This window comes from Arvicola amphibius, chromosome 12 (assembly GCF_903992535.2).
Source record: "Arvicola amphibius chromosome 12, mArvAmp1.2, whole genome shotgun sequence".
Taxonomy (NCBI): Eukaryota; Metazoa; Chordata; class Mammalia; order Rodentia; family Cricetidae; genus Arvicola; species Arvicola amphibius.
In genome coordinates this window covers 154,651,060-154,793,188 of record NC_052058.2, presented here as the reverse complement: position 1 = coordinate 154,793,188, position 142,129 = coordinate 154,651,060, and the positions used below count along the sequence as shown (strand labels likewise).

Here is a 142,129-nt window from a genome sequence, read left to right as displayed (position 1 = left end):
GCTCCCTTCCTCCTTTGGGAAAGATGTGGACAGAAATTTACATCATCTGTCAGAACCTAAAACAGGTAGCACGGAGGGAAAAGGGATATAATGCAAGGGTTAAGGGAAAGAAAAGGAAAAAGGATTGCTCACCAAGTAAAGCACACAGATTCGCCATAAGACTCCTTCAGAACATGGACTCCAGGAACTGGATCCAAAGCTGTATACGAGGGTTCAGTCTGAATATCACACTGTTGAAGATAAGAAGGGGGCTGTAAACCATTCGGGCCATTGTAGCATCAGGCTTCTTGATTTGAAAGATGTAGCTTGACTGCTAAACCTCACATTTTAAAAAATTTTGCATCTCATCATTTGCAGAGTGAATCTCTCTCCCTCTCTCCTTCCCTCTATCCCTCTCTGCAGTCAGTATCTTCCTGGTGATATAAATAGACCCTCCCAGAGTGTTCGTGAAACTCATTCACAAAAAGCAGAGTGTAGCAGAGCTGGATCTGCTAAGAAAATGACAGTGACTTGTGGGGAGATGGGTGACTTCTTGTTTGTCCCAGCCTATGTTTCAGGTTCCAATATGAAAAAAAAGTCTTCATAATAGATCACATTGAGTCTCCACAGAAGCTGTTTTCAGTAGACTTAAGGTTGGCTTCATGCTCCCAAGATAGTTGAATCCAGCTGGGCCTGAAACTGAGCAGGTGCCAATTGGAATTACAGTCTGGGTTCTGGATCACTCATCTCTTTTTGATTGAGACATAATAATTATACTTCTTGACAGAGTATGTTTCTCTATGTGTATATGCTGAGATTAGCCAATGTTACAGAGAGACAGGAGGAATAAACCCTGCCATCACACAGCAGGGAGAATGTAGCTGACAATCAAGTATTTAGAATTCTAAAGTATCTAGAAGGAGGTGTCTTGAACATTCTCTTCACAAAGAAATGGGTTTTGATCCCCACCCCCCAGCCTGGGAGACTCAGCCTCTCCCACTTCATCCCACACAGAGAGTAGTTGATGATGAAAGAAACTACAGAAGCAAACAGTCCCTTGGCAGCTATGCTGAGGATCTGTGGTAGGGTACATGTGCACATCCCACCACTGCCCCAGGCCGTCTCTGCTCCCTGAGTGCCCACGCTCCTAAAGTGTGGACTATGGTCTGGTTGGCTTTCTATCCTGCCTCTGTATACCTGCCATGGCCCATGCCCCTGGCATTTGTTCTGCTTTCAGTGGTGAACTGGACCCTCCCTCTATTGCCTTCCACCACTTGAGCGTTCTATGGGGTGGGTTGGTTGCTGAGCCACCTCAACGACTGCTATTTCTCGAGGGATGCCTCTGCCCCTCCATTCCCCATCGCCCAGTCTCTTGCTTTCACTGCTGTGTCGTTCATTCAAGTGCCATGGATGGGCTCCATCTCTCTGGGCCACCATAGTACATTTGACCCACTTTAGGTCCGTAGCCCTCAAACTGTTCTGTAGGACCCCGCCATAAACGCTGAAGTTTCTTGGGTGTTTTGGAGGAAAAAAGGACCAGCTGGCCTCCTCCCCTAGTTCAAGCAGAGCAGGTCTCCTCTTGGCCTGTTTAGTCTTGAGATGTTGTGAGGTCTTACTGGAATGAGGTCTTGCATCTCAGGATCTGCTCTGCACGGGGATGTGTCTAGAAGGCCAGCACTATGGTGAGGAGAGAATCTTCAAGGGCCAGCTTAACACCCCAAAAGAGTACTGGGATTTTACAGGGAAAATAAAGAGGCTGGTAGACTATTTCCTTCCAGCAGGTTCTCCAAAGACCACTGTGCATAAATGTCCCCTCAGAAACTGCCAGGCTCTTGCTTTTCTCTAAGAGCCTCTTGTGAACTGATGTGTGTGTGTGTGTGCACGCGTGTGTGTGTGTATCTGTGTGTTTGTGTGTCTGTGTGTGTATCTGTGTGTAGCCAATGGGGAACCAGACCTGAGCCAGAGATCCTGGCCATACCTAGCCCAGCGTTCACATTCTTGGGGGGGATCTGGGACAACCCTACCTAGAGTACTCTCTACCTCCCTCACCCCTCTGTGGTCCAAGTTTTCTGGTTTGGGCTGACAGCCCGTCCCCTTCACATCCACCAGTAAGCTTTCTTTGTCCAGCATCCCGTGGTCAATTGCTCAACGTTCTGTAATTCGATTTCTGTCATCTCTGACTGTTGAACCAAGTTCAGCTTGCTGCAGTAATTACCACCGTCAGTATAAAGCCCCAGCTGAAAACGCAATCACTGCTCCTGCCATGGCCCGCCGGCAGGTCATCCTTATCCGTTAGGTGTCAGCTTAAGAACAGCGGGGAAGAGGTGTGGGGCATCTCTTAGCCTGGGGTGTCCTGCTGGTTGGGGAACTCCAGTTCCTCTCACCTGACTGTTCTGTCACAGCTGAGACTGGGACTGCAGATGCTGGGGCCCCTCCCTCCTCCAGGGGAGCCTGGGTGAGAAGCAGGCCCCAGGAACTGCCTTTACTGCGTGGCTTATACAATTGTACATGTTCAAGCCACCTTCCATGTGGCTTGGAAAGTCACTCAGAAGCAGTTACAATGCAGGGGACTTACATACTGCTAGGTTTGAGAAGCAGAGTCTGGGCGATAATGGTCCAATCTCCAACATGGACGATCTGGCGGGTGTGGCAAAAAAAGATTGGTGGCCTTGGGGACCTGATGGGGTCGGGGAGACAACAGCAATGGCCTGCTAGTGCCATCCAAGATAACTGTGAACTCAGACATAGCAGTCGGTCACCACAGCATTTCTGGGTTACTGATCTCTCCGGGAGGGTAGAGGAGTCAGCAGGATGCAAGGACGTGATGAGCTTTGGGAGGGGCAGCTGGGCTTGAGCTAAAGCAGGCCACTTTCAGAATCAGGCAGCAGCAGGAAAGATGGCCTGTGTCTAGGAGTCCCATGCGGAGACAGTGAATGACGGACACCTTCTAACAACCCCATACCTTCAGGTTCGAGAACCAGGGCTGGAGCTGTGGGCTCCCAGCTCTCTGCTTCTTTAACCTGGCCTCTTTTCTTACAGATGCCCACATGGTGGGCATCAGAAAGTTGTAGGCTGCGAATGCCAGTGTCCTTAAGCTGACCACAAGTCACAGCTTGCCACTGCTCTTCTCAGAGGGGCCTGGATGGAACCGCTGTCCCTATGGCTCCCTCAAGGTCAACAGTGGCACCTTCCTTTCCTCTGACCTTCCCGAGGCTGGTGTCTGTCTATGTACTAAAGCCCCGAGAAAGGTAGCTTTAGAAGCGCGTGACTGAGCAACTGAGAGAAAGGGGACCAGGCATTTCCTGGCTGTCATTCTGTTGTAAGCCTCACCTGCTCAGTCCTACAGGTCAAGAATGTGTTTTTCGGAGAGATCGCATGCCTCACATACACCGCCACAGAGCCCTTCCTAGGCGGCCTGCTTTGATTTAAAAAATCTGGCTGGAAGCGTCTGCCCTTTCCACATTTAGCATGCTTCCACGGGTGCGAGCTGGTATTATTAGAGCCACGGTTGCAAGTTGTGCATTCTTTGATCTGTGTTGTTTTCAGGTTACTGTGTTGGACGCTGCTCTAAACTGATGTAGCTTTGAGTTCAAGTCAAGTGTGTGTGGGTGTGCGCTTGCATACGTGTGTGCAAGAGATAGATCAGAGGCAGAAAGACCGAGACAGAAGAGAGACAGAGAATTCCAAGTTGGAGGGGGGAGCTTATGCAAGGCATTTCCAGTTCTGCTTAGTGGATTGCTTTGGTCCAAAAGTTGGTAGAGACGGCCTTCATGTGAGGTCTCAAGCAATCACATGTTGTTAGATTAAAGTCAGAATGAGCTGGGGGAGGGCATGGTGCAGGTTCATGGAGAACTTGGTGTCTGTGAGAGTTTTAAAATTCTGCAAAGTTCCCGCGAAACCCTAGGTACTCCACGTGTCGATGGCTGCCCAGCTTGTCCTCAAGCTCTGAGTTGCAAAAGCAGCATTATTTTTCTTGTCTCGCAAACCTAGGATGTGGGCAGCTAGCAGGGTCAGCTGCTCCTGTCATGTTCTACTTCAGTTGAAAAGCTGGAGCTAGAACCATCTGAGGCTGGCTCACGTGGCTGGCAGCAGAAGCTGTCTCCCCACGGAGACCTCCCCTAGGATACAACGGCTTCTCCATGTGGCTGTCTGGCTTTTGCACAGTATGAGGTGGGGGCCGGTGAGGAGAAAGATTAAGAAAAGAGAAAGGAGAAGAGGAAGGAGAAAAGAAAAGAGCCCCCCACACCCAGAGCTCTCACCCTTTCTCAGAAACAGCAAAGCATCGCTTCCCTTCACTGGGTTGCTGGAAGTGAGTCTCTAGCAAGGGTAATGTCACACACCTGCCATCTCAGCACCTGGGAGGCCAAGGCAGGAGAATCGCCACGAGTTCCAGGACAGCTTGGGCTAGAGAGTAGTGAGATCATGTGGAAAAACAGTCGCTCCCAAATGGAGTCGCAGACCTGGCCCGAGGGCAAAACATGGGAGCCTCTGGGTGGTGTCAGAGCCAACAGGCCTGCTCCTGACTTCCCTTGGAAAGTCAGGTGACCGGATGTGATGGGGTCTGAGCAAGAGCTGCCTGATCGCAGGGCCTGTGAACTCTGGTTTGTCCGAGTTCAGTTTTATCCAACTGAGTTTTTTTTTTGTTTGTTTGTTTATTCCTCTGGAAACAATGGCCCTTATTACCCATCCATCTCCAGGGTGTCAGATACATGGATGGGAGGGAAGAGAAGGGCAGAAGGCTGTGCTACATGACCCTAGCTTGTGTCAAGTTAACAAAAAAAAGTAGTTAGCATGTCTGACCCAAGATAGCAATAGTAGGAAGACTGAGAAACCCTAGTTTAAAATAATATAAAAAAAATAAAAATAAGCAATGTGTAGTAGAAAGTGGGCAAAGACTTGAGTAGAATTTCACGGACGAGAGAATCCTAAGTCTTGTGGAGAGCTCCCTGGTTTACAGGGAGATGCACATTCTGACCACACTGAGCCCACACAGTACAGTCAAAAGACTAATACTGAATGTCAGTAAAGACTCAGGAACAACTAGGGCTCTCCTCTCCACCAGTAGGAAGTGCAAAAAAAAAGGTTTCGGTACTTGGGCCATAGCATCCGTGACAGCTTCAAGTGGGACCAACCTAATGCTCCCCATCTATTGATGGGGTATGTAAATGGTACTCGGATAAGCAATGGCAAATAATTCATCTTCACGTTTTCTTTCTTCGGGATTGTTTCCATGGTTCTGAGAAGAGAACCGGGGTCAAGTTCTCTCCACTGAGCTACGTTTCAAAATTCATACAGACACATGCAGGTTGCCATGACAGGTGTCGCATGTGATTGTCTAGGCGGACAAGAAGAGGGACCAGAGTCAGGGGCTGGGCAGGAGATATCAGCAGACTCTGTTAGCAGAGCCAAGGCATGAAGAACAATCGTGAACCCCTAAGCGGAGAAGTGGGAGGGGTTCTCCTCCGTCACTTCCCAGGCCTGCACAAGTGCATAGAAGCTCCACCAGCATTCACTCATGGGTCGCGTCTGTTATGTCCCGGGTCACACTGGCTCTGAGTGGTATAGAGCCAGCCCCCTGGGGACAGTCCCTCTGTGCTCTCGAGTCCACAGAGGAGACTGACTTGATAGAAGTGTGTGGAATCTAGCCGGCCGTCTTTCACAGTCTGACGTGGCTCATGTCCTTTTTACACTTTTATGGATTGGCGTTGTCGTGGAAGACCTCTGGAAACACCTCTGCGTTTTCCAGACTTTGTGAGAACCTGACAGTTAGTTCTACAGGTTTCCTCTTCCTGAGGGACTGTGGGGAGGATGCTTCTGTGACACCTACCGTCTCACTTCCCCACCACCTGTCCCTCTACCACACTGGTGTCCACGGGTGGGACAGATTGGGGCCCATGCCTCAGCTGGAACCACGTCTTCTCTTTTTCAGTAATACCAGTAACATTTAGGTGCAAATGGAAAGATCCACGCTTTTATTTTTGAGTGGCCTTTTTCAAATGCTAAGTGCTTTGTTGGGAAACATCAAAATAGGTTGTGTGTAACTTGGTCTGCTCATAAAAAGAGCCTCATGCTTGGTATATTTAGACAGGGGAAGTAGCTTATTATTTATTTATTTTTTTTTGGGTAACGTTTGGCTTTTTTTTTTTTTCCTTTTAAACCCAAAAGTGCCTGGAAAATTCCTCCACCCTCTCCACTTGCTGGTGGTTTTCCTGGCCTCAGAATCCTGGTACAGGCTCCTGTTTCTCTGACTGAGGAGGGAGATACAATGAGTTTTGTGGGACCTGGGCTCTGCTTCCCAGAAGGTGTCCTGATGGGGCTGGGACTGGTAACGGCCAGAGTGGCAGAGTTCTAAGGCTGAAGGGGCCCCTTTTGTAAGTAGATGAGGTGGTAATTTAAAGATTATTTGGACCACTCTCTGGCTGTCCTTGTACCTTATGTTGAGGTTTTGTCCATTTGCACTAAAATACAAGGCACATCAAATAAACTTTATAGAGGGCCTCAAAATAAAGAGGGTTTTATGACACATGCTCCATTAAAAAATGGCTTGAGCATCTGGGGAGCTAGCTCAGTCAGTCATCCCAGAAAGACAGGAGGATCTGAGTTCAAGCCCTACCACCCACTACAAAAGCTGGATATGGTGATGCAGGCTTAGAACCCCAGTGCTGGGGGATGGACAGGTCCAGGGAGCTCAGTACCCAGCCAGTTTAGTCAAATCAGTGGTCCTAGGTCACAGGGAGAGAAGCTGTCTCAAAAGACAAGGTGGATGGCAGCTGAAGTTGACCTCTGACCTCCATGCATTATAAACACACTTGCGCATGCATGCACGCTCACACATGAAAACCCAACTAAAACCCAGCTTGAAACCCCTCTTAAAACACATGTATCTTCTCCTTCTTCCAGAATCTAATCTCTCCAGCTCCTTCCTTTTCCTTTTTCCTCAAGCTAGTCCTCAACCCTTGCTCAAACCAAAGACGTTCCACCCATGCCCTGCAAAATCTGATCTAGCTTTGGCTTCCATGCCCAGACCTCAAGAGTCCAACCAACAAGGGTGTTCAGCAAACGATGTTCCCTAAAGACCTCAGCTGCAGATGGCATAGCAATGTTTTATAGCAAGCCTGAACAGTAGGCAGTAATGTGAGGACCAAACCTGAAAACTCCTAAAGGCTTTCTGAGTACTCAGATGCATAGGGCCCTGGTCTAAAAAAATTATCCCTCACCTCTCTCCAGCCTTTGTTTGCCCCTCCCATCCAGGGCAAGACCCTTCCTTGAGGATACCTTCATCAGTTCCTGCCTTTCTAGTTATCATAAGAGCATGGTCCAGGAGGTGTGTTTTCCTGCAGCCAGACCCCCAAGGCTGAGGAGCAGCTGAAGTAGCTGGAGCAGCTGGAGCTCCTCACAGTAGTCCTGAGCCTTCCTCACCAATCTGTGGCGGCCTGAAACCGTGCAGAAAACAGAATGTCAGGCAGGCACCCCGGGATGCACAGATCAGGCAGCTTGTTGCCGTGCAGATCCTGTGATTGGCAGATAGACAAATGAGTGTGTAAATGGCAGGGACTAATATGTTGAAGGGGTGCAAAGGATGAGGGGGACAGCTTAGAATCACATTAAGCAGAGAGAGCTCCCAAGGATTTCCTGGAAGAGCTGTTTAATGTGGCAAGACCAAAGAGAACGAATGCCATGATTTCTCCATGCCAGGCTGGTATGGAACACTTTGTAGGCCATCAACTAGTGTCTGTCCTCAAAACATTCCTGAGAGGTTGCTGGAAGGGAGAAAGACAGACCAGAGTTGTCTCGATTGAAAGCCGCCGAGTCCAGTGAACCTCCAAGCCTTGCTGTGCCAAGGAGCTGTGCTGGCTTGCTAGGACTCCTACGCTAAATGCTCTCGTATGTTTTCTTCAGCCTCATCTGCCTTCCATCAAGAGAAAGTGCCCGGATATTGCGGAGCATCTGAATCAAACATTCTTTGATTTGTTTAGGGACACTACTAGTGCATATTTCTTGTTATTCAAGATGGTCACTTGTGGGAGCGGTTGTCCCAGATGAACGGAGCTCGTGGTATAGCCAGGATGGTGGCTGATGTAATCTGCCCTACAAGGAGGTTTTGCCTATGCCCACAAACCCTCCCCACAGGTTGTGGTTTTTCTCATGGAACTTCTCTGCTTTCTGTCTAAGCAAGACGCTTTTGTCCATTCTGTCCCCTCTAGCTACCCCAGGTCTCTGCAGATTTTTCCTGGTACTTGCTTCTGACTCTGCTTGTCCAAATCCTAGCCGTTGTGCAAGCTCAGGAGCAATATTCCGTCTCTGTGTTGCTTGGCAGCAGCTGATTGAACTACACTCCTTGGTAATGGCATGGGAAGCCCCAGAGTTTTCTCTCTTCTGTGTTTGTCTGGGGTTCGCATCCACCATGCTTATGGAGAGAGGCCCTGAGCACATCTTTGATGTCCAGGTGATCCCGAGAGCCGGTTTCACAGTGCTCACATGGCACCTCAGATCCACAGGGAACTTCAGCTTGGTCTCTATGGCCACCTGAGAAAGAAAGTCACATGTAGTCATGGGCTCTGCAAGCTTCACGATAGCCTCCCACCGTCCTCTGCTCCTGCAAGAGTACCAGCGCCTTCAGCTGCTACCTTGTGGGCCAGACTTCCCAGTGTCCCCTGCCCTACCTGTAGGGTGAGCATTCAGCAACCCTGTGCAGAAAATGCTGTGGTTCAACTCACCATTACCTGCGGTATCTCTGCGGGCTTTAGAAATCAGCTGGGCTCAGGACTGGGCCAGGTGACTGAACTAGCACTGCCTAAACCTGAAGGGGAAAGGGCCCTGGGTGGCTCTGTCCTGGAAACTGTCATCTGCCTACTTCCTTGGGTACCAGGCAGCATCAGGCACCAAGGGGGCTGTGTGGTGGCTCTCCCATTCAAGTGCTGATTCCTTCTGGCTTTCTGTGTCAAGTATTTCTGAAGCTTGACCTGTGTTTACCACACTCCCCTCTCCCGTTAGCATCATCTCATGTCTTCTCCGTGGCTGTTGTGAACCCCGTACAGCTGTGGAAAGAGAACTGTAGGGGTGGGGAACTGACTCATGTTTGGGGTCCCCCAAACATGAAAGGGAGAGAAAACCTCCAAGCTCCCAATTCTAGTGGCAGGTGGGCAGCAGAAGAGGGACCATGCACAGAGGGAATTGTGGGAAGACCGAAGAGGGTCAGTGTTTGCAAGGGTCCGTAAGGGTTCCTCGGAGCTAAAAATATGGTAGAGGAATGGGAACTCCAGGCTGGTACAAGCAGAGGTTCCTGTCTGCTGTGTCCTGCTCTGGGAGAGGAGGGCTGGGCTCTCCACAGCTGCCTAGCCCAGTCCTGCAGGCCACGGTAGCCTGTGGGCACCCTCCCACCTCTCCGGGCCCTTGCTGGCTTGTCAGCGCAACCCTTCTTCTTGGCTCAGCCGCTAGAGCCATGGCAAGGTTGCTGTTATGAAATATGTGCTTGGATTCTCTGGAAACTTCTTGAAGTCGGAAAGAAAAGTTTGCCTGCTGGTTCTGAAATGGCTTCCTTGCCATCATGCCTCCCTGAGGAAGTAAACAGACCTGAGCTCCAGGGAGCGGCTTGGGACACACTGCTCAAATTGTAGGGTGCCACCAGCCTGAAGTGTGGGCAGCCAGCCTGGCCTGCAGTGCCAAAGTGTTTGCCCAGGTGGCCTGGGCAGACCAGCCAGGGGAACATGGGGGTGGGGGACACTGTGGCCTGAGGAAGAGCCCTAGGGGGTCTAGGTCAGGAAGCCAGATGTATTTGGTGTTGCATTGAAAAATCCCAGAAGTCCTCCTGGAGGTCCTGAGACCAATGGTCAAGACATAGAAAGCTTAGAAGCTGCCTGGCTCCCCACTGTGGGGCCACCATGCCTTAGCTTCATTAGGGGACAAAGCCACTCTCTGTCCTCATTAGCTACAGGCCAAGGAAGGCACAGCCTCTCTCCCAGCACCTGGGGCCTTGGCCAAGGATGGCCTGAGGGTGCCTTCCCTCTGCACCTCCTAGTGGAGGAGCTGTGCCTGACTGAAGCAGCCTCCGTGGCCCATTCCAGCTGTCGGCTGCTGGAGCCGCAGGTTTTCCAGCTCAGCTAGAAACCCAGCAATGTGTGTGAAATTTCTCAGTTGTCACAAATTCTCCCAAACACCGTGTAGGCTGAACCAACCACATCTGCCAGCCAGACTCGGTCCCTGGGCCGCGAGTGAGCAAATACTGCTTTCGGCTTGCAGATGCCAGGGGTCCCACCTCAACACAGTCTCCGTGCCAATTCCGGGAAAGGGAGGGCAGCAGAAGAATGATTGAGGGAGGACCCCCAAAGTCCCAAGACACAGCAGAGTGTCCTCCCACTGTCTACAAAGGGAGAAGATCACTTCATGTGTCTTGGTTCTGGATGTCACCTTGGCGTAAGAACAGAGGGAGGCACTGGTGGTATGTTCTCTGTCTCTCTCTCCCTCTCCCTGCCTCCTCTCCTGCATTTCTAGTCTCAGTCTATATCACTGTTGGGTTGACTCACAAGCACTGCCTACAGGAGGTCCTCCTCCCTCTGTTATCCCCTCCTCTGCTCGCAGTTTCCTCTCTCACAGGTCCTTGAGAGACACCAGTGCCCAACCCCCTAAAAGGTGTTGGCTGACGCTGGCCAGTCAGTGCAGTTGGCCCTATCAGTAGGGATCAATGGCAGCATCTGATGGGGAGTGGGGAAGGCATAAGGTTTGTGATCAGGCGGAGTCAGATTCGGTCAACAGCTCTCCCTAACCGGCCACATATACCTTGAGACCATTTCCAAACTTCTTGGCCCCCTCATCTGTAAAACAGGGCATCAATTCCTTGCTGGTGATAATCAGGTACAGAGATAAATGGCAAGTGCCTAGCACAGTGCCTGGACCAGATTCTGAGCTATATCGGCTGTCTTAGTTAAGGTTACTATTGCTGTGATGACACACTATGACCAAAGTAACTTGGGATGGAAAGGGTCCATTTGGCTGATACTTCCATAGCACTGTTCATCATCAAAGGAAGTCAGGACAGGACCTCAAGCAGGGCAGGAACCTAAAGGCAGGAACTGTTGCAGAGGTTGCAGAGCAATGTTATTTACTGACTCACTCTCCAAGGCTTGCTCAGTCTGAGTTCCTATAGAACCCAGGACCACCTGACCAGGGACAGCACCGACCACAATAGACTGGGTCCTCCCCTATCAATCACCAGTTCGGAAAATGCTCTACAGGCTTACCTACAAACCTGATCTGTGGAGGCATTTTCTTAATTGAGATTAATTGAGATTCCCCCTCTTGGATAACTTTAGCTTGTGTCAAGCGGACATAAAACTATCCAGTACACTGGTGTTGCAAATGGTCTTGGGATCTTTTTGTTTGTTTTGAAACAGGGTTTCTCTGTAGCTTTGGAGCCTGTCCTGGAACTAGCCCTTGTAGACCAGGCTGGCCCCGAACTCACAGAGATCTGCCTGCCTCTGCCTCCCGAGTGCTAGGATTAAAGGCGTGCACCACCACGACCCAGTGTTCTGGGAATCTTAAGCTGAACCTCTTCCTGAAGACACAATACTAGGTGTTCAACAGTCCATGTGGACACTCATTTTACTAAGTGTCCTTTACGTAGTCGTGTGTGTGTGTTTGTATCCGTGTGTGTCCGTGTTTATGGATGTATGTGAGTACGTAGGTCAAACGACAACCTTAGCTGTCATTCCTTAGGTGTCATCCGCCTTGTTTTTTGAGGCAATGTCTTTAATTGACCTTGACTCACCAAGTAGGTTAGACTGGCTGGCTAGTGAGTCCCAGGCATCCACCTGACCGTCTCCTCTGTGCTGAGCTCTCAACTGTATCCACACCTGGATTTTTTTTTTTTTTTTTTATGTAGAGTGTTAGGGATTGAACTTGGATTCCCACACTTGTAAGGTGAGCGTGCTACCATCCTGGTCTTACGAAGCCTCTTAAACAGGCCTGCTTAGTTAACAGGCATCAGCTGGGCTACAAGCAGTTTCTCTTCCCTGCCACTTTTCCTCCCATGGTTGACCTTCCCCGTCCCGTCCACTTGATATGCCAGTCAGTAACTCTCCACAAAGCCTTGCACTGCTGGATGGTGAGAGGCAAATAGGCAGGTGATGGTTGGGGAGGTTGAGGACAAAGGAAAGGCATGGTTGTGGCTGGGTGTGGACAGGGTTGCCATCCTGGAGATACTGGTGTGAGACTTGAGAGAAGATCCGATCAGGAAAACAGGAAACAGGGGGGGATGAATTTCAGAGACCTGTGGAGGATGCTGCCATCCAGGAGGTAGCAGGGATGTGGGTGAGGGGAAAGAGCCGGGAAGGATCACAGGTTAGTGATTGGACCACCCTCTAAAAGGGAAAACTGTGGAGAGAGAGAGAGAGAGTTTGGCTAGCGGGAGGGGATGCCCTGGACTGGACAAGATGGCCTTAGGGCTGTGAGACACGCAGGAGGAACTACCCGGTAACTGGGACAAGTCTAGCCAGAATAGCGCTGCATGCCGTGTCTCAGGCAACGCTGTGACCTGCCAGGGAAACTACTGTGCTTCTCCCCTCTGTGTTAGGGACTACACTGACGGTCAGAACGTGGAGAATGAGGGAGCTGATTGGTCTCAGGGCCTGAAAGCAGTAGGCAGAGCTAGGCTGACTTTCTCGTCCCTCTAGCCTTGCCTGTATCCAGACCATACGCACTGCGCTCCCGTGTGAGGCTAGATCTGCTTGTATGCTTTTCCGTTCACAAGTCAAAGGTGTCTGCCCACAAGAAGTCTCTCTCACTCCTATTCCCAATGCCTCTGCCTGTGGCAGCTGAGGACATGGAATGTGGGTGGTAGCCACCAGCAGGTATGTGTTTTGAGATCTGGAAAGTGTTTTCTCCCGGGGTCCTTGTCAGTGCCTAGCTAGCAGTCCAGCCTGGCCTCAGGAGGAAGGCCTATTCCACACTGACAAGAGCTAGGGCTCAGTTATTTGAAGGGATCCTTAGCATTCTCATTGCATTGGCTTGGTGCTTGGCACAGAGGGGGGGGGAAGAGGAGAGAGAGAGAGAGAGAGAGAGAGAGAGAGAGAGAGAGAGAGAGAGAGAGAGAGAGAGAGAGCACCTTACAGATGGCAAGGCAGAACAGAACAGGAATTGCCTCAGGCCTCCATCGAATATGAAATATGGCCAAGTGAGGATGGAAGGCAACTTTTGGGAAGTTAGCCAGGCATGTATCTCCAGAAGGCATGCCACCAAGACCTTTGCCCTACACCCACGCTAATGGGTCCTCATTTCACCCACTCCAGCCTTGAGAGCAGCTGGTCAGTGGGCATGGACTGCTGTTCCTGTGACCCCCGCTTTCCCCTTTGCAAGATAAATTGAAGTTGCCCTGGGCTTCTATGCCCGACTCCTCCGCCCACCAGCCGGTGTCCTCTGGCAGCGCATGCCCTAGGATCCTTAGTGCATCTGGGAGGAAGAAGCCCAGGCCAGAAAAAAAAAAAGGCCATTAAAATACGCAGGATGCCAGGATGGAGGGGGTGGGAACAGCTGCAGTCTCCCTTCCTATGTTTAGGCAGGTTACAACTCTGCCTGTTCCTTCCTCTCTGGGCTTTTTGGATGACCACGGCCTCCATGGTATGAGAATGCTACTGAAAGCCACCCCCAGGGTGACTCACAGGCTGTGGCAGCCTAGAGAGGAATTTCTACTCAGTTCAGCTGAAGCTTTCTAAAGCCGGTTGAACCCGACCAGCTGCTGTACAGGACTACCCTTCTTTCCTGTGTCCCTACCCTACTTCAAGGCCTGCCACCACAGAGCGACAGAGGTCGCAGTGGAATGATGAGGCGGCTCTCAGGCATCAGAGATGTTCAGAGAGGCTAGGACTTCTCTCCCATCCTAGAATCCAGCGAGGCAGGCACACGGAGCACAGACGAGGGCAGCCTCTGGTTAGATGAGCAGGACCCTGCACTAGACACGTTCAGTTATCAGAATTAGAGACGTCTTCTCAATCAGCTGGTCTAGAAGCATGAGTGTGAAGCTCAGGAAGCGACTTTAAACTGGTATAAAGGTGGCATGAGATCATGGCACAGAGTCTCGTCAGTAGTCCCTGAGTACCCAAGGTGCTGACAGTCGCCTCCCTCCAGGTTCTGGTTCTGATGATCAATACCCTCCCGCCGTGGGTTTTGTCTAGGGAGGACAAGGATCCTTCTGAAAACCTTTTCCTGGACTGATGTTAGCTTAGCGGAGTCTGGGACGCCGTACGTTCCAGACTTGAACATTCTATGTTGACTTTGGCCGCGACTGTGAGGCAGACGGCCCAGGGCTGAGGTGGAAAGGCAGCATTCCCAGGCGGGGCCGTGTGAAGCCAGAGGAAATAGGAGAAAACTGAGCCTCGGAGTCTTGTGCAGAGATACACCTGATAATTTATGACGTAAGCAGACCTGCTCTCCGGCATCCTCTCTCCAGAGCTGGGAGAATTCCGTGGTCCACCCTTCTACCCACCCCCGCTGCACCTCGGTCTGACCCTGTCCTGGGCGGGCACACCCTGTTACGCCCACCTGATTCAGGGGGCAGGGCTTCCTTTACCGACCCACATGGATCCAAGTTCCCATATAAATTGCTTAATTTTCTTTAGGCCAGGCCAGGTGGGAGAGGGAAGGAAAAGCCAGGGAAAGCTGACCAGAACATGGGCCTTTTCCTAATCCCTTTGCAGCATCAGGCCCAGAGGCGTTCTGCTGTGGAGCTGGATGCTTCTCCTCACCAGCATGAACTCCCCAGGGGTTCAGAGTGTGACATACACCTTCATGTCAGTCACACAGCTGACCTGGACGCTTTGCCCCTCCTTCACAGTCTTCTGTACCCGGTTCCTCACCAGTAGAAATCTGCTTCTGTCTTACGCTCCTCTCTGTGGCATTCTCCTTGTGACAATAACTCGCAGTGTCACTTGTAATTATCCAAGTGATAATTGGCGATCGATGGATGATTGATGTTATTATCCACCCCCAGTAGATTGTAAAGCCCAAGAAAACCAAAAAAAAAATATGGCTGCTTTGTTAGCTACTGACTCCCTACAGCCAAATCTACGGCAGGCATTTAGTAGGTATCCCATCAATGCTTCCCAAATGAGGGGTGGGGGAAAGGGCAGGGAGAGAGAGAGTGGGGCATATGGGAATCACTTTGGATTGAGACCAAGTGAAACTTAATCCTGACTCAGCTACTTTCTTCCTGGCCGTTGGACATCCAGCATCCTCAGCGTCTCTCATGTGGGCCAAGCAAGTCACTCACCCTAGCTGCCTAGAGGGTATGTCACCGCATAGGGACTACGTCGACAGAGCCTGGGTTCTGTGATGGCGGTAGCTAGGATGCTCTCCAGTGGTCCTCACATGCTACACCACCACACCAGTCCAGTCCTCATGGTGTCCTCATCCTCATGTAACAGACAAGAACACAGGCTAACAGAGGCCCAGCTCCTTGTCGGAGGGAGACTGAGAAGGGGCCTAGATTTTTTTTTTTTCCTGACAGCTTTACTGAAGCGTAATTTTGCACCTGTAATGCCTTCTTTTAAAGCGTGTGATTAAGTAGTTCTTGTAGAGGGTCTTTCAACTGGCACCATTATAATCCACTTTAGGTCCTTTTTATGGGCACCCCCCCCAACACTTAGCAGCCATTGGCTGTTGTCATTTTCCACTTGCCCTGCTCCCAGTCCTTGACAACCACTCAGCTGACTTCCATGCCTGGAAATGTGTCAACTGTGGACATTTCTGGTGAATGTATCAGAATCGGACAAGATGGGGGTCTTTCTGCTATCTTTGGTTGAGAATATTTTCAGGGCTCATCCATCCATGTTGCAGGGTGTGTCAGACTTCATCCTTTGGTCTGGCTGGCCAGCATTCTATTGTGTGGAGAGACCATACCTATTTATCCACGCGTCAGTTGATGGGTGTTTGTGTTGCTTCCATTCCTGGCTGTTAGGGACAGTGATATTGTGTGCATAAAACTTTACACGTAGATGTTTACGCCCAAGGGCAGAGAGTTTGATTTCTTTTGGATTTATATGTAAGAATGGACATTCGAGTCCTGCGGGTAACTGAGTGAGCGAAAGCCTGACCAGCTTCTGAGGTCGCCACACTGTTTTCCGTGTCTGCCGGCAGCAGATGGAACAAGGCTGGATTTGAACCCTGCCTGAATGTCCGTGGTGGGTGGACGTGGCCCGCCTCACAGGAGCTGGAGGTACAGGTCAGGTCTTGGGGGCAGACTATTCATGTGCTTCAGACCTGGGCCTATGTTTGGGACCCTCTCTCCTGCTCTAGACCCTTCACAGGGTTGATTTTTCCCTGGGAGGTGGAGATTGACCCAGATCTCTGGTTTAGGATGTATCATCTAGGGGTTTTTTTTTTTTTTTTTATTTTCAGTGAGGATCAGTCTAGGGAGGGTGAACCCAGTGCACCCTAGCCCGTTAGGGCAGAGCCTGTCGCCTGTCAGGGCAGAGCTGTCGGCAGCTTGTGGATGGCAGGAAAGGTGGCCCTCACTGAGCAGGTGGTGCGGCTGGCTGGCAGCCAGATGTGGCAGGTGGACAGCCAGCCCCACAAGTGCCAGACAGCAACTTCAAACACTCTGATAGCATTGCTGGCCTAAAGGTGTGGGCTTGCCCTTAGATAGGAAGGGACTCTTGGGGAGAAGGAGGGGTGTGGGAATCTGTACCCCTAAACAGTTGACTTTGGTGCTGTAACCCCAAAAGTAAGACCATGGTGCAGCCCCCAAGACAAACCCAAGGCTGATTGTTTCTGTGACCTCAGACTTCAGTCTTGAAAGTCGGTTTTTCCCTTGATCTGTGACACCTACAGATGGCTTCGGGGACTTCTCTTGTTGTTTGTTTCTGTGTTTGTTTGAGATGTGGTCTCACTGTATAGCTCTGGCTAGTCAGGAACTTGTTATTTAGATCAGGCTGGCCTTGAACTAGGACTCCTTAAGTTACCTCTAAAACTCACACCTCCCTCCTGACCCCCACACCCTGCTGGCTAAAAAACATCTGTGCACAACTGGCTGTCCCGTGGTTCTCACGTAAGGAGGTACTTCTAGAAGCTCATTGCTGTTTGTCCTTCTCTCAGCAAGGGCCCCGTCCTCTGTTCCAGCCACAAACCCTCACTTGACCTGCTCCCTCTCTTTTCCTCAACCCTGCCCGTGACAAGGGCAGTCACCTGCCCTGCTAGTGATCACAGAGCTCTTAGGCCAATAATTCCCCAGCTCTAGCTGGGTAACAGGAGCTGATGTGAGGGACAGGGAAATCAGGGACACATGGGCTTCTCTTGGTGTGAAAGTTGTGTGTGGCTAAGAGCAGCACGCAGAAGGGACCGCTTGGAGAAAGAATGGGCGCCAGGAAGTGAGTTGTCTCTTGGTGTTATCAGTGAACTCACAAAAATGCAGCTCAGTTAAAATAAGGCAAAGGAGTCAGGGTTGGGGTGGCATACACCCTTTAATCCCAGCACTCCAGAGGCAGAAGTTGAGGCAGTCATGTCTCTGAGTCCAGCCTGCTCTACAAAGCAAGTTCCAGGACAACAGGGTTGTACAGAGAAACCCTGTCTCAAATAGATAGATAGATAGATAGATAGATAGATAGATAGATAGATAGATAGATAGATAGACTGATAGATATTCAAGGAAGAAAGATAATAAATGCATGACTTGGTGTCAAGAGCTACCAGGCAAGGGAAGCTGAGTGAGTCAGGTAAGATGTAGAAATCCTCAAGGGAGGCCGATTCTGTTTACCTCATGCTGAGAAATGATTGCTCAGATGTGGCAGCCAGATGAAGGCCACCCTTTTCTGAGCCATAGTATCTGGGAAGGGTCAGCACCAGGGCTTTTGAGCAAGAGTTGGATTGTGTACTGGAGAGATTCAGTTGGCAAGATTGGCGGCTGGGATGCTGGGATTGCCCAACAAGGGCCAGGCCTATGTGAACCAGTCCAGTCAGAGGGAGGGCTAGGCAATGCTGGGTATTTATGGCAGGAGCTTGGCGGGGATGGTGATTCCTAATCAGGATCCATGGTATGTTTGGAGAGTGTAAGGCAGCATCCTCAAGCAGTGATCTCCTGGGGCCAGCCAATCAGCTAGATCTACCCAGGGGTGAAATCCCAGCAAGGTGTGGGGCCTAGAAAGGGGAAGTGACAGGCAGCCTTGAGTCTACCACCAGTCCCTCCACAGCAGGACTAGAAGCAAGAGAGGGAAAAGAAGCAGGGAGGTGGGTCAGTGGCTCCTGGCTATCTTCATCACTCCCCAGGTGAGATCTCCTGTCTTTGTTCTGGTGTGGATTGCAGCACACTCTTCCAGATGACTGAGTACCTGTGGGCATCACCCTGTGGTCCATACCCTCTGCCTCCTCATCGTGAATCCTCCCGGGTCACACAGGTGACCCTGGGGTTCTGCCCTGGGATAGAGAGTGAATCAGGAGAATCACTTCCTGTTTTGACAACATGTTGGACATGAAAGGCAATGAGGACAATACACAGAAACCAGGATGTCCTTAATGGCTGAGGAAGTTGGGCTCTTCTGGTTGCTAGCACCAGAATCAATGTCAGCTGTCTTCAGCCAGCACAGAGGTTAGAGTTATGAGAAGACAGGTCTTATCCTGGAATCAAAAGCAGGTCGTAGGAAGGATTGGGGTCAGGATAGAAATGACCACTCGTGTTCAGTCAGTAAAAGTTCTGTTCCAGTCATCTTAGTGTAGGGAGTGAAAGAGTCCTCAGGGTAAAGCTGACTGCAGGAGGCCCATCCTACAAACACCTGTCACTGCAGCTCCGAACAGAGTGTAGATTTTGCTCAGGGCGTAGCTTGTGGTGCCCCAGAAGCCCTAAGAAAGAGCCTGGGTCTGTTTCAAAGACAGAGATCTCAGAGCAAAAGGTGGTGCAGCCCGGGAAAGAGATACAAGCAGGGAGATTAGATAGTGAAGACCAACAACCACTCTGAAGGCAGCTCTGTTCCTCGAACCCTGTGTCCCCACATCACCTCCCAGGCTTAGACACAATAGTGTCTATGTGTAATCAGGGGCTGCGTGATGAACAGGTTGAATTTTATGGGCCCCACATTCATTTCTTGTTGCTCAATCTGATATGCAAATACGTGATAGCTGGAATTGAGATCTCATCTCATTTCACTTTGAAGTTTTCTTTGTGGGAGACCCCTGAACAAACAAAAGGGTCTGTGGGGCCCCCACTTTTAAGTTTTGTGTTTGATTAATATTGGCAAATGGCAGTATATTTACATGGTACAAAGCAATGTTTCTTTTTTGTCTTATTTTGAGGCAGAATCTTGCAGAGTCCAAGCTGGTCTCCAACTTGTTAAGTAGCCAAGGAAGGCCTTGAACTTCTGAACCTCCTGGCTCCACCTCCCACACGCTGGGATCACAGGCACGTGTCACCACTCTGGTTTATCTGGTGCTAGAGATTGTGTGCAGGGCTTCACGTGTGTTAGGCAAGCAGTCTGCCAACTGAGTTATACCTCCAGACCACAGAGGTGTATTTTGATGCACTCCCACCTGTCGGAGTGATGGTAGCACAGGAATCAGCAGGTCTAGCTTCCCAGTTGCGACAAGGGGAACCTGAGGAGCAGTCACGATGCCTCAGGCAGGCAGGAGGAGTACTTTAGGCATGGCAAGGTGACTGCTGATTAAACACATATGTCAAAATAATTGGAGGGGATTTGAAATGTTCTTGGTGATTTTTAGGGTCTGACTTGGATTGAAATTCTGGCAACAACAGTTCAGAGGTTGAATTGCCTGTGGCAAACAGAATTAGGAAAAGGCTAGAGCCAGGTGAGTCTGAGTTTACCCATTCTCTGGGCCTCTGCAGGCTATAGGTAAACCAGTGGGAATAGCCCTAAATCATCCCCCCCCCTCTCTTTCTGTGAGGAATAACTTTTTTTCCAGAAGCCTCTGGAAGATTTTAGGCAGTGCACTCATGTACGGGTACTTTCCTAAGATGACCCTTCTCCACCTCTTTTTTTTTTTTTTTTTTTTTTTTTTGAACCAGATCTCACTATGCAGTCTGGGCTGATTTGGAACTTGCAATCCTCCTACCTCAGCCTCCTAAATGCTGAGAGTTTAGGTGTGAACCACCATACCCTAAGTGTTATCTGAAGTTCTCTCCAGCGCTCCCTTAGGCAGAAGATACAAGCCTATTTATTGCAGCCTTACCTGTTAGAGTGGAGCCTCATCCTGAAATCATGAAGGGAGGTAGTGGGGAGAGTAGGGAACGGGAGAGGAAAAATAAACCCACAAGATAATATCATAAAACAGCATGAATGCTCCTGTTTAAAAGGAGCCCATGGAAATTTCCCAGGCACACAGAGCTGCTGTGTGGCACACGCTGGGTGCAAGCCCCTGTTAGCAGGCAAAGTTCCTCCTCCCCAGTCTATTGAACCTTTGCCACGTGCTAGCCTGGATGCTTCCCAGTCCTTTGAGGGTGGTTCTGCAGCTACCGGCACCTCTCGGCTTGAAGAAGCTGGAGAACAGAGAGGCACAGAAGCCAGCCTGACCCGCCTCCAAGCTTCTAACGCACGTGGTTTTGTTTTCCGTGGGCTTCAGGCTCCCGCAGTCAACTCAACCGTGGTCCCAAAATATCAGGTAGAAAATTTAGGAAATACGTAATTCGTATGTTTACAATTGAACAACACCGCCAGGGGTCATGTGATGATATCTTAGGACATCCCATTCTTTGTTGCCAAGAATGGCTTTTAATTCAATGTAGCCACATTGTGTTTGCTACACACCTCTTAGCCTCTTGGCAGCCATATGGGTCTCTTGTCACGGAATTCGAGTGCGTATGCCCAAATGACCCTTCATGTATTTCTAATGGCCCCCAAACTCCCTTTAGTGTAATGTGTGGAGTGACGAGGGCTGCTTGTTGGTTCCCGGCTGCTCAGCCCAGAAATAATCACACAGAAACTATATTATTTAAATCGCTGCTTGGCCCATTAGCGCTAGCTTCTTATTGGCTAACTCTTACATCTTCATTTAACCCATCTCCATTAATCTGTGCATCACCATGAGGTCGTGGCCTACCAGCAAAGTTTCAGCACGTCTGTCTCCAGGGGCAGTTCTGTGGTTTCTTCTTGACTCTACCTCCTTTCTCCCAACATTCAGTTCAGTTCCCCCCCCACCCCCACTTAGCTAAGTTCTGCCCTGCTATAGGTCCAAAGCAGTTTCTTTATTCATTAATGGTAATCACAGCACACAGAGGGAAACCCACATCAAATGTGTACGCAGACTTTGGAGCTGTCTGTGGTCTCTGGCATCCACCGGGAGACTTGATCTGTATCTCCCACAGATATGGGGAGCTCCAGCTCCGGGGCCTGCCCAGTCTTGCTCAGTGAGTAAGTTGTACAGTGGATCTGAACCAAGGATGCCTGCTTTTCACAGCATCTGGATCGTCTGTTGGGGTTTTCAGAGCAAAGCTACCCTCTTTTTTAGTCCCCAGTATTGCTTTATGGGGACTGCCTAGACTAGCATAGCCAAAGCTACGATGTGGCATGGCATATGTGTTCACAACTGGCTAAGACTTACCGCGAGCTCCTCATGACATGTGCAGCAACAAAGATGCAGCTCTAAGGGGCTCTGAACGCAAGAAGCCTTACACAAAGGGTCACGCCCTGCACCATTCTTTGCTGCGAAGTTCTAGAAGAGACAAAATGGGTGCTCTTCTTTGATACTTTCAACTGGAGAAGCGGCTGCCTTCCGTGGGTAAACCACGGACTTGAACCAGGACTTGAAGGAGCTCGGCGGAGCAACAGCCTTGTTCTGTACCTGCCTAGGCCTTCAGTTACATGGGCACGATGTATTTGTCCAGACTCAACACACACATCCGTCAGTTCTGTGTGTGTCTCATTCATGTGGGTGAGTTTTGAAGTCTAGTGTACAACGGTGTGTGTCAAACACGTTAGAAACGCAAGTTTCTTCACTCTGTCTGGAAGGGCCTCCAAAAATTAAGGTTGGTTTTCGACTAGGTAGAAACATGGACAGTTAGCTACATGGAAGGCCAAATACAGCATGGTGTTGCGGGTAGTGGCAAGTTGTGGTCAGTAAGGGTTCACTGTGAAGTGCTTGGCTGTATATTTGAGCGTTTTCACAGTGGAGTGTTGTATTGATGAAGGAAGCGGTTGTTCGGAGGCCTGGGGTCCCTCCTGGTAGCCAGGAGCAGGCGATCCCGGAGCAGGGGACAGAGAGGGAGCTTCTGCAGGCAGGCAACTATGTCTTGTGTTTTCCAGTCACAACCTCGTGGTCTTAAGCAAGTGTTAAAATACTAAAGTACACACTTCCCCCAGGAAGATAAGACGGAGGCCCAGAGCCTTGCCATTTCTAGCCATGCCTTGCCAAAAGTCATTTTCTTCCCGAGAACGTGGGTGTCTGTTGCATAGCCCAGAGCTGCAGGTCACGCCTGCGAGATGGGATGCAGGTAACACAATTAATGCCAGGCTCTGAGGGAAGCCATGGCTTCTGTTCTAGAGCTCTGCTGGCCAGCTTCCTCTCCATGTATTTGGCGTGGTAGAAAACCGCGGCAGTTACTACAAATAAATAGTGCAGGGAAGACAAACCTCTCAGATCAAAGGAGTACTCTGGGTTGAGCTTGTGCCCAAAGCAGGCGTGTCCTTTGGCACCCACCGCGGCCGGCAGAGGGAGGCGCAGAGAGGCCTATCTGCTGTGCAAACATTCCCCGTCTAGGCCCTTCCTGGGTTTGTGAGAGCCTGAGAACAGTAGCCTGGAGGGAGGCTGGCTCTCTGAACTGCTGCCAGGCCTGTTAGGGCTGCCTCATGACCTTCCAGCCTGCCTGCCCAACCCAACAGGAGCCAGCAGGGGCCTCTGGTTCTGTCCCAACTGGAAGGGCTCCCCTCATGGGTGCATGCCTGCCTCGGAACTCTCAGAGGACCCCTCTCTCGTCACCACCTTGGGAGGCTGCTCTGACTAACCTCCTTTGCCACATGTGCGGTATGATGATAGAAATGATGCTATCAGGAGAAGGGCGGGGGACCGCAGAGTTGGCCTGACAGCAGCTCAGACTCCTCCAGCGGGACAAGAGGAGCAAGAAAGGTGTCTCTGGGGCCAGCAAGTTGAAGTTCAAACACTTCAGTGCACACAGCCACGCCTAGGGATTGCCACTCAGTGACCTGGGGGCCTCTCGTTACTGGGAAGCTTGCCGGTGATGTGAAGGCCACTGATGGCAGAACCACGTTCTGAGTAGCTTTGCAGTTGGCCCAGTTCCTCCCCATCATCAGCTTCACACAACCCTCATCTGATCCATGAATGTAAAGAAAGCAACCGAGGTACTCGAGGGGTCCTGAGGGCAAGGTGGGAAGAGGGTGTCCGCGAATGCTCTGTAAGAACAGGGAGTGTGCTCTGAGCACCCAGGCTGGGGTGGGGGTGGGGGAGTGGGAAGGATATTAGGTAATGGGAAAAACACTGAAAAGATCCCAGGGAAGCACAAGGAAAAGTCCAATAGGTCAGAATAGCAGGAGCAGACGCTGGTGTGTGAGGAAGACCAGACGATCTTAAGTAAAACTCTTTTAAGATCCACCCTGGAGGTCTGTGGAAGTTGTAATGAGGTGCGGGATGGGGGTAGGATGTAAATGATTCTTGCAGAAAAATTATTTTCTTGCTTTTCTTTTCACGTCTTTTCTTCCATGGTGTTGAGAGTTAAAGTCAGCCTTCTCCGCTGAGCTATGGCCCCTGCCCCCAACCTTTTAAATTTCAATTTTATCTGAGGGCAAGGCCTCTAAGTTCTCTGGCTGGCCTCAGACTTACAGGCCTGCGGGTCAGTCCCACCGAGCCCGGCAATAGCGCTGGTTTATTGCTTTCTGAGGTGGCCCACATTTCTTGGGGGACAGGCATGCTGCATTTTGGGAGAGGAAGCCTTTTGTGCCCTTTTTTATGAGATCAAAGAGACCTGAGAGAACTTTCATCTTGTTTTCCCTCTGGCTCCCTGCTAGTCAGGACCGTTCCCATAGCGAATGTCAGAAACGCAATTCGCGTTGGCTTACATGAAGTAGTAGGAACATGATTAGCTCATGTAACCGAAAACTCCAGGGATAATATTAGCTTCAGGAATAGTTGGATCTGGGTGTCCCAGGGTTGTCCCTTTTCGTCTCTATGCTCCCCTCATAACGGACTGTGTGGTGACCCTGATAGAACTTTGCTTTCATGGCGTTGAAGCAGGCACTTGCCAGCTACATTGGGATGAGAACCAGTATTTTCAATAACTCCAGCCCACGGCCTCTTCCTCTACCGGGGCATGCAGCTATCTCTCAATGAGCCCAGCCAATAGATCCACTCACGGATTACCTGTGGAGCCCGAGCAGGTGGCCTCGCCCCATGCACACACATCAGAAGATCAAGGAACAGAGGGCAGAAAGGAGAGCAGACAGGCACGCCAAGGCCCCAGCATGCTCTGGGACTTAGCCTGTGGCCTGGTGCTGTCCTTTCCGAACTCTCTTAGTCCCGCCCCTTCCTGCCCAGCTCCTTTACTTCCTTCACACAGTATGCCCTTCCACCAACCTCTGAGGCTTCAAATTAAACACCTTCATTCCAAATTGCATCTGGACCTTCGTCTGTTGACATCCCTGTGCCGTACGCGCATGCTCACCCATCTCCTGAGTGTGTGTATGTGGCTGCTGTCCAATCTGCTCCCAGCAGCATTCTGCTTAATTTGCTTGTTGACTGTTTGGTTTGTTTATATTTTTGGAGACGGGTTCTGGATAGGGATCCCTGGTTGGCCCCAAACTTGTAGCAATCCTGCTTCAGGCTCCTGGATGCTGAAATTGCAGGTGTTGAGCCTGTCCTGACTAGCAGCTCCTTAGTGTGAAGGAAGCCCGGTTCTCAGTATGGTTGTCTAAATGCCATCGTGAGCCCTTTCTGTGTTTAAAGAGGTTTCAGCCCCGTGGGTGCTAAATACACGTGACCTGGAGGCCTGTTTGCTGTGAAGCCCCTGGTGTATCAGTAGTCAGTAGTATTGGTGGTTAAGGGAAAACTCTTTTCCTTTGTTTGGGTAGAGAAAAAAAAAAAAAAAACCCTCTTCCTTTTTTCACTGTGCCTGAGAGGGAGTCTGCCTGCATCAGTATTCAAGGGTAGGAGACTGGGCCTGTCCAGGAACTAGATCTCTGGGGAATGAAGGAGGAAATGCATACTGTCAGCTCTTCATAGAGACAGCTCTCTCTCAGGCATGCTCTCTCTCTCTCTCTCTCTCTCTCTCTCTCTCTCTCTCTCTCTCTCTCTCTCTCTCTCTCACACACACACACACACACACACACACACACGAGATGAAGAACATGTCTCTCCAGCCTGATGGGAGTTGACGGGGAGGGGTGCTTGGCAGAAATCTTCCTTGAGCCTCAGAAACAAGCGGGCACGCACAGGGCACTCTCAAGCCAGGAGGAACCCTGGCTCAATGGCCGATGCTAGGATTTTCACTTAGAACTACAGCTGATGAAGTGTTTACCGCCGCCGTCTCTTTCGGAGCCAGCGAAGACACGAGGCCAGCGTCTCTCTCCGGCCCACAGGAACTCTCTGCGTTCCGTGATCCAGCCAGCTGCTCATGGCCTTATGTGTCCTGGCCGCAGTCAGTTTCCCCAGCGTGCCAGAAACATAAGCCTGCAGATGAAAGCTCAGGAAGCTGCAGCTTGAGGTCTAGGGCAACTGGCCTTTGAGGCCAGTGACAGTGCCTGTCTCCAAATTTCTGCTGGATTCGACAGACTTGTAAGGAGGCGGAGGAACCTGGGCTGGGTAGTTTGACTTCAACCCTTTCCAGATTGAGTCACTTTTCATTTGATGGGATGAGAAGACTAGAAAGATGCTCCCATGCAGCGAAGGACAAAAGGTCCTTGAGAGAGGCATGTCACAGTGGAAAAAGATGTCGCATGCAGTACAGACAAAAGGTCAGATTGGAGGGACTGTGGAGAGGGCCTTAGGGTAGAGGGAGCTCAGGTACCCTTGCAGTTTCTATTACACAGACCTCTGTGGACTGAGCGCAGTATTCTAGGGGCTTTCCAATGCCTTGGTGGGACGAAAACCCAGCTCAGGCTCCACCTCCATCCCAGTGAGATGCAGCAACTTTCACTATGAGATAGGAGGAAGCCGCTACCCCTTCTCCCCGCCCCCTCGGGGATGAATGTCCCAGCACCCTGAATGGAGCTAGTGGTAATGGAACCAGAAACTGAAAAGGCAGAGCTCTGGGAAGCCCTGGGTTGCCAGCACGCTGTGAAGTCCCCCGGGGCATTTGCAGCTGGAGCTGGAAACTGGGTGCGTGCAGGCAACCAGCAAGGTAGCTCAGCCATACCCCAAAGGGAAAAGACAACACTACCTACATGAGCAAGTGAGTCTCAGGGGTGTGTCAGGCATCAAATATTGGGGGAATAAGAGGGAGGCATTGAGATACTCCATTAACTTTTATAGCATGAAGTGGTCTCTGTAGAGAATATTGGAACTGCTGGCTGAGAGAGGCCAAGAGCCTTCCCTGCAGCAACCTCAAGTTACCCCTAGCTGTTCTACAAGCTGACCTTGGACTTGGCAACTGTATCAACCAAGAACTTCCTCTCTTGCTTCATGATGTGTGTGTGTGGGGGGGGGGGTGTCAAATCCAACTTGAATAGGGAAGACATTATTTTCCACAGGTAGAAAGGAAGGCTTAAATGACAGAAGGAGAGCTGAAGGAGAAGAAATAATATTTTTATTTAAATAGATCCAGTCTCAACCTCAAAAATTACACCCACCTGTTTTATTGAGAGCCCTGAACAGAGTCCAAAGTTACAGAGGGACTAGGTGATTCAGTGAAGGGTTGGCAAATGCATTGCTCGTTCGGTGTTGGCTGGGCTGCCATTGTCTGCCCAGCCTGGAGCTGCTGCCTTCCATGAAAGAACTGAGTTTTTGGAGTCCCGACACTCAGGCAACCGTGCCCCAAAGTGGAAGGCACAACAACCTCACAGATGAATGAAATCCTCAAAAAGGAAGCTATAATCAGGGGCCAGGGTGCTAGGGCAGTCAATAAAGTGCTTGCCACACGAACTGGAGGACCTGAATTCAATCCCAGCGTCCACATCGAAAGCCAGGGTAGCCGTGAGTGCTTATAATCTCAGCAGTGGAGAAGCAGACCAGGGTTCCCTGGACCTTGCTGTCTAGCCAGCTTCCCCTAATTAGTGAGACCACTCAGGTCTCTGGCCTCTTCACACAAGCAAACATGTACACCCACATATGGGTGTACACACACACACACACACACACACACACACACAGTCCATTCAGTCACCTGTAGATGCAAAGTAAGAAGCAGAGATGGGGACTCTAGACTCAAGGAGAACTCAGAGGTAGACACGGAATATTCAACTCCAAATTACAAAATGTGCGGAGTGGCAGCTGGGGTGACAGGTGAACTGGAGGAACATTTAGATTAAAGACGCCAATCACAGACTCCGAGGCTCGCGGGAGGTAGGCTGGGGCCTAACGGATCTGCTCTCTGGGTGCCCTGTGTGTCTTCTCACTGATCCTGTGGTACTGAGTCGGGTGGGCAGGGTCGTCTTCTTCCTTGATTCTCATCTCTCTCCCTTTCTTTTGGGAGTTGGGGTTTTCCTGACTGCAGGGGGCAGCAAACCAAGCCCCCAGGATTCGATATAGTCTGAGAAAGCTAAAAATGTAATTTTTAGAATGTAAATGACCAGAGAAGTGGCCCTCTCTGACACCCTACCCCAGTCTCTGAGGTGGAAGGCCAGCTCCTACCTTTTCCTGTACTCTCTCCTATAAATAGGCTGGGTACATCAGGAGTTAAGACCCCGAGTGGTATGTTTGCCACACTACATTAATCAGGCAGAACCTTTGCCTGGAGCCCAGTGTGGGGATCCCATTAGGTCCTTTTATATTTCCTCCTCATTCCATAAGCATACTGCCCCAAGTTGCCCGTTCCTGCTTGTGGTCCTGGGGACAAGCTTGGAGGAAGCATTTCTTACTTAGAAGTACCTCACAGATCCTCAGTTGGTACCACCAGCCCACTACTGAGAGAGGGACCAGCCTACCAGCCCTGTTTAGCAATCCAGGTTGGCGGGTGAAACAAGCCAGACCTGGGTGATGGTGACATACCAACGTCGGAGGGGGTCACCACGGTGCCATACACCGTAGGGGGGGATTATCTCACCACACCCGACAGCTCTGTAGCTCCCCATATTGAAGCTGACAGAACTGAAGCTCAGGTTGCTACAGGACTAAGTTCCCACTCAAGTGGCCCATCAGAGGCCTCTCTTTGAACTTATCTTGTAAAGCACAGGGGAATGTCAGCACTTAGCCAACACCATGCCAAACATTCACCAAGCTGACACCTAACGAATGGTTGACAAGTGTCTCTTTTTAACTAAATCAATACCCTGCACACATCATAGTCACCTAGAGGACTTGTCAGAGAAGGTTAGGGGACCCTACCAGCACAGTTTCTGATTGGATAGGTCTATAGACTTGGAAGTAAGTGCTAGCACCCACACTGACCCACATCGTACTGCGAGTCCATTGCTCTAAAGAGACTTGTTGCTTCAGTATACATTGTCTGAATCACTAAGCCCCAAGGCTGTAAACCCGAGCTGAGCATCAGTAAATTGTTCAGGTCTGATGCTCACTGTGGCTGCCCCACCACACACAGCTGTAGGGTGTTTCACTTGCTTCCTGTTGCTAAGAAACTAAAGTCGGAGCTTGGGAAATAGCTCAGTCAGTAAAGCAGTTTTCACGTAAGCATGAAGACTGAAGTTCAGTTCCCAGAACTGGTGTAAAATGTTGGAAATAGTAGCACGTAGCTGTAAGTCTAACACTGGGAAGGCAAAGGCAGAGAGATCCCTGTGACTCAATGGCCAGACAGTGTAGCCCAGTCTCGGCCAGTGAGAGACCTCGCCTCAGAAGGTAAAGTGGGTAGTGCTTGAGGAATGGTACGGGAGGTTGTGCTCTTGCCTTAACATTCTTGCATGCATTTACACACACACACACACACACACAGAGAGAGAGAGAGAGAGAGAGAGAGAGAGAGACTAAATTTTTTATTTCCCTTTTATTAAGTTGACAGGGCCATGCATGATGAGTAGATACTGAATTGGATGGAAAGCTCTAAACAGAAAAGAAAAGAGAGCTGTCTCTTGCAGAGTAAAGGGTTAGCCTCAGGAGCAACTAAGTTGCATTAAGAAGCTGCTCTTACTGCAAAGTATCTGCTTTGCCGGAGGGTTGTGTCCATCCTTTCAATGTCAGGGCTTTCTGCTTAGTCTGCTGGGATTGGAGGGATCCCTGAAGACAAGAGGTCTGGCTTACTTCTCCTCCGCACCTGCACAGCACTCATGAGCACCAAGGCCAGGAGCGCTTGCCGAAGGTCAGGTAGAGGGGAGCAGGGTCCTAGAGCTGCCTTTCCCAGCCGTGCCAGTAAAGGCTGGGAAGCCTCAACCATGGCTGGTGATGGGGTGGTGGGATGTGAGGAGCTGATGCTGCAGAGGACCACGCAGGGGTCCTGATGCTGTGCTTAGGTGTGGGAGAGTCCATGGTGAGGATTCCAGCCATTGTACATGTACCACAGCACCCAGGCATGGCTTCTGCAGGTGGCTCCAGTGGGAATTTCCCAGATCAAAGGAGGTTCCTCCGGGGGAGGGAGCAAAGATGACATACGACTATCTGAGCTACTGCAAGGCACCCCGGACTTGTGTTTACAATCCAAACTGTGGCTTGAGGGAAAACATAAGGGAAAGGCACACACCCAGTTTTCTTGGCGCCTCCTCCCTCCCAAGCAAAGAAGAAGGTGGCTTGTGTCTCGTCACGTCCATCCAAACATTCTCCACTAGATACTGGGTCAGGCTTTCCTTTATCTGATTCTGCTCAATGCAAGTAACCGCCTCCTACTCTGTGGGGTCTCAGTTCGTCCTGTAGAACGGAGAGCATGTGATTAAGCTAGATCCTTGCTACTTAGAACACATTCCACTGCCCAGCCCTGCTGTCCTCACTTGGAAGCTTATTAGCAAGGCTCAGTGAGAACCAGATATAGGCACGTGTGCCATCCCAGCACATGAAAGGACACATCATGACTTTGAGACTGGCTTGAGCTATATAGACCCCCGTCCCCCTCCCCCCGCAAATAAATGCTGAGTGATAGCACACATTTGTTCTAGCATTTGGGAGGTAGAGGCAAACAGACATTATGGTCAAGATCATCCTCTGATACACAGTGAATTTGAGGCCAGCCTGCTATACACCAGACCCTAGTTTAAAAAAAAGAGAAAAAAGAAAGAAAAGAAATGCAAACCCAACCTCCTTCGATCTGCCAGGTGAGCATCTGCTCATGGAGGAGTTGCCCTGGTAACAGGTATGCCGAGGGAAGTGCAGCTGGGAGAGGTGTCCCAGTCCCTTAGTCTTCTGTGGACGGGAGATGAAGGCGCAGAGTGTTTCATCTTAGGAAGCCAGTTTCAGGGGGGGAGCGGGGGAGCTTGGCTTGGCAGAGCCACAGGGGTTCTGGTCTTTGTGACAATGAAGCAGGTCTTAGAAGGAACATGCCCGAGAGGCCAGCATCATGGAGCAGCCTGCGGGATGCCCAGCGTCGGAGGCAAAGGGACAGGCACCTCTCTGAGGGGCAGGCTGGACTGCTGGACCCCAGGCTCCTTTGCATTGATGTCTCCCACATTTCATCAAAGTAGATTATAGCAATGAAGCACTCTGAGAAGGGCGCAGGGGAGCTCCAGACTAAGGGACTTCCCGGGGTCTCAACTTCCTGTTTCCCTGTGATTCAGATCAGGACTCTTATCTGTTAACTCTCCCGTCTCCTTCTTTCTTAGGGTGCTGCTTCCAGACCAGGTGGCCAGGGAGATACATGGTTCTGTCAGGAGAAACCTAGGCCTGGGTATAGATCGGGTACAACCAAGGAGCGGGGGCTTATTCCCCGACTCAGGTCTCAGGGTGACTCCCTTGGGACGAGTTGGAGAAGGGATCTGCTTTGTCATCTGTCTGAAGGGCTGTCTGCCCAATGCATGAGATCTCTTGGGTTCTGCTTTTCAGTTTCGCCATGATTTTTGGTGGCTACTGCGACAGCCCGTGGATGTCCGTGCTGACCTCGGGTCAAACCCAGCGCTCTGTGGTCTTCAAGGGGTGCATCTATTCTGATGCTTGTAATGGCCCCGCAGTTTGATGCTATACCGTTTCATTTCTCTCAACTCAAAGAATAAGAAGAGCCCTCTGGCTGGGTCCTAAGGAAGGCTCTGACGACCCCATTCTAAACCACCATGCCGTCTTGCCCATCTGGTAACTCAGTCTTGTCTAGGGTTTGGCTGAGTAACAAGGTGCTATAGTCCTCGCTGCCCCCCCCCCCACATCGAGATGTGCCCTGCTCACTCTGGGTGCCTCAGCTTCAGCGGCCCCTTATCCCTGCTTATCCTTATTTCCTCATGGAATCTATGTAGAAAGTCCTGTCTCCTGCATCAGGAACTCCCATCCCTAGGAGCTGGGAAACCACAGGACACAAGTGTGTTCGTGAATACTGTCACTCTGGGCACCACAGGTTCTCTTTTTTTTTTTAATTATTTTTATTTATTTATTTTTATTTCATGGATATTGGTGTTTTTGCCTGAATATATATCTGTATGAGGGTGTTGGAGCCCCTGGAACTGGAGTTTCAGACGGTGTTGAGTTGCCATGTTGGTGCTAGGAATTGAATCTGGGTCCTCTGGAAGAGCAGCCTGTGCTCTTACCTGCTAAGACATCTCCCCACTCCAGCACTGGATCTTTTTAACGTACTGCTTTCTCTACAGATGACAAGCTGGGACTCCAGGACAGCCGTGGAAGGACGAGCGAAGCCTCTGTACCTGGGAGTCATGGATGCTCTTGCTCCTCTGTCGATCCCTAAATCTCCAGGGCTGGCATGGTATCTGGACTTGGGAACACCGCACATCTGGAAGCTTGTCCTGTTACTGTGAAGACATACAACGGCCCAGGGTGCAGGTCTCCTAAGGAAGGATGTGATTCTTCTTACAAGTCGATGGGGTTCCCACACCCTTGAGAGGACAAGCCAGCTGAGCCCATTATGACCAATGTCCCAGCAACCCTTTAGCCTGACCAGTGCAGTGTTGTCTGGTCTGCAGCTGCTGGCTATCCCCAGAAGTCCCAAGCATCGTTCCCCGTGAGCCGTTCTAATGCCTTCCACAGCCAAAACCTGCTTCAAGCGTGTCTTATCAACCAAGAAGCCGAATTCCCACCCTGCTGCCAAAAGTTTCAGATGAACACACTGTTCTTCTAGGTGAACAGTTCCCAAGAATGACTTAGGCGTCTGTAGGATCTACTGCAGCTGGACTGTATCCAGGTCCCGAGACCCTCCCTGTACAGAAAAGCTTGAAGGCTGTGCACTCTGCCGTGGGGGGGGGGGGGGCAGCTCTGGCACAGGGACCTCTCTCTACTTCCTGTGGCTCAAACACTGGCGAGGACACATCTGAAGGTCTAATGTCAGGGCGCTGGGCATCCCTCCCTTCTGTTGGAAGTGTCCTCACATTCATCCACGAAACAAAACAACCTCTGCCACTTGACCTCAGAGGGACTTGGGTTCTGTGCAGAAGTCTGAGATCCTCACAAGTTCAGCTGGGGGAGTAGTTCTCCCCCCGCTGCCCCCGCCTGGTGCCGTTGCCCCAGATTCCATCACAGTGTAAGGGTACCAGTGTCCAGGTTCAACTTCCCTGGAAGAGGTGTCACAGTGAGCATATGAGGCTCTCCGGCAGCCGATGGCAAGCTACCTTTGACCTTTGCTTTTTTTCTAAGTTAGCTGAGACCTGAGAAGAGGGCTGTGTCTCCCTGCCCCCACCCCACCCCAGCCCAAGGCCTGGATGTACCACCTACTGCCATCCCTCTTCATCTTCTGCAGCAGTCCTCCCTGGGAGCCATGGGAACCGTGGCCTCCCAGATACCAGAGACAGGTGCCTCTGTTGTTTTGGCAGAGCCAGCCTGGGTCAGGCCGGGTGCTGGAAGAGAGACACACGGGCTTTGATTCTGAGTGACTCCTTCCTCCCCAACCCTCCTCCCAGCCCACCTGTGCTGAAGATCCGCCCCCCTCCCTCCACCTGCCTCGGTTCGCTGAGCTGGCACAAAGAGCCTCCCTGGGCCTCAGGTCAGGAGCATCAGATTAGCTAGGGAGTGAGCCTGAGAGGCAGGGCTCTGGGAGCCCCTTTCTCAGGATAAAGTCGGCTTGTTCAAGGCACAGTCACGGGTCTATTGGGAAGGACAAGGGGAGATGGTTCAGAAACTAGGGTTACCCCCTCCCAAAGCCCAGGTGTGGGAGCACAAAGACAAAAACCAATCTCTATAGTGTTGCTAAAATCCCCTTCCTGATGTTTATCCAGAGTCCTACAGTCACCTGCTGTGTGAGCAAACAGTAAAATCACAGCGGATCTCTTAAAAACACAAGCTTAATAAAACAGAAATTAAATTGTCTCCTTAGCAGAAGACATAATAATAAGTCTGTTATCTGGAGTTACTTCTGGGCCTTAGAGTTCTTTGCTATTCACATCACCATTCTCAGTGCTTGGTTCCTACTACATGGGTGCAAGAGAATTACTGGGGGGTCCAGCCATCTTATCTGCATGCCGGCCAGCAGAAAGGCGGAAGGGAGGGAGGGAGGGAGGAAGGACGGACGGACGGACGGAAGGCAGGAAGGAAGGAAGGAAGGAAGGAAGCAAGCAAGCAAGCAAGCCCTTTTTCCTTTCCCTTAAGGGCATTGGCTGAAAGTCTGCTTTATTGGTTGAACTTAATCCCAAGACCTCAAGGAAACTGAAGAGTGTGCTGCTATTCTAGGTGACCAGGCACCCAGATAAAAACTGGGGTTCTCTTACTGTATAAAGAGAAGACAGATGAGTAGTGTACACTGACAATATCAAGTTCAAAATCAGCTCATCTACTACATCCCTGATGAGGCAACCAGGTCCAGAGAAGGCCACACACCAGCCGAGATCACACAGCCAGCCTTTGGCATTGGATTGCCAATTTAGGTTTAGTCTCTCATGCTTCTCAGCTACATAGAAAGGCTCCAATTCCAAAGGGAGGGAGCTCGAGAAACACTTAGCTCAGAGCTGCAGGACAGGGGCAGAATGGTGACTGAGTTGGCGTGTCCAGATATGCCTGGCCCTGAGTCATGGTAGGTGAGGAACTACTCACAAGGTCTCCGCTCTGGGCCGGTGGTGTGTGCCTCTCCTGCCGTCCTGCCATGTGCCTGTCTCCAGCTTCTGTGTGGGTGACTCTCTGTCTCTTGTTGGTGCTTACTGCGGGGATGCAATTCTGACCCTGTGCTTACATTTTCAGGGAGCATGCTGTCGGACGGAAGGCTGCTGGGAGGCACCATGTCTCCCTTAAGGTCGTGCTGGCCATGAACTGGCTCCTCCTAGTCGACTTCTCTGGGGCCACAATGGCAGGTGAGATTCCACAAAACCCAGACCTCAGTTACAGTCAGGCTGCTGGGGGTGGGGGAGAAATCATGGGGAATCTCTGGGATAGGGTCCTCGTCGAACACCTTGGTTGCTGGCAAGCCTCATCCTGCCCCAGGTTTTTTTTAGGAAATGCCAGACTAGCCTAGAATCATCCCAGGTTGCAAGCTCAGCGTCTGCCCGAGCTCCACTGCAAGTGAACCTGGTTGGGAGGGTCTCCACTGGAGCTGAGACTCACCTGACGGAGTACCTATCTCTCCAGTGCTGGGCAATTGGGAAAGGGAGACATTGTTGTAATATATTTTGAATTTTTAAAAGAGAACAGAAATTTGGAGTTTTATAGAAAAAAAATCTTCCTTTTAAATGTGACCTGATAACATAAAATTTAAAAACTGTTCAGGAGAGTAAGGGGAGGGGCAAGGGAGCATTCAACTGATATTCAGCTTTCTATCTCTGTCTGGGCTACTCGGTTGTAGGGCTCAGAATCCCTGCTCACTTCTTGTCATCAGCTCAGGATCATTATCCTTTCCTTGGTGATGCTGGTGAGTTTGACTGGTGGCATGTCATTGTCTTGGGCAGGGGCAGCTGAATGTCCTGACCAGAACCCTGACCTGCAGCCTTGGAGCCCTGGCCATGACCGAGACCATCACGTACTCATCAGTCAGGGCAGGAGTCTACTGCTCACCTCCTCTGCTACCGTCCACTCCATCACCATCTCACAGGGAGGTAAGCTGTCCTGTCCGCCCCGCTACCCGGAGCCCCGCACATGGCTCTACCTGGCCAGGAGCTGAGACAGACAGGACAAATGTTCCACGTGTCAGGTTCAGGTCAGAGCACCTGGAGATCTGAGACAGCCATCGACTCAGAACACTGAGAAATGGCCTTATCAAAGGTTTAATCTTGGGGGGGAGCAGGAAAGAGTGTTTAAAATGACAGCTCTCGTAGGTGCTCTGAAGGCACCTGTTATTCTCACCCTGACGTGCCTGATAATTGAACTCAGCTTGCGGAACAATGGCAATGAACCAGATGACCACTGGGTATATCTTGCAAAGCAGATGATGGAGAAAAGTAACTTCCGCAAGACAAGTGGGCATAGGCGTGCAGAGAAAATGGACCCCTTGGCCTGCCTAGAGAAATCGGGTGCAGGGAACCTTCTCTGGGTTCTGCTCTAACAGTACCCAAGGTTCTTGTCTTCACAGACCTCCCCGTTCTCTCTCTTCAGGCAAGCTTGTCATTAAAGACCACCATGAGCACATCGAGCTGCGTGCCCGGCACATTCTGATCGAGGATGGCGGAGAGCTGCATGCTGGGAGTGCCCTCTGCCCTTTCGAGGGCAATTTCAGTATTGTGCTGTATGGAAGGTGGGATGACCTCACTCGGGGTTCAAGCGCTGCTCTTGGGGCTGATGGGAAAGAGGTTTTCCCGTGGAGAGGGAGGCGAGAAGGCTAGGATTCTCTAGCAGACAGGAACCACCCTTGTGTCCCACTAGACTGTAACCGTGAACAAGATAGACGTGAAGTGGGTGTGCATCGTGGTGTGGATGAAGCAGCTGCACCACAGAAGCTGCTGCCAGCAGCTTTCCAGTCATTCCATGACCCTGAAAGAGGTTGCTTAGTGCTGGAAAGGACAGTGTGCCAATGCTTTGTAGTGAGGTGTGAGCAAATACCGTTCACCAAGGACAGACCAGAGAAATTATTCTACCCAAGCCTAGCTTGGGGAACCTCTAGGTTTATTGGGGTTACCTATAAGAGCACAGGTGACTCAGAGTAACTGCATCTCCTAAAAGCCACAACAGCATGGGTGCTGACTCATGAAAACTGCAGCCATGGAACTTCCAACCCAACAGACAGACAATTCCACGAGAGAGTGCCATTCACCTCAGCAATTGTTTACGGCTTGTGTCTAACCATTGTGAGGACCCTTCTGGCTTCCCGTAGGTTTCTGGGTCTTAGGAGCACTGCTCACTCTCCTGGAGGGGATGCTTCCATTTGGAAAAACCAAGCACAACAAGACATAGGAATTTTCCCCGTGGCTTTCCCTTCTGGCTGTGACCCCTTTTTAAGCTATTCTAAGTTCTAAGACATGGTAGCCAAGCATGTTTGAGTGTAGGCAGGCACACGGTGAAAGTACCTGTGATTCTACAACCAATAAGGGCCAAGACAGAAACAGCACGGAAGAATGTGGCCGTGACCAGTGTCTGCTAAGCACTGCTACCCTGGGTGCTCACTGTAACTCTGTTTTGGGAAGATCAGCTTGCTAATGCTTTTCTGCATACCTAATGTCATCACCAAAAATGCAGCTGGCTCTCTGAGGTCATAGTGGGGATCAGGGAACAGTGACAGTCCCTTCAGGGCTCAGCCTCTTGCAGAGATGTGCTGGCTAACCGCTTTTCTCTTGCAGAGCTGATGAAGGCATCGAACCAGACCCTTACTATGGGCTGAAGTACATTGGAGTGGGCAGAGGAGGCACCCTTGAGTTGCACGGACAGAAAAAACTCTCCTGGACGTTTCTCAACAAGACCCTTCGTCCTGGAGGCATGCAAGAGGGAGGATATTTTTTTGAAAGGAGCTGGGGTCACCGTGGAGTCATTGTTCATGTCATTGACCCCAAATCAGGCACGGTCGTCCATTCTGACCGGTAAGGTTGACTTTTCCCTATGTATGCACTCACTTGGTCAGGATCTCTCCCAGCTGGGGGGCTTCCCTGGGGACTGGCATGCAGCAGTGAGTGCCAAGGACGGGGGTCCTGCTCTGGAGAGGTGCCTTCCTTCCCAGGTATTTGCACAGAAAAGCTGAATTTAACACGAATGCATGCAAGTACACAAACACACACACAACCTGTAGTTAGAGATGATCAATTTTATAACATCATTCTTTTAATAAACCAACCATGTTGTTTAAGTGGATGTTAAAACTCTTGTTTAAAAGGATGAGCTTCTTGATTAAAATTCTTACTATAGTAAAGCAAAAAATGTTTTTAAAAGGAGAAAGGATGAGGAAAAGGCAGAAAAAGGCAGCATGCAGTGTTCACATGGCTAAGAGTCTATCACCAGTACAGTATGAATCAGAGGTCACAGTTTAGTGAAGCTGACATACACACAAGCTGCTCCAGGGAGGGAGACACTGCATGAGGCAGTCACGCTGTCATTCCTGAGGACTTTGGAAGAGTTGCTTTGGTCTGGATTGGAGATAGAAATCCCTGCTACTCTAAGTGTCTGGGTCTTCTCCTGGTGCCAGTCCTTTCCAAGAGACACAAGCTACCACCCCCAGGAGGAAAGGGAACATTAAAAGCCTGAGCCCCAACATGTGACTTATTCTACACCCCAGAGCCCAAGCTCTCCAACACGGTGGTTATTTCTGAGGCATTTTACCCGGTGAATGAACACTTTGGCCAAATCAGATCCCTCCTTCTTGGGTATCTATACAGCAAGCCAAACACCCATACTGGCTTGCTCTGTGAAGACGGCTTCTTTGTTACAGACTTGGGTCCTCAAGGTCTTTGGAAGGCATCACAGTTGCTAAGACAGATGTGTACTTAGGTCTCTATCCATTAGACTGCCACCAGGACTAGCCACATCCTTACTGTATCTACCCTTTGCAGGTTCGACACCTACAGATCCAAGAAGGAGAGTGAACGTCTGGTCCAGTATTTGAATGCGGTGCCCGATGGCAGGATCCTTTCTGTCGCAGTGAATGATGAAGGCTCAAGGAACCTGGATGACACAGCCAGAAAGGCAATGACCAAACTGGGTAGCAAGCACTTCCTACATCTTGGATTTAGGTACAGTCCATCACTTGTGGTCTCTACCGAACTGACCAGGGTGTTTGTCTCCAGCTCCACATGACTCTGAATGCCAGCACAGAGGCACGCAGGCACACCGCTCCTCCACCCTGGGTGAAGTTCAACGAGCTTGTGTCCAAAGGAAGCTTTTGTTATTGTACCCTATTGTAATGCATGGGTTCCTATATGGACTGACGTCTGTCAGTCACTGACAAGCACTCAGTGCCCTAAGTGAGAAAGGGCAGTAAGAGCCCTGATGGGCAGGCAGTTAAGAGCTGCCTACCCTTTCAGGGTTCCTATTGTTCCTCAGGAACTGGCAGATGGTGGTTTAGAGATTATGCAAAGTATCTCTACCCAGCTAAATACCTGAGGGAAGGGAGCCCTTCTGACAAGTTCCGGTGTGTGTCCTACTTGTTTTGGATTGTAAGATCACGCCTAATATTGGCATGAGCACACATGGACAACTGCAAGAAGCCACTTGGCACACAAAGACCACATCTTCTGATCCCGTAAGCTGGTTCTAAGTTGAGATGCTCTGCCCCAAAGCTGTTAGAGAGTGTGACTCCCAGTCTCCAGATACAGACAAGCTCAGAGACGATCCGAGCCTTCTCTAGCTTGCAAAGTAATATTACTGGCTGGACAGAGATCTCCTGGGCTGGAAGGGACACCCCAGGTCCTAGGCCATGTTCTCTGGATGCAGCTTCTGGAAGGGGAACTGGGGCAGGAAACACAAGCAGCCAAATATGACAGTGATATCTTGGGATGGCAGGGCTCCTTTGTCAGCCAATGCCAAACACGCTTTCATTTCACCAACACCATAAACCCAAAAGTCAAGTTATTCATTTACGTGGAGAGAGAGGGTACTCTGAAAGGAGTGGCTACTGAAGGGCCTCATCAGAAGAAGGTTGTGGTGGCTCTTAGCCCAAGGCCTGGCTCCTGATGACTGGCTTTGAGTCTGTCCTGCATTGCCACTGAGGTGTGACCACAGGCAACTGACTCATCCTCTTTGCTTAATTCTTGCATCTGTAGAATCGGGTATCTCCGGATCTATCTTCAAAGGACGCTGGGAGAGGTTTCATGGGATAATATGAATAATATAGTTGTCACCCGGCCTGGCACAGTTTGTGACTGTTCTGTCCTTACAAAGGAGAGCCGCTGGAACAGTGGGAAACTTCACGTTTCCTCCCGGCCACAGCAAGCAGGAATTACATAGACCGTCCCTCCCCCTTCCTTTATATGTTTGAGTGATAGTGCTGGGCATCTAAACATTGGCAGATGTGCTGGGAATGGTCCCCTTCATTTGTTTGTTCGGGAAATAGTGAGGAGGTATTGGTGGGACTCACTTGGCTGGGCCTGCTGAGCTTGCATGAGCAGATGGAGATGAGTGGTACCCATGACAGAGAACAAGGTAGCAGGCAAGGGGTGGCTGAGCGCAGGATCACAGCTGGGAGGAGGCCAGTGGCTCTAGCGAGTGAGCATGCGGCTCCCATGAGGAGCGAGGGAAGACAGAGCAGGGATATGCATGAGAAGGGGGCAGGAGAGACAAGGCTGCAGGGTTGGCATGGGGGAGGAATCAATGGCTCTGTGCTGATGCCAAGGGCAACGGGGAGCCAGTTAAAGACGTCAGTAAGAGCGCGACATGCCTGAATCCTCCACCTGAGCATGGGTCAGGAATGACTCCCCAAGACAGGAGGTCCACGCAAAATCAGAAGCTTCTCACACCAAGATCTTTTTTTTGCTTTGTCCTGCAAAGGTAGCTGCTGCCTTCTCAGGGGATGGGGGTCTTCAGCAAGAGCCTGGTTCTCAGAAGAAAGGCTGACTGATGTCACTGCCGCAGGGTCTCCCTAGGGAAACGGAAGCCGTAAGAATCCAAATAGTTCAACCTGAGTTGTTTTATGCTAGGTTTCATGAAGTGGAGAGAATAAATGAGAAAATCTGATGAGCCTTTCTTGAATAAGCTAACTGGGGTGAACCGAGTTGGAATTCTTCCCAGAATAACTCCTCATTCAGCCCTAGAGAGGGTACCTCTCTCATTGGGGTAAAGGCTTCAGATCCGCTTCAGGGAGAAAACTTGGAGGGTCATTTTGCCGTTTCTTAGTTCCCTTCAGTATAGACGTTCAACATGCTAGGGTGATGTATTTAAGGTGGAGCCCTTACCCCAGCCACTGCATGTGGCATGCTGGAAAGGCAAAAACCACTAAGAAACGTGCCTGTGAACGGTTCACACTTCCAAAGAGAAAGGGCCACGTGACCTCCCAAATCATAAACCTTTTTTCTCCTTCCCTCCCCAGCACTAGGCCAATGTATTTCATTCCTTTCTAAGGTCTAAGGCAGGTGGCTAAGTGGCCGGTCACCGTATCCAGTGCCATTTTTCTTGAGCTCATCTCTTGGAGGCAGTGGGCACTAATGGAATCGCCTCTGTCGAACACAGATCCTATATTTGCTGCAGGATCTAACTGGGCTTGGTGGGTGATACCGCTAGGTTGTTGGCATGTTTGTTTGATTGTGATTCATACCCATTCATGCCAGCATTGAGTCAAGCTGTCTCCAGGGTGCAGAGGCCCAGGTGAGCTGGCTGGTGAGGAAGCAGGCACACTTGTGTTCGCCAAAAAAAAGGTTCTTGGGGCTGGAGAGATGGCTCAGAGGTTAAGAGCATTGCCTGAGTTCAATTCCCAGCAACCACATGGTGGCTCACAACCATCTGTAATGAGGTCTGGTGCCCTCTTCTAGCCTGTAGGCATACACACAGACAGAATGTTGTATACATAAAAAATAAATAAAATATTTTAATAAAAAAAGCTCTTGTTCTATGGGGAAAGGAAGCCCATGGAGTGGATGATAAATTCTTCTAGCAGCTAGGGAGACTCAGCTATGGAACCCTGTCTTCAAGTGTAGGCTCCAGTGTGTGAAAAATCTGACTTTCTGTTGTTTTTTTGTTTTTTTTTTCCCCAGACACCCTTGGAGCTTCATCACTGTGAAGGGCAAACCCTCCTCTTCAGTGGAAGACCACATTGAATACCAAGGTAATGAACGGATGGTGGGAGGCCTGGGCCCCTCCGCTGTCTCCCTGACCAGGGGCTGTGTGGGTTGTGAGTGACCACTCTTAGAACACAGCTGCCCATCTGCCAGGGCCCAGTCAAGACTCTGGGCACTTTAGTTCCTACATTCTGAGGCAGGGACAAAGTAGATTTCTCCCTAGAATTTGAACATCTCCAAAGAATTGTTAATAACTTCTCAAAAAATTATTCCCTGACAAAGAAAAGCTAAGCGCAGGGAGGAGGCCCCCAGAGGAACAGTAAGGATTAGAAGCCATAGAAAGATTTGGTTGGTTGGTTGGTTGTTTAAGACAGGGTCTCGTGTGGCCTAAGATGGTCTCAATTTCTTTTTTTTCCCTTTTTTTAAAATTAAAACGATCTTTTTTATTTTGCATACCTATTCTAGTTCCCAATCCCTCCCCTCCTCCCGCTTCCCCCACCTCTCCCACCCGACTCCCCATCCATTCCTCAGAGAGGGTGAGGTCTCCCATGGGGAGTCCACAAAATCTGTCACATCACTTGAGACAGGACCAAGGCCCTCTTCCCTGGTAGCAGAGGATGACCTTGAACTTCTGGTCCTCCTGCCTCCACCTCCTGAGTACTGAGATTACAGGCCTACATCCCCATCACTAGCTTACGTGGCTCAGGGCGTCTGCATGCTAGGCAAGCTCTCTATCATCTAGGCTACATCCGCAGCCCTGTAGAGGTCTTTATCATATAGCGTGGCCTCCGCCACATGCAGTTATGGGGTGAGAGCTGCCGGTTCTAATCCCAAGGCAGAACTCGGATCATGAGAAATACCTGGTTCTCTCAACTCTCTATTTGACAGAAAGTTGCAACTGAGCTTTCAAAACTGACACGCAGAAGAAGAAAAATATGAATGTAACCATTTTCCAAATGACAAGAATAATTTGGTTAGGGGGCTAAAATTCCTTAAGGAAATGGTTCAAGAGAACCATGAGTAAAATACAAAAATCCACTGTGAACTGGACTTGGTGATGCACACTGGATGAAGTCCCTACAATTGGGAGGTGGAGGCAAGAAGATAAACTCAAGATTATCCTTGACTACGTAATTCAAGGCTAGCCTTGGCTACCTGAGATCCAATCTCAAAACAGAACAAAACAAAATTAAAGCCAATCCAAATCAAATCAAAGATCTACAGATGTGAGGGCTTCCTCATGGAATCTCTGCTTCCTCAAGTGTCTGGTGTCTCTGACAGGTCACAAAGGCTCGGCTGCTGCCCGGGTTTTCAAACTCTTCCAGACAGAGCATGGCGAACATTTCAATGTTTCTTCAACCAGCGAATGGGTTCAAGGTGAGGTGTTTGTTAGAGGCGGGCTGGTAAAACCGGCTAGCAGCAGCCCAGGCTGGGAATAGCAAGGATGTCTCTTACACCAGCAGGGACACATTACTAGGCATCAACGAAGAAATTGCAACGGAGTTTGTCTTTGATTAACCAAGCCACATGGGAGAACTGTCAACAAGCTTTCCCCAGTGGTTAAGATTTGCGTGGCTCCTCCACGGGGGCGGGGGGGGGGGGCTTGTGGCATTTAGTTTTTTATGTGCTAGATTGTGGTATTGTTCATAGAAGCTTGCCGGAAGCAGCCATGGTAGTGATGGGCTTTGGGAGCGGGTTTTTGGGTGGGTTTTTATTTCTCTACATCTTGCTCATTGCTTTTTTAGTAACGGGAAACTGACGCTGCCTTTGCAAAGGGGAAGTGTCAATAGGAGAGGCTTCCTGTCTGACCTTGTCTCTGCTTTCCGCCTAGACGTGGAATGGACGGAGTGGTTCAACCATGATAAGGTACCTCAGAGCAAAGGTGGGGAGAAAATTTCAGACCTCCGAGCGGCTTACCCAGGAAAAATCTGCAATCGACCCATTGACATACAGGTACCGACCTCCCAACAACAACCAGGGAATCCCCAAGACTCTGCTTTGAAGAAAGCTCTGTGGGCCACAGCTTTCTCTTGTCACTCGGGTGGTAATTATTCTACTCCCAACCCAGAGACAGAAGCAAAGGTTCCTAGCTGTTGAAAGCTAAGACTCCAGCACCTGCCTCTGAGTTCCTGATCCTCGTTATCACTCTGTTTCCTCAGCTGTGTCGGAGAGCGCGCCAGCTTGGCTTGGCCCACACATCTCTCATCTGCACCGATGCCCTTTGGGCTCTTGAGTACACGGTGGGCAGATAGGATTTGAAGGGTAGCCCATGCCCAGCAACCCAGAGGAAGAGCATGCCCTCAGCCCTGCTGCCCACTAAGGTGTCTAGAAGTCACCATTCAGAGTCCTCCACTCGGACTCTATTCTACCTGAAGGCAGGGATGACTCCCACATGGCGCACACACTGAAACAAAAGATACTCCCATATGCCTCTTTTCTTTGCCCGCCGCCTGCCACTTCCTTGGGCTTCCACTAAGCCCTCGTCATGGCTGTGTCTTTCCCACTGCCTGGGACTGTGTCTGACACAAGCTCTGGGACACCTGTTCCACATGGACATAATCAGGTCCTCTGGGAACAAGGTGGCCTCCACAGGACTGGAGGAAGCAGTGGGGGAAGCGAGAAGCAGCAATGGGATTGTCATTGTAACCCCCCCCCCCCGCCACCCCCACATCCCCCCACAGTAGCTGGCCTAGAGGTTGTGGCCAGGAAACTGCTTCTGGAAGCCAGAGAGGTCTGAGTTAGCTGAGAAGGCATCCCTGTGCAGCAGTGCAAGGTTTTGAGTGGCACGTCTCCTCAGGGGGGTCTCTGTATTTGTACCACCCTCAGAGTGAGGGTCGGTTTAAACCCCATGCCCTAGTTCTGTGTTCACGGTCTGTTCACAGCCTACAGATGGCTGTAGAGGTCCATCAGATTATTTGACTTCACAGCTCAGTGCAAAATTAGGGGTCATAAACGTTCCCTCACAACTTGGTTCCACGAGCTTACTGACTCCATACATGGGCATCTGAATGCTCTCTACAAATTTCATTCAAAACCTTGGAGGAAGGGTTTGAGATACAGTCCACCAGCCTGGCTGGCCTTGAACTCACTATGTAGACCAAGCCAGCACAGGGACCCGCCTGCCGCTGTTTCCTGAGTGCAGAGATTAAAAGCATGTGACACCCTGCCCTGTTCAAAATTATTTTAATTTACAGCTAACCATGATAATATTAAGTATTTTATTATCTGCAAGCAAGGCTAATAATAATGTTTCTTTAGAGATTCTTGTCATTTAGCAGTGATAGATCTTTTTTTTTCTCTCTTTCTCTTCTTATCCAAGACTGAGGTCATTAAAAGAGAAAGCACTGTAATTAAGCAGTTCCTTGAAATCATTTCTGGAGTTTGTCCCATGACGAATATCCAGTCCTAATGGGTAATGAATGAGCCAGGGCCCATTACTGTTGTCAGTACGACAGGATGGAGCTGGCTCTGTGGGGTTCTGAGGTCAGAGGACCAGGGCTTCTTTAACAGTTGATGACCTTGAACTTGGTGATGAATTCTTTGGGCCTTAGTGGGGTCCCCTTAGGGACAAGGTTACAACCTGGTTTCAGCTGCTGCAGAGACCATGGAAATCGTGGCCATGTGACTTGGGGAGAGCTGGAATTTAATTGACTTTTAGCATGCATATCTGGGAGACCTCCTTTCAAGCCAAAGCCAAAGTTGTGGCTCCATTAAGTACAAATAATCTTTCCTAAAATTTCTCTCTCTCTCTCTCTCTCTCTCTCTCTCTCTCTCATTGGTGATACTTTCCTTCCTTATCCAAGTCTGTCTCCCCGTCTCCATGGTTTCTGTGCCAAAGATGGCCACAGTGCTTTTCTAAATTGCACGTCTTTGAATGACAGTCACAGTCTGCGGATGGACACACCCTGGCTTTGGGATGAGCCCCAGCTGGCAGGAACCACCCTCCTTTGAGCCTGTTCCTAAACTGTGTCCTGCCCTTGTCGCTTCTTGCTTGGCATCCCCGGTCAACTTCAAGGATACAATGGGGGGCGAGCGGAGGGTGGTGGAATGAGGAACAGGATGTTTGAACAAAGGCCTTTAGGCTGGGCACAGTTAGAAATGGGAGCAGCATTGACGCTAATTTATAAACTCGAGCTTCACTTTTGTCTCTGCCACCCACTGACTTGTGGTGCTCATCTTCTTTGCTCATTGTTTTCCTTATTGCCAGAACCAAACACCTCTCTTCCTAGTTTGTCTGTGAGGATGCCATGGATACCCGCGAGCATTTAGCTCTTTAGCTGAGGTAGTGGATCCCAAACTTTCCGACCTGTTAGCATCACCTGGGCAGCTTTTACAGTCCTGCTGCCCAGGCTGCAGCCTCAACCCACCAAATCTCAGCCCTTGAGGGGAGAACCTGGGCACAGAGCCTCGAGGTTCCCGGTAGCATGTAAAAACCCTTCTGAGCACCTGTGGGTCGAACGGGGTGAGTCCTCGATAAATATCCAGTTCCTTCCATGGACTCACGGTGGTAGGGTGTTCATCAGGTAGTAGGGGCACATGAGGAACCTAAGAGAGCCCGTGTGTGCTGGATGTTCTTTACATGTGCACACAGTGATAGCAGGAAGTCCTGTAGGACACAGGCAAGGTGTTCCTCCTGCCAGATCCCAAACCTAGCTGACTCTCTCCCCGAAATCAGGCCACTCTGCCTCCATTCCGAGACCTAATACTGTCTTTCTTATAACAAAACTCTAGTAGACAGTCGGGATAATAGTCCTGGGCTGCTGTAAATAGTTTTGCAGTGAGGACGATTTTAGCCTTGTAAATAGAAAATGTGGACATTAATCAATGCTTCCCCTCGTCATAAAAAAGTACCCTTACTCTGTAATTTCCATTCCATCCTCAGGCCACAACAATGGATGGAGTTGCCCTCAACACTGAAGTTGTCTACAAAAATGGCCAAGATTACAGGTTTGCTTGCTACACCCGGGGCCGAGCCTGCCGCAACTACCGAGTACGATTCCTATGTGGAAAACCTGGTAAGCAGGCAGATTCTGGCTCCTTGTAGGGTTAGAAATGCAACTGTGCTCTGGTCTCTGACCTGGCTGCTAGCCACTGTGAAATGGGATGGCTGGGTCAGCGTGTGGAGTATCAAAGAGTCATAGTTACCCCCACTGAGTGGTCTAGGCACAAAGGCAGGAGCAGCCAGACGTCGTCCCTGGAGTTGAAAGCAGACAGCAACGCTCCGCCCTGTCATACACGGTTCTAGAAGGGGTGGGTATGGTTCAAGAAGGCAGTGTGCTGGTGGACAGGGCTGACACAGACTTTCTGCCTCTTCTGTTATTCATTTCAAAGCCAGTTCCCCAGGCAGTACTCCTTAGAAAGGACTGGAAATGGCTGGTTTGTTCTGGAATCAGCATCTCCAGAAAGCAGTCATTAGGGATGGACTGGGGGTGGGGCTTACGGCTACTGTAAATAACAGTGGAGAAGGTCTATATTTGTTTTACATCTTGGGCAAAGTGGGTGTGGTGAGGCAGAGCATTGAAAACCAGCTTAGAAGTCAGTGGAAAATTCCTCTGCCCGGAGCTAATGAATGGGTCTTTTTTGGTTGGGTTTTTGTTGACTTCAAAAACCTGTAAGTACTGAGACTGTGATGGGAGAGAGCCTGATGATTTGGGTTTTGGAAGGGCACACCTGGCATTTACCGATTTCCAGAGGGGGAGGGGAAGAGGTGGGCAGCCACATGTTTGCTGAGGGCAAAGGGCTGCATCTCACTCCTTCCTGTTTTGGGTTACAGTGAGGCCCAAGCTCACGGTCAGCATTGACACCAACGTAAACAGCACCATCCTGAACCTGGTGGACAATGTGCAGTCCTGGAGGCCTGGAGACACCCTGGTCGTTGCCAGCACTGACTACTCCATGTACCAGGCTGAAGAGTTCCAGGTTCTCACCTGCAAAGCCTGTGCCTCTACACAGGTCAGAGTGGCAGGTAGGCATCCCACTTCTGCCCAGGCTGCATGATGAATCTGGACACGGGTAGACCTCAAGTGAAAGGAGATGTGTATCTGTGAGCTATTCTCAGAACGCTGTGTAACAAAGAAAACGATGAGAGTCTCGCTGCAAGCGTTTGCTCCGTTCTGATGCATCTATACATTGTCCAGGCAGGAAGCCTAAACTGATATCTGAAATAAATTCACTTAAGAAGAAATGGCTATTTTGGCTCATGGTTTTGGAAAGTTTCAGCTCATGGTTTGTTGGCCCTGCTGGTCAGCACAAGAAATAGGGGTAGGAGTTACTTGTCTCATGGCATCCAGGAAACAAAGAAAGAGGAAGATGATCTAGCTTCTTCCCACTAGGCTAGCCCTAATAGCATCACAGGCTCATGGCAAAGCTTTATTTAACTCATGGGCCTCCGGGGGACACTATCATTGCACTGCTTTAAGCTGTTCTATGCTGATTCTTGCTCCAGCATAGAAACTGGGTTCAGATCAGTTCCACACTATTCTTAGTCTTCCCCAGACACATTCTTCTTATGACAGAGGTTGAATGTTCCTATATAAATGAGAGGAAAATGAAGAAATTCTAAAGTCTGGGTTTAGAACTGGCTCACACTGGGCATACTAGCTTATGTCTAGAATTCTGGAACCTGGGAGACCAGGGAAGGAGAATTGCATGGTGAATTTGAGGCCAGGCTGGGATGTATAGTGAATTTCAAGCAAACCTGAGCTTTAAGGTAATATCTTATTTCAAAACAAAAATTTAAAAAATGAATTCAGAAAAACTAAACAAAACTGGAATACTCTGATAACACAGTCTGCTGGCCAAGACACAGGTCAATAGAGAGCACAGCCTGTGGTCAAGTTCAGCATGAATGGCCAGAAGAGCCTCTTTTTCTCACTGAGACTGAAATGATAGAATGAATATTTGTTTGAAAATAGTTTAGTCTACCTCAATATTCTAATTCCCCTCTTTCCATAGCTTTCGAGTTTCCTTTTTTCTTCTCCTGAATCTTAACTTTCACACCCTATATTTGATGTTTTGTGACATTACCAGAAACACAGATTGTTAGCTAGCCAAAGAAACTGTCTTAGTGTTCTATTTCTGTGAAGAGACACCATGACCACAACAACTCTTATAAAGGAAAGTATTAGGGGCTTGCTTACAATTCGGAGATTTAGTCCATTATCATCATGGTTGGAGCCTGGCAGCATGCAGGCAGACATGGTACTGGAAAGGTAGCTGAGAATTCTACAACCAGGTTGGCAGGCAGCGGGAAGAGAGAAAGACACCAGGTCTAGCTCAAGCATTTGAAACATCAAAGCCCACTCCCAGTGCCGCACACCTCCTATTCGTTCTCAAGTAGTGCCACTCCCTAAGGACCAAACGTCCAAATATATACGCCTCTGGGGGCCATTCCTATTACCATCACAGAAACCTTAAATATAATGTTGGTCAATTGCTCCTGGGAAATACGTATGTATATCTTTGAGTTGTAAGCAACAGAATCTAACTTGACTATCTGAAACAAGAAAGAAATTGATTAACAGGCTGTTCATGTCAGAGAAACAAATTAGATACTAAAGAATTAAGCTGCAAAGGACTCAGAGCAAGGCATCTTTGAGGGCCTGGGCAGCAGGAGGCAGTGGGCAGCATCTCTAGGTGTCTCTGTCCCTGGGGCAACATACTGCACAGCCACGGTCCAGGGAGAGGGCATCTGACTGGACTGGCGACCTCTCTGAGAGGTCAGAACCTTCACCAGCAATCCTTAGACTGCCCCAGTCAATAAAGGATTGTTTCTTAAAGGAAAACCTGAGTGACCAACCAGAAGGGAGGGGACTGTACACCGTGTGTTCAGGCTATCACATGCTGCTACCTGGGGAAGTATCTCAATCTTGATAAGAAAATTCAGCCCTGAGAAGAAATATCTAGTATATTTCAAATGTCTAGTATTTTTAAAATTATTTATTTATTTATTTATTATGTGTACAATATTCTGTCTACATGTATGCCTGCAAGCCAGAAGAGGGCACCAGACCTCATTACAGATGGTTGTGAGCCACTATGTGGTTGCTGGGAATTGAACTCAGGATGTTTGGAAGAGCAGACAATGCTCTTAACTGCTGAGCCATTTCTCCAGCCCCAATGTCTAGTATTTTAGAAATCAATCTTCAGAAACTAAAACTCTAAACAATCTTTTTTTCTTGGCTGTTTGGGAGGAGCCTGATTTTCGTGAAGAGAGAAGTCATGATGGAGTTCTGCCTCCTAACCTGTTCTTGGGGAAAGGGTACAAAGCTGGAATCCCAAGGCACCCATTACAGAGTCTGCAAAAACATTTTTAGTGAGATGCTAATTTGGGGGTACGACTGCAAAAAGAGAAGGCAGTAGCAGGGGGCGGCTCAAGTCTAGGTGAGGAGAGTTGCAAGGTAAGAGATCCCCTGTTTAAATGATAAGGCTTGAACCCCGCATTCTTCAGGAAAGGCTTTGAGGCACCTTATAATCAAGTCTACATCAATTTGATCCCCAAAAGAAAGAAACGAAGTGTACAAAATAATCTAGGTGATAAAAAGTCTAAGTACAAAGTAGAAGAAACAGGTAGGCAGAAATGGCTGACAGAAGCCATAAAAGTGACCTCGGAGCTTCCTGGCAGCTAGAGCAGAGAAATTATCTGTCTTCAAGAAAAGGAAGGCAACAGACCTATGGGGTCACCTTTCTCTTAGCCCTCAGCTTGAGGAGTTTTCTTCACAGTCATCATGCACAGGCCACGGCATGGCAACATGAACTTGACCCTATGCAAAGGTACTCTGGGTGGGGCCGTTGGCAGTTTGACTCCTAATGTTAGAAGCAGGGGAGGTGTTGACCATATTCTGTGAATATGCAAAAGGCATTTTGGGGCTTTGTCTTTTTTGGCAGAGGCAAAACAGTACAGACTCTGGAATCAGGCAACTGGTTATTAGCTGTGTCCCCATTTGTAGTGATGAGGTCTCACTAATATGGCCAGGCATGGCCCTCGACTACAATCCTGCCTCCATGTCCCAAGTGCTAGGATCAAAGGCCTGCGCCACCACACCTAACTTGCTACAATTGCTATTGACATCAGCTACAATAATTCTTTTTATTCTTCTTATGTGTATGTGTATGTGGGTTTTGTGTGCATACGTGTATGCATGTTCAAATGTGTTTGGGCACATGTGGGGGGATGTGCAGGTATATGGGTGGTGGCCCAAGGTTCATCTTGGGAGTCATCCTCTATCTTTCTCGTGCTTATTCACTGAGGTGGTCTCTCAGCTGAACCCAGAGCTTGCTGACACAGTCAGTCTGCCTAGGTAGCTTGTTCCAGGGTTCTCCAGTCTCCACCTTTGGAGCCCTGGAATTATAGGTGAGCTGTTACACCCAATCAGTATTTACATAGGTGCGGGAACTGAGCTGAGTCTCCACGCTCGTGTGGCAAGTGCTTTGACCACTGAGCCGCCTCCACAGCCCAAGTACAATAATTTAGTAGCTGATCCTCAGCGTGGGAAGGATGGAAGGAGCTTGACTGATTACAAATGGTTGGACCTGCTTCAGTTTGCCGTTTCCACCATTTGGGACCTGTAGGCACATGGCATTGTGGAGAAAACAACCTCTATCATGATTATTAAGGAAGATTCACGTCTGGGGCAGCCTGCAGTTTTCTTCTGGAGACCTCTGTGTCTCCAGGTGTGGGAGTCACATCTGTGTACCTTCCTTCCCCATGATGGGCAGGCACCTTTGTGGGGACATAAGAAGAATCTACTTACTTGCCCAGCAGCTCCTGAGCACATAACATGTGCCGGGCAGTTGTATCAGCCTTTTGGGTGCCAAGGTGAGCAAGATGAATACCATTCCCTGCCCCAAAAGGATGAAAGTAGGAATGGAGACAATGCTAGACTTGCTTCATGATGCCCCCAAGTCCCTTGCTTTAACATCGAAGGATTCTGCTTCAGCCTCACACCACCTAGTAGGAGTGGATCAGCCACTCTGCTCAGCAGCTTTGCGTCCCCATGGAAACAGCTCCTTCTGGCAAGCGGTGTCGCAGAGGCCTCAGGTGGGGATGAGTGTGTGTGCATATCTGTCTGTCCATCTGTCTCTCCTGAGCAGGCACCCACTGCTCCTCTTCCCAAAGTCCGTTCTCGGCTCTCCCTTCCCAACACAGAGGACTCCGCCTGCCCATCCCTTTCTGTACCTGCCTTCTCCCACCTGTGCCATTCTGTAGACTCGCCTCCTCAGTCTGGCTGCAGATAGGGACCCAATCTTCTTGGATCCTCCTTCCTTCAAATTCCAGAAAATAGCCTTCTTTGCATTTTAAGCGTTTGCTGATGAGAAACAGATGAGGTGACAAAGTGCTAGAAACACACGAGTCATCTAAAAAGTAAGTTTTTCGCCGGGCGGTGGTGGCGCACGCCTTTAATCCCAGCACTCGGGAGGCAGAGGCAGGCGGATCTCTGTGAGTTCGAGACCAGCCTGGTCTACAAGAGCTAGTTCCAGGACAGGCTCCAAAGCCACAGAGAAACCCTGTCTCGAAAAACCAAAAAAAAAAAAAAAAGTAAGTTTTTTTTTCAAAATTTCGCCAACTGCAGTGTGATTCCCAGCACCTCCTGATGTGGCCGCGACAGCTGAAGTCTCCCCCTTTTCTTTTGCTCCCCTTTTCCATCGTCAGCTTCCCACTCTGCCTCATAACCTCCACACTTTGAGCCACTGCCACGGCTACTTTGAATGAGTGTCATTTCCCCCGGGTAGCCCCAACACTTTCCAGGGTCATCTGTTCCTCCTTTGTGAGACCCTCAGCTTCTGGAGGTTCTTGCTTTATATGTGAAGCACAAGAGGAGACTGAGGTTGTAGAAATCAAACATCTAAGTCCACAGTTTCCAATGTGGCAGCCACCAGCCCTAGGTGGCTGCTTCAATTAAATTGAAGTCAAATTAAATTCAGAGTAGACAGGTTTTAAATGTGAAGGCCGCATGGGCTTAGTGGCTACCGTGTTAAACAACATGGAATCGGTTGCCACAGGATGTCCTTGTGGATGGTTGGGTAGTGCTACTGTAGACTAAGCAAGCCAGTATCTTTCAAGCTCCCGGCTGGCATATGAGAAGGACAGTCCACTTCCTCTGACTCCCTGGGTTCGATTGGGTCTAACCTACCAGTACCTGTGTGTCTGTCTCCCAGAGAAGGTGTTGATGGTTTATTCTTCTCTTGTTCTTGCGGTGTCTGATTCTGTGCTTGTCTGGTGGAGGTTTGCAGAGTATGGTATTGGGGTGCGTGTGGATAAACTCAGAAAAATACCAAGTTTAGAGTCCCTCTATGTTCCAGGTCCTCTCCGCTCCTTTCCTTGGCCCAAGGCTCTCTTAAATTATTTAGGACGATGCTGACCTGGCCAGACTGTGAGTGTTGTGAGAAGGAGGGGGGTGGAGAGGGGTGGGAGATCCCCTCATCAGGAAGGGATGGAAAGAGGTAGAGAGGGGTGGGAGAGCCCCTCATCAGGAAGGGACGAAAAGAACATCGCTTCCACAGGGTTGGTTGTGGCTGGGAGTGGCCTGCTAAAGGAACAAGGAGAGAGATAAGTAGCCTTGCTGTGGACAGCAGCAATGTTGTTAAAGGTTCTGATAAGGAGCCTTGCCCTAGGGGAGTTGGCTGTGACTGTGAAATCCGGCAGTTCTCAGCAGGACCTGCACTTCCTTAGCCCGTGAGAGTCTGATAAATATAAGCCTTCTATCCACCTGAAGTTCTTCAAGCCCCCTTACCCCCACTGAACAAAGAAAACCCTGAAACCAGCTGTTCATCAGTTCCTGTCACTGGTGGAGCTCTGGAGACAGCCCTGGACAGCTGCAAGTGTCATTTCTGTCACCCTGGCCTCCAACCATGTGCCCAGGGCTGTTTAAACACGTTCTGTGGATTAACTAACTTAATGATCTAGCTACCTTTTGGGATGCGAGCTATTTTTTTTTTTAAATCTGCTTCATAGATGAAGGGCCCAAGGTTCAGGGAACTTAAACCATAGGCTCCAGGTGCCTCTGTAAACGGGAGTCACACAGCCTGGCTCAGGGTCATGTGGAGAATGACAGTCATGGATAAAGGCAACCAGGCGGGTGAAAACTCTGAGGCTCAGACGGCAAAGGGCCTCAGGAGGCAAGACCAGCCAGCATCGTGGCAACAAAAGAAGATGTGTGGGGCCGGGCGGTGGTGGCGCACGCCTTTAATCCCAGCACTCGGGAGGCAGAGGCAGGCGGATCTCTGTGAGTTCGAGACCAGCCTGGTCTACAAGAGCTAGCTCCAGGACAGGCTCCAAAGCCACAGAGAAACCCTGTCTCGAAAAACCAAAAAAAAAAAAAAAAAAAAAAAAAAAAAAAAAAAAAGATGTGTGGGGATGAAAGCGATGAACCAGGGACCAGGGTGTCTGCCCCCCCCTCCACCTTGGACTAGTAGAAGGAGCGGGGCTACTGTGACTGAGACAGTAGCTCATTGTATCTCCTGGGAAGTAGCTGTACCCCTCAGGACCCAGTGGAATGCCCATCACTTCCCTTGACCCTTTTTATCGGTAGTGGAGGTCAGTTCTTCCACCATACCCCTCACGCAACCCCAAACTGTCTTGCTTGGTTGAAAAATCCTTTGCCAGTTTCCCTGGGCATTGTCAGTAACTCCGTCCTTTGGGGGGGGGGGGTGTCCACGAAGGAAGATTTGTTCTGAATCTGGGAGCCTGGGACTTAGAAGACCGGGATCACAGATGCTCTTGGGGACAGATACCCATCTTTGTAAGAGGGTCCAGTTCTCTGCATGTTGAGCGGGGGTAGCTTGGGAGAGCAGAAGAGCAGAGGTTCTCTGCTGATAGGGAAAAGATAGACGGAAGATGTATCCAGACAGAAGCCGACATGTAAGTGGGCCCCCGGCAAGACGCATGCGGGGACGCTGCAAAGTCTGCAGACTACCATGCATGTCTGACACATGATGGGACAGAAGGAAGGACCGAGATCACTCGGACAGACCTCTTCCCTCTGGGAAACTCCAGCCCAGCTAGAGTGGACCAATAAGACGCTCTGGGCGGGGCTTAACGGCCCTGTGACCTAGGACAGCAGGAGTTGGAATAGAAAGACAGGAGTGGGACGGGGGCTGTTCAGTCCTTCTTGAAGAGATGTCACAGGAGTGTGCATCATAAAAGGACACAGAGGTACAGTGACCTGCACAGCCCTCGAAGTCAGGGTCAAGGGTGTGTGGGAAATAAATAGGTTCTAGGAAGAGGGACCACTCACCCTCTGTGGAGATCACCCTCAAGTCACAGGAGGAAGGTGTTACACAGAAGTGGCCGCGCTGGAGAAAGCCCCGGCTCACAGCTCTCCCTCAGCCCCAAGAACCACTGCTCAATGGTGAAGAGAAACAGCCTCCCTATTGTACCCCATGACAGCTGTGTCCCCCCCGGCTCTTTTCTTTTCAGCCACCAGGCAGGCTCTGTGTTTCCTCTGTCTGGCTTTCTGAAGCGCATGTCCCTCAGAAGCCATGCGCGCCACTTTCAGAGACAGTCCTTGCCCCCTGCCCTGTGACCAGCTCGCTTGTGAAGGCCACAGACCCAACAGGCAGGGAGATGAACCAGGGATAGAAGCAGAGGCTTCTACATACATGTCTGGAAGACCTTAAGCAGTAGAGACACATGACCGTGACCCAAACCAAAAACCATAGTGGGTCCAGGGAGGAAGAAGACCAGCGGTCTGCAGTTAATTTGCTTCCGATTATCTCCTCTAGCGCTGTCAGACTCCGCATGGAGCCGTTGGAAGGTGGTGAGGTCTAATGGAAGGCTTAAGTTCGCTAGGGATATGTTCTAGAAGAAGACTTCGGGATCCTGGTCTCCTCCTTTTTCTGTTTTATTGCTGGCTGCAAAGTATATGGACTTCCTCTGGCATATGCAACCACCATGAGATCCTGTGCCATCACGGGCCCAAACGACATAGCCAGCAGGCCCTGACTTGAAACCTATGAAACCGTGCACTGAGACAAACCTTTCTTCTTCTAAACTGATTCATCCCGGGTATTAGTTAGAGTACCAGAAAACTGACTGTCGCTATGCCTGGGACTCTTAAGGACTCTGTGGAAGGCTGAATCTATGTTGGTTAAGCTATTCTTCGTTCCTATGAATATTGTCTCCCATGGCAAAAAGGACTTCGAATTCTGACTGCAGTTCTGGAAATGGAAGAGTGTCCTGGGTTATGTGGGCGGGTCCAATATAATTACAAAGGTTATCAGATAAGAGGGATTGAGGACGATTAGGGAGGAGAAAGCCGTGGTAAGACTGAAGCAGATGGAGCCATGGAAGGTGGGAGATGGGGTCACAAACCCAGTAGTAGTACAGGTGGCCGCTGGAATCTGAAAAAGCCCAGGAACAGTTTTGATGGGGCACCTTCTCAAGCAAGCAGCCCTGCCAACACCTTGACTTGCCCCAGGAAATTAACTTCGGACATCTAACCTCCAGGACCATAAAAAATAAAGCTGTGGTAATTTGTCACAGATGCGACGGAAAACACACGCCGTTCTCTCAGCTTCAGCGTGGAGCAATGTCATCTTGCTTCAAAGAAACCACTGTCTCACTGAGTCTGCAGAATTCTAAAACCATTTTGCATTGCTTCCTTAACAATTCTGCCAGCTCCCAGGATGTGTGCCAGTGAAGGGGAGGGCAGGGGTCAACTCTTCCTGTGGGTGAGAAAGCGGAGGAAGGCCACTGTGGTGGGTATTGCTAATTTTAACCGTGGCCTGCACACACGGGCACTCGTGGTATCTCAAGGCCATGGCAAGGGCCTCCTCGATCAAGTCAAGGTCAGAGTGAGAACCGAGTAGCGTAGGTGGTGTGGTTTGGGCTGGAAGTCCACGCGGGAGAGGCATGCTCTTTGTAATTGCATCCTCAAGGGAAACAGAAATAGCCACAAGCCCTGTCAGCCATCTTAGTAATGAGCCTGTCTTAAGCCGTGCTTTCTGCACAGATGGAGGAAGAGAAGATGGGAGGGGTGAGACTAAGGGAATTTGGCTGGAAAGGGGGTGAGGTAGTGGGAGGAAGAGAAAAAATGGACAGAACACAGGGTCAAGGATTCAGACCACATAGGACAGGGTTCTGGAGGGAGTGCGGGAGGGTGTTTGGTTTGTTAGATTTTTCTCAAGGTTAGCAGGGTCTGGGAAAGCTCCAGGGTTGAGAGCATCCACAACACAGATGAGGGATGGGGTGGCCGGCCTGGAAAGGACTGCCAGCTGGAGGCAATGCCTTCTGAATGTGCCACAGGACAGGGCTAGGACCCATGGGCCTGGAGAGCATTTCCTCTGTGGGATGAAGTCAGCACAGAGCAGGATGCAAGTTCCTCCCCATTGCTCCCTGTGGTGCCACAGCGGCATGTGTACAAGCCCATGGCTCTGGGCGCAGGAACACCAGCCTGCTCTTCCTCAAGTACCAAGCTGTGAATGTATTTTCCACAAGGCTGCTGAGAGTAGCACATGGGTTTGCCCTGCTCTGAAGTGGGGGTCTGCAAGGGAGAAGGTTTGTTTTGTCCGAAGAAATTATAGCTGGAAGGCAGCTACAGTGGAAGCTCTGAGGAGACTAGCACTCTCTCTCTGTATCTCTGTCTCTGTCTCTCTGTCTCTCTCTGTCTCTCTCTGTCTCTCTCTCTCTCTCTCTCTCTCTCCCTCCCTCCTCTGCTCTGCCATCCCGCCATCTCTAGGCCGTGGCTATCCTCTGATTGAGGGGTGAGGCTGGCCCACCATACCGAAAGCATGAGAGGCTACTTAAGGCTACCCCTGACACTTCTACCTAGATAAAGGGAGGTGGGGGGAAGCCCAGTGCCACTGGGAAGCCCCGGGGTCAGATGGATCACAGGAGAGTCTAGCTCCGAAAATCAGAAGAGGAATGAATATTACCAGACAAGCAGCCACATCTGTGATGGTCTTAAGACCTAAGCGTGGGTAGCTATGAATGACAGCTCCACTCCTAGGCATGTAACCATACGAACGTGAGCATTGTTCTGTGTCATGGGAACAAGGACTGTGGGGCCCAGCCTGAGGGCCTGGTGAAGAGCGAGTTACGGCTGTGGGAGTACAGGATAGGAAGACAGTGGGCACGCTACACTTGCCAATCTGCTCCCTCACCCTCTTGTGCCCTAGGGAAGCCACAGTACCTACACATTGGGGAGGAGATTGACGGTGTGGACATGCGGGCTGAGGTCGGACTCCTGACTCGGAACATCGTGGTGATGGGAGAGATGGAGGACCAATGTTACCCCTACAGCAGCCACATCTGTGACTTCTTTGACTTCGATACCTTCGGGGGTCACATCAAGGTAGGAATCTGCATGGCTGAGGCTCTTAGCCCTACAGGAGGGATTAAAGGTGTGCACCACCACCACCTGGCGGGCAATTCTTTTTAATAATGTCAACAAAGAGGTTGACCAAAGGAAACAAAGTTCACAGTGAGCACTCTGCTGGCCTTTGAAGTGGGGAGAGTCTTGTGGTTCAGACCTATGTTTTTAGGGGTTCTAGAGTCTCCAGTCCCTAGTCCATGGGTACTTTCTAGCTATTGTCACCACATACCCAAGACCACAGTGAGACCTAGAGGAGACAGTAGTTCTCCGTCACACAATCTACTGCCGCGCCTCCCATGCTTGAGAATGGTCTTGAGTCCCCACGACCCTGTCTCCCATGGAGCCCAAACTCCTCTCAGACTCATTCTCAACACAGCTCTCCAGGCATTGGCTGCTGGACTAGTGTCCCAGTTGGTACCCGAATCTAGGGAAATGGTCTGCATATCAAACCCCAGCTCTGCTGGTAGAAGTTGGCCGAGCCTGCTTCTGACTCACATCGTTCCAGACTGTGCTTTCTGTGGAGCTCCTGGTATGCACACATTGCCTGGCCGAGCAGTTTCCCTGAGCACATCCGGGAGCAGCCCTGTGCTGTGACCACCCGCCACTCATAGGCACGCCCCCAGAGCAGAGACTCAGGGTATCTCCAGAGTCAGCACCCCCTTCCTTCCTGGAAGAAGGCTTCACACAGTAAACAATGGTACCCTGAAGTCTTCCAGTCCCCAGCGCTCCTGCAGCAGGTTTTCTGTCACCCCCACCCCCCAAGCATTTTAGGATTATCCCTTCCTCATTGGTGGCTGTGGAGATGGTAAAGGAAGATCAAAGCAAGTCTAGCTATTGTCCTGGGCACTTCCAATCCAGAGTCATTATCCTGCAGCATCTTATAAAACCTTGCTGGACTTCCTTAGTGTAAGAGGGCCAGGTATCCTCATCCATGTGCACAGAGCCTCTTTGATCTGTACTCCGTGACAAAGCACTGGAAAGGTGATACCTCTGTCCTCTGAGGATGCAGGTATCAGCTTGCGGGGGGGGGGGGTGGTCAGGGGCGGCCTTGGGGCTCTTCTAACTTTCACTCTCCTGTTGCAGTTTGCCCTGGGGTTTAAAGCCGCCCACTTGGAGGGCGTGGAGCTAAAGTACATGGGGCAGCAGCTGGTGGGCCAGTACCCAATTCACTTCCACCTGGCTGGCGACCTGGATGAGCGGGGAGGCTATGACCCACCTACGTACATCAGGGACCTCTCCATCCACCACACGTTCTCCCGCTGCGTCACTGTCCACGGCTCCAATGGCCTGTTGGTAAGGACAGCCTATCTAGGGACTTAGGCTATTCGGGGAAGGGAGATCTTGGGCTGTGCCTTCTCGCCAGCTTCTGGTGTGAACTTGGACAGACTACGGAGTCAGCCAGGTCTCTGGTTTCCTCCTGGTAGCCCTGCAAAACAGGGCTACCTTTCAGTTTGCTTGGGTAGAGGATGTGTGTGAAACATTCCTGGCTGTATTATCCTAGCAACCCATCTACAGAGCAGGGAGTCCAGGTATGGCCAAAGAACCGGCTGGCTTTGGGGAACTGAGCAGGCATGCGGGACACTAGCCAGGACAGCATGGGGAGCCAGCCCCTCAGTGAGTTACGGGCTTCTAGAGCTGGCAGGGGGCCACCCCCAAGAATCTGTGTTAATTTAGATGGGGAAATCAAGAGACTTATGGTAGGAAAAGGAAAACAGTGAGTTAGGGCACCCCTCCATCCCCCAGCTCTAGCCTGGGACAATGAGTCAATGGTACCCACAGTAGAGTCAGAGCCTTAGAGCAGAACCCTGGACAGCTTTGCCCAACCAGCAGAGCCGTGCAACACTGTAAGCTAAGACTTCCTCCTGCCCAGTTCCCAGGAATGTCAGCTGCCAATTTAGAAAGGAGCATCTCTGGGCTGCCTTGTTATCCAGCTACCACATGGCTGGGGTGCCAGCTACAAATATCTAGTGGCCCTTCAGCGATCTCCCAGCACGCAGTTCTGAGCTGAGCTGTGCTTGCCAGATCTGGAGGCTCAGCCTCACTGCAGCCTTTCCAAGACGGAACCAAATTGCACTGTTTGCCATCTAGACAGCGTCCGGGTCTCTGGTTCTCTGAGCCAAGCAGACAGCAGCGGGGCCATATCCCAGGCAGGCCTGAAGTTTCGCAGATTGGCTTTGCACGCTCTTGGAATGCGCATTTGTACGCCATCCTGAATGCAGCTGCTCTGGGAGCTGGCCTTTCACGCTGGCGTGTGTTCCTTTGCTGCCTGGATTGCAGGGTTTACCAGAGGTGACTATGTTTCAGGGAGAGGGTTCCTTTGACAGAGCCAGAAGAGGCCATATAGAGTCAAAGATGCTGTTGTGGTTTAGACTGCAGAGGCCCTGGGCTGGGGGGCAGGGGATGGGTCCTCTAGTATCATCCCTGGCCAGATGTGGGTGGATCCCAGACAAGCAGATACCAGCTGTATGAAGTGCCCCAAAATGTGTGGAGCCGAGCTGTATGGAGCCGAGAGGTGTCTCAGCAACTTGCCCCACCCCAGCAGGTCCTGAAGTATCCCAGGAGGCTAGCTAGCTCATAGTTCTTCCCCTCTGCCTGTGTACCCCCATCCTTGGGATCAGCTTCCTTCATCCTCAGCCTGCTACAGAAGCCCCCCTTCCTCTCATTTATTCTTTTATCTTTTTTGTAAAAAAAAAAAAGAGATCGCTTTATTTTATGTGTATCAATCTTTATATGGAACGCAGGCATGTATGTAAGTACTTATGTATACCATGTGCTTGCCTGGTACCCACAAACATCTGAAGAAGGCATGAGATCCCTGGAACCTGGTACTAGGAAATGAAGCTGAGTCTTCTGCAAAACCAACAAGTGCTCCTAATCACTGAGCCACTCTTCTAGCCCCTTCTAGTTCAACATCTAAACCAGTTCCCTCTTCTGACACAAACACAAGCCCTTCGGCTTCTGCTTTTCTGCGTTTTGGAGACAGCTTTCAGCAGTGTGGCTCTAAAATGTCGCTTCGTTTAGCAAACCACTGCTCTTCTCTCAGCCCGTACATCTCTTGGCTCCGATCAAAAGTCAAGAGCATAGAGTCTCAGGAAGCAATGGAAACTCCCTGGGCCTCAGTTTCCTCCAGTTCATAGTGAAAATGCTGATAGAGTCAGCTTCAAAGGGCTGTTGTGAGGGTGGAACCAGATAAAACAAGTGACGTGCTTCGAGGGGGACACGAAATGGTAGTAGCACCATCTGCCTCTGCATCTCTATGTGTTCTGTGAAAACATCTCTGCTTCCGGGAGATAGCAGCCAGCATATGAAGTATACTGCACCAAAAAGTAGGGCCTGTGTAGTTAGATGTTCTTGGCAAAAACTACATGAATGTGCTCCCTCTCTGCCACTTTGAAAAGTCCCAGGTGCATGCTCACATATGAAGGGTCTCCAGGAAAAACTCACCAGACTGATTGCTCTCTTAGGTTGAGGGCGTCCTCAATATAGCATGGCCCACCATGGTGCTAGAGGGTGCACAGAGGAAGCCTGCCTTCAGAAGGAGGCTCGGGACATGCTATCCCCAGGATGTTAACAGGTGTAGGGTGGAAGAATTTCCCCAGTGAGAGGCTCTACCTACACTCTCTGCAGGGGTCACAGGGATATGGGCTCAGTTTATTGTGTGCTTCATGTGTATGTCAAGCTCTAAGGCAGGACCTTGAACATTGCCTTTCTATTACTGAGGAAGGCAATTGGTATATTCCTGGCCTGTAGCAGAAGGTACCAGACTCCAGTGTGAGATCTATTCACTTCTACCTCCTTCCTTTAAGACAGGGGGGTTGAGCAGAAGAAAGCACATCCTTCCCCACCTGGGTACTGGCTCACAGTTTAGTAAGTGACAGGGGGATGAAACCAACAGCAAGTTGCCACTGCCTCTGTGCAGGCTGGGCCACACATGGCTCTGTGGGATAACAGGTCCAGGAAGTGCCGAGGCTCTCCATCTTTGGGTCCACACCCTTCTCTTGACATTCTACTAAAGATATCTGGGGCCCAGGATGGGAAACCCAGCATCTTCTCTGCAGCTGCACAGCCCTGGGAATTATGGGAGAGGCTTCTGTTTTCCCTGGCTCACCCTTTTTCTGATGTCTTTGAATGTGTCCTCTCCCTCTCCCTCTCTCCCCCCCCCCCCCTCCTCCTCCCTCTCTCTCTCTCTCTCTCTCTCTCTCTCTCTCTCTCTCTCTCTCTCGCTCTCTCTCTCTCTCTTTTCCTTCTCCTCCTTCTCCTCCTCCTTCTTTTTTTTGTTTTTTAAGACAGGGTTTCTCTGTAGCTTTGGAGCCTGTCCTGGAACTAGCTCTTGTAGACCAGGCTGGCCTCAAACTCACCGAGATCCGCCTGCCTCTGCCTCCCGAGTGCTGGGATTAAAGGCGTGCGCCACCACCGCCTGGGTGTTGTCAGGTTGCATAGCTGCTCTCATCTCTCCTTTCCACTTGAGCCCAGATGTAGGACCCAGATTCTTATCTATCCTTTCCCACAATGCTACCTTGGTCCAGGACTCCACTAGGAGACTGAGGTACAGAAAAGGAGGGTAGAGAATATTCCAGAGCAGAGCAGAAAAGGACAGTGTGGGCGAAACAGCTGGTCCCTCAGGTCACATGCTTTTCCTCAGGCAGCACCTGACCTTAGGAGGGAGCTCTGCCTCCCCCCCCCCTTATCCTCGCCCCTCACCCCTTCCCACCTCCCCTGCACAGTCTCGGACGCATTCCTTCCCTTTTTAGGTAATGTTTTCTTCTGTTTCCTCTCCCAATTTCTATTTGCATATTCAAAAACTCATTAAGATCTGCAGAACAAATGACCCTTGCCTGTGCTCCAAGGCCAGCTTCTTCTCAGGAATTTTATTTTTAAATTTTTAAATAGCAGCAGAAGGCTTGGAAATGAATTTTTTTTTAAATGGCTGAATTCCATGTGAGGCTTCTCGCTGATGTGTGTGTGTGTGTGTAGACATAAACATATATGTATCTATATATACATAGATACATATTTATGATATCATACCCACCCTAAATTTCAGGAATAAGTAACATCCTCTTTGGTACCAGGAGTCCCCTGAGGGAGCCAAAATCCCTCATTTCAAGTCCCAGTATCAAATGGCCTGGTATTTGCATAGAACCTGTGCACATGCTCCTGCTTTAAGTCACCTCTAGGTGGCTTATGCTGCCCTGCAAAGGCCTAGTAAACAGTTGGCACCCCATATCGTTTGGGGAACGAAGCCAAGGGGAAAGAGTCAGTGTCTGTTTCTCACAGACAATTTTTTAACGAAATATTTCTGGTCTGAGCTTGACTGAAGCTATAGTGGAATCCTGCATATCCAGAGAGTCAACCTGATCACTGATTTCTGCTTGTGTCTGTTTAATTGAAGCATTGTGTTCTTTGCAGAACACACAGGTTCTGACGGAAGCCGGTTCAGACAGCGGGGACCATGTAATATCTTGACATACACAGAACAGTCTTAGGACCTAGAGCTGCCCGCTGCTGGTCTCTAGTGCTAGCCACGCCCCCCAAATGCCCTGACTCAGTGACAACTAAATCGAGGGTCACGTTAGTTGAAACAATACCTGACAGCTGTTTCTGGGTCTTTCATATGAATTTTCTCCTTTACAATCTCCTGCCCAGACCCCTACTAACCACAGTGGAAGACCTAAAACAGCTTCCAGGAATCATGAGTTGCTCTCGGCAGGCAAGAAGATGCTCAGAAAAATGAAGGGGAGATATAGTTTTGGTCTTCTCAAAGAGAATGGCTAGAGGATTACATATTATTTCTGCTCAGCGTATAAGGAAGGACAGCTCCAGAGAGAGAAAGAAAGAGAATATTTATTTAGCTGATAAGTCTATCTGTATGGATCTGTCATTTACCTGGCTGCCCACCTATCTCTATTTTCCTATCCATCTATTCCTGCAACCATATATCTACTTAACTAGCATCTGTATCTATTTCTCTATTATCTATCATCTATCTATCTATCCATCCATCATCTATATCTATCTATCTATCTATCTATCTATCTATCTATCTATCTATCATCTATCCATTCATCATCTATTTATATCTATCTCTCTCTATATATATATCATTTATCCATTCATCATCTATCTGTCTATCTACCCATCTATCCATCCATTTATTATAACTAATAATCAACTTCATGAAGTATCCTGAGGAGAAACAATCTGAGAATGTTTTTAGTATCTCTCTATCACTCAAAGGATACTCAGGATGAGTAACAGAACCAGTCCGTGGCTAAGAGAGGTATGAATTACTCTTCCTCTCCTGCTCCAGACCTTCCTTCTTCTTTGTCCTCCTTTCCTCCTGGCTCTGCAAGAGTCATTGCTCCCTCAAGACAGCGGATTGGTCTCTGTTTCAAACAAGATGGAGATCTAGTCTGAGTTCAGTCCCTTGCAAAGAGAGGGACTTGGGGCATCCAAGTCAAGTGGCATCCATTGAGCTAAGGTTGGAACACGATAGCGTGTGTAAGACTGTAAGACGCTGGACATCTGACACCAGTAGCTGTTTCCGGGGGAAGCCCTTCCTGTTCGCATCTCCTCTTGCAGGCCTTAGAGGCCAGTTCTTCCCTGAGTGCTTGCTCGTTCACTCACTTTCAGAGAAGGGCTCCTGACCATGTGATCTAAAATGCAGGGCAAATGGGTCGGGACAAATTAGAAAGATCCGTGAGCAGAAGACAGGAGACTCTGAGGGTACCAAACACCCTGGGATACCCACCTCCCTTCCCTGGGCACGGTTGCCTCCTCTGCAAAGCCAGGCCCTGAATTTGATCATAGAGGTCTCCACCAGCAAGAGCAGCCGAATCCCCTCCCAGGCTTGTCTTCCAGGGCTATTTATAACATGCTTTCATTTCTCACCAGAAGAGAAGGAAGCATCCCACTGGATGACCTTGGCATTGGCTGAAATGCCCATTGAAGGAGTGAATGGGCTTCAAGGTCACACCCTCATCTGTTGTCAAAGATTAAAGGAAGGAGGCTTGCTTGGAAGGCCGAGAGCTTGGTGTGGGCAGGCAGTGTGGTCTTCCTTGTGAACACACAGGCCTGAAAACACCCACATCCCTGCCATGGCTTTGCCCACAGAAATTTGCTGTGTGAGACTAAGAGACCAGCCGGCATTCAGCCGTGGAGGGGATTGCTGTGGGGATGGTTCTAATAGCTTTGACTGCCCTGCAGTTAGAGAGCAGGCACCTGCCATGGGAGAGCCTGGAGGCACTGGGATTGGTCAACTTGGACCAACGCTTTTCCATCGGAGACAGTTTAGTCATCCCCTCCTACTCAGTGAACTACAGAATAATGAAAGTCTGGGAACAGCTTGGGAGGGATGGGGTTGGGGGATGGGATGGAGTAGGGTTGCAGGGATAGACCAGGATTACTGAGCGCCCTACAGTGAGAAAGACGGTCCCTTGTAGTGGCACCAGGGCTGAGGGCATGGCCTCGGTATTTCAGTCAGCGCCAAGGGCATTTGGATGCTGTGCAGATTTTCCAGCTTCTGGCACAGTGGCGGCTCCTTAAGAGGTGTGGGTTGATCCGAGGTCACAGGGAAGCGAGGAAGATCTCACTGGGTGAAATCACTGGACGGTCAGGGATGGAAGAACACAGTAAAGACGAGAATGCTCCCACCCTCACCCACTGTACCCCGTGAGCCGAGATCATCTCCGCTCGGGCAGGAGTCTGTGTGGGAGAGACACTGTCGTCAGAGTCTGGCGTGAACAGGGAACTGGGACTCGGGATAGGGCTCTCTAAGGATTCCGAGGTCTTGGAGATGGTGGAGGTCAAGTCCAGAGCTTTGTGGTTGACAAGGTAGGCAGGCTGGTGTGAGAGCCTCCTGGTGTTGTTTCTGAGACCATGCTCTGCTCTCACCATGTCTCTTCAAGACGCTTTTTCCAATTTTCTGCACACTCTGTAGTTCTGGGAAGGTAGCCCAGCAGCTGGCTCTCCCAGCCCTCTCTGGTTTTCAGCCTGGGGTGCGAAGGCATCCTGGTAGGCATCGTGGACCAACAAACTGGCTTGGGTTCCGGGGATTATGGCAGCGTGTTAGTGCAGACATTGATGAACCATCCCTCAGACTTGCTGTGGTGCTGCCACCTTGGGGAGCTGCCCCGCCCCCTACTCAGGCCCTGGAGACCCCCTTTGGGACGTCCTGGCAAGCTCAACAGAATCGTCTCTAGAATGAGGGTCCAGGTCTCCCCTGGAACCACCTACACACTTCTGAGCTCTCATCCCTTTCCCTATCCCCTGGAGCCTCGTCCCCAGCACATCCCTCCAGAGAGTTATCATTTGCTTCCTTGTCCACCCTCAGGCCTTTACCTGGGGGTCAAGGTTGCTTCCACCCCCACCCCCACCCCCAGTCTACTTAGGTCCGGTGTAATTCAGCATCGTTTCACACTCGGTGGATGACTATTTGGGCACACGCACAGGTGGGTGCTGAGTGAAACTCCTGTCTTGACTCTGCAGATCAAGGATGTGGTGGGCTATAATTCCTTGGGCCACTGCTTCTTCACTGAAGATGGGCCAGAGGAACGCAACACTTTTGACCACTGCCTCGGCCTCCTTGTTAAGTCGGGGACCCTCCTCCCATCAGATCGGGACAGCAGGATGTGCAAAGTGATCACGGAGGACTCGTACCCAGGGTACATTCCTAAGCCCAGGCAGGACTGCAAGTAAGTGTGTGCATAGTAGTGTAAGGTACCCTTACACTTGGGTTTGAGGGAGGAAGGGTGGAAGGGATGAGTGTTGAACGTCCATCGTCCTCCCTCAGGACCTCTAGAAGGACCGTTAAAAGCTTCCTGTTTACCTCTGCCTGTTTCTCAGAGTGAGATCCCCATGGTAGCTTCTCCCTCTTCCCTTCTCCCTGTTTCCTCCCTGAGTCTCACTAGCGCTGTTTTGTCTGGAGAACTCTGGCTTACCTGTGGTTGTATGCCACATGCCATCCTTGTGGACAGGAAGTATCTGCCACACCAGCTCCCAATACGTACCCATCAGCCTGACCACAAGAATCTCTTTCTAGCCAGAGAGAGACCCAAACAGTGTTACAAAGACACACACAGATAGAAAAATTCAGACAGACGACAAAGAGACAGAAGCAGACAGACAGGAAAACAGAGACACACAGACAGAAGCAGGCAGACAGAAAAACAGACACAGAGACAGTAGACAGATGTAGAAGAAAAAAACAAAAACAGACTGAGAAACACAGAGATGCAAAGACAGAAAGAAGCATAGGCAGACATGCAGACACTGAGACAGAAAGACAGAGACACAGAGAAGAGACAGAGACACGGAGGAGAGACAGACAGAGAGAGGCAGATGCAGAGAGCCGCATGGCTTCCTGCACAGATGCCTTCCTTAGAAAGGCTTACTTTCTTAGACCCACGTTCCCGCTTCTGTAGAAGCACGGACTGCATCTAGCCTTTGCAGTCCTGAACAATGCACAAGCTTAAGTGCCCGGCCTTGAGGTGAGAAAATGAAACCTCAAATGGACACATTGACGATTTCCCAAATCTCAGACAAGAGACTCTTTTCCACTAATATTGGTGTCTCACATGCCCTCCTACTATGCAGCAGAAACGGTGCCAGTAGCCCCTTATCTGACATTCTTCAACCTCCGTCCTCTCCCTGCAGTGCTGTGTCCACCTTCTGGATGGCAAATCCCAACAACAACCTGATTAACTGCGCAGCTGCAGGGTCCGAGGTAAGCAGAAATAAGCCAGGTGGAGCTGGTGGGGGCTGCCCTGCAAATGTGTGTGTTCAGAGCCGAAGACCACGCCTCCGTGTGTCTGGAGAGGGGTAGTCTTGTGACTTGGTGTTAAATGACAGTCCTGTCTGTCACTTCATAACCCCGGTGACCTAGCTAATGAGTAGTTTACTTGTCTTGAGGCTTAAGGACTACAGTCCGTAGTCGTGGGGAAGGTGTGATGGCAGGTGTTACTTGGGTCTGCCTCAGTGGGAGCCCGTTCACATCTGGGTGGACAGTGAAGCAGAGGGGCTGGAGAGATGGTCCTGTGGTTAAGAGTACTTATTTTTGCAGAGAATCTGGTTTGATTCTCAGCACCCATATGGTGGCTCACAACCATCCATAACTCCAGTTTCGGGGGAATCCTATGCTTTCTTCTGACCTCTGTGGGCACCAGGCACACATGTGGTACACAAACATACATGCAAACAAAACATGCATGCACATAAAACATTAAAACTTAAAAAAAAATTTAGGAAAAAAAGACAAGACAGGAAGTGGAGCCAGGCTATAATCCTCAAGTCCCACTCCCAATAACCCCACTTCCTCCAGTTCATCTCCCCCTTCTAAAGGTCACACTAGAAAAAGCTAGAGCCACTAACTGGAGACCAAGTATTCAAACACATGAGGCCCTTGGGGGCACTCATATCCAAACCATCCCAGAGTGCTAAGCAACTTATGCACAGTAACTCTCTGAGTTATTTTTCCTTCTGATGGTGGTAAGCTAACACCACGTGATTCTGACACCAAGGCTATGCCCTGGCCTAGGGAGGAAGCTGCCCCAGGGAAACCTAGTGTGCCCGGAGCCCCTAAGAGCTGGATGATGGCAGCTGGGCAACAAGCCCGGGTTCTGCCCCAGTAGCCTTGCTCTGACACTGCTCTCCCCTGCAGCTAGTTTTGCTTGGGTCCTTGACCCTGATCCTGTCTGTTGCTCTTCCTGGGCCTCAACTTCCAGATAGATCTCCAAGGAAGACTGAGAATCCTTGCTTTCAGAACTCTTATCAATTGGGAGTCTAACCTTTACAGGGACCCAGTAATTTGGACAATGGCAGATAGGGCAGGGCTGGTGTGAAGAGTGAGCGCTGTCAAGTAGTCAAATCACAAATTAGAGTAACCTTGAGCTTCTCCTTTGGTCCAGTCAAGCACTGGACCACAGGGGTGTGTTTGGTAGTGTGTGGTATCTGGGCAAGCACTGGACCACATGGATGTGATTGGTGGTGTGTGGTGTCCAGGCAAGCACTGGACCATAGGGATGTGTTTGGTAGTGTGTGGTGTCCAGGCAAGTACCAGACCACACAGGTGTGTTTGATGATGTCTAATGATGGCTTTTTCTGCACATAGTACTGCATCCCTTCCCAGAGCCTGGGCCACTCAATCAGGAGTTCACTGACACTAATTACTATGGCTCTCTCCTCTGCCCTGTCCCAACAGGAAACGGGATTTTGGTTCATTTTTCACCATGTGCCAACGGGCCCCTCTGTGGGAATGTACTCCCCGGGTTATTCCGAGCACATTCCGCTGGGAAAATTCCACAACAACCGAGCACATTCTAACTACCGGGTGAGTCTCTCCATGCTGCGTCACTATGGCCAGCCTGTTCATCCCCCTGCCCCTACCTGCCTGGAAAAGCTACATTCTTACCATGGGTCCAGAGCAGCCTTCCAAGGCCTGCAGGTTACTGACCACTCACCACAAGTCTCCTTTGGGGGCCTGCCTCGTCATTCACAGCATCTGCCCAACCAAAGGAGCAAGGTATGCCTTCACTCCATGCTCCCCTCCCAGAGGATGCTGGGTTGGACTCTGGGTTTGGTTATGTGATGCATTTGTGGGCATGAGTGATGTTGACTATAAAATTAGGTCTGGCCATGAAGTGAGGGAACTTTGGACATGGTTCTGAGATGTCATTGGCATCCTAGACTTTCTCTCCCTTCTTTCTGGGAAGTGGGTGACTCCATCTGTGCAGGGTTGAAAATAGGAAACACTTTGACCACCTTCATTGATTGTCCTTCTTTTCCGAGTACCAGTTTGTACCCTGCTCCAAGCTAGGTGTTAGAGTAAAAGGGGGGAGAATTAGGTTGCCTGGGACTTCAGCATGCCAAGAACTTTCCCATAAGGATAATCTTAAGACTGGAGCTGTTGGACACATTAAGAAGGTCTGGGGACAAGGCTGAGATTAAAGATGACAACACTCTGTGGACCAAGATGGTTTCTAGGACATCAGGATGGTGTCTGGTCCAGTTCTTAACAGTGCAGACAAGGAAATTGGTACTTCTAGGGAGGAAAGGGTACATTCAGGGTCAAACAAAAATTATTTCAGAGAGCTAGTGAGGTGTCTCCATGTTTAAAGTTCTCGCTGTATAAGCATGAGGACAGATAATGACTCAAGAACCAAAGCTCTTGTCCTCACTGTTGTTAAGTTCAAGCCATCTGGGGAACAAATAGTAGCTGGGAGAAAAAAAAACTGGTACAATCCTTCCTAAGAGGCCAAGGGGACCCAGGAGTAAGAAGGGATTGGATGGTGACCTAAAAAACTGCAGCTTTGTGGCTAGAAAGTGGACACCTTTAGCACCAAATTTTAAAACAACAACAACAACAAAACAAACAAACAAACAAACAGGCTCAGAGCTGGGAAGCAGCTCAGCTGGTAGGGTGTTTGCCTGAGGTAATGAAGCCCTGGGTTTGCGTATAAACGGGATGTGATGGTGCAGACCTTTAATCTCAGCTCTCTAGAGGCTGAAGCAGGGGAAAATCAGGCATTCAAAGTCCTCCTTGGCTGCATAGCAACTTTGATGCCAGCCTGGGTTACATGAGACCCTGCCTCCAAAAAAAATAAAAAATCTTTAGAAAAGAGCCTTTCTCCTCAAGTCAAACAGGAACCAGGAAAGGCTGTAGGATGTCACTGTCATCAGGGGAAAGAAAGCTAAGCTCAGCATTTCATTTGAAAGTCTGTGACACACTTCTGAGTACACACTTGCAGCCCTTGTTTGGGGGTCTAGGATAGAAACTCTCCAAAGCAGTGTGCATTCTGTATGTAGAATTGTCCTATGACCCCAGGTTAAACACTCTTAGACCCCAGGTTTTTTTTTTGTCTTCACCCCCCACAGGTCACCTTGTTCCAGATCTGGTCAGAGAGATGCAGAGTGGGGGTGGGCTTTCTTCATCCCTCACGGTAGTCCCTGTTCCCATAGGCATGTTCTGAGAATCATGCTGGGGTTTACTAGCACACTCAAAGGCATGTGCCTAGGCTGGCGTGCAAAGATGGCTGCGGGCAACCGTGATAGCTAGTGTGCCCTCTTCCCACAGGCTGGCATGATCATAGACAATGGAGTCAAGACGACTGAGGCCTCAGCTAAGGACAAGCGGCCCTTCCTCTCCATCATTTCTGCCAGGTACTAACCCTTGGGACCACTTGTCCCTCGGGACCTCTCTCCTTGCCTGCTCTTCTCCCGCTCCAGTTATACATTTCTTTGCCCAATGAGTGCTGGCTAGCTGGCAGGGAGCCAGTTGTTCAGATGCAGTACTGTGCTAGAAGTCTAAACTAAGTCTGAGTTAGAGTCCAAGCTCCAGTAGCCAAAAGGAGACCAAAATCCCTAGACCCAGATTGCAGTGCAGAGCTAGGACCATGGAACAGTAGGAATGGCCAGAGCTGTAACAGACTGGGTTGGGATGCAGAGATGATCAAAAAAGAAGCCTTTACTGCCACTTAATCATTGGCAATGTGATGGCCGGGCTGATAAGTTAAACCAGAGCTTAGCTGAAGACCAGAGGCTGCTTTGAAAATGTTGTTGTCAAGCCTGGATGGGGTGGTGCACAAATTTAATTCCATCCAGAACCTAGGAGGGAGAGCAGAAAGATCTCTGTGAGTTCAAGGTCAGCATGGTCTGCACAGTGATCTCTAGGTCATCCAAGGCGACATAATGAGACCCTGTCTCAAAGAAGACAAAAGGAGTTGTTGTCAAAGCTTCAGGGTCATTAGCAAAAGCAGAACCTCTTGTCCGGCTCCTATAAGGAGCTAGGCCCTAGAGATGGAATCTCCTGCCTCTGGGAGAAGCTCAGAGTGTCCATGCCAGAGCCTGCGTGCCAGTGAATTTCTGTGGAGTCAGAAGTATCTGAGACCCTGTGAGGGGAAACCATCTTACAGAGGCCAGAAGGAGTAGCGCCTGTGTGTTCCCCATGCTCCAGGTACAGCCCTCACCAGGACGCAGACCCCCTGAAGCCCCGGGAGCCGGCCATCATCCGCCACTTCACTGCCTACAAGAACCAAGATCACGGAGCCTGGCTGCGGGGTGGGGACGTGTGGCTGGACAACTGCCGGTGAGTCTGGAAGGGACGGTGACACTGTCACAAGAGAGTCTTGACTGAGGAGCGAGCAAGGCACAAGGGGTTTTAAACACACTGATGTTCGGTTCTCTGCTCCCCCTGAAAGACAGGGACGTAGGAGGGCAGCAGACAGTGGTAGGGGGAGGAAAACCCACAGCAGAATGACAGATTGACCCACAGTGCGGAATGCTGGGTTATTCATGTGGACTCTCTTTCATGGTCCATGGCTGGTCAGTACAGGAAGGGAAAGGGAGTCATGGTGCTGGGCACTCAACATGTGCCTAAACTTTGGTTTTACTTCTCTCTCACTATACTTCTCAAGAATGCAAACTTAAAAAATAATGCACAATCCCAGCTCCATTGATGGTAAACTGAGGCTCAGTTATTGAGTGTCTCACATTGCATAGCTAACGGGTGGTACAAATGAGACTTGATGCTTGATTCTCTGAGCCCAACAAAAAGGGCCCCAAACATTGCCTTACCATGTAAAGTCCCCAGAAGTCTAATGCCAAACACGGTTCTCCTTCTGCAAAGAAAATTGTGACGCATCCTGCTAATGAGGGTGCATCTTCTTGTCCTTCACCAGACATTCTAAGGAAGCTAAACGCCCAGTGCCTAGTCTGGCTGGCACTGGGGTTGAGGTCCCACAAATAGATAAAGTTGACATGGTCCAGAGCTGACAGAATGGTCTCTTCCAGGACTTTGAGAATTAACCCAGTGTGGTTTGTAGGAGTTTGAGGGGGGCAGTATGTCTAGATGCAGGTTAGGATGTGAGGGTACCCCTGAAGATGGGAGACTGGAACACCAAATGGAATACCACACTCCAATCCACGTGAGGAAAAACCATAGAACGGAGAGTGTAGATAAACCCAGCCTTCAGCACAGAGAACAGGCACCGGTGGATGCTGTGTTTTTAGACACACTGAGATAGAGATGCTCATAAAGCATGCAGTGGAAATTCCCGCAAATCTTCCAAAGACAAGATAGGATGGATGTCCGGTCTTAGAGTCCCCAACAGATGAGGGGATGAGGGAGCTATGAGTGTCTGCAAGGTCGCTAGGGTCACAGCAGAGCACGGAGGGACTACGGCAAAACACCAGGAGATACCAGGGAGGAGGAAGGAGCTAGAGGGCCTGGTACCCTGGGTGATCCTTGGTCAATTAGTTTGAATGGCTAGATCTCTGAAGGGGAAGAACAGCATGTTGAAAAGGAGCTGAGCGTGAACTGGAGAGCTTGTAGAAACCGGGATCACACCGGTGTGACTGTCACAGAACAAACAGGATTGGGCCTTCTGGGCTTATAGGAGCCATGAAGCCCCTGGAGAGTCAAGAAACAGCAGGTGGTTGGTGAAAATGGCCCCTGGGGAAATGAGCCCCTTGGGGAGTCCTGGGCAGGAAGGGAGAAGGGGAACAAAGGAAGTGAAGGCAACCCAGATCCAAGGTCTAGCTCCTTCATGGAGTAGGACCAGTTGCTTCCAGAAACCTGCTCATGCTGACCCTAAAATTGTGCAGAGTTTCTGGGGAGCAGCTGTGATCAGCATGGTGTAATTGTGGGGTTTGTTCTTGGTCCTCTCAGAAACAGAGCCTCCCTGGTTTTTTGAGAAACTTGGAAACTAGCAATTTGAGTTTATTACTGTGGCTGAGAGTAGTCCCCACACGGTCTACCTTCAGTCAGTGCTCGTCCTGAGGGTGAGAAAGCACCCCCTCCATTTCTCCTGATCAACCTCAGAGTCCCCAGTAGCTTGGCCAGAGGTGGGCTAGCAAGGGAGGCCTGTGAGGCCCAGCTCTCCTGAAGTTAATGTTTCATGCCCCCAAATGCTGAGCACTGAAGACCCCTGCCAGTGTGGGTCTTCTAGCTCTCCGCCAGACACTTCAAGGAACACTAAATCTGTGAAGAGAAACCCCACTACCTATTTTCTGGGTAGAGTGGAAAGTTACGATTTCCTCAGTGAAACTCCTCCCTCGATGGTCCACAGTGAGACTCCAGCGACAGAGAAGGGTCCTTCCTTCTACATTCTTATTGACCGTGGAGTAAGATTGTATGCTGACTGTCTGTCTGTTCTTGTCCCCAGGTTTGCTGATAATGGCATCGGCCTGACCCTGGCCAGGTAAGAGTAACTGTCATTGTGATGGGCCTTCCCTGGGAGCTCGTATCTGGACATCTCACCCCCACCGTCTCCTCTCTGCAGTGGTGGAACCTTCCCGTACGATGATGGCTCCAAGCAGGAGATAAAGAACAGCTTGTTTGTTGGCGAGAGTGGCAACGTGGGCACAGAAATGATGGACAACAGGATCTGGGGCCCAGGTGGCTTGGACCACAGCGGAAGGACCCTCCCCATAGGCCAGTAGGTTTGCAATGGTGGGAACTGCCCTTTTCTGTATGTGGCTTGCGTCACAGCCATGGAAAGAAGGAAGTTAGTGAGAGGCTTCTATGTGTTGACTCTGAATTTTTTGGCTCTCTAAGAACATGAATGAGAATGAAATCTGGAATGAGGAGAGAAGTCCAAAACCAGTGTAGACTAGATGCCAACAAGTACACAGCCGTCAAATACATGATATGGTTCTGGCCAGTGTTCAGGGGAACATGGTGTCCAGGGGAACATGGTGTCCAGAAGAGGGGTTCTGAGTCTCTGTAACAACTCACATGAAGTCTTTCATTCATTTCCGAGTGTGGCAGAGAGGCAGCCAGGCCACTTATAGGAGGATGAGCAGAGGTGATCAAACCTGCATCCGTGTCTCACACAGATCGGAATCTTCCACCAAAACACAGACCATTGCTAGGTGGTCGCCTCTCAAGGCTGCCATGCATACAAGAAGCAAGACTTGTTCCACCTAGGCCTTAGAATTGGTTTAGTTGTCTCCTTGTGAAAATAATGGTTTCTGCTGCTACAATCAGGACAGAAACACACAAACTGAACCTTTCAACCCACGTGCATGCACGTGGGTCTCCCCAAAGATACCCTAGAGGCATACTCAGAGGCATATGCCTGGTCTTCTTTGGCTTCCATCTTAAGGGATGTGGCTTTTATTTACAAGCGGGTCTGAGTCTGCATTTCTAGAATTTCTTTCTAGGAGGTTGCCAACCTCCAGGAGCAGGATATTCTGGTAGCTTCCCGAGGCGATCATGTCTATGGAAGAATGACAGGTTCAGGCAGGTTCCTCACGCTGCCTTTAAGAGGAGAGAGCTAGAAAGGGCCGCACAGTTTTGACTGAGGTATATTCTGCCTGACTGGAAGTCGATTAGGATCTAAAGCAAGTGGTTTGTGTAGAATGAGCAAGAATGTGCTGACTCCCTGAACACTTTAACTGGGAAAATGCATGGAAGCTGACCAATCCCGAATGGGCCATCTTTTCCCATACCCTGCTCAAGAGTCTCAAGCGAATGGGAAGGATCCCTCTGAGCCCCTCCCCCTGCCAGGCAAGGGTGAAGGTTTCCACATCACTACTTCCTTCCTGGTCCCTCCATGTCTCCCCGCTGCCACCTCTTCCCTCTCCCTTCCTGCTGCTCCCCAGTATCAAGCCTTCTCAGGGGCCCTGTGTCTGTCTGTGGCCTTGCTTTTCTAGCAAGAGCAGCCTTTGCCTCTGGCCATACTTGAAAGTTACAGTGCTGTTCTTTTTAATCATGGCCTGTGCTATGTGGTTCTGTTCCTTCCAGTGCCCCAAGCCCAGCACATTGCCGCTGGGTAGACGTACAGAGGAAGCTCATCTGGATCTTAATCTGATTAAATTGCCATAGCAACTAAAACTAGGACGATAATGACTAACAGTGTTCCGCTCCCAAGGGACAGAATATTGGCAGTCTCTTGAAGTATTTACAGTATTTTCCTAGTGACTGGACACATTGATGGGAAGAGGAGAGAAACTGTCTAAACAGAGGTCCCTGAGCCAGCGACTAAATAGACAGCTATTTATCTACCAGCCTACCATTCATTCGTCCAGCTAGCTGTCTATCATACCACTCACCCACTCATGTGGTCACCCACGTACCGTCCACCCATCTACCATCCAGCTACCTACAAGCTGTCCATCTCTTCATCCACCCACCATTCATTCATCTGTCTGCCCATCCATCTACCCATCCATCCAACCCAATCCATCCATCCCTTTTTCCATCATCCTTCCATCCACCATCCAGCCAATACATCCCTACCATCTATCTTCGCAGCCTTTCTTATCACTGACACTGTGTCCATACAAGGCTTCCCAGTGAGTTGACTTAATGATTCTCAGTGGAGGGGGTTGCTGGAGGTGGGAATCAGGAACGGCTTTACTCGTAAAAGCTCTTACCAGTCAGTCACCTCCGAAGAAGTAACAACACAGAGTTCATCTAATGTCTGACTTCCTTAACTCCACAGGAATTTTCCCATTCGAGGGATTCAGTTCTACGATGGTCCCATCAACATCCAAAACTGTACCTTCCGCAAGTTCGCGGCCCTCGAGGGCCGGCACACTAGCGCCTTGGCCTTCCGCCTAAACAATGCCTGGCAAAGCTGCCCTCACAACAATGTCACCAACATTGCCTTTGAGGATGTCCCGGTGAGTACTCCTGGCATAGCCAGGCTTTGAGTGATGACTCACATGTCCCCCACAGTTTAGAGATTGAGCTGTCGCCACCGCCGCGAGGGTGGAATAGCTTCCTCCAAGTAGGCTGGACCGGGTCCCAGTTTGCTTTCTGCCCAAACTGGAAAAGTACAAGCTCAGGTCACAGAAAAAGGTCGAGTCTGGGTGAATGCCCATTGGCCTTCAGTCTGTGCCTCAGTAAGAACCTAGAGATGAACTCGGGGTTCTGAAGTTGTTCCTCCAGACCCCTGCCACACCGGATGTTGGAACCAGGCTACTTAAGTTGGCACAGATCATCTCCCAACTCCAGAAGTGTCCAAGGGAAGTCTTCTGAAGACATTGTTTAACTTCATTCTGAAAGCAGACTGTAAACAGGGGCCTCCTGCCTGTAGATGGAGAAGGTGGAGGAGCTGAGGGTCAGGAGAGCGGGTCAAGGCTGCCTGTGGGGCCTGCTACCTCTCACTATTCCCATCTCCCCTCTTTGCTCACCCCTCCTCAGTTCTTCCTCCTTCCTACTACTGCGTTTGCCTTTCTGCCCAGTCACTGGTAAGATAGGAAACTTAAGTTACTTCATTTCTTCACACAGACCCCTGAGGGCCTGCAGGTCAGTCACAGAGATGTCCCATGGCTTGCACTGTGAGGTCGTCTTCAAATCCAATGCACACACAAGCTCGTGCACAATTCTCACACACGGGTACCCCCTACACACTATGTGTACACACTTTCTCGCACAAGCACTCATCCCTCCCTCCTCCCCAGCTCATTCGCCAGACCGCTCACACTGACCGACTCCTAAGCCACCTACAGCAGCCAAACCATAGTGAGTGGAGCCAAATGGTGCGCTAATTTTCAGAGCTGAGGCACAGTTGACACTCTGTTTATCAGAGTTCCATGAGATGGTCATCCGTGCGGTTTCCTCCAGCGCCCAAGGGCAGCCTCCGTCTGGCTGCTTTGTAATGTCAGAGGAAATTGGAAACTTTGCCCTGGCCTGGTGATGGCTGCAATTTCCTTTCACCTTCGGGCCCAGCCTTATTTTCCTGGGCTCTGTTCAGATTACTTCCAGAGTGTTCTTCGGCGAGCCTGGGCCCTGGTTCAACCAGCTGGACATGGATGGGGACAAGACGTCTGTGTTCCACGATGTGGATGGCTCCGTGTCCGAGTACCCTGGCTCCTACCTCACTAAGGATGACAACTGGCTGGTTCGGCACCCAGACTGCATCAACGTCCCAGACTGGAGAGGGGCCATCTGCAGTGGGCGTTATGCACAGGTGGGGATGCCACCCTAAGCCACTTGCTTGTCCACTCACTCCTGTGACAAGGGCTCTCAGATTGCCTGGCGTGTGTCCAACTCTACGTTGGGTCAAGAGCGAGGCAGGATTTTCCTTCCTTGCCTTTCCTGTCCCTCGCTCCCGTTCCACAGGATTTTCACGGTCTAAACACTGCCCTGGGGTGTTTCATGTTAGGGTGCAGCACCTACTAACTGCTGGCCTCCAGCTCACACCCTGGGAGCCTTGGCGTCCTTGTGTGTGAACTTGAGCTGAAAGCTGAACTCTTTTAACCGTTGTTTTAGGAATGATTTCAGATGATGCAAATAAAATCCCTCCTCCCATGCCTTTTTAGACATAGAAATATAATACAAACCATAACTTTCAGGGTAGTCATGTTGAAAGATAAAAAGAAATGAGACATTAATTCAATAATATTTTCACACATACTCAAAATGCTATCCTTTCAACGTGTGGTTAATATAAAAAATTTGGAGCAATTTTTTCTGTTCATAGACTTCAAGCTTTCACATATATTTATATTTCTAGTCTACTTCTTTAAGTATTTATTTATTTTTTCTTTTTTCTTTTTTTTGGTTTTTCGAGACAGGGTTTCTCTGCAGCTTTAGAGCCTGTCCTGGAACTAGCTCTTGTAGACCAGGCTGGCCTTATTTATTTACATGATGAGTGCTTTGCCTTCACACATGTCTGTGCACCATGTGCATGCAGGTGCCCACAGAGATCAAAAGAAGGTGCCAGATCTGCTGGAACTGGAGTTAGGGATGGTTGGGAACCACTAAGTGGGTGCTGGGAACTGAACCCCAGTCCTCTGGAGGAGCGGCAAGTGCTCATAACTGCTGAGCCATTGCTCTCTACGAGCCCGTTTCTTCTGATTCTCAGCAAAGCTGCAGAGACCTAGCAAAACAACCAAGCTCTGTTTAATGAGAGGAAAAACTTTTTCAGTGTTCTTGATTTAAAATGAATTGATTGATTGACGTCGTGACTCAGACCTGCATTTTGAGGTTTAAAGTAATTAAAATAGCATTTGAAAGCTGGTTCCTGGGCCACATTGTTCTCATGTCCAGGAACTCAGTGGGCACACATGACACATGACTAACACGTGAAACAGAGTTATATAATGTTTGGAGTGTAACAACCAGAAATCATTGCCATTACCCTGTGACCATCACTGCCATTTCTTGGATGGATGAATGAATGAATGAATGAATGAGGGGAAAGAGGCCACAGAAAATTGTCAGATTAGGAAGAAAGTACTGGACCACGTGGTCCAGAGGAGAAGGAAATATGTGATGACTGTGTCTTCCTGACCATCCTACAAGACAGGCATTCCTATCACCACAGTGGACATCAGAAAGCTTACAGGATATTTAATTATGTCTTTTGATGCATTGGACAGCCCTGTAAGATGGACAAAGTTGAAGTTTCTTTTTTCATCTTACATAGCATAGTATAATGTGTATGTATATATATTATATACACATAACATACATACATGACATAAGCATATTACACACATACACACACACACTAGAAGGGAAGAGAGCACATTCCTTCCAAAGCACATCATTGCACTTTGGTGTAATGGTCTCTCTTGGTCTTGACTGCAGAGATATCACTTTATGGATATGGGATGAGCCAGAGAACTGAACAGTGTCGTGTGTGTGTGTGTGTGTGTGTGTGATGTATGCATATATTATATGTTTGTGTGCTTTTCCTTGAGTGTACACATGTCTTCTACCGCTGCCCTCCTTCTGTTTTGACTTAAGCTCCCTCGAGTCCCTGAAGTCACTGTTTTGACTAGGCTAGATGCCCAGCAAGCTTCCAGGAATCACTGTTTCTGCCTACCCCCAGTGCTGGGGTAACAGATGCATGCTGCCATGCCAGCTTTTACATAGGTGCTGGGGATCCATACGAAGGGTTCTTAGGCTTTTATAGCAGACTTTTTACCTGTTGAGCCATCTCTCTAGCCCCCCAGAAGAGTGTCTCAAATAGAGCTCAGCTCTTTGCTCCTTGGAGACGTAGTGACTGACAGTCTTATTTTCCAGTTTTTTTCTTTGAATGGGGCAACATGCTCTCATGTGGTGGGTACTGATACATATACTACCTGGCCCACGAGCAGGGAGGCAGCGAGTGAAGTAGGGCAACACACCCAGACAAACTCTCCTAGACAGTGAAGGGCCAGCTGTATCTAGAGAGGCATTTGAGTATCCCCCTCCCACTGGTCACGGTGCTCCCAGTCCCTGACATCTCAACTGCTAAGGAGGTGGAGGCAGGAGGATTGCAAGTTTATTAGTGCCAAGACCAACTTGGGCAGGCAACTTAGTGAGCCCTTCCTTGACTCAAATAGTAGAAAGAGGCCTAGGGATATAGCCAATGGTGGAGTACTTGCCTGACACCCATAGTGTTTAATGCATATATGGAGAGAAGAAAGAAAAAAGAGGAAAGGAGAGGTCAGGTAATGAAGGATGAAATGAAGAAGGAATGAAGGAATTAGGAAAGGAGGAAGAAGAAGGACGGGAGGGCCCCTCTTCCCCTTTCTTGTCTTTCCGCACATGCGTCCGTTTTCCACAGTTCACCATGTAGCTGGCAGCCGACTCCTGGCAGTTCCGCTGGCCATGCCTCAGCAGAGGTCACTTTTTGGAAACCCCAGAAAGTGACTGCTGAACGTAGTGCAGCTTAGGCTGTGTTCACTAGCAGGGAGACACGTCCCCTTATTTGGTCTTCCTTCCATTCGGGCTCTGTAAAGAGACAGTGGCTCTGAAAGGGCCCTCTGTGACCAGATGTTAGCCAGGCCCTCTGAGACAGTTCTTCTAACAGCCTTTCTGTATGCTTCAAAGATGTACATCCAGGCCTACAAGAGCAGCAACCTGCGCATGAAGATCATCAAGAACGACTTCCCTAGCCACCCCCTCTATCTGGAGGGGGCCCTCACCAGGAGCACCCACTACCAGCAGTACCAGCCCGTCGTCACCCTGCAGAAGGGCTACACCATCCATTGGGACCAGACAGCCCCGGCTGAGCTTGCCATCTGGCTCATCAACTTCAACAAGTGAGTCGGAGCAGCCAGGATCACGTGACCCAGGACAGTGGTGCTAGCTGAGCTCAGGCAGAGACAGTGAGAACTTCCCGTGGTTAGCGGGGACCTCAGGCTGGTCCCTCTCAGCCCTGCAGGAGGTATCCAAAGAGTTTCTCATCACCCACCATATCTTTGAGAACCCAGAGATGTGGGTTCAGGATGCATACGGGGTCTGCCTCAGGCAAAACAGTTAACCTCTTAAAGGCTTGGTGTGATTATTGCCTCCCAAGTGCACAAAAAAAAAATGTAGTGAGCTAATGAGTATATGGTAACTGCCACCCAGCTCCTGGCATTACCAAGTGCTCAGGAAATGGGGAAAAAGCTACAGGATGTTGCTGCTATTATTTATGGGGAAGGGCAGAAAGCTCCGAGAAGGTATCTTAATTACTTTTCTTTTCTTTTTTTTTTTTTTTTTTTTTTTTGGTTTTTCGAGACAGGGTTTCTCTGTAGCTTTGGAGCCTGTCCTGGAACTAGCTCTTGTAGACCAGGCTGGTCTCGAACTCACAGAGATTCGCCTGCCTCTGCCTCCTGAGTGCTGGGATTAAAGGCGTGCGCCACCACCGCCCGGCCTTAATTACTTTTCTGTGGCTGTGGTAAGGCATCCTAATAGAAGCAACTTAAGGAAGGAAGGACTTATTTTGCTCAGGGGTTGATGTTAAAGTGTGTCACGGTGAGGGCACCATGTTGGCAGGAACTGGAGGCAGCTGGTCACATTGCAGTCAGAGGGCAGAGGGCAATGCACACTTCTTATTTGGTCTAGGACCCCAGCCAATGGAATGGTGTCACCCACATTTAGGGAAGATCTCCCCCACCTCAATCAACCTAGTCAAGAAAAACTCCTCACAGGCATGGTGAGAAGCTAGCCTAATCTAGACAATCCTTCCCAGTATGGGGGATTACAGCTTTTCCCAGGCTGTTCAAAGTGCTACTAAGTCCATCCATATAAACCACGGTGGAGGGGAAGTAGTCAGGATGAGGGCGTCAGATCAACTGTGTACGTGCACATTCAAACATTTCCTACATCCATCATGTACTCATCTCTGTGCTCCTGAGACAGACATTTATCCATTGCAGAAAGGAGGAGGAAGCTGGCCCTCCAATCATGCTCTGTCAGGAAGGGGCTGAACCTAGCCCTCAGTGGCTTAAGCGCTTTAATCATGGCCCAGTCGAAAGAACCCCATCGTCCCATACAGAGCACCCCTAGATCAGCCCTTGAATGCTCATAGATGACCCATTCCCATGATCCTCCTTGGCCACTGGTGGTCGCCATCCATCCTTCTCTCCTTGAACGCTTTGCAGCTTAGTAATTATTCTCTTTCAAACCTCCCCCACATAGAGCTCTTGGAGCATTCTTATTATGGTCGTGCTCACCCTGGCCTGGACACCCTTGTCCAGAACTAACTCTGCCTCCTTTCCTAGGGGCGACTGGATCCGAGTGGGGCTCTGCTACCCAAGGGGCACCACCTTTTCCATCCTTTCGGATGTTCACAATCGCCTGCTGAAGCAAACATCCAAGACGGGGACCTTCGTGAGGACCCTGCAGATGGACAAGATGGAGCAGAGCTATCCCGGCAGGAGCCACTACTACTGGGATGAGGATTCTGGGTAAGGAGGCTCCTCTGGTCTGCAGAAGTGGGGCTCAGTTCACTGTGTATCCTGGGTCTTCCTAGGACTCCAGGAACTACTGTGTAGTTGATACTGATGAATACAGAACGCTTTCCTAGGTGCTTTGACCCTAACGCCAACTGTGTTCTCAACTACCTAACACAGTCAAACACTGGGAGAGACATTAGCTTTCTAATTAAATCTGCACGTGGATTGTAGGGGGAAAAAATCAGAAAATAAAGTACAGGGAGTAAGGAAAAACAAAACGAATGTGATATGCTATCCCCCCAAACCCAAAGGGAACAAACAATCTTCTAATTTGAAGGTGGGGAAAGAAGATACTGGAGACACAAGAGTGACTTGGGCCAGGGGCCACAGCACAAACCTTCCCCAGCTGTACCTGAGTCTATGACTGTCTATTCCCCAAGCCCCCAACTCCTGCTGGCCCTCATTGGGTCCTGGTCAACAGAGACTCAAGGGAGGCACAGTATCTGCACAAAGACACTGAGGAGCTCTTTGGTCCCTTCCCCTGAAAATAAACCCAGGGCTGGGGAGATAGTTCAGCCGATCAAGTACTTGCTGCACAAACATGAAGACCAGAGTTCAGCCACCTAGAACCTACATAATAAAGACAGGCACAGTGCCATGGCGTTTAAAGTCCCAGAACTGGAGAGGTGGAGACAGGCAGATTCCTTGGGCTCACCAGCCAGCCTAGAGTTTAGTCTGCAAAGTCCAGGTAAAAATGCAAGTCCCTTTCTTAAGATTTAGTATGGAAAGCTCCTGAGGATTGACACCAAAAGATGACCTGTGATCTCCACGTTCACACATAAATACTTGTGCCTGTACACGCACACACACATACACACACGTGCACATGCATGTATACACATACACACACACACACACACACACACACAAAATCCAGGCTAACAACTGAGGTAGTCCAGTATGCCTCACACTGATGAAGCTGGTCACAGAGAAAGGTAAAAAGTTATTTAATGGGCATTTTGCTTTCCTTATGAGGAGAAAACAGAGTAGCTTGTCTCTCTTTCTAAGCGGAAAATAACTTGCCATAGTTAGGGGTGAAATGGAAATAGACCAGCTCAGAGGAAGGCGTTCCAAGGTGGGAAGTGGTCCCTGGCTTGGTTTTAGCTGTGCCCTGCACTATTGGGTTTACCAGTTTCCACCAACGGAAGTGTCACCAAACAATGAGTATGGTATAGAAGTATGGCCATTGGTGGCAGGGCTCCAGGAGCATGGGGCTCACTGAGGCCAGGGCCCTAGTTCCTTCACCACCCCACAGCCCTGACATTCAGCTCACTGGAACACCGATGGGTTACAGATCAAGGCCAGACCTGTGATCTGTACTGAGGAGTGTGGGATGGATGATCTCTCAAGTTCCCCTTGTTCTGATCTGGTAACAAAGAAATCTTAACACTGCTAAATTCAGTATAGGAGCTAAGGGGCCATGCCGACATCTGCCCCTCGGGCCTTGGTATGGGTTCTGATGGGGAAGGGATCTCCCGTTGGATCTGGTCATGGGCAACACTAGCAGGAGGTGTTACCTCTGCGGAGCATCCAGACGGCACTGGCTCTGCCCTTGGCCTTGAGCTGGAGACTCCTGTTTGACACTTTCCAGTTTAGTCTGGGATCTCTTCATGCCAGGAACAAAGGTATCTTGTTTGTGTATATGTTTGATTTTTGTGTTTCTTTGAGACAGGGTTTCACTAGTTAGCCCTGGCCAGCCCAGAACTTACTGTGTAGACCAGGCTGGCCTCAAACTCAAAGATATCCACCAGCCTTTGCCTTTGAAGTGCTGAGATTAAAGATTCAATCCTTTAATGCCATATCCAGCAGGACAAAGGTTCTTGTTTTGTAGTGGCTTGAAACAGCTCAGATCCAAGACAAGGCTCATTCCCTCATGGTCTCATATACATGAACATGCGTGCATATATCAAGCCTCTTGTATCAGGGTCCTCTCTCAAGCTGCTTTCTTTTCTCGATTCCCGGGGAGGACAGTGGTACAAAAGAGTCATAGCAGCCACCCCTCACGTCCTTACAACTCAGTTACCAACCAGTGAACGACAAGACCCAACACCTTTTTCATTGTAGCTCACAAGAGGATACATCCTCTTGCCTCCCTGTAGCCAATAAACAGCCTAATGAGTGTAGGCAGAGATTACTCATTCATTTCCTGACCTGAATAATAACACAGCAACTATGTTAATTACAGCACTATTGGGACAATAGCTTAGGCATAATTCTAGCTAACTCTTACATCTTAATCTATTTCTATTCATCGTGTATTGGCACAAGGCTGTGGCTTACTGGTAAGGATCCAACTTCTGGTGTCTTTCTCCTTCAGCAGCTACATGGCATCTCCTGACTCCACCTACTTTCTCTATCCCTGTCAGATTTCCAGCCTGGATTTACTCTACTAAGCCATTGGCTGAAACAGCTTCTTTAATAACTAATGGCAATAAAACATATTCCTAACATACAGAGGGGAATCCCACATCATAATGAGAATCCAGTGTGAGCGCCTACTCTGGTCAGAAGTGGAGTGGAGTAGGCTGTGTCACGTGGGCCCGAAACCAAGTGGGCTCCTTAAAAGTTGGCTTCCCAAAAGGAAAGTGTAGAGACAGTCAGTTCTTATTATCATTAGATATTACAGACAAGACTTGAGAGCATTTTTCTGAGATGAAAGGACAATAACAAATGCCAAGTTAGTTCTGCGGTGGCCTCATTGTCTGCCTCCTTGGAACATGGGTCAGCTTCCTTCCCCATAGTTATTATTAGAATAAGTTATGGCTTGAAGGAGAGTAGAGTTGGGATCCACACTGGGTTGGGAATACTCCCAGCTCTGTCAGTCCCCAGTGGGGCAGTTACTTCTCTGGGACAATCCCCATCTGACAAGTCAGTGTGATAATGGCACACAGTGGGCAAAGTTGATGATTAAATTAGACAATATATCAATTTACAATGGCATGGCACAGTTAGTCCTCAGAAAATATTTGCCAGCACTCTTAGCCCCATCTTGAATATAATCCTAAACACATTTATTTTCTTCCTCCAACTGTATATGACTCTGCGACAGGCACAGTTCATGATTTAAAGCCCTCAAGACGCAACCTCGGTGACAAAGATTTTTTTTGATTTGTTTGTTCATTTGTTTGCCTGAGACAAGGTCTTGCTAGGTGTAGTCTACCTGGGCTTGAACTCAGTAAATAGACCAGGCTGGCCTTAAACTTGAGATGACCCTCCCACCTCTGCTTCCCAAGTGCTGGGATGACAGGCGGGTGCCACCCTGTCTGATTTGGGTGAGAAGAAGGTTCTAAGTGTCCCGGAGGAACACCTAGGCTCTTTCTGTGCTTAGGTTGCTCTTCCTGAAGCTAAAAGCCCAGAATGAAAGAGAGAAGTTTGCCTTCTGCTCCATGAAGGGCTGTGAGCGAATCAAGATAAAAGCCCTCATCCCGAGGAACGCGGGCATCAGCGACTGCACAGCCACCGCTTACCCCAGGTTCACCGAGAGGGCCGTGGTGGATGTGCCAATGCCCAAGAAGCTCGTTGGAGCTCAGCTGGTAAGTGCCCATGCATGCGTCTGACCTAGCTGAGCATAGGCTCAGACCTAGCTGAGCTCCTCTATGGACACCTGCTCGGCCCCATGACTCACTTCTGGGTCAAGGCCCAGGGCACATGAGGAGAAAGACCACCCAGACCTCACAGCCTCGCTACTGTTCCATGTTTGTTTCTCAGAAGACAAAGGACCACTTCCTGGAAGTAAAGATGGAAAGTTCCAGGCAGCACTACTTCCACCTTCGGAACGACTTCGCGTATATCGAAGTAAGCAGATGTTCTGCGGGGACCAAGGCTGTTCACTGAGGTGGAGTTGGGTGGATTATCTCCTTCTGTCTTACCGTGAACACAGAACCCGCTGACTTATGGGAGGGGAAGATGGGTCTTGGCTTGAGTTTCCAGAGAGCTCTGGTTTGTTGTAGCGAGGAAGGTACAACGGCACAGCCCAGTGCTGCACAGGGGCCTGCTGTCATGGTTGTTTTTCCATTGCTGTGACAAAACGCCGCAACCTAGGTAACTTATAAACGAAAGGGTTTAATGTGGGGCTTGCGGTTTCAGAGGGCTAGCGTCCATAACAATGGAGAAGAAAACATGGTGGTAACATCTGAGAGCTTCCATCTTGATCCACAAATAGGAGGCAGAGGGAGACACCGGGAATGGTGGGAGTCTTTTGAAACCTCTAAGCCTGTCCCAAGTGACACACCTCCTCTAGCAAGGTCACACTTTCTAATCCTTCGTAATCCATCCCACCAAGTGGGCACCAAGCAGTCACGTATATGGACCTACGGGTGCCTTTCTCATTCAAACCACCTCACCTGCTCAGGTAGCAGAAGCTGTTGACCTCCTGGAAGGACCAGGGAACCAGGAGAGAGGCAGAAACTAGGAGGTCAGGAATAACTTTTAAAGACCAACTCATAGTCACCGACTTCCTCCAGCTGATTCACCCTCCTAAAGGCTCCACCTACTCCTGAAACATCCTCAGCAGGTGGGGAGCCAAGGTTCAGAGCATGAGCCGGTGGGGGCGTGTCAGGTTAACCTATAACAGGTGGTGTTGTGATAAATCACCACAAGCTGCACGGGTTAAAAGAGAAGAAATTCTCTTTCAGTTTGGGAAGCCCGCGAGCTTGCTCTAACTTCCAGTGACTCTAAAGACCTTTGGATAAGAGTCACTTCGCTGACATCCTGGTCCCATCTTCTTGAGGCCCTTCCTCCTTTGTGCCTATCCCATATCTGTCACCTTTCTTCTCAAGAGACCCCATTGTTGGATTTAGTGCCTGCCCCAAACAGTTGGGATGTTCCTGTCCTGAGGTTCATAATATTGTCACCTCTGTATGTCACTAAGCATCTTCAGAAACATCATTTCTAGATAAAATCAAATTCACAGGTTCCTAGTGGGCATGTCTTTCCTTTTTGGGGGGATCACTATTCAAACCTACAGATAGCACAGGAAAATGACGTGAAGGGGTCTCATAAACTGAGCAGCTGTGTAACCAAACTCTGTCTCTAGTGTCTACGTAGAAACCACACAGAAAGGAGACCCTTGGGGCCTCAGTTGCCCCAGGATCCCTCACGTCTGTGTTGCTTTGGCCCTGCAGGTGGATGGCAGGAAGTACCATTGCTCAGAAGATGGAATCCAGGTAGTGGTGATTGACGGGAACCGAGGTCATGTGGTGAGCCACGGGAGCTTCAGAAGTGCCATCCTGCAGGGTATACCCTGGCAGTTCTTCAACTATGTGGCAGCTCTCCCTGACAAGTGAGTCTGTGTCTCAGCTTTTGGCCTGTCCAGGAACACAATAGATTCCTGGCGAGGGCCCTGTCTGTCCTGTCCATCCCCTCGTGATACTTGCCAGTTGGGATGATCTGTGCCTACTGATTGGGCCTATCGTGTGGGGAGGCCCTCATGCCCGTTGCTGCTCCCACTAGAGGCATGGCTGCTGTGGATGTAGGTCAGGCGAGGCATGGAGGACCTGCTGCCTCACACCTTGGAAGGCTGCCTGACCCTCTGCCCCCGTCACAACACTCTCTCCCAGTGATCTCATCCCCGCCCACGCCTCCAATAGGATCCAAATGCTGGTGGCTTCTGACGTTCTCCAGCTTGGATCTCTTTCCTAGACCCGGAACGTTCCTATCCAAGGGGTGCTTAGAGGATGCCCCCCTAGATGTCTCTCGTGGAACTAAATTCTCCTCCCCTTGCCTCTCCCTTTCATCCTTTAATCGTCCTCATCAACCACTCCTGCTGTTTTTTTCTAAATCATCATTCTCCCAGACATTTAGACCAGAATCTGAACTTAATCCTGGGTATCTTTCTTCCAACCCCATATCCTAACCCAGTCCATTGGCCTCCCACCTGGTCTTTCTCCAGTGTCCCCTCTGTCCCTGTTGTTCAACCAACACCATGACCAGGGTTCCGAACCAACTCTTTTCTTCCCATCTCCAATACTGGAAGTTAGTTTGAGCTTCTTAAATGTGAGGATCCTTGGGAGCCTCTCCTCACCTCTTTTCAAGTCTAGCACAGCTGGGTCCCCATCCCTGAGGTCTTCCCCATCCACCCACCGTCCTCCAATGGAGCACTTCTTGAACCAGAACCGGGAGCCTTGGCCAATGCCCCGTCAAGGAATCTCGCTTCTTGATAGCGGCTCCATAATGGACTTAATTTACGCTTGTTGAGTCCCTGGACTGTCACGTGTGTGTGGAAAACCCTCTGCAGCCGCAAGCTGGTGGGGGAAAAGGCCCTGTGCAATTCGTGTGGCCCCTGTAACACTTAGGTGCTTCGTAAATAGTCAAAGAGGGGAGGGAGACAAGGGCCCATCCGGACATATCTCACGGCCCTGGGGGAACTGGACTCCACGTGCGATTCTGGAGAACAGGTTTTGCTTGGTCACATTTGGTATCTGTTCTTCCCACAGCCAGTGTTCCTTTCACATATTTACATGTATGTATGTGGAAGCACACGGGTGTAGGTGTATATGGGTATGCACGCATGTGTATGAAAGCCAGAAGACAACCTTTGGTGATTTAGGCACTTGGGTTTGGTTTTGGTTTTGGTTTTTGGTTTTTTGAAAACAACAACAACAACAACAAAAACCTCTCATTAGCCCGGAACTCTCCAAGTAGGTGAGGCTGGCTAGCTAGCAAACCTCAGGAATCTGATGCTTGTCTCCAATTTCCCTAGCACTGAGGTTCTAAACACAGGTGCCACCACACCTGGCTTTATTTGACATGGGTTCTCCCCAGCCCCACTCTTCAGTTTTCATGCACAGAGTCATACAGAGGAATGCAGCTTTCCAAGTCGGGGAAGCACAGTTATTGTCTAAATCAGTAGGTCTCGGGCCTTATTTTGGCCACAGGACTTTTTCTTGAAATGAACCAGAACACAGAAGCTGGGAGTGAGAAATAGCCTCCAGAGCTGCTCTGTTTGGAGTTGGGTGTGGGGCTCCTCACTTTGCACATCCCTAGGAGAAAAGTCAATAGTCTCAGTCAGTCTTTGGCTGACATAGGAGAAACGTAGAAATGTAGTCTTTGGCTGACAGTGGATACTCAGACAGGAAAGGGTACCTCCAACCCCTCCCTGGCTTCCTGGGAAGCAGCGATTGGGTGGGGCTGGAGAGGTGTTTCTGTTCTGCAACTCAGACCCAGGCTTGGCCTATTCCACCTTCCCCTACCCATCCCCAGGACCACCACTGTCCCCAGGGCCCCAGCAACTCACACCATAGACACTGAGAATAGCTTCTGGGAACCCCTCTGACCTTCCACCTGCGTGAGACTATGTCAGCAGGCCCAGGAGCTGAGTGGTCAAGAGAATAATGTACCAGGCAGAGAGACGCTGATATAAACCATACCAGGAGGCTGCGAGATGGGCATGCCTAGCTCCGTGCCCCTCTTCTGTCAGCTGGCCCAGATGCCACCCTGAGTGTATGACCTTCCTTTGAGTTCCCTGCCACAGACCTTAAGTGTTTATTGAGTCTGAACAATGGAGAAATTTCCTCCTGGGAGGAGAGCCTGAATCCATCCCAAGGGTGTGTTTGCAGTGAATTCTCTCTCGCTAATGGGCCTCATCTTGCCAATCCCTTGGGCCTCCACCTTTGAGCCTTCTTAAAGAGCCCAAGACAGCCTCCCGGCTGCCCTCCCATTTTCCCTTATTGTACACTAATTTTCTTTCTGCTCCCAGTGGGACAAAGCTGGGGGTAAACGCGAGTTCCAGAGTCCCATACAGTTTTTCCATGTCTGGACTGTGGTCTGTGGTCTCAGAATTCCATGGAGTTGGGAGTCGGAAGCCCTGTGGGGCTTCTGCCCTGTTTCTGTTCTGAGGGCGGTGCTCACTCCCCATGTCTGGCCCAGCATGAGGCTGCTGCTGAGGAGACTGTTTTCTTTGGGACCTAAATACAGCCCAAAGCAGGAAGAACAGCCTTCCCACTCCCCCACCTAGACTTTGGCAAATTGGATTCTCTGCCCCTGCCCTCCTGAACGACCCCTCTGGGAAGCCCTCACAGATAGTAACTGTTTGGTCAATATCCCATTGACAAAATCAAACTGATCTTGCCCGACCAGAGAGGATGGTGACACACAACAGAGCCCATTCTGGAAATGCAGTGATTACACGGTGTTCTTCCCAGAATGCTCTCAAACTGGGTCACACTCTTCCTGCAGCTGAGAGGAGGCTGGGCTGTCCCAAGCCCAGTTCCATCCACAGAAACCACTCACACAGACCCGGGGCTTCACGCTTGCTCAAACATTAGGGCCTGCGCTCAGATCCCAGCAGCAGCATAAAAGGCCAGGCATGGCCACACCTGTACCTATAAACTGTGGGAGACAGAGACAGGAGGACCGCTCAGGTTTGCAGGCTGCCAACCCAGCAGAAGTTTCCGTGGGAGGCTCTGTCATAAGGGAGTAAGGTGGAGGAGGGTAGAACAAGGCATCTGACATCCTCCCCTAGTCTCTACATGCGCATGACACACAGATCCACACAAAGAAAGACGGGAAGAAAAAAGAGAGAGAGAGAGAGATAAATATGGGCTCCACCGGGAACCTGGCACAGGGCATGGTCACTGTTCTTACAAATTCAGCCAAGATTGTGGGAACTAAGCTTGTCGGTCAGAAGGTCTGCCGTGAGTTGGCAGAAGGGTCCCTAGGGACTCCCAAGCAGAGCCACTAAAGCAGGTCTCCAAGGCTCCATGCATCAGGCACCCTCGATGGCTGATCTTTCCTCTTCCCTTGCATCCCCATTCTTTGCTCCCTTCTTTGCTCCCTTCTAGCTGCCTTGGCTTTCTCCATCACTGTATTTCTGTTGGTTTCTATCCCAAACATGGGTGAGATTATTTGAATGAAGAAGTACATATTAAATGGGCATGGTCATGTATGCCTATAATCCCAGCACTGGGGAGGCAGAGGCAGGTGGATCTCAATGAGTTTTGAGGCCGGACTGTTCTACATAGTACATTCCAGGCCAGCCAGGGTCACATAGTGATACCCTCTCTCAAAAATAAATAAATAAATAAATAAATAAATAAATAAATAAATAAATAAATAAATAAATGAAAGAAAAGGGGGAGGGAGGGAGAAAAGAAGGAAACAAATGCATAACTACATACAAAGATGTGAAATAGCATTAAACTATGAGAAATTGTCTTAGGGCTTATATTTTTGCAAAAAGACACCATAACCACAACAACTCTTATAAAAAAAAAAACCCTCCAACAAGGCCATGCCTCCTCACAGTGCCACTCTGAGATTATGGGGGCCAATTACACGCAAACTACCACATTAATGCATCTCAAGTAGAAATGCAATGTCTTAAATAAAACGTGTGTGTGTGAGAGAGAGAGAGAGAGAGAGGAGAGAGAGAGAGAGAGAGAGAGAGAAATGCTTATGAAGTCACTCTGTGAGCACCTGGTATGGCACCCTGAGAGAACATGCTCCTTACACATACTCTCCTACAAATAAGAGCAAGGAGCCCTCTCTAGGCTTGAGAAGGCCAGGGACACCAGATGTTGGGGGCTACCTATCACCGAAAGGAAGGAGTACATTGGCTAAGACAGAGGGAAGGATACCCTTTCTCAAGTCCCTGGCCAGGCCCGGGCACTGCACCTCAGGTTCTACCCGAGGCCAGCATCGCTCCCACATACTCCTCGCTGCAGTTTCCTCTAATTCCTGCTGTCTGACCAGTGCCTTCTTCCTCAGTTCCATAGTTCTTATGGCATCCAAGGGCAGATACGTCACCAGAGGCCACTGGACCAGAGTGCTGGAAAAGCTTGGGGCAGACAAAGGTCTCAAGTTGAAAGGTGAGTCGGAGTGAGGTGTAAGCTGACCTCAGAACCGGGGGCAGATGGGGTGGAGATACCGCTACCCTTACTGCATCTGTGACACCCTTTCCCACGAGGCTTGGGTACAGCCCCAGAATCCTCAGCAACGCCAGGAGCCTACTGGCCTGGTGCCAGCTGCTCACCATCCCTGCACTTACAGCGCATTTCATTTTCCCTTGGGACCAGACACTGGCAGAACACTTCCAAAGCTTTTTGCCCCCTCCACTCCACAAGCAAAAGCGCCATCATAAACTGCCCTTGTCGGACCGTTCAGCCTGGTTAAGGGCCTGCATCCCCCTCATAAGTCTGGCTCATGTCTGCTTTTGTAGCATCTATTACAGTTGGAAAAAATTCTTGTCTTCTGAGACAGGAAGAGAGAATTAAATCCCAGAGACTCTCCATGCTTTTTAGGGTTGCACAGCGCCTCTTCTGTGATGAAACCCATCCCAGACTTCCTGGAGATACTGGACAAAGCCAGCCAGCTCTAAATATCCACCTGATGCTCATGTATCATAGATTGTTCAGAGCGAGACCCCGGGGAGATTTAAATGAGAGGGAGCAGATGTGTGAATGTGAATGGTAGCTATACCATGATAGCTACCACTCAGTGCCAGCCTCGCACCGTGATGAACTTTAAATAATTACCTCGTGCATTGACAAATAACTCGGGCAGTGGGCATGGTTCCCTCCACAGAAGAGGAAGAATTCAACAGTTACCTAGGGAGATGCTTGCTTGGATACGGACCCTACCTTCCTGAGCCAGGTTCTGACTAATTATGCCCTGATTATAATGAACATCAAAACCAGCTACCCATCATGTGAATACTTATCCCATTGTAGCAGGCAGAGAAAAATCCTGAAAGATAAAAGCCTACCACAGCAGCCAGTAGAGAGAGGGAACCTTGCTTCCCCCTAGGGCTATTTCCAGGCTTCTGTCTGTTAAATTAAGATGCTGTTGTCCAGGGCTCAGATATACAATGACCAGCGTCAAGTGCTACTTGTCCAAGGGGTGATAGATGTGCACTGTATTCCAGCCTGAGCCACTCCTGATGTAGACATGGACCTCCGGGTCACTGGAGTGCAGGGCAGACACCATGCAGCACGGAAGCCTAAGAGCTGGGGCTCTACTCAGTCCCACATTGTGTGTCGTTCAAGTCCTGGGTAGATCCTTCCTTCCTAGAGCCACAAAGTGACAGAGCTGAGGATGAGATCTTAAGGACAAATGCCACCGCTCCACAGGGGGGAGTCCTAGGCTATGGAGACTTTCTGGTGCCCGTAGGTCAGCTGGAAGGCAGGCAGGCAGGAATCCTACTGGCACTCTTCCCTCCCCATCCTGTTGTGCATGGCTCTCCTGTAGCAGACAGAGCCTCTGCCCCACTGAGGTGGCAATGAGACCCAAGTGATACCTACAGGCCCCATACAAAAATCCAATCTGAGCACCAGCTGGGCTGAGAGCTTACCCAAGAGGGACATAGCCCAGTGGAGCTGGGAAGGGATTGCTTCATCAGGGCAAAGGATGCTGAAGGGGAATGCTAGGGCGTGGCAGTCAGCGTTTTCATCTGCTTGCTTTCTCTCTTGACAGAAAAAATGGCATTCGTCGGCTTCAAAGGCAGTTTCCGACCCACCTGGGTGACTCTGGAGACTGACGAACACAAGGCCAAAATCTTCCAAGTGGTGCCCATCCCGGTGGTGAGGAAAAAGAAGTTATAAGGACAGCTGCCACTTGTCAACACCCCAGGCTAGACTCCTACGGCGGCCGGGGACAGGATGGCTGGGACCCCTGGTTGTCAGCCCCACTCGGCTAAGGCACAGATATCAAAGACCTCGGTGCTGCCACCTGCCCCTAACTCAAGTCTACCTGCGGCAACCCTGGGCAGTGTTGGCTGATGCTATGACCTCTTCTTGGGTGCTTCTCTCCTGTCTGTGCCTCGTCAGGAGAGACTCGGGGACCATACAAAGAGACCTGGGTTGTGCTGGCAGCAAACAGCCACTGGGGCAGGAGTCTGACCCCAGATAGGAGGGGGTCCAGATGATGGAACCACTCGCAGATTTCCACAGCCACTTGCGGACACACTAAGTGGCAGATGGAGGGAAGGCCATCTTTACTCCTGTAAGCGTGAATAAGGCTTCTTGGGATTAGGAGCTGGCATGCAGACAGAGCTGGCCAGAGTGGCAGACTGTGCTGGGGAGGAGATGGAGTCCTCTGTTCTGAGAGGCTCCCTTTTCAAAAGACTTCAGCTGGCACATTGGAGTAGGACTAGGTGGCTCGTGGTGGCCCTCCCTGGGACTGCAGAACTCGACAGTGTCTTGCTCTGTGCCTCGAGACCAGCAGTAGAAGTCATCATTGTAGCTGACATCTCTGCTACGAGGGCCCTTGATACAGGGGGTGGAGAGGCGAGAGCTCACACTTGGGAGCCTGGGCTCAGCAGGTGACAGGCAGCCAGGTCTTTGTACACTCTGACACCAGGATGAGAATCCAGAAAGAAAGTGATGCGGTTGACAAGTGATAGATCAGAGGAGGGGAAGTTCACACTAACCAGGAACATGGGGGAAGGCTTCTTCTGGGGTGCCGTGGTGCTGGCAGGAGGGAAGGACAGATGGTAGAGAGAGATGAGGTGGCCTCTGTCGTGGTTCAGAGGTGGAAGGCCTTCCTGCCACCACCTGTAGCCTCTGTCACGGCAGGTTACCGTGCCTTCTATGGCTGACCCACTTGTGATAGAGAAGCAGGATCGGCAGAGGGAAAAGGGCTGAGCTGCCGTGGACAGAACCTAGTTCATGGTGGTCTCCAGCCAGCCCCCTCTGACTCAGAGAGGGTGGAGTGAAGTTCACAGACCTGAGCCTCTACAATGGGCCTCCAGAGTCTACTCTCCTCCAAGAGCGGAGTAGACGACTCCAGGATATCTGAGCATGCTCACACCACGGTGAACCTGGAGTGTCAGAGATTTCCAGAGAGGGCCTTGGGGACTCCTCGAGGACCACCTAGTCCTGAGCTTTGCGCCTACATCTGAGGAGAGTAAGACCCGAGATGGGGAAGAACCACACGACCAGATCCATGAACCCCAATCTCAGTATACACTGCCACATCATGGCACCTCAGCAGCTAGCCCTGGGGTGTCCAGTGCTTCTGAAGGAGCTGCTGGAAGGGGGCATATCCCGTGCAGGGGGAGAAGAGGCCAGAATAGAATGATCTTTTGTAAAGGGCTTTTTCATCTTGCTCCTCAGTGCACACTGCCCGCTCTCCTCCAGGTAGTAACCCTGACATCTCTCTCTCTTCATACTGCCTGCCTCCCTTGGGCATGGGCTGCTCATGACTGTGGAACCCTCTTGGTGCTATTGTATTCCACAGTGGTGCTGGAAAGCCCAATGGCTATCGTCCGGATACGCCAATGCTCTTTCTGGTAGGCCAAACTGGCTTTTCACGGGGATCTGAGCGTGGTTGGTTCTGGCCCAGGGTCTCTCAGCTAGTGTGCACCCTGTCTGAGCAAATAGCTCGGATGAGCAGAAACTATCCATGTTTGATGCTCTTCTGGGGTATCAGGTGTTCCCTGGGGCTCATGAATGGCATGGGTCCCCTTTCCTCCCCAACCACAAATTCTTTCAAAGACTTTCTTGGTCGTCTTTGCCCAGCGGTGCCAAGGAGCCTTAGTCCCTGAGCCAAATCCCAGAGGGTCTTTCCCACTGAAGGGGTCTTCCAGCTGCTGGGAGGTGTTTGGGGGACCCAGCGTCTTAAGACAGGGTTGCTTCAGTGGCCAACATCAGAGGAAAGACCTCTTCTGGGGAGAGGAGTGGGAGCGGGGAAGGGTATAAAAGTGACCTCATCTTTTTCTTCTTGAAGCTTCATTGAATTTTCAATGCGAGGGGCTCACATTGTGAGCCGCTTAAGATGCGATCAGTTTCCGGTGGCCGTGAATGTTGAATGTCTTTGGCTCGGTTCATTTCAGCAAATACCTATTGGAAAGTTCTCCAGGTTTGTACATATGTTGAACAGTGCGGGGTTCTGTACAGAGAGGGATCTTTCCTAAACCATCCACCAAGAGTCCCTATCCAGGCATTTCCTTGGTAGTACAAATGTCTTTCTTGCTTAGAAAGTTGCTTTGTCTCTTCTGTTCATCAGCATTGCCACTGATTTGGGGGCCTTTGATTGAAAGGCTCCTAAGGGCTCATCTTCCTGTCAGCTAAATAGCTGGTCCTTTCTCGGAAATTGGATGTACAGCATGTTTTGTATGTAAATGTTTCTTGTAGGTGTCACCATGAACAAAGGTCTATTTTCTATTTATTTATTATATATGTACTTCAAGAAGTCACTGTCAGAGGAGTGAAGAATCATCTTAAGTATTCTGTCAGAGGATGTCCTTTGGAGCACTGGGAAGGGGTGTGCCCAGAGCCAAGGACATCAGCTCTGGTATGGAAAAATTCTGCTGTACCATATAAAACATACAAAGAATGTCATTGTCTTGTCTGCTTGGTTCATTTCCTGGGACAGCGAGTCTTGTGTTAAACCAGTTGTCTGTGGAAAGTAAAATGGAAATCGCCCAAGTCTGCCCCACTTACTTCCTGGTCTTGTTCCCAAGAGCCACTTGCGTATCAGAATCCCACCTTGCTTGCATCCCACAGGAGCACTGGGAAGAGCAGAGGGGAGGGTGAGCTGGCAGAGAAGACGCCATTTGTGTGATCAGGCAAAGACACTTGCCTTATCCCCATGTCCCTAAGCCACAGGACGTTCTCAATTCTCCCCCTCCTACTGGGGAGTCTGGGGGAGGCATCAGACTGGGGAGCCAGAAGACCAACTGTCTTTCCTCTCAGGTTCTGACCACAGGACAAACTCCACATCTGAGAGGGGCGTGGGCACAGAGGTGGAGAAACAAGGCCCTGAACCCCAGACAAGGGTTAGGGATAGGTGAAATGGGCTCCGGAGGGGTGTGAGGAGGCACACTGAGCAGAGTGAGATGGGTCTGAACCACTTGTGGATATTGACATTTAAGAACAATGTAAAATACAGTTTCTTATCTGTACTGGTCACACTGCAGATTCTCCACAGCTGGAGGAATCTAGTGAGCATCATTGTTGACTGTGTGAAATAAAACATGTCCACCACCATGGAACGGTCTCCTCTGGATACTGTTCAGAATGCTGCTTAGACTTCCACATTGGCATTTTAAAAAAGAACATCTGTGCCCCTAGTGTGAGCAAAAGAGTGTGAATGTGGATGTATACAATCCACTTAAAGGAGCTGGTTCCAGGTTAGTGGTGCTAAGCTGTCTGTAAACAGTTATTATATGAGCCATCGCTGAATACACTGTGTAATCAATACAGTGAATACACGACCCAAGCCTTCAGGAAATATCATCTTTGAGTATAACGGCTCAAGTCTGTAATCCCAGCATTGGGGAGGATGAGGCAGGAGACTGGAGAGCAGCAGAATAGAATGTACTATGGACTGCTTACTTAGTGCCTCTACAGTTCCTCCTGCTGGGCTCCTGGGGACTGTGTCAGGAGCAACAGAATGTCCCCTGGGTCCACTCTGGCCAAGTATTGTTTCTTTAACTTTGGATCCTCCTGGGAGTTGCAAGGTCCTATAGAACCCAGTGGGTAAAAGTATTTTCCTGATGTCCTCAGTTTCATCCCCAAAACCCATGTACTGTTACACACACAACACACACAAACACTAATAAATACAATTTTTTAAAAGACCTAGTCTCAAGGAAAGACAGGAGAGGGAGGAAAAAGGAGAACAAGGACACATGGTACAGTTTTTACAGAAGACCAGAGTTTGGTTCCTAGAAACCAAGTTGGGTAGATTACAATAGCATGTAACTCTAGCTCTGGGACGTTTGATGCCCTCTTCTGGCTTATGTGGGAACCTGCACTCCCATGTACCATACATAAACACACAGAGACACAAGCACAGACACACAAACAGATCGTCAAAAATGAACCAACGGTTGGAGAACTGGAGAAATGGTTTGATGGTTTAAGAGCACACACTGCCCTTCTGGAGAACCAGAGTTTAGATTCCAGGACCCTTGCTGGATGACTCACAACCATGGGCAACTCCAGCTCTGTAGGGGTGTGGGAGGGGGCGTCCAACACCCATAGCCTCTTTTGGCCTCTGAAGATCTGCACACTTGTAGCACCCTGTGCTGGCTAGTTTTGTGTCGACTTGATAGGAGCTAGAATCCCCAGAGAAAAGGGAGCCCAAACTGAGAAGATGCCTCCATGAGATCAGGCTGTAGGCAAGTCTGTAGAGAGTTTTCTTAAACAGTGATTGATGGGGAAGGGCTCGGCCCATTGTGGGTGGGGCCACCCCTGGGCTGGTAGTCTTGGGTTCTATCCAAAAGCAGCCTGAGCAAGCCTTGGGGAGCAAGCCAGTAAGCAGTACCCCTCCATGGTCTCTGCATCAGCTCCTGCCCTGCTTGAATTGCTACCCTCGTTGTTTTGGACGAGGAGGAAGGTGTGAGTGAAATAAACACGTTCCTCTCCAAGCCGCTTTTAGTCTTGGTATTTCATCACAGCTATAGCAACCCTGACCAGGACATACGGATGTATACATAAAGAGAACAAAATAAATCTCTTTCGTTATTTAATTAGGTACGAGGGGATGTGCGATGTGTTCGTGAGTACTTGGAAGGCTGCCAGCGGCCAGCCTCAACAACATTACCTTTCTTCTAGAGTGGAGGCATTGGGAATTTAGAAATACAGTAAAGAATACAAAGGTGCGAACAAAAACAATAAAACGCAGAAACACATAGGACGGTATCGGGAGGGAATGTCAGCGAGTACTGAAAATTCGTCCGCGGAGTAGAACAAAAGGACTCTGCATTAACATACAAATTGAAAGTCATGGGGTCCATTCATAGTTCATGCCCTAGACCAAACACTCTGTAGGCAAACCATTCCCTGGATAGGATCCCAAATTATTGGAACTTAGTTGGCTCCTTAGACTTTTGTTTTAGGTTAACCAATTACTTCTCTATTTCAGGAGCCCGAGGTCTGGCAACTAGCCACACCTGTTGACAATAGCCTTGAGAGAGGAGAGCTCTGATTTACAACCAGGTGGGACCTTTGAGTTAGAAGCCCAATCTCCAACTAAAAACAAGTTCTAAAGTCTCCGACCTTTGGGCCTCTTTGGGCCTCCACAGAAGGCGAGAAGATTTCAGATTCTCCTCTGGAACCAGAGTTCCAGGCTGTTGTGAGCTGCTTCATATGGGCGCTGTGAATGGGATCTGGGTTCCTCTGTAAGCACAGCCCCTGCTTTTAACCCCCCTAAGTCGTCTCTCCTGGTCAATATGCCGCATCTTAAGTAAGCCCAGAATAGTCGCCCGCATGGTCCAGTGTGGCTCGCTTTGACAGTCACCTAGAGTATAGGATACAGGCTTGCCATGGGTGTGACAAATGGGCTGCTTAGCCATTATGACACCAAGGCTGAAGCATCAGCAGCTGTCCAGCTACTACCCCATCGCCACCCCCTACCCTGTCATCTCCCAGATCCTCAACCCACTAAATTCATAAAGAAAAGGGACTAACCAGTCTACAGAAAAACTGGTACTAGGTACCACCCAGAATAAAAGCAGAAGAAAATAGGCCTGGCATCCAAGTGCTTGAGAGGGATGGGTAGCACTTGGGTGTGCTCTTCCTCAAACGATGCCATTGAGGTGTTCTCCCGATCAGATGTCACAGCACTAATGTGGAAAGAGGAAGAAGTGTCAGGAGAAGAGCTGGCAGCAAAGCCTGAAAGAACAGAGATATGGAAAAGGCCTTGTAGATATCGAACCTGCCAGAGGGCAAGGCTGGGGTCCCCCAGGAAGCCCCTGAGAGTCCTCAGAAAGGAGGCTGGGTTTCTGTAGCAGACTCCCAAAGAGCACAGGCAGGGGAGGGAGCAGGTAGGAAAAGCCGGGCAGATTCTCCTTCTTCCCCGTGGGAGGAAAGCCTGGTATGTTGTCCTAGACGTTGATAGATCTGTAATTGCAGGTTGAAGAATGCAAACAAAAGCTAATGATGATCATTGGTCCTACTCAAAATAAGTCGTCTCCATCCCAAACCACTGCAGAAGATGAAAACAAACCAAATGCAGTCTTTCTCGGAAAGGGGGCAGAAGAACCACCACGAGAAAATACAGGTGACCTCATGGCCTGTGGGCAGCGGGCAAAAGGGATCCAATCCCAGAAGCAGCACGAATAGCACAAAAACAAGCTGCCTTGTGAACAAAGACCTAGAGAGTTGTAGAAGGTAATGGTTAAGAACACTTGCTGCTTTCCTCCAGAGGACCGAGTTAGGCAGTCAGAACGCTATAACGCTGTCTATAATGCTGGCTCCAGGGTGCACATACTCACATGCTGGCACACATTTATACATAATTAAAGATCATAAAAATAAATCTTTTACAGAGACTAGCTGATACAACTATGTCAAAGTATTAAAACTAGGTAATACTGAAAGCAGATGCACTAGGAGATGATTTAAATGTGTATCTCCTAAGAAGGAGATGACTGTCTTTGCACACCTGCTCACCTGAGTGTCTCCACACCCATTCTCATCCCACACTGTTTCACTCAGCTCCTTGTGTATTATGAAACACCATAGGCAAGATGCTTTCTAAAGCGAGTGGTTCATGTAGCTCCCGAGCGGTCATTCAAACACACGATGTGGGCCATGACAAGGGCTCTCGGTGCCGGGAGGCTGGTGCACACTGGGTCTACTTGGTCTCTCTCCTCAACAAGCAATGACTTTAGTCTCTTCCCCAAGCCCGACCACTACACACCTTTTCCCTCCTCTTCTTCCTGCTCCTTGAGCAGGACTTCACTGTATTTATTGCCCAGGTTGATCTCAAACTTGGGAGCTTGTGAGTGCAAATGTTCCCACCTCCTGCCTCAACTTCCCACATACCCGGGATGACTAGATACTCCCGACGCTTTATATATATAGTTATTTCCTACGTATCAGTAAGATAAAAGAAGAAACCACCAAAAGCATTCAAGCATTCAAGCCAGTTTACAGAGGGGAAAATTGAAGTGTCAAAATTCCACCTCTGTATGCGTCTTCTGCAAGAACAAGATACTGCTTGCAACAATATCTATTAAACAATTAAACAAGCAAGTTGTAAAAAGAACTAGAAAATGGATAATTAAAATTAAAGTAAGAGCTAGACACTCCTGGATAGTGATGTTAGAAAAGAATCACCTGGAGCAACTTTTCTGCAGAGCAATTCAGCATCGTAGAAAAACAATTTCCAAAAGCATGCAGATTTTGGCTCCAAAATTTTGGCTCCAAGATTTTTTTTTCCCCAAAGAGCATGCTCCAGTGAGGCAAAGGATTTATGAAAAGATACGTGATATGTGGGCGTGAGCATCTTGAAATACTCCAAACAGTGATCAGAGATTGGCCATTTCAGCGCCCCTCCCAACTGAAAGAGTCTGGTGACTACGGAAACGTTGGCGGCTATTAAAGCTACCATGAGGGCGCAGATCACACTACTCAGCCTGGTTTTCGTGTAGTCAGAGTATTCCCATGACAAGTCTTTGAAGAGCAGAAAGAGCCCATTTAGAATACATTCAGCATTGCAAACCAATGTCCTAGGAAAGAGCTTCTTTTCTTTGACCTATTAGTTAGTTACCTGGGAGTTTAGCCCAAGGTGATACAGCCTAGGTATATAAGTATATACACTGCAACATTCTTCTGAGCATTCAATAGGTTTAAAGAACCTGCATCTTCAGCTACACGGGACACACCGAGTTAGTTGTTATTCTGCTGTGCTGATAAAATACTCTCATACAGGCAACTCAAGGAACGCAGGGCTGACTTTTTGGATTAAGATTCTAGAGGAATAGACCCCCATGAGGGTGGGAAAGATGTGGCAGCAGGAACAGGAAGCAAATACATTACATTTCAAAAATCAGGGAGAGAGAGAGAGAGAGAGAGAGAGAGAGAGAGAGAGAGAGAGAGAGAGAGAGAGAGAGAGAGAGAGACAGAGACAGAGAAAGAGAACAGGGAATGTAGCAAGCTTTCTTGTTGGACTATCTTTGGATCACCAGTGCCCAAATAACAATGTATTGTTATTAACTATGAAAACTGGGTCTTCAGCTTAGGTTCATTTCCAGTGTGTTCTTACAACTTAACCTATTTATATTAATCTACATCCGGCCACATGGCTCAGTTGCCTCTCCGAGTGCGGCACGTCCAACTTGCTCTGGGTCTACTCCTTGGGCCTAGATTCCTCCTTCTCTTCCTCTCTGTCCTCAGAATCCCACCTATCCTTTCCTGCCTAGCTATTGGCCATTCAGTTCTTTAGTAAACCAATCCAAAGGTGTCTTGGCAAATCCACGTCTTCACAGTGTATGAGAAGATTATCCCACAACAAGGAAACAGGGCAACACTCTCAAAGCCCTCACCCAGTGACATCATTCCTCCAACGAGTTTTTACCTCCCAAATATTTCATGTTGTTGGCAAACACCACCACCAACTGGGAATCAACCAAATGTTCAATTATATGAGACCATGAAAGCCATTTCTCATTCAAACCTCTATACACATTTGTACTCATACGTACATACCCACACTTAATATTCCCTTACACTCATTCACACACTCATTTCCCCCTTATACACATATACGTACACTTTTCCAAACACACACACACACACACACACACACACACACACGCATGCATGCACGCACAATTAGCTCTCTCATCTCTACCTCGGGTTCTGCTCCCATCCCTCTTCAGCCTGGTGCCCATACCTGCTTCATTCTCTACTTAGAGAATGTTCTGGGAAATTTCCTCCCCACACATCCCTGGGACAGTCTCTAATGAGTTGGCATCTCATGAGTTGGCTTGTATTTGGTAGGAAATTTCCCCTGGCCTCCCGGGGACAACGCCTCTCTTGCGGGTATTGCAGCCCTGCAGCCCTGCTAGCTCGCAGCTGCCACTGTGCGCTCTGGTGGATGGATTCGATTCAGGCCTCTTCCTATGCCCCACTGTCTCTGACCCCAGAGCTTTGCACCTCCTCCCCCTCGTCTGTGCCTCTCAGAACGCTAAAGAAGTAGGCTCAAAGTGGCAAAGTGTCAGAGAGATGGCTCAGTGGTTAAGAGCACTGCAGACCCAGGTTCTGTTCCTAGTGCCCTCCTGGTGGCTCCCAAGTATGTAACACTCGATGCCTTCTGCTCTCTATGGCCACCAGGGAGGAAAAACATTCATATACATAAAAACAAAAGTCTTTTTATTTTAAATGGCAAACTCCTGGTGGACTATACCCAACTCCAGCTGAGGTCCAGAAAGGTCACACATTTTGGCCCAGAAAGCATTGTGATGTATACTACTAAGAAGAGCTCAAAGACAGAAATGTCCATCCTCACCCTGCAGTGGTTCAAACACAGGAATGTGGGTCTCAGGGAATTCACAATGAAGGTCTGTCCTAGAGGAGGCAGGGACCTCCTTGCACTGGGACAGGAGGCCCATTTGTGCCATTTTTTTTTTTTTGATACAAATTTCAAGTTCAGAGGACCCAACTCACTGCTACTCATAGAGGTTAATCTGTAGAGCTTCAGAGATGATAGCCACGGTCACCAGCTTGGGGCCTAACTGTGTCAGGCCTGGCTGGAGTCTGCCTCCCTTGGAAAGCACACGGGCCGGCAGGAGCAGACTCAAGCAGATACATGCCCTCCCCGCATTATATTTAGGACAGCCCCTCAGGCCCAAAGCCAGACCCCTAAGTCATTGATTCTGGAATGTTAGCTGGGGGACCTCAGGAGATCTTGGAGACTAGACCGAGCTCTCCGAGTACAAATGAAGTAAGGGAGGGGTGATTATATGAACAAAGGAGTCAAGACCATGATGGGGGAAAGCCACAGAATCAGCTGACCCGATCACTGACTCCAGACTGACAGATAGGGAATCTACATAGGACAGAGCTAGGCCCCCTGAGTACAGGTGACAATACTAGGCCCCCTGAATACGGGTGACAATGATGTGGCTTGGATAATATATGGGGCCACTGGCAGTGGGACCAGGATCTAACTCTAATGCATGAACCGACTTTAACTGACTTTGTGGAGCCCATTCTCTTTGGAGAGACACCTTACTCAGCCTAGATAGGACAGGGTGGGGTGGGTCCTGTCTCAAGGAGGTGATGGGACAGACTTAGATGACTTCTTAGGGGTGGCCTTACCCTTTCTGAGAAGCAGATGATAGGGGGTGAGGTAGAGGGAGAAAGGTAGAGGGAGGAGAAGAGGGAGGGGGAACTGGGATTGGTACGTAAATAATTAATTTTTAAAAAGCTTTCTGGGTTTGGTGGTGAGAAGCTAGCAGGTGTCTGGCATGTAGGCTGTTGAGGTCTACAGTGTTCAGAAAGCCCAGGTTTTGTGTGAACTCAGCAAACTCCCCGGAGATTCTGCCAGCTCAGAGCTCCCCAGACTGGAACCCTGTGGAAGGGCTCTTGACTCTCTGGCTTTATAGCACTGGGTGGGACCACTTGAAAATCTGCCTGCTGGAAATCTCTCTGTGTCAGCAGTAATCACAGTCAGCCTGCAACCTCCTGCTAGTCGCGGAAGATTCCGGGACTCAGCAAGCAAGACCACTTCACCTGGGAGTGGAGGCCTCCGCCACAGGCTCAGTCAAGTACCACAGTGGTGGGAACAGCAAGCTGTCCTGCCTGGAAGGAAGCTGTGTTATCCGGGAAGATGACCGTCCTTCTAGAACAATCTCTGTGGCCAATGCAGTTCTCCATTCCAGTCATTTACTTGGGGTTTAAAACCACAGAAAATAAAGTCTTGGTCCTCTGTCCTAGCTACGGTTTCTACTGCACCACCACCGTAAAAGCAAGTTGGGGAGGAAAGGGGCTTATTCGGCTTACATGTCTGCGTTGGAGTCGTCATTGAAGGGGTCAGGACAGGAACTCAAATGGAAGGAACCTGGAGGCAGGAGCTGATGCAGAGGCCACGGAGGAGTGCTGCTTACTGACTCCCTGCGGCTTGCTCAGCCTGTCTTCTTATTGAACCAGAACCACCATCCCAGGGATGGCACCACCCACCATGGGCTGGGCCCTCACTCATCAATCACTAATTAAGAAAATGCCTTGCAGCCAGATTTGCGGAGGCATTTTCTCAGTTGAGTTACCCTCCTCTCAGGTAACTCTAGCTTGTGTCAAGTGGATGTAAAGTGAGCCAGCACACCCTCAGAAGAATGCTGCAGAGGGGATTGCTATGACTGGGAAGTTTAAATTGAATTTAACCCTTCAAACCCTCTTTGTATGCACCTATCATTAAAAACAAACAAACAAGAAACAAGAAAAGCTGTCTTAGTGTTCTATTGCTGTGAAGAAACACCATAATCATGGCAACTCTTATAAAGAAAGCATTTAATTAGGGACTGGTTGACAGTTTCAGAAGTTTAGTCCACGATCACCGTGGCAGGAAGCATAGTGGCATGCTGACAGACATAGTGCTGGAGAGGTAGATAAGAATTCTACATCTGTATCTACAGGCAGCAGGAAGAGTGAGAGAGAAACACTGGGTCTGGCTTGGGTTTCTGAAACCCAAAGCCCACCCCAGTAGCATACTCCCTCCAACAAGGCCACACTTCCTAATCTCTCTCAAATAGCTCCACTTTCTAATGACCAAGCATCCAACTCTTTGAGCTTGTGGGGGCCATTGCTCTTCAGAGCAGCAGGGATGCTGTGATGATAATATAGGCGTTTGGGTGGGTTAAGCTTGCTTGACCCTCACAATGCTTCTCCAAGGTAGAAAGTGCCTAGGGATACGCGGAGGCAACAGCCTCAGTGACTTGCCTAGTATGGTCCAGTTTACGAAGGCAGAGCTGGGCCAGCTGCTCCAGCAGGCCTCAGGCTAAAGGCTAACCAACACCACCTTCAGGGAGAAAAGAGAGCCAAGGACTGAAGACCTATGCATAGCAGGTAGAACGCACTGTCCAGAGCTGGCATGTCCTATCCTGCAAAGACATCTGTACATGCCAGAAGGAGGGTCCTGCCTGTCTTCTTCACCTCCATACCATCAACCTCAAGATGCCCAGGATCAGCGGTGCCAGGGAGTCAGGGAGTGTCTGGGCCCGCAAGCAGGTGAGTCTGCAGAGAGGTCCATGGAACAGAACCCCAGGTAAATTGGGTGAGCTAGGGTAGACTTTAGAGGCCAAACACATGAGTTCAAATCCTGTCTTTGTCATTCCTTTGTGGTTGGACGTTGGAGGGGGCAGAATGTAAATTTCTCTGGGCTTCAGTTTCCGTGTGTGTGTGTGTGTGTGTGTGTGTGTGTGTATACAGAGAGAGAGTCTACCACATAGAGCTGCTGAGAGTGATATAAATTACTTTAAATGTGTTGGGTGGTGGTCACATGCCATGATGCTTGCTTGTAAGTCAGAAGACAAATTTTAGGAGTTGGTCCTCCCTTCCACCTAGTAAATCCTCAAGCTCACACCCAGGTCATCAGTATGGTGTGTCAGGTTTCCTTACCCACCTAACAGTCTCACCAACCTAAATAAATTTATGTACCCACAGGGGTAAAACAATCATTTGTATTTCAAAGAGAAATTGAGGGACAGGGGTGCAGGCAGATCTTTCACAAGACACTTTGAGCGCGGCTGAGCAATGAATAACTGCGGGGAAAATTCTCCCCAGAGGACTGGTGGAGAAACCGACAGGCTGGCGCGGCAGCCAGGCACAGCCAGTCTCTGCTGCCCTCTAGTGGACTCAACGCTCAAATTGCAAATCAGCTCCTGAATGGGAAGACAACGTTGAGAGTAGTCGATGTAAACCACTTCCCAAGAGCTGTTTTGTTTTTCAGACTGTAAAGAGAACATAAAACTTTACATTAATGGTTGGAGCCTTTTTTAAAAATCAGTTTTCACACTTCTATTGCCTCAGTCTCTCAAGTGCATGAACTTCAGGGGTGTGCCGCCACCTCTGATTGACAGGAGTCTTCTTGGGAAGGAGGCGGAGCTCTCACTGCCTGTTACGTCACTACCCTTTTTGCCTAGCCCACTCCCCGGTAACTGTATCATCTCAGCTGCGGGGCTGCTCTGAGCGTGGGCGTAAGCGCTAAAGCCTAGAACAGCAGTTGTCAACCGAAAGTGTGTGCGTGGGTGGAGGGTGAGGGTCAAACGACCTTTGGGTCGCCTAAGACCATATTTACCTTATGATTCAAAACAGTAGCAAAGTTACAGTTATAAAGTAGCAACGAAAATAGTTTTATGGTTGGGGATTGCCACACATGCGGAATTGTTGTAGCGTTAGGAAGGTTGAGAACTACGGGTCTAGAACATGCGGGCTGCTGCGCACAGCTTTGCAATGGAACCGGTTCCCAGTTCTTCCGGGCCTTTGCCTTTCAGACTCTGTGAAAGAAAATCACAGTCTGATCGGATGAAGGCGATAAAACGGGTTTTAGTCAGGAACTATTGCAACAGAAGACAACACTCTGAACACAGCATGAGCAGCTGGGATTTGGAGCTGAGGCAGGGTAGGGTTGGTGGATGAAGATGGTAGAGGATAAACCCGGGGTGAGGGATCCTGGCTTGCTGGGTTCTTGCTAAAGCATCGTGTCAGAGGTGGCAGGGGACGAAAACTTCCCCAGATATCTGCCTCTGCTGTATCTCTCCACTGTGGCTGGATGCCTCCCGTACACAGAGGTTGAACAGTCTGCTGTACAGCTTCGGTCCCTTGTTGCTTGATCCCATGTGCTAGGGCAGAGTATCATGGCTGTGGAAGCATGTGGAGGAGGTTGTTCATAGAAACGGAACCAGAGAGGAAGGGGTTGGGGACCAGATATAGTCTTCAAAGTCACGCCTCCAAGTGGGCTCCTTCCTCCCACTGGGCCCTATCTTCTAAACTTTCCAGAACATCCTAAAATAGTGCCACCAGCTGGGAATCATGCGTTGACCACATAACCCTGTGGAAGAATTTCACATTCAAACCACAGCCCATACGAAGTGCGGTCAGTTGTCAGGGGTAGGGGATTCTAGAACTGACTTGACAGGCTTCTTGCTAAACGGGGCAATAAAACATTGCCTTAGATGAATGCTAAAGACTGAGACCTAGTGAGCTTGAAGGAGCCTGGCTGAAGGTTGGTCAAGGAGACTCTCTGTGAGATTCCATTTTAAAGGAGTCAGAACTTCCTAACCTTCCAGGCTTCCCACTGGAAGGCTCACAGGTCTGCAGCTTTATCATCAGGTCTCACAGAAAGGAGTTAATACCTGGGTACCAGAATGACTGTGTACATTACTGCAGATAATAAAAGAGAAAAAACGCCACCCGCCCCGAAAAACTTCCATCAGAAGTCCCAAAACAAAAAAAAAACAAAAGAAAAACCCACCATGGTGATTCGTACTAATAACACCAGCGCTTAGGAGGCTGAGGTGCGGGGATTGCAAGTTCAAAGCCAGCCTGGATTGCACAGGAATAGCTGGTCTCAAAAAGAAAACCAAATGTTATCAAGCTTGTCTGAGCCTCTTTCCTTCCGCCTCTTGACTCCAATTAGCCTGTGGAACCCATTTTAGCCCCAGTCATAAGTTAGTTTAAGAAGAGCCCCCCGCCCCCCGCCATTGTTGATAGCTAATCAAATTCCTTAGTCACGGCCACTCACAGACCTGCGAGTTCGAAATCTCTAGCTCTCATCACCGTGTTTGCCGTTGAGGCCCCTCTGTCCCCTATCCCTTGTTGTCACAGGGTAGTAAAGAGCTTAGATCTCACGCAGCCTCGTGTGGCTTTGAAATCTCTGTGCAACGGAGGGTGACCTTAGATTTCCAATCTTCCTTCTGGGATTAGGGGCACGTGACTCCACACCAGTTTGTGTGGTGCTGGAAATCAAACCCAGGGCCTTGTGCATGCTAGGGCTTAGTGACTTTTCTGTTTCTACAACAGGACACCATGAAAAGGTCAACTTTGACTTCCGGTTCCAAAGGGATAGTAGTCCGTGGTGGTGGCGTGGAGGGAGCGGGTGCCGGGTGGCTGGAGCAGCAGCAGAGAGAGCTCACATCTTCAGCCACAAACAGGAAGCGGAGAGAGTGCACGAGAAATGCTGTATGCCTGATCCCAGTGATGGATGAACTTCCTCCAGCAAGGCCACATCTCCTAAACCTACCCAGTGCCAACTGGGGACCGAGTATTCAAATACCCAAGGAAATGGGGACGTCTCGTTTAAATCACCACGCTAGTCACACACTCTGTGAACCAACCCAAACGCCCATTCTAACTCCTTGCCATTATTTTAGTGTGTGTGTGTGTGTGTGTGTGTGTGTGTGTCCCTCATACATGTGGACATCAGAGGACAACTTGCAGGAACTGCTCTTCCGTTCCAGAGAGCACACTTAGGCTGGCAGGCGCCTCCACCCGCTGATGGAGTCTACTCTTCTCATTCTTGCCATTTTTAGTGTTTTTCATTAACAAAGATCACCAAGATTAAAAGGCAGAAGGTAAATTATTAGCCAGGTGAAGTGGCACACGTCTTTAATCCTAGCACTCAGGAGGCTGAGGCAGGCAGATCTGAGTTCAAAGCCAGCCTGGTCTACATAAGCAAGCTCCAAGATAACCAATGGTATATAATGAGACCCTGTCTCAAAAAAGCAATTAAAACAAAAACAACCTCTCTCAAAAAGAAGGAAAGAAAGAAAAATGGAAGGAGGAAAAGGAAATTATTTCACAACAAAAATTGGCTTTTAAAAATATATTTTTTTTTGTTTTGTTTCTTGGTTTTTGTTTTATTTTTTTCAAGACTGGGTTTCTCTGTGTAATATCCCTGGCTCTCCTGGGACTTTCTTTGTAGACCTGTCTGACTTGGAACTCACAGGGATCCTCCTGCCTCTGTCTCCAGAGTGTTGGGATTAAAGGCGTGCGACACCACGCTCGGTCAAAACTTGTATTCTATTATGTGCGGTGAGGGAGGGTGTGCACACCACATGGCGGGCACGCCAAAGTAGAGTCAGGTCTCTTCCTCCACCAGGTGTGTCTGATGATCGGCGCCAGGAGGTCAGGCTCGGCAGCGCCTTTGCCAGCTGAGCCATCTCACTGGCTAGGAGCTGGTTTTCTCTAAGCACAGGGGGCAGGAATCTCACTCAATAAAGCCGGCAGATTAAGCCAGGCTAACGTTATTCACCCCTTATAAATTATGCCTGGCACCTAAGGGATCCATAAGGGTGTTTTGTTTGTGTTTTGCTGAGTGGACAATGTGGCCCTGATCCCACTGGGCACCTGGGTTGACAGGTCTGCTCCCATGCTTCCAGAACGGGGTTGATTGGTGCAACCCTTTCAGGAAGTGGTAACAGAGTAGAAGATATCTTTGCCTCGGTAACCTTCAAATTAACAGAGGACTAATTTCAGTAGGGACTATAACAGAAGTCACTTCGCAGCAAGGAATGAGCAGTGACCAGTGCAGGCCCTGTGTGCTCCTCTGTCCTCTCTTATGTGTGGATTGAACTAAACAAGGCAAAGCTGGGGAGGAAGTAGAAGTCAGAAATGCAGAAGCTTCTCCAGACTTGCCCTCAGGGATCTTGAACTCTCAGAACTCAATAGCAACCGCAATCAACCCAACCTGGGGCAGAAACTCAAAGCCAGGCTAGATAGATGCCTTTGCAGGTGGGCCTTCCACCTAGCTGTCCGTCACAAGAACTCAGCCATTCAGTCAGTCTCTGGCCGAGGAGGATCTGACTTGTCAACCTCATATAGGATGCCCTGAGGTCGGGTGTTCATCTCTGGTCCCCATGGCCATCCAGGAAGTGGAACAGCAAGGTAGGTTGAGCAGGCTGGCAGGGTGGCTGGAGCCTTGGGCTGCAGCAATACTCAGTCTCTTACTAAGACAGACAGGAGGCTGTTGTGGGCTACCCACCAGAGACTACTCAGACCTGTGTGTAAACCAAGAGAATTTCCTACCTAGCTGGCCAGCACCTACACCAGTTTTTCAGATCCCAGTGTAGCCCCAGACCTTTCTTGGGGTGAGATTTTAAGCACAAAAACCATATCCTGGGATGACATACTTCAGTTAACAAGAACGGTAAGCCAGAAGCAGAACTACGGAAACCAAAAAGCAAGGTTAGTACATTTAGAGGCTTTCCGGGAGCTATGGACTTTGATAGAGGAGGTCTCTGTTTTCATTTTGGCAGGTGGTGCTGTCTACATCCTGAGTTTTATGGCCTGAATGGTACTTCCATCACGGAATCAGTTCTGCTAAGGTCTGGGGCCTTGTTCCAGAGACAGGATTGGCCTGGCTCAAGTGCTTCTGCCGTTCTCTCTGGAGCCACAGCTGGCCCTGCTTTCTCCATGACGTCATCGGTAAAATCTTAAGTGAAATTCTGGTCTACTACGAGGATGGAGGTGCTACAGCCACTGCTGAGCATAGCGCCCAGACGGGGAGACGGAAACAAGAACAAATGAAATTCTATTTCTCCTATGATGACAACAGAGACAGTGGCCCCAAAGGAAACTTAATCAAGCGATAAAGATGTGTCAGGAGAGGAAGTTCTTGTTTTGTTCTGTTTTGAGATGGAGTCTTAAGAAGGCCTGAACTGCCTCAAACCCCCACAGTTGCTGAGGGTGACTTTGAATTGCTGGTTTTTCTGCCTTCATCTTCCAAGTGTTGGATTATAGGTGTTCACATCACACCACTGGTCTTTGCTCATGTGTTCTTTTTATTGTGTGGTGTGGTGTGGTGTGCGTGCACGCGCACAGAACACCATAATATGTACGTGGGGGGTAAAGAACAATTTTTTGGAGCTGGTCCTGTCTTTTTACTGTGGGACCCAGGGATCAAACTCAGTTTTTTGTTTGTTTTGAGGTTTTTTGCGGGTTTTCACCGAGTACTTTTACCTGTTGAGATATCTAATCAGCCCAAGACCTTTCTTTTATAGAGCTTTTAACCATTCCCGTGGTTTTATTCATTCATTTATTCTACAGGTGAGTCTTGCTGGTTAGCCCAGGCTGGCCTTGAATTTGCAGCGTCCGCCATCCCCCCCCCTGCCCCCAGTCCCGTCCCTCCCCCCCCCGCCCCCAGTCCCATCCCTTTCCCCGCCCCCCGCCCCCCGCCCCCCCCCCGCCTCAGCCCCTCCCTGAAGGGCTGGCTGGAAGTGTAAGCTGGTGCTATCACAACCTGCTAGTAAGAATCAAGGCTTTACGGTACTCAACTTCATTTGGAAAAGCAAAAAAATCCAGGATAGCCAAAACAATCCTGGGCAATAAAAGAATTTCTAGAGGCATCACAATCCCTGACTTCAAACTCTACTACAGAGCTACAGTACTGAAAACAGCCTGGTATTGGCATAAAAACAGACAATGGAACCGAATGGAAGACCAGGATATCAATCCACACATCTTCGAACACCTGATCTTTGATAAAGAAGCAAAAAATATCAAATGGAAAAAAGAAAGCATATTTAACAAGTGGTGCTGGCATGACTGGATGTCAACATGTAAAAAAATGAAAATAGACCCATATCTATAACCATGCACAAAACTCAAGTCCAAATGGATCAAAGACCTCAACATAAAGCCAGCCTCACTGAACCTTATAGAAGAGAAAGTGGGAAGTACACTTGAATGCATTGGCACAGGGAAACACTTCCTAAATAGAACCCCAGCAGCACAGACACTGAGAGAAACAATAAATGGGTCCTCCTGAAACTGAAAAGCTTCTGTAAAGTAAAGGACATGGTCAACAAGACAAAACGACAGTCTACAGAATGGAAAAAGATCTTCACTAACCCCACATCAGACAGAAGTCTGATTTCCAACATATACAAAGAACTCAAGAAATTGGACACCAAAAGATCACATAATCCAATAAAAACATGAAGTACAGACCTAAACAAAGAACTCTCAACAGAGGAATCTAAAATGGCTGAAAGACACTTAAGGAAATGTTCAACATCCTTAGTCATCAGAGAAATGCAAATCAAAACAAGTATGAGATTCCATCTAATACCTGTAAGAATGGCCAAGATCAATAATACTTATGACAACTTATGCTGGAAAGGTTGTGGGGGAAAGGGAACACTTCTGCATTGCTGGTGGGAATGCAAGCTGGTACAACCCCTTTGGAGGCTAGTGTGGCGATTTCTCAGAAAATTAGGAAACAACCTTCCTCAAGACCCTATAATACCACTTTTGGGTATATATTCAAAGGATGCTCAATCGTGCCACAAGGACATGTGCTCAACTATGTTCATAGCAGCTTTGTTTGTCATAGCCAGAACCTGGAAACAACCTAAATGCCCCTCGATCGAAGAATGGATTAAAAAAAAAAGTGTGGTAATTTACACAATGGAGTACTACACAGCAGAAAAAAATAACGACAGCTTGAATTTTGCAGGAAAATGGATGGAGCTAGAAAACACTGAGTGAGGTAACCCATACACAGAAAGACAATTATCACATGTACTCACTCATAGGTGGTTTTTAAAACATAAAGCAAAGAAAGCCAGCCTACAACCACAGTCCCAGAGAACCTAGACAACAATACGACACTAAGAGAGACTTACATAGATCTAATCTACATGGGAAGTAGAAAGTAGAAAAAGACAAGATCTCCTGAGTAAATTGGGAGCATGGGGACCTTGGGGAAGGATTGAAGAGGGAAAGAGGCAGGGAGGGGAGCAGAGAAAAAAGGCATAGCTCAATAAATATCGAAAAAAATATATACTTCATACAATTTTTTAAACCAAAGGAGAGGGAGCTAAATCTGTAATTAAAAATTCAGAAAAATCAGCATAAAGACATTTCCCAGCAAAATGACAGAATTTTGATTAGGAGAAAGATCTGGGCTGGCAAAACGGCTCAGTGGACAAAGGCACTTGCAGCCAAGCCTGGTGACCTGAGTTCAATCCCCGAGACCCACACAACAGAGGGAGGGAACCAATTCTAACAGGTGGCCTGTCCTCTGGCCTCACACAGAATCCACACATATGCTGCACAAATAAGCAAATGTAGAAAAAAACTCTTAGATGCCACTAGAAAAACTACTCTCTCCCATGGGTAACAATATGGTGATGTCAGACCTCTCCAGAGGGGCAGAACGTGAGATGGAAAAACCCCAGAAAAGTCATACCTGCCACATTGTCATACAAACATAAAGGATGACATAATGCTCACGGAGGAGAAGGGTGAGGAGTGAGCAGTCTTTTTTTTTTTTTTGCTTTTCGAGACAGGGTTTCTCTGTAGCTTTGGAGCCTATCCTGGAACTAGCTATTGTAAACCAGTCTGGCCTCGAATTCACAGAGATCCGCCTGCCTCTGCCTCCTGAGTGCTGGGATTAAAGGCGTGCGCCACCACCGGCTTTTTTGGTTTTTCGAGACAGGGTTTGTGTGTCGCTTTGGCTGCCTGGCACTCCTGCTCAGAAATGCTGATAACTAACTCAGTGCCAGGACCGATTTCCAGCATAAGAGTTTCCTGGACGAAGAGCCAGCAGTCTCGGGGACCCCGAGAAGCGGATGTCCTGTCCAGGTGCATTTTCTGTCACCGTTAACTGCAGCGGGTCCTGAGCGTGAGAACAGAGGGCGATCAAGGCAGAGGGGACTGGTGTAGGAGGCTGAGAAAGCTACTCAAAGCCAAGAGAAGACTGTACACCAAGAATTTTGAATACCCTGAGTTGCAGGACAGATTTCTCTTCTTGAATTATTCCTCCATTTTGTTTTGCTTAGTGTATATTGTATGGTTTTTTTTGGGGGGTGGGGGGTAGGGTTTCAGCTGTAGCTGAGGCTGGCCTCAGACTACGTACCCTAGCCTGGCTGGCCTTGGACCCCTGACCCTCCCACCTCTACTTCCCAACACTGGGATTGCAGGCAGGCATCACTATACCTGCTTTTCCTTGGTACCACTGTAAGGAATCTGCAGTTTGTATACGAATGACTTCTGTACACTTTATTTCTACTCTATTTGACTCAAAGGAGCACCAGTAGCCTGACCCCCTTCTCACACTTGAGAAACTTGAACATCTGAAGGAATGCAAAAACTGGGCAGTTCCGGCAGTATTAATAACTAGGCGAGATTATGGATCTAATCTACATTGGAAGTAGAAAAAGACAAGATCTCCTGAGTAAACTGGGAGCACGGGGACCTTGGGAGAGGGTTGAAGGGGAGGGGAGAGGCAGGGAGGAGAACAGAGAAAAATGTAGAGCTCAATAAAAATCAATTAAAAAATATAAAAAGAAAAAATAATTAGACAAGACCATTAGATGTGTCTGGATTTCAAATATGAGTTGCAATAAAAGCTTGGAACACACAGTCAGAAACTAGGAACAAGAATGAGTGCTGGTTGAAGCCTCCCTACTTGTAAACCTGGGAGGCCAATGGTCTAAGCACTGAGAGGCTCTCGGTTCTATCTACCTAACTTATGAAAAGCCGCAGGCTTCACTGCCCAGACCAGACTCCTCCGAGGCCTTCCTGTAGGCCCTTTCCGGCTCCTTTGCAGGGGCTATTCCCTCTGACTATTTCACCAGGCCCTTGGTGAAGCTGCTGGCCATCCCAACAAGGTAAAGATTCTGCTCACCTGGCCTCCTCCATTCCATTCTTTCATTCTCCCCATGGTCACCATTTTAGGTCGTTTTGTCATGTCCGTCATGTCTGTACTGTCCTTCTCAGCACCCAGTACATCTCAGACGATGCATGAGTTTGGGTAAAATGGGTACATACCACACAGAAAGCAGTGACAACCCTGTGTCTGCAACATGAAGGCTTCCGGTTATGGGACAAGAGGTACAGACATGACAGAAGCACCAACTGCCTCGTGTGCAAACAGGAAAACCCCAGGGATTTGCTGGGTCCAGATACCAGGCTGGGTGCCCTGGTCCAGCTTCTGAACTGGCAGCACCCTCACAAGGACAGCAGCAGATCATCTTCCCAGGCTCACAATGTGCGAAGACCAAGTAAAGCCTCTTTGAAGAGGCTCAGCAGGTTGCGTCCAGGACACCCTGAGCTGGGGAGGGAGAGGGTGCGGCTCACTAGGAGAAACATGAATAGGGGCCAAAATGAGGTCAGAACATATACATCACCGGAAGCCGGTAAACGGACTTTATTTCTGAAAAACAAACGATCAACAGTAGCTCCACTGGGACAAACTACTGGCAGCAAGGCAGGGCGATTCTCTGCTCTGCAACACCAACGGTGACAATTCCTATGTACCATTCTGAATCGCTTACAATCACAAAGGAGGTTTTAAAGAATGTAGGTTCTTAGAAAAGGCTTCCTCATAGAAATGTTCTTTTAGATAGGCTTCACCCTACAAACAGCAAAACCCAGATGAGAGCAACAACACACCATGAGAGAACCATCCGAAAGCACAAGTTTAGGCACTTTATCAAAGAAAACCACCCAGAAATACTGTAGATGAGGACCACTTGATGGAGATTCTGCTGGTCCCTCCTCGCCAGCATCACAGCTGTCAGCCATGAGAGTGTGAGCCCTCAACTAAAGCACCCTTCTCTCCTTACACGAGGCAGAACCAACCACGTTCCCTCTCCAACCACAGGAAGGCTGACAGACAATGGGTCCCCTGGACTGATGAGGAGGACTGAAGCCATCTGAAATAATTCCTCAGGATTCGAGTGGCGCGTCTTGTGAGCCCGCACATCCGCATGAGCTGGCTGGCCCCTGGGTGTGCAGAGCCAGCTGCATGGCTCACAGCATTCTTATCTCCACGGACTGACAGTCAATGCCTGCCTCAGCCAAGCCACGGTTCTCAGGCTTGTCTGACGAGAGCTCATAACGGATGTGCACGAACACAGGCGAGCAGGGAAGAGGCGGGAGTGGTACTCTGGAGACGTCAAGGATTCACCAGGCTTAAGAGGTACAAAACGTCTATCAAGTTTCCACGTAGGCGATGCCACAGTTGGCATGACTTGCCAGTGTCCACTACCAGTCACAAAGCCTGCCTCCATATGTGAAGCCTTCACACAGTAACTGCGATACTGACCAGGTCACACACAGACCCTCTCTAGAAGACACGAGAATGTCATCTGGAATGCAGGCTCCTGCCTGCCCGGTGGGAAGCTTGCCACCGGCTAGAGATCTTCTTTCCTGCTTCTAGCTCGATTATCTTCCTTGGAAGCCTGTGGCTTGGCATCTCCCTCCTTCTTTTTACCCTTCTCTGGCTTTGTTTTATTTTTCTCCTTGCTTCCTCCTCCTTTGCCAGGGTACACCTGTCCCTCCAGAGTGACATCCGCACACCTGTCTTGGCCAACCAAAAAGTCCTTGATCTCCCAGGCATAACTCCCATCCCGGAGCATGAAGATAGCGCGGTCTGATCCCACGATGAACCTAGTCGGAGAAGCCACGGGTTAGGAATGCTAGTTAATTCCACCCAAATACACAACACTGCACTGTACTGCCTTGGGCCAAGTGGCTGCTGACTTTAATGTTTGCTAAACTCTAAACAAACATCCTGTTTGAATCTAGACAGAAGCAGAAGCTCATATTCCTGGGGCATAAATGGTGCCCTTGTCAAGAGACTATAAAAGAAAAACTCCTTAGGGGGCGGTGGAGGGGGCATAGGTAGGCTAACAGAGGTGGGAAGAGTCCCGTTTTTATCTTAACATTCTGAAATGTCACTTCTATCTCTGTGTTACTTTTTGGGGGGCAGGGGGAGGGGAGTTGGTTGTGTTTCCTTTTTCCCTGATAAAAAGTCTCATGTAGCCAAAGATGACACCATGAGAGCAACTTTGAACTTCAGATCCTCTTGACTTCACCTCCCACGTGCTGAGATTACAGCCACATGCCACTGTGCCCAGCCATTTTTATGTTCTGAAGTCTCTAGTTAGTTTTGTTTAACAAAAAGTCTTCACTGAGAAGGATAAAGTCACTGGCTTAGAGCAGGTTCTACATGTCTCTCCTCAAGGCCCACAAGGGTACCTGACAAGCAGGCAGAAATCCTAACCAAGGTCAGAAGCAAGCAGCTCAGCTTATCCCCACTCAGCAGGGCCCAGGAAGCAAAAAGGAACAGCATGGGGGTTGGGGTGACACACAAAAGCGTGGCCAGAAGGCATGATGCTTCTGTTTCTGAGCACACCACACCTGCCCCTTTCAGTAGCAAGGCTTCCCTCATGAGCAGCCATCACCAAGACATGTCTGAGGAAGCTGCAGAAGGCAGTGTGTTGGCCTGAGCACTCTCAGGAACTCCTGCTCCACAGCTTACCACTTCCTTACTTTCTTATGACATCTGAAGACCTAGAGTTTCAGAACTACTGAGAAAAAGCAGGCTCTAAAAAAGGGGGACACTCATAGCTGGATGGGTAGGGGAGAGGGTGGTGAACATGGTCCAAGTAAACGTATGAAATGTATATAAAGGAGAACCTTTCCGATTGTAGTTTAAGATCATATGGTCTCTGACAACAGACCTTCTCACATTAGTTATTAGTCACCCATTATAGCCGCATGTGTCAACACAGCTACACCATGGACTGGAGAGCTGCAACTCACTCAGCTTTCTAAGAGGCTAAGCAATACAACTATTCAGACGAGGCCAAAGTTAAAGAGACAAAGATAAAACTTTCAACACCCAACAATATATTAAAACTTACTGATTGACCCCCCCAAAATATTTTAAGAAAAATATTTAAATTTAAATATTCAAATAAACCTAAAAGAGTTCATAGATAGGAAAGGTCCAAGGTCTTTGGGAAGTCTGCCAAAAAAAGACACCCTGCTTCAGCCCCAGAAAAATCCGCAGCACACAGCAGGTCAGGTGACACAAAGCTGCATCCCAGAGCTGGGGAGGCAGAGGCAGGGGGGGTCTGAGGCCAGCTGGACTAAATGGCTAGAGCTACATAGTAAAACCCTATTTTAAACATCAAATGCACCCCCCCCCAAAAAAAAAAAAAAAAAAAAAAAACAGAAAAGCGACCTAGCCTGGGGTCTTTACCTCTGAACATCATAGTTGGCATTGAACAGACTGCCCTGCCACAGGCTGGTGATTTCCTCCGTCTCCTTCTCGGTGGGGTTCCCAGACACAGTGACAAACATCATCAGCGTCTTCCCTTTCTTTGTCATTTTCAAGATGCTCTCAGGCTTGCCTGGGTCTAGCTTTGAGAAGTCGACAGGTGCGGAGGGTCGCTTGTGCTCTGGAAGGTCTCCTTCTTCTATGTCGTCATCTTTCTGCCAGGAGAGGGCATTAAACCCTGTCATCAGACTCTCCAACTGCACAGATACTCCCCGGCACGTCAGAAGCAAGGCACACACCACCAAATTACTACAAACAAAAGACTTCCCTAACACCACTCAGGCTCCTGTGTCATACAGGTTTCTACAATGCGTTCACTCTCAAAGAATCTACCCAACATGGTAGATTACAAAACTAGCCACATCCAGGTATCTAACAACAAAAATCAAATATTCTTATAACAAATCTCAAATACAGGCATAGTGGCTAAGGTACATAATCCCAATTACTCAGAAGGTCAAGGAGAAAGACGGAGAATCCAAGGCCAGCTTAAGCAACTCAGTAAGATCTTGACTCTAAAACAGCTGGGAGTGTGGCTTAGAGTGCTTCCCTAGCATGAGCAAGGCCTTGGGGTCAGTGTCCAAAACCACTAAGACAACTTTTTAAAAAATAACACCTGACAGACACAAAAGACAGACTATACAATCCCATTTGTTTAAAGCATCAGGAACAGGTAAAATGAACGTGGGGTGACAGAAATCAATTTGTAGCAAATCAGAACACTGACTGCCTCGGGAGAAAAACGTGAGGGCAAATGAACCTGAAGGAACCTCTGCCATGATGGTCTGGTGTGGGTTACACCATCCAAAACTCACTGTGTGCTCAATGACAGAGTGTTTTCTAGCATGCCCAGGGGTCCTGGGTTCCATCCCCAGCAGAGCAAAACAAACTCTTCGTGCTGCGTACTTAAAACTGCAATCCACTGCGCACAAGTGTTCAGTCCCCAGGGGGGCAGGCCTGCTCTGTGCAGTGCTGTGGCCTAGCACTTCTGAAAGCAACTTCTGCGGATTCTAGGGACCGGAAAAGGTGTAGACCTGCTGAGAGCGACTACAGCGGATTCCTCACTTGAGGGAAGATGCAAACATGGAAGGAGACAGAGTGTGCTTTGTGGATCAGACTAGAGTTGTAGGCACAGACTGATTGGACAAGTAGATGACAGAGTAGATGGATAAAAATATTAAAGCGTAGGTTCCTTGAAGACAAGCCTAATCATTGTCTTTGAAGCAAAAATGAAACTTATAAATATCTCTGCGTCAGAAAGAAGTGCTCAATGAATCACACACCACGTCAAAATGACACAGATGCCAACCTGAAGCGCTCAAGGGCCAAATTTGGAATAACATGAACATGAAAAATAATGATTTATAACACCAAATTAAGTCTACACTGACATCAGAAATGAAAAAGAGAAAAGAATGCATTAACAGTAGAATATCAATAGCTAATAAATAGAATAACTAATAAATAGAATGTACACAACAGAAAAAAGAAAAATCCCCAAAAGAGTGGTTGAGTTGGCTCAGTGGATAAAGGTCGCTTGCCTAGGCACACTTGATGACCCAGTTCAATCCCCAGGACCCACATGGGGGAGGAAAAGAATTGACCACCCACACCAGCTCGTTCTCTGGCCTGTGGCTCACACCAAATTAATATAGACTGAAAAGCTGGGCATGGTCTCTCAGGCCTACAATCCTAACACTGGGGTTAGAGGGAAGAAAATGGCTGGAGTCTGCTGGCCACTCACCTAGCTTCAGATCTGGTGACAGACCCCGCCCAGGGGAACAGGATGGAGAGTGAGGGAGCAGGACCAGAGCCAGAACTACAGGTTTGCCCCACACACTTGGCTGCATGCAGTCTCGCATTTTCAACTCGTTTCTCCAAGCCCCACAGAAGTCTGTAGACAACCAAGCTCAACTCTGTTCTTTCAGAGGCCTTGATAATAGCTACCATCTGCTGAGTTACTATAATAGTGCATGTGGACACACTGTATCTCCAACCTGAACAGCTTAAGTTCTCCACTGAAGGAATCAGATGAACCTCAAAGAACAAGCACAATTTACACATATACTAGAAGACCTGATGCCTAAGTTAATTATATATTTCTGGCCGTCAATCCCTCTGGCCTCTACAAAAAGCGAAATCACACCTGTATTTCCTGTGCCAGTTGAGACTCACCATCAGTTTGAACACAGAGTCCCCACCTTTCCACATACCTGAGGCAGGGCCCTCAGGAAACAGTCGTGCTATTAGGAAGACGTCAGAGCACTCCCAAATTTAAAGACTCCACTGCAGAAGAACCTTCTCCTCTCAGAGGAGAAGCAGGGCTGCTGGAGAAGGGAGCTCACATCTGTAGTGTCTACAGTCCACCTGCACAGTGCACACCAATGTGTGCAACAGTGTAGCTAAGGGAGTCTAAGAACAGGCTCTGAAGTCAAGGGACAGAATTCCAAACTAGGCTGTGACACTGGGCAAATTGCTTCCAGTGGCCTCAGGGTCAGCCCTCAGGAAACAGTCGTCCTTATCACCCAAGAGAAAGGATTAAAGAAGACACTGTGTAGCAGACTTCAAAGCTTTGCCCAGTAACCCTAACCCCTCCACAGCTCCAGGGCACAGGGGGTGGGGGGGGGGGGGGAGACACTGCGCAGCAGAGGCAGGTGGAGCTCTCTGAATTCGAGGTCAGCCTGGTCCACAGAGCGAGTTCCAGGACAGGCTCCAAAGCTAAACAGAGAAACTGTTTTGATACTCGATACCGATTATGAGTTGCACTCTGCCAAGTCCTCCCAGTTTTCTCAGTTAATACTTGCAACCTCTTGGAGATGAACATCAACACTTCCATCATGCACATAAGGAAACTACAGCACAGAGATCTGTACTAGACCAAATTCACAAGTTCAAGTGTACTGAATGTTAAGCCGTTGGTCTCTGCTATTCTACCCAAAGCCCAGGTCTCTCTCAGACTCTTCTCACATACTCTCCTTATCCTGTCTAATGCGACCCCCTCCCTGCAGCCTTCTGATGTGCTTGCTGCATCTTCTCTTTGGAGGAGCCAACCATTTTTGTTTCAGTGTACTATACTGACCATGGCAAAGCTTTTCACAAGGATAAGGGTCTCACCTTGGCAAATGAAAAGGCGTTGTTTACTAGAGTCCAAAAAAAGTTTGAAATAGAGAAGAGAATGAGAGGATTCCTCATTAGTGATACTCACCCATATCATATTTTTCTTTTCTCTCTTGGGGAAAAGGTCTCCCTGTGAAGCCCAAACTAGTTTGACATTTACTACGTGGCTCAGGTTTAACTAAGGCTAGCCTCCTTCACCAATCTCTCAAGTACTGGAATTAAAAACATGCACTACCGCGGCTCCACTACTTGAATCTTTCTGTTGGGTACAGATAACATGGAAAAAAAGGGTCCCCTTTCTTCTGGACAAATTCAGCAGGTGGCTGCTTTCAACTTAGGCCCAAAAGTCTTTACCCATCTAATAATACAGAGTTAGCTACAAGTCAAAACATCAGCATTGGAAATACACCTTGGGAGTTCTCTGTAGAAAGAGACAAAGTGCCCCAAGTTACCCAGTGGGTACCGTCCATCAGCTGTGCAAATCAAATATGACGGTACAATTGCTTTCGGAAAGAGGGAAGGCTGCAATGTGCTTTTGGTCACCTTATACACGCTCACTGGGACTACACACCCCAGTGCGTTAGAGTAACAGATCAGAAAACGGCCTCTCACAAAACAAATACACTGTTCCCTTGAATGAAAAACCTGAGTTCCACATGAGATGCCTTAGCTCCCCCCTCCAGTAAAATAAATCCACCCACAAAACTACAAAAACTCCAGCAGGAACACACAAAGGAATCGGAAACACCCTCTATATTTGGAAGGATCTCTATGAAAGCTAAAAAACGTTCTCGAGAGACAACCTTCACAACCCACTCACTCAGCAACAGGAGGGGGAGTGAGGGAACGCTCTTCAGAAGTGCTCTCTCCCTGTTTGCAGGCTCAATGCCCGCCAGGATCAATGTAGAGACCACCGGGGCCCAGCAGGGAAAGCAGGGCTTGACTGGTGAGAAGCTAAATCCTGACTGGGGTAGCCGAGCAGTCATGGCTCACGGACACTGGGGAGAGAGGCCTGAGCCATGGTGGAATGAAGGCACGGGAAGGGGGGGGGGGGTTGGCGCAGTAACTTGAGTCAGTCAATAAGGGCCCTGGGTACAGGACAGGGCTAGAGATCGGGGGACAGAAGTCAGAGGGTCACAAGACCAAGGGGGTAAAGGTTAGAGAGAAGGGATCTGGATGGAGACATGCCCGTGAGTAAGGGCAGCACGGACCTCCCACTGCTCCAGAAGTCGCGCCATGTCGGCATCATTGTAATCGCGGATGTCTTTCTTCTTCTTCCGCGGAGGTGGGGTGGCTTCGCCCGGCGTGTCGGCCGCGCAGGCCCCAGGAGGAGGAAGAAGCAGCAGGTCCGAGGCACACAAAAACAGGAGGACCGCGCGCATCCAGGTGGAGGCCGCCATGTTAGCCGCCCAGCGGAACCACGGCACACTCACTGGGCCTGCGCAAACAGCGCGAGGTCCAGAAGCCCGGCCCCGCCTCCGCCCCGCCCTCTGCCTTCCGACCCCACCCCCGTAGTGTGCTGTGCAGAACGACGCCCAGTACTCGCCCTCCTAGTCCCACCTTCGCACACTCAGGGGCCAGTGGCTCCACCTCCCACCCATCAGCAGCCTACCGCGCCCCGCCTCGTCCCATTTCCTCCAGGCGACCTCCTCCGGAAGCCCCGCCCCCTAGCCTCGGTCCCGCCCCACAGATCCGCTCATCATCTGGCTCCGCCCCAGGGCTCCGCCTCCTCCCAGACTCCGCCCCATGGCTCTAGGGCCTCACCCGGCTGGGCACCAACAGTTCCTCCCCTTGTTTCACCCTACCGGCTCCGCCCCATCTCCAGGCTCCGCCCCGAGGCTCCTCCCCTTAGCCTGGCCAAATGTCTAACCTAGCTGGGTCCCGCTGGACTGTGCTTTTACGATTGGGGGGGGGGAGGAGGGGGAGAGGTTGTTAGAAGTCAGCTTTTTTGTCTCTCATTCACTAACCAGATCTGAAAGTTTCCTATGGGCCTGCAGAAACTGCCAGACAGCGTCCTTGAGGCCTCAGTTTTTGCCTGTGAAATGAAAGAAAGGGGGAAGATATGCAAACTGCCTTGACCCTAGTGAGGCCCTTTTCAGGGTGTGGACTTTCAGCCTCGCTCCCTTACAATTTCCCACGAGAACTTCCAGCTAAAAAAGCTAAGGACAGCCAGGGCAACTTTTCTCGAAGGCAGTAAAATAGAGGATCTATTGTCATTCTGCTCCGCAGACGGTTCAACCCACCCGTCTTTCAATATCACTGTCAACAACCTTTGAAAAAAGTTTTAAATTATTTAATTCATAACCATTTTTTATTGCTTAAAGTTGTTCCAGTCTCAGCCAGGCAATGAGGATCCCAGCACTCCGGAGGCAGAGGCTGGCAGATCTCTGAGATCTAAGCTAGCCTGGTCTACAGAGCTAGTTTCAGAACTGCTAAAAGAAACCCTGTATCGTTAAAAATAAATAGCCAGGTGGTGGCGGCGCATGCTTTTAATCCCAGCACTCGGGAGGCAGAGGCAGGCGGATCTCTGTGAGTTCAAGGCCAGCCTGGTCTACAAGAGCTAGTTCCAGGACAGGCTCCAAAGCTACAGAGAAACCCTGTCCCAATAAATAAATATTTTTTTAAAAAAAATAACAAAAATGCTCGTCTCTTGTGATTTCCATTTACTACTGTGGCTCTAATCTTTTAAGATGAAAATCACACTAATTTTATTATTTACAAGATTTTGATCACTACACTTTTCAGAAATAAAAAAAAATATTTGGGGTCAGAGATACCTTGAAGTTTCATTAGCTTTAAGTGACATATCTGATTTCTTTAAAATTTCAAATTATATAAATAAGCCTTAAAACCTTGGAATAGTTGGGCAATATTCAAAACCTAAGATAGTTAACCTACCCCAAAGTATCACATACTATATATAATTCATTATTTCACAAATGTGAAAGTATCTCAAGAATGGTTTTCAATGTTTATGTCAGCGTATCGTGTGAATTACTAAGCACACTGGAGCCCTGGAGTGTTTCATCTCTTTACTGTTATGTAGTTTTGGTTTTTTGGTTTTTCCGTTAAGTCCCTGCCTACACTAGAAATCTGTAGATCATAGCCAGGCAGTGGTGGCGCACGCCTTTAATCCCAGCACTTGGGAGGCAGAGGCAGGCGGATCTCTGTGAGTTCGAGACCAGCCTGGTCTACAAGAGCTAGCTCCAGGACAGGCTCTAAAGCTGCAGAGAAACCCTGTCTCGAAAAACCAGAAAAAAAAAAAAAAGAAATCTGTAGATCAGGATGGCTTCCAACACAGAGATCTGCCTGACTTTGCCTCCCAAGTAATTGGATTAAAGGCGTAGGCCATGGCATCCCTCAGGTAGTAAGTTTTCTTCACTACTGTGACAGTGGTCTGCTGTTTGTTAGTTTCCCTACTCCTGAACATTATTATTTCCCCCTCTTTCTCCACGCTTTGGATAGATATGAGTAATAGGTTTCATACAGTGCAAACCCTTAATAAGATGTTTAAACAAGCCGGGCAGTGCACACCTTTAATCCCAGCATTTGGGAGGCAGAGGCCGGTGGATCTCTGTGAGTTCAAGGCCAGCCTGGTCTACAAGAGCTAGTTCCAGGACAGGCTCCAAAACTATAGAGAAACCCTGTCTCGAAAAACAAAACAAACAAAAAAAGATGTTTAAACAAAAGTCTTATCGCTGGAACTTCTTTCACAGAAGTAGGGGGAAACTGAGCATGTTAGGGTGTCCTGGGCCATCCAGACTTCTTTCTCACACGGCCCCATCACACTGGTCTGGAGTTTCCATCCTCAAGGGCATCAAAAGTTCCAGGATGGCTCCTGGTGTTCCAGTCATTGGATGACATTCCAAGCAAAGGAAATGGGAAGGAAGCCAAGCTGAAGGGAGAAGGCCTGTCAGTGGGATCGAGGTATCTGAAACATCCTATTAGGGAATCATGCACAGCACAGCACTTCTGGTCTCGTGGGCTGGAGTCTGCCTCTCTGAGAGGGGCTGAGGAACTGTCACTTAGCTGGATTGGCTACCAGTCCAAATACAATCAGGCTTCTTAAGAAGGGAACAGCACGAAGCGGAGGCTAAGAAAGCAGCTTCCTAGCAACAAGCGCCTTATTGACCTCCACTCTAAGGTCAAATGCAGTGTGCATTTAGCCTACTATTAGCAGAGGCTGACATTTCCATATTCGCGCACGGGTATAAACACATGGAAGTTTTCTGTTGACATTGTGCAGAAACAACTCATAAGCAAAAAAAAAAAAGAAAAAAAAAAGAAAGAAAGAAAAGAAAAAAAAGAGGATTTTTTTTTTTTCTTTCCTGAAATCATAGGGGAAATGTCATGAGCCTTCTCCCAGGGGCACATGGCTCCACCCAGTGGCTTGGAGCTCTGTCCTGGCACAGTCATGCTAAAAAACATGCACAGCTGTGACGGATCATGTGCTCTGCAGGGTGGGGTCACCCTGGTCATTCATTCTGCCAACTGCCAAGGTAAGGTTTTCTTAGCCCACAATATCTGGTTACAGAGAATAATTTTTTTAAGTGTTGTACTGCAATCATTGAAATAAGTCAGAAGGTTCCAAGGCTACTGACTGTCATCTGAAGAGGAAACCCATCTGGCTCCCACTCCACTGACGTGAAAACATCTGGAGAAACTAGATTTTTCAACACTTTGATGTTTTAAGTATATTTCAGTGTTTTGGAACTTGGACCAGCTCAACTCTGAAGGACCTTATTTACCAGTGACTTGTTAGGCACAGGAAGGTGAACCTGCAGCCCTTGGTACCGTATCGGAGTACTGTACGATATTTTGTTTGTATTCTGACAAATACTGCTTGTCTGGAGATCAGAGGACAGAGCTAGCCACTAGTTAACCAAAGAGGCCAGGCAAAGGTGGCACACACCTTTAATCCCATCACTGGGAGGAGGCAGCAGGAAGATCAGGAGTTCAAGGCCACCTGTCTAAAGGAGCAGTAGATCCAGGCAGTGGTGGCTCACGTGTCTGATCCCCACACGTGGGAGGCTCATGCCTTTAATCCCAGCACTAGAGAGGTGGAGACGGGAATATAAGAGCCTCCATTCAGTCTAAGGACCCCTCCATTTAGTCTTAAGGATTCACAGAGACAGCAGGCCCCATTCAGTCTGAGATTTCATAGAGGTTAGAAGTCTAGTAGCTGCTGCTCTGCTTCTCTGGTCTTTCAGCTTTCATTCACCCTAAGATCTTACTCTGGATTTTTATTGTTAAGACTAATTAGGATTCAGGCATCATCGGAGGCTTGGTACTAGCAGAGGAGATAAGCCATCTACCGTGAATTCTACATAGATTCCAGAAGGGGCTAAAGGGACCATGGCATGATAAGTGTCTGTGTAGTTATTTCGTGTGCTTGTGTGCGCGCGCGCGTGTGCGTGTGCGTGTGTGTGGGAATGATGTGAAGGCCCAGAGGTTAACATCTAGTGTCCCTCTTCATCACTCTTCACCTTATACATCGAGGCGGGGTCTGTTCTTTAAACCCGGACTTTGCCATTTCTGCTAGCCTGGCTAGCCGGTTTACTACAAAGATTCCCATTCTGTTTCCTTGAGGGCTGACCCACATTTGTTCAAGTGCTTTACACCCACTAAACCATCTCCCCAGCCTCTGTATTTGTCTTGGTTTTAGAAGACTCAATCATCTCTGGTCAGATAGCTACTATAGCCATGGGGACAAAAATCTACACTCAGGAATACGAGACATGTTCTTCCCTGAGGTCTTTCTTTCACCATGGCCCCATATGGGTTAGCCAGTGAGACTCTGAGTATAGTAACACTAACACTAACAGCAATATAGAAATAGATTGCAAAATCTGGAGCCAGGAACATTCAGATAGCACTGGAATCTGAACCAGGTCTGAGGCCGAGCAACATAGAACTGGAGAAGAGGGGCCAGAAATGAGACTGTGTTCATGGTCTAAATGAGGGGCCAAATTCTGCAGTGCGTTCTTGCCCAACCTCCAAGTGCATTTCAGGTTTAATGAGAGCATGAGCTTGACTTGTGCTGACCTATGCTCTCCACGGGAAATGAGGTAGCATGACACCTTCCAGCACGACCTGAAACCTTGCCTGAATAACATCCACCACATTTGAGAAACGGAATGACATGGTCATCAAAGAGGCGCAGGACCTGGTGGGAATGTTACTGGTGCCAAACGTGGCCCCTTTAACAATCTAATTGAGAGAAGGCCTGACAAATGAACGCCATCAGCACTGGCTGGTAACTATGTAAGGCGTCAGATGTGGAAGAGGATAGATACCAGTTCTGTTCTTCACAGGCTGACAGGGTTGTGGAAGGAGGGAGGCCTGTAGCCCCAAACAGCATGCATGGCAATAGCCTCACCCAGGCTGGGCAGATAGCCCAGTGGACACAAGGGGCAGACATACCCAAGCGTATCTAAAGGTCCAGAGAAGCTGTGTGAGGCAGCAATAGCCAGTTAATCTATAGATACTAACCACCAGGTATCCTGGCCAGGAATGGTTAATGTTAGCTGCCTGTGGTCCCTAAATTCTGGGATTCATCTTTTCTCTTACTGGCCAGTAGAGGGATAGGCTATGAAATTATTGGCCCGTGCAAGCAACCTTGCCCATGGAAACCCTTGGAGGAAATCCTACTCTCTTAGATACTGGAAGCTGAATGCTCAGACGTTCCTGCCAATGCATCACTGGGCCTGTGCACAGCCTCCTCGCTCACTGCAGAAGCAAGAGGGAAGATGAGGGACTGAAGGCTGAAGTTATGCCCAGGTGTGCAGTATACTGGACAGGATCACAATGCGCCAGAGGTCTAGAGAACATGCCAGGTAGGGAGGTGGTGTATTCCAAGGTGATTCTATACCCCTGCCCACTAGGGGCTCTTATGCATGATCTGTGATGACAAAGGGGATGGGACCACATTCCTCAGCTGTAAACTGTTCTTCCAGAGAGGCGGCGCTTGTTGTTTTTAGGCTAGGTTTCTTGCCTAGACCACGCTTGCTTTAAACTCCCTATATAGCTGCAGATGATGCTGACCCTCTTACACCTCTACCTCACAAGAGCTCATGTGCACCCCCGTGTCCAGCCAAGAGCAATACTCAGAGGGAGAGAATGAACTGGGATGTCTGCAAACACGTGAGATAGATCAAACGAGACCACCGTCTATGAGCACAAACATAAAACCAAGGAACACAGAGCTCCAAAGGAAAACTATGGCCAACACTGCTCCTTACCGACCACTGGGTGGCACTGTGTACCACAGACAGCTTGGTTGCTAGCCCACAGGTTGAGGGATGTAACACGAGGCTTGGGTATGAAAGCCCAAAGTACATACAGGTAAATATTATTTCCCCTAAAAAGGAAATTCTGACACATTATAGCACTGACTAACCTTAATGACATTATGCTTAACGAAATACGGCAGAAACAAAAGAACAGAGGACTTCAAATAATCAAACTCATAGAAGAAGTTGGGATGGCCAGGGACTAGGAGAGAGACTAGGAAAGATGCTATTTCTTGGGTGGCTGGGGGTCACAGAAGATGAGACATTTCTGAAGACGGATGTTGCTGGGCACAGTCCCTCCACAGTTACAGCAAGGTGAGAAAGAGCAGGAGATTTTAGATTTGGCTTCCACTGCTTTGGTCTGCGAATCACCTCTACTTCCCAGCATTGGTCAGAATGTACCAAAATGAGTCTTGCCCACCTTGAGTGAAAAACTTGGTATGTGGTACTTGATCTGGGGTTCATTTTGTTATGTGCTCTCCTCACACTGTACAAACAGTAACTGGGGGCACTTGCTCGTGAACTTTCCCTTTCTGGACTCTAATCTTCATAGGCAGAGGTGGCCTACTATAATCTATTATGTAAGCTCAGCGTCTTGAACAGGGGCTGGCACGTGGTAGAGGCCTAGTACCTGAGCTGTGAAAAAAAAAAAAAAATAGAAGAAAAAAAAGCAAAAAGGCAGGTGAAGGAGGAACCTGGAAAGATCAGTTTAGGAATGGCACTATCTGAAAAACGAGGGTAGGGAGGCCAAAAATTCAGCCTACCAAATTGCATAGCTAAACCCAATTTCATGATACAAACCAACTGGGGGCAGTCCATGTACAATATACTGGGGACAAGAGGCTTCTAGTAACAATAGAAGAGAAGAGAAATTGGACTCAAGGGGCGATGTTTGGGAAAATATTCTGATCCCACAGCTTTCTGGAGTAGTAGTGTGAGCACAAGGAGAAAGGATCAGCTTCTCTTTGGCTTTTTAAATTAATTTTTATTTACGTATTCAGTGTGTGAATTTGTGTGAATGCCACCATGTAGTGGCCAGAGGAGATGATTCTCTTTCTACATGCAGGTCCAAGGGACTAATAACAAGTTGTCAGGCTTACCAGAAGGTACCTTCACCCCCTAAGTCATTTTGCTGGCCTCTAAGATTTTAGAGCTAAGGAAACAATTTCTTAGGATTATTCACAGGTTACCATGGAAAGAGTCTGCTCTGTTTTTCCCTTGTAGAAAAAAATACGAAGGAGTAACCCTACAGAACCACTACTCGTATAGAGGAGCCAAGGGCTTCAGTCTGTAGAGAAAGTTGGTTCACCTAGAATCTAGACGATCTTCTGTAAGGGAATTTTTTTGTTTATGAGTAGGATGACTAGCCATCCGGGTTTGTAACTGTTGTTCCACGTGAACTTATTAATAACTTGTCTCCCTAGTTCACTCTGTAAACTACTGGGGTTTGGACAATAAATTTGAAGGTCACCCAACTTATAAATAACATTTATAACTGGCTGTGGAGGTCCTAGGAAGAGACAGAGGAACAAACATTTCCATTGGCTGAGCACACCCAGCTGTGCTGTGCTGTGCTGTGCTGGGCACCAGCAGAAGGCTTCAGGACTGCTCAGAGCAGAGTGCTTTTCTGGGAGCAGGCCCAGGTGTTCCAGGCGTTTCCTGCACACAGGGCCTGGACGAAGAAAGAGGGTGGCCGGTGGGGGTGGAGGACCACCTCTTCCAACCATCCGTTGTGGTGAAGGCGCTTAGGAAGTCACTTAGTGCACCCGACCACAGGGCCGGACGGCAAAGGCTTGTTATTTGCAACTACTTGAGAAGTGGAAGCAGGAGGGTCAGAAGTTCAAGGCTAGCCTGGACAACTTTATCAGACCCTGTTTCCAAGATTAATATATAAAAGTTAAATAAATAAAAGTACAGTAGTTCAAGGCCCTAGGTTTAATCCCTGGGTATGAGGAGGGGAGCCATCTGGGTCACTAGTTTCCCAGTCTATAACCCAGAGATAACAGTGTTTACCTCCAGATTCGGGCTCATTACTTAACAATGGCTGCTATTATTTCATTATATAGATGGAGCCAGGAAAGGGCAAACTGCTGATCAAGGTACTAATTCTAGCCAGCTAGAACAGAGTCACCACACACTACCTGACTTGAAGAACGAACTTGCCCAAGGCCACTCAACTCCTGATCGGCTTTGAGGGGGGAAAAGACCAGCCCCAGGAAGGGTCTGTCTCTGGTCCCCTTCGCTGTGGGGACTCGAGCGTGACCAGCACTCCTGTTGTTTCAGTGTTTCACGGAAACCCACCCATAGGAGAGGGGAGAACACAACAAAGGGCGGGGGAGGGCTTGCATAAGTCACCGAATCTCAGAGATCCGAACTGAAATCCGGGGTGGGGGGGAAATAGGGGATAATAAATAAGTGGCCTCCTCCTCAAGAAAGCAAAACGGATCACCTTTTACACTCGCTCCCTCGGCGGGGAGGAAGCACCAAACCCCGGGGCTGGCTGAAAGCTTACGTAAGGCCACTCGCGGCTGCGCCCCGGTGTCCCCAGGGTGTGCGCCGCGCCGGGGAGCGGAGCGAGGGCGGGCCTTCCACATCACACGCGCTTCCCAGCCTCTCTGGACGCGGGGACCACCGGCCCCGGGGGCCGCAGTGTTGGGGCTGGGCGCGGCGTCCTCCCACGGCCCCCAGCTTCCCGGGGGAGGAGCAGCGCATCGCGCAAGCATCCGGGATCGGCGGAGGGGGCGGGAGGAAGGGCAAGAGGAGGAAGCGGGATTTAAACGAAAGGCGGTGACGCCACACAAAAGATTCCTATAGGCTCCGGGGAGGTTACGGCCGAGGTGGCGGCGGCGAGCCGGGGGCGAGGCGGACGCGAGGAGGCGAAAGCCGCAGACGCGCGCGGGCAGGCGGGTGTCCCCTGGCCTGCGGTCTCCGCCCTTCCTTTCAGTTGCTCGGAGGTCGCTCGGAAGTTGCTGGTTGACAAACATGGCAGGAGTCGGAGCCCGGGTCGGCCGCCGCGGAGCCGCGCGCACCTTCTGAGCCGACTACCGCGGGGCGTCGGATGCGCGGGGGAACGGAGATGGAGTCGCCACGACAGCCGCTCGCCGGGCGCGGGCCATTCAGGCAGGGACGGCGTGTCGCCGCGGCACCGGGCCGCGCACTCTGAACCGCCAGGCGGGAAGGCGCGGCCGCCCAGCGCCCTGCGTTGCAGCCTCCCGCCCGACTGACTACGAGCGGCCGCCCTAGAGCCAGCCACGCCCTCGGCCTTGCGGCCGCCCAGCGCCCCAAGAGCCGGAGCGGGAGATGCGGCCGCGCGGCCCCGATCGTCTGCACCGGCCGCCGTCGCCGGCCGGTGTCGCCTGGCGGGGTCGCCGCGCCTGAAGCCCACGTGCGCCGCCGAGCTCGATCGCCGCCGCGCAGCGGCTGACAGCAGAGCCTGCCGGGGGCGGCCGCCCGCGCTCCTCCAGGAGCCGAGGATTTTGATTTCAAAGGAAGGAAGGAAGGAAGGACAACTCCCAGCCTTCCCCGTCCCGCCCTCTCCGCTCCGGCGGCCCGGCCGGCCATGCCCAGGAAGGCGGCGACAGCCCGGCAGCGGGGACTTTTCTGGTAGGCTTGTGGCGAGGGGCGCGGACTGAGAGTCTAACCGTGCCCCGGCTCACGGTTCCAGCGAGCGTGCACAGCGCCCCAAAAGAGCTTGCCGCCGGCTTGGGCCCGCCCCGCGACGCCCGGCCCCCGGCCGCCGCCGCCACCACCACCCGGATCTCTGTGCCCGCCGCGGTGGGTGGCATGATGGTGCGCGGAAGGCAGCGCGGCCCTGGCCAGCTGAGTCGCGGCGGCGGTGGTAGCGGGCTCCCCAGCGGCATGCCAGTGCCCCCTGGGCGCGATGGCTAGCGGCAGTGCCGGGAAACCCACTGGTGAGGCGGCTTCTCCGGCTCCTGGGAGCGCCGTCGGCGGGGCCAGCTCACAGCCGCGGAAGAGGCTGGTGTCAATCTGTGATCACTGCAAGGGCAAGATGCAGCTGGTGGCCGACCTGCTGCTGCTGTCGAGCGAGGCGCGGCCGGTGCTCTCCGAAAGCCCCTCCCCGGGCGCTGGCGCCGAGTCCTTCGAACAGTGCCGGGACACCATCATCGCGCGCACTAAGGGGCTGTCCATCCTCACCCACGACGTGCAGAGCCAGCTCAACATGGGCCGCTTTGGAGAGGCAGGGGACAGTCTCGTGGAACTGGGCGACCTGGTGGTGTCGCTGACCGAGTGTTCTGCGCATGCGGCCTACCTGGCGGCCGTGGCCACGCCGGGGGCTCAACCTGCCCAGCCTGGCCTTGTGGACCGCTACCGTGTGACACGCTGTCGCCACGAGGTGGAGCAGGGCTGCGCTGTGCTTCGAGCCACCCCGCTGGCCGACATGACCCCGCAGCTGCTCCTGGAGGTGTCGCAGGGCTTGTCTCGCAACCTCAAGTTCCTGACGGACGCGTGCGCCCTAGCCAGTGACAAGTCACGGGACCGCTTCTCGCGCGAGCAGTTCAAGCTGGGCGTCAAGTGCATGAGCACCAGTGCATCGGCGCTGTTGGCATGCGTGCGCGAGGTGAAGGCGGCGCCCAGCGAGCTGGCCCGCAGCCGCTGTGCGCTCTTCAGCGGGCCCTTGGTGCAGGCGGTGAGCGCTCTGGTGGGATTTGCTACCGAGCCTCAATTCCTGGGTCGCGCAGCCTCCGTGAGCGCCGAAGGCAAGGCGGTGCAGACCGCCATCCTGGGAGGTGCCATGAGCGTGGTGTCGGCCTGCGTGCTCTTGACCCAGTGCCTCAGGGATCTGGCGCAGCACCCCGATGGGGGCGCCAAGATGTCGGACCACAGGGAGAGGCTGAGGAACTCGGCCTGCGCCGTGTCTGAAGGCTGCACCCTGCTATCTCAGGCTTTAAGGGAAAGGTCTTCACCCAGGACTTTACCGCCAGTGAATTCCAATTCTGTGAATTAGCACCCCCCATCCCCAGTTTTCCACCCCAGGCTAAAGGCTCTTACTCCTCCCCTCTCCATTTATACCAAAGAAATCATAGGTGACCCCGTCCCCCCATGTTAAATGCTCAAGAGGAATTTTCCACAACGCAGGGCCATATACACAAGTTAACACGTACACAGAGGGTCCAGGTGTCCACCAGCCCCCTGTAGGGACTCAGATACAGAAGATGGATCTAGGTAGTCTTGCTGGCTGCAGGATTACTCCTACACCCTCCAGCCCCCTCAACTCAATTACTAATTGGGCAGGAAAGAGGTCATGGGTTCATTTCTTTCTTCTTTTTAATTAAAAGAAAGGTTACCTCAGTTTTCACTCCTTAGACATGGATGTAGCTACCTTTTTGTATGTCGTTTCTTTTCGTTGAATTAGAGAATACATGGTGTGATAAGAGTGTGACTTTGCCATGTGGTTTGCAAATGGGGGGAAGGCTACTGTGAGCGTGTGTTTTATTTTTTAATTTACACTATAGAGTGATTTTTCCCCCCAATGTCAAGTTTTTACCCTGCATGTACTGGAGTATTTATTTCATCTATTAAATTGTTATGTTTTCTCAGATGGCCTTTTTGCGGTTCCTGTGTTTCCACTGATTGTGTATACTGCTTGTCATCTGTGGGCAGGGGCAAGTGGATTCCCCAGTGCCCAACCTTTGCCACTTGTCCCTCAAGAATGACTCTCCTGAGCATCCTAGCACCCCAGAAAGTGTATGGGATCTGTTTTTACAGGCAGGTGATGTGTGGTTGGATTACGCAGGGCTTGGGGGTTGGGCTGTTGGGGCGGTTGTCTTCCTTCTAGTTTTTATGGAAAATAATTTAGCCGTCTTTGGTCTCTGCTCCTCTGTCATCACGAGCCAAGGTTCAGACTGGCTGGCATCTGATTGGTGCTCTGCCTCTTGTTCTCAGATTAAAGCACTTCCTAATGCCTTGTGGGCTGCAGCCTTGCCAGCTCCCGGAGCTCTGCATGGGACTCCACTGCCCTGTGTGTCCCCTGAGTGCACTTAGCATCTTAGGTGAGGAGGCTAGGCCTTACTCAGAAATCCCTATGGCTTTCCGTTCTTCTAGCTGTGTGGCAGAGGAGGATGTCCTGGAGAGCGGAAGAACGTTCTAGAGCATAAGTGCTGGCAGAGGACTTATTTTGGTAACCTTGGTTCAAATGGTGGGTTGTGTACTGAAAGAGTACTGTGTTGATTGAAATTACGTCATGGTAGTTTGTCTTCTCCGTAGACATATACAGGAAATGGGGATGGGGGCTGTGAGGGATATAGTTTGCTGAAGACACTGTTGAATAGTTTCTTATTGAAAGAATGACAAATTTACTTATAGCTTTGAAGCCTGGAAGAGCCACATGGGCAAAAAGACTCCTACAGGCCATAAGTATGATCTATATTTCTTGGGATTTATTGTGCTTAAATCGGTTTTCACTTTATAAAACATCAGCGTGAAGACAGTCCTACTGACTTGCTTGAATGGCTATATTCGTTGCAAGAATTTGAAATTTAACTTGTAAAATTATCCTCTCTCACACTCTCAGAAAAATGCTGAAGTGTATACAAATTTATATACAGTGGTCAGGGGAAAGCCGGCTATAGTGGCTCACACCTTCTGTTCCACCACTTATGAAGTTGAAGCAGGAACATTGCTGTGAGTTTGGGCCAGCATGGGCTGCCTCAAAAAAAAAAAAAAAAAAAATTCATTAGGAATTTTAAAAAATTGTGTGGTCCTGGAAGGGTTAAACTGCTAAAGAAATATAAAGTGACCTTGTGTGTCATTCATCCTCCTGCTCTTTTGTAAGGTTTAGTCTTGATCAGCTTCAGAGAGATTGGGGAGGAAATCCTAAATGCATATGGAAGTTACTTCTATTGACTGGATTTACACAAATAGTGATAAAATCTTAAGTTTTGTATGGCTCCTTCAGTCTGAGGATCACAGAGTGAACCCAGATGAAATAAGGGCCAGAAACCTGTAAATCTGGTAATTAAGTAAAAAGAATTGCCAATTTATTCTTGGACTCCTTAAAGAAGTAATTTTAAAAATCATGCAAGCCAAAAGAAAAAGAAACAACAACAACAACAAACCTGCCCTGTCCCCTTGCATGCCATTAACTAGCTAATCTCCAAATTTGAAACTCTCATAGATGGCAGGTGCTCTCAATGCTGGTGTATGTTTAAAGGTTTGGATGTGGAATGTTAAAAATCTCTGTCCTGAAGAAAAGTAACATTTAACTTCTTTATTCTCTGTTTAGAGGTTCAGGGTTTGTTCACCAGCAGGTGTCTTGAAATTGAATTGCCTTTTCAGCAGGTTTTGAGAGCCAGCATAAGGATCACATAGCATCATTGTGCGCTCTCTCTCTCTCTCTTTCTCTCTTTCTCTCTCTCTCTCTCTCTTTCTCTCTTTCTCTCTCTCTTTCTCTCTTTCTCTCTTTCTCTCTCTCTCTCTCTTTCTCTCTCTCTCTCTCTCTCTCTCTCTCTCTCTCTCTCTCTCTCTCTCTGTGTGTGTGTGTGTGTACGCAATGCTTGATTGGGCAAGGGACTTGGGCACAGGTCTTTGAGACTAACTTACTTCCAATGTGCTGCCAAACTTTTTAAATAGTCCCTGATTTTTTTTTTTTAAATAAAGAAGTCCATCAACATATTTCATAATGGAGTGTAATGAGGTCAGCAGAGCTACTGGTCCCAGGAAGAAAATCAGAGTGACCTCCTTTTGCTTTTCTTCTATTATGTAAATCAAACCCACCACTGTTCATTTCCAGTCCATCCCTGGGTCCTTCTCACTTCCCAGGTCAAGGATTGTAAGTCAGGCCATCCCTGACCATCCTTTCTGATCTGAGATGTCAAGAACCTTAGGAATGCTAAGGAGAAAAGGATAAACAGCTAAGTTCCCCAAACAAAAGCCATTATATATGACAGTCGACCAAGGAAATGGGACAAAACAGGCTTTCAAGCATTACCAGGAAAAAAAAAAAAATCACAAGCCTTTCTCTGGCTGTTTAAAGTTTGGCCTTTCTTAATCACTCTGCGTTCTTGGTAAGAATGTGAAATACTTGGGGTGTGTGTGTGTGTGTGGTTTGCCTGTCTGTTTCCCAGCCCCTATGATCTTTATAATTTTGGAAACATCAGTTAATGGTTGAGTGGTGGTCCTTTTTACATTTTCCTTTTTAAACTGGTGTGGGGAGCTGAGCTCTTTGGCAGTTGAGACAGCTAATTTTAACAGGGACACCTGTTTCTCTGAATGAACGTGCTGGGTGAACAGGCAGACTGGGGGGGGGCGAGCTTGACAAAGGAAAGTTACCAAGAAACGGTGCACAGAGACATTGAGAGGCTTAGGGAAGAAATCCAGATTTAGCACGTTTGCCTGAGGCTGCTGCCTGGCTTGACCTTTGGCTCCAGTAACTAAAAGAGTTCTTAGGGAGGAGGCCTGGGCCTTAAGGGTGGAAATAGACACTTGTGCCCCAGGCAGATCCTCTGGGGGTTTACTCCTTTATTTACTTTGCATATGTGTGACTAATTGGTCCGGTTTGCTTAAGCAAAGCATCTGTGAGTAATCCCCTTCCCCCACAATGATAAAAGGCTCAAAAAAGGTAGTCGTCTACATACACAAGGAAAAACTGTTGGGCTTGAACATCTGTGACTGGGTCCATTTAATAAGGCTGTGAACCCATTAAGGTCAGAGGCCATAATGCATACATGTAATTTCGGTTTTGGTTTTGAAATGAAACTCATAAAATGCCTGTAACGAGTTTCTATAAGCAGGTGGTGGAAGCGTTCCTGGAAGGGAAGTTACAGTGGTCATTTATAGAGCACAAAGATGCTGGGAGCCAACTAGGGTACGGCTGTACGTGGTCACATAGGGGCTGTGTGGTCCAGAGACCTGCAGCAACGGCACTGTCCAGGATGCTGTGTCAGCTTTGTTCAGTGGAAGCTGCTCTGTTGCGTCAGGCTCTCCAGGTAGACCGATGCATGCCCTGTGGAGTATGTGGGTGTCTTTTTACTCCTGTCCCGTCTTTAATTCCAGAATATACCACTTGCGTATCAGGAGGCAGCATCATTTCTATGAGCTGGCGCCTCCTTTACTCTGGTTTCCTCTTCTCTTGGATATTGTGAGATTCAGCCTAGGTCTTTGTATGTGTGAGCTGTGTCCTCAGGCCCTAAGAACTTTTCTTTAGATAGATCTTTGAGGATGAGTGTGTTTTGTGTGTATGATGTTTTCTTTTTGTGTGTGTGTGTGTGTGTGTGTGTATGCAGGTGTGCACGTGCCACATCTTACATGTGGATCAGAAGACAACTTTGAGAATTAGATCATCAGGGTTGTATAGCAAGTGATTTTTTTAGATAATTTTTTAAAAGATATTTTTTATGTGTACAAATGTTTGCCTGCATTGTATGTATGTGTACCATGTGTGTGCCTAGTACCTGAGGAGGTCAAAAGAGGGTGTCAGAGGCCCTGGAACGGGAGTTACAGATGGTTGTGCATCACCATGTGGCTACTGGGAACCAAACCTGGGTTCCCTCTGAGATCAGCAAGTGTCCTTATCTGCTGAGCCTTCCCTGTAGCCCCAGCTAATGAGTTTATAAAAACATTTTGTACTCACAAGCACGTTGTGTGCAGAGCTACTTCAAAGCATACTTTAGAAAATGGGTATCGTACGTATTCCGCGATACGGTCAGGAGATGGAGGTTCCTCAAGGGTGAGCAGCTTTAAGAGCTAGAGATGCTCACTACTCACGGGACAGTGGCAGGAGTGGGGACAGGAACCGGATGCTGCCCCTCACATCATCCGTTACTCAGAGGGTAGGCAGCATCTCAGCCCATACCCGGCTTCAGCCCTGCCTGTTCTTTAGCAACTTATCCAGGTGGCCCTGGTCACACGAACTGTGGTAGGATGAGGTAGCCATGACTCGAGTCCTGGCTTTATTCCAAATTGTGGGAACTGGAGCGCTTGTTAAACTTATTTGAGCCTCAGTTTACAGCCCACTTTCACTCATTGTGTGTCCTTGGGTCCTTAAGAACGCTCTCTGGAGGAGGCAGGTATTACTGCGTCCGTCTTCCAAACATTGGTGCCTCTGTTTTCCCGTTGTAAAACCCAAAGCAAATATTTATAGCGAACTCCACGAAGCGGAAGGCCTCGTGATGGGCTCCATCAGAGTAGCCCCATCTACTTCGGGGAGTCACGTGACTGTGAGTCTCACGGCGGTTTCCCTTGACACTCTTGCCTTAACACAACTGTGTTGATGCTTTATTCCCCTTCCTCGAAGAAGTGTTCTGTGTAGCTTCAGACCTCCAATCCAGATTTTCTATAACACTGCACATCTTCAAATGTTTAAACCACCACCTGGACGGTTTGGGTTTCCGGGATGACTTAGATGCTAAGTCTGAACTTTCAGCGTGATTTAAAAATGAATCCAGTTGTTGGTTTTAAACTATGACTTAAGTTGGTTTTATATATTTAATTTTTATATATCTATGTGTTTGGTGTATGTGTGTGTTTATGTATACATGTCACAGAGGGTATGCGAAAGTCAGAAGACAGCCTTTGGGAATCACTTCTCTCTTTCCCCTTTTACATGGGACCTGGGCATTGAACTCAGGTCCTTGGGCTTGCTCAGGTTAATCTGCTATACCACTTCACTGACCCTATTTTAAATGTGTAGCATACGTATATCCCAGTTCGGCTAAAGAAAGGACAGGAAACTTTCGTCAGTCCTGTTTTAGAGGAGAGGAGATACATTTGGGGTGCATCCAACTTAAGCCTGTCAACCTCTCCAAACAACTGACATTGAAGTGTGTTATCCAAGCCTAAACCACTTCAGAATTTGCTCAAAATAGCCCAAGTTGTTATCAGTTAATTCATTAATTTTGCTAGGGTGGGGTGATCCCAGGACCTTGTGCATGCTGGGCAAATATTCTGTCACTGAGCTACACTCCTGGCCTTCCTAAATTTCGAAGGGTATTTAAGCAAATACTGGTCAAGCAAAAAAGCCCTTCATCAGTTACCTTAGTTCTGATCTCAGCCAACTTCCAGGAGGTCTGGATTGGTGGCAGCCCTCGAGAAGCTGGAGAGCCCCTGGAGGAAATCCTGGACAGCTTTACTGATACATATCTTTTTCTTTTCGGGTGGCCATCAGATTCCTGACATAAAATCAACTGGCAAAGAGCCAGCTGTGGGGGCAAATACCTGTTATCTTAGTGCATGGGAGGTGGAGGCAGGGAGGCCAGTAGTTCAAAACTATCCTGGGCTCCATGAGACAAAAAGAAATGACCCAAATGAAAAATGCATAACAGTAAGATTGATTGATAAGTCATGCCAGCATCCTCCTTTGGGTAGAACTTTGGTGTACAGATGTTTTTTTCTAAAAGGCTCCCTGGCAGCTAAGTTCCTTCTCATTCCTTGTTAAACACATGGAGGGCTAATTTTCAAAATAGGTAGTTAAAGCTGTGTATGGTGGTGCATGCCTGTTGACCTAGCACTTGGGAGGCTAGGCAGGGGGGATCAGAAGTTCATCTGGCCTAGATGAAACTGTGTCTACCACCCCCCCTCCCAAAAAATAATAGGCAAAAAACAAAACAAAACAAAAAAACCCACAAGGACTGGAGAGATGGCTCAAGCAGTTCAAAGCACCGAGTGCCTTTCCACAGGACCTGGGTTCAGTTCCCAGCACCCGCGTGATGTCTTACAACCATCTGCAACCACAATTCCAGAGGATGTGCTGCCCTCTTCTGGCTTCCAAGAGCACCAGGTGTGCACAGACAGATGTGCAGGCAAAACAGGTTTAGACGTAAAGTAAAAATAAAAGCAACAACAACAACAAAAATCCCACAGAGTATAGTTAAAATGGTCTGTAGAGCCAACTGGAATTATTCTCGATCATAATTTCTACCTCAGAAATTTAATTTTTTTTTTTTGTGTGTGTGTGTACACACAGTGACAAGCTCCATGCAGGGGACATAACTGGAACCCTAATGGCAGTTGTGAAGCTAGCGATACTGGAGTTTTTGGAGTCCTAGGCAAAGACTCACACAGTTGACTGTGCAGTGAGGACCCTGAAATAACCTGGTGCTGGGAACACAAAGATGAGAGGATGACCATGTAGAATTGACAGAAAGGTGGAGCAGATAGATCACAGGAGACCAATTTGAGCACCTTAACCCATCATCCTAAGAATCTTCTGTGCTAGCCCCCTTTGCTGTCTCCAGTTCCTGTAATCCCCAGGTTGGGTCAATTTGGCCATGTTAACCTGCCAAAGAGGGGAACTGTGCTAGCCAGGACTGATTTCCATACTCTCTGTGCCACGTGACCACATGGAAGTGGAAATTCCATGATTTGTTTTGCTGTCCAACTGAAGGGTAGTTTTCTAGAGAGGCTGTTGGTACCTTAAAGAACAAGGTTCACTCCAAGGCCTGGGTATCGTTTTCTTTTATGCCCTAATTTCCAGGTTGTGTTGATGTGTGGTGGAAGGCTCTTTCTGGACAGGGTCTGCTCTGCAGAGAGCAGAAGACTCTCCTGTCTACTTGACGCCTAGCCTGGTCTTAGATGGGGAGCTTGTGTGATACTGGCAGGACACATTTACCTACAGGGTAGCTCCCGAGTCTGGCTGCCGTTTTAGATCACCAAGAGCTGGATTGGGGCAATAGCGGCTAGGAAGGTGATGGAGTGCGAGCCTTTCTAGGAGATTGGCATGTCTCTCTCGTCTTCGTCATCTCTGGGTACCATCTGGATGCTCAGAAGCTGCTTAATGAAAGGGAAGTAGTAGCTAGCTCTGTTCCATCTTTAACCTCGCTCAGCTCTCGCAGCCGCTTTGAGGGACAGAGAGCTGTTTCAGAGGAGGATGCTCAATTGCTTGCCCAGGTCATAGGCTGCTAAGTAGGAA

At 49.4% G+C, this 142,129-nt stretch overlaps 3 protein-coding genes across 3 annotated transcripts; 2 read left to right on the top strand and 1 right to left on the bottom strand.

Annotated features, from left to right (window-relative positions):
* Nucleotides 1-26,130: 26,130 nt before the first annotated feature.
* LOC119802504 (cell migration inducing hyaluronidase 1) lies at nucleotides 26,131-93,651 on the top strand. The gene is made up of 33 exons (XM_042054059.1): nucleotides 26,131-26,251; nucleotides 30,299-30,602; nucleotides 30,765-30,885; nucleotides 31,734-31,894; nucleotides 33,977-34,099; nucleotides 34,264-34,373; nucleotides 34,965-35,111; nucleotides 35,608-35,746; nucleotides 36,786-37,022; nucleotides 37,986-38,165; nucleotides 41,118-41,188; nucleotides 42,423-42,518; nucleotides 42,973-43,094; nucleotides 46,024-46,156; nucleotides 46,915-47,106; nucleotides 57,258-57,433; nucleotides 58,538-58,747; nucleotides 65,942-66,147; nucleotides 67,109-67,178; nucleotides 68,652-68,780; nucleotides 70,524-70,609; nucleotides 71,403-71,534; nucleotides 73,612-73,647; nucleotides 73,729-73,884; nucleotides 75,895-76,075; nucleotides 77,152-77,367; nucleotides 80,223-80,434; nucleotides 81,881-82,066; nucleotides 85,443-85,647; nucleotides 85,823-85,909; nucleotides 87,238-87,395; nucleotides 91,820-91,920; nucleotides 93,524-93,651. Exons 1-33 carry the CDS (start codon nucleotides 26,131-26,133, stop codon nucleotides 93,649-93,651), a joined length of 4,932 nt encoding a protein of 1,643 aa, XP_041909993.1.
* Nucleotides 93,652-115,918: 22,267 nt separating this feature from the next.
* On the bottom strand, nucleotides 115,919-123,425 carry Mesd (mesoderm development LRP chaperone). The gene is made up of 3 exons (XM_038314074.2): nucleotides 123,184-123,425; nucleotides 118,778-119,010; nucleotides 115,919-117,177 (listed from the first exon to the last, which is right to left on the bottom strand). Exons 1-3 carry the CDS (start codon nucleotides 123,370-123,372, stop codon nucleotides 116,922-116,924), a joined length of 678 nt encoding a protein of 225 aa, XP_038170002.1. The 5' UTR covers nucleotides 123,373-123,425; the 3' UTR covers nucleotides 115,919-116,921.
* Nucleotides 123,426-132,019: 8,594 nt separating this feature from the next.
* On the top strand, nucleotides 132,020-134,824 carry Tlnrd1 (talin rod domain containing 1). The gene has a single exon (XM_038313784.1). The coding sequence runs from the start codon at nucleotides 133,145-133,147 to the stop codon at nucleotides 134,228-134,230; it is 1,086 nt and encodes a 361-aa protein (XP_038169712.1). The 5' UTR covers nucleotides 132,020-133,144; the 3' UTR covers nucleotides 134,231-134,824.
* The last annotated feature ends 7,305 nt before the right edge of the window (nucleotides 134,825-142,129 follow it).

Bases quoted from the DNA above. Each gene is read 5' to 3' on its own strand.
- Mesd (XM_038314074.2), bottom strand. From the start codon at position 123,372: ATGGCGGCCTCCACCTGGATGCGCGCGGTCCTCCTGTTTTTGTGTGCC. The intron at 119,011-123,183 runs GTCCGTGCTGCC...CTCTCCTGGCAG, and splicing joins GACTTCTGGAGCAGTGGGAG to AAAGATGACGACATAGAAGA. The intron at 117,178-118,777 runs GTAAAGACCCCA...TTCTCCGACTAG, and splicing joins GCCAACTATGATGTTCAGAG to GTTCATCGTGGGATCAGACC.
- Tlnrd1 (XM_038313784.1), top strand. From the start codon at position 133,145: ATGGCTAGCGGCAGTGCCGGGAAACCCACTGGTGAGGCGGCTTCTCCG.
- LOC119802504 (XM_042054059.1), top strand. From the start codon at position 26,131: ATGGAACCAGAAACTGAAAAGGCAGAGCTCTGGGAAGCCCTGGGTTGC. The intron at 35,747-36,785 runs GTGGGATGACCT...TTTCTCTTGCAG, and splicing joins AGTATTGTGCTGTATGGAAG to AGCTGATGAAGGCATCGAAC. The intron at 41,189-42,422 runs GTAATGAACGGA...TGTCTCTGACAG, and splicing joins AGACCACATTGAATACCAAG to GTCACAAAGGCTCGGCTGCT.